The following is a 116,544-nucleotide window of genomic DNA, read 5'->3' on the forward strand; positions in this document are numbered from 1 at the left end:
TACTATGTTCTTTTTTATAATTTTTTCGATATACTATACTATGTATTTTTTATCACTTAGTAGACATACTACACTAAGGCTTTTTTCACATTCTTTACATACCATACTATGGGTTTTTTTTCATTTTTGTCGACATACTATACTATAGCTTTTTCTCGACATACCCTTTTTTAACGTACTATATTATGGCGTTTTTTTCCGACATACTATACTATGACTTTTTTTCACTTTTTTCAACATACTATACTATGGCTTTTTCATTATTTTCCACATACTATTCTATGACTTTTTCATCGCTTTTCTCGACATTAAACACTATGGCTTTTCAGTATTTTTTTGGACATACTATACTATGTTTTTTCATCACTTTTTTCGACATATATACTATGACTTTTTGTAATTTTTTTCGACATACTATACTATGACTTTTTTTATCACTTTTTTTCGACATACTATACTATGACTTTTTTCAATTTTTTCGACATACTATACTATGTTTTTTCATCACTTTTTTCGACATATATACTATGACTTTTTGTCGACCTACTATGACTTTTTTATAATGTTTTCGAAATACTATACTATGACTTTCTGTCAGTTTTTTTCGACATACTATACTATGGCTTTTTTTATTACTTTTTAAGACATATTATACTACGTATTTTTTTATCGCTTTTTTTCGCTATACTATTCTATGACTTTTTTATCACTCTGACATACTATGAATCTTTTATCACTTTTTTGACATACTATACTTTTTATACATACTATACTATACTAATATACCTTTTTTTTTTCAATATACTAAACTATCACTTTTTTATCACTTTTTTAAGAGAATCAGAATCAGAAATTTTTTATTGCCAGGCAGCACTTACTAGGAATTTGCTTTGGTTTGGTGCATACATGTAAAATGTGTTTAAACATTAATATAAAATAAACAAATAAATACATACAGAAACAAACAATACATATAACTAACATACAGTATGATAGCTGCTTTAGCTAACATTAAGAAAGAAAAAAAAAAGGCTGCATGGATGAGGGATGTGCAAAGTTCAGGATATACTGTATAGTTTGTGCAGAGGACAGGATGCAGAATAGATTCAATGTCAGTGGGGGTCCGGGGCATTGTTGGTGAGGCTGACTGCAGAGGGGAAGAAACAGCTTCTGTGGCGGTAGGTTTTGGTCCTGTTGGACCGCAGCTTCTTGACAGAGGGGATCGGTGTAAAGAGTTTGTGTCCGGGGTGAGAGGGATCGGCTACAATCTTTCCTGCCCGCCTCAGCGCCCTGGAGGCGTACAGTTAGATTGCAGCCAATCACCTTCACAGCAGAGCGGACGATACGCTGCAATCTGCCCTTGTCCTCAGCAGTGGCAGCAGCGTACCAGATGGTGATGGAGCAGGTGAGGCTGGAATCAATGACGGCAGTGTAGAAGTGCACCATCATTGTCTTTGACAGGTTGAACTTTGAAGTACATCCTCTGCTGGGCTTTTTTGATGGGGGAGCTGAACCACTTGAGGTCCTGGGAGATGATTGAGCCCGGGGAGGTACTCCAAAGTGTTGATTCTGAAGTCACCCAGGGTGATGGGAGCAGGTTGGGGTTGCGTCTTTCCTAAGTCCACAACCATCTCCACTGTCTTCAGAGCGTTTAGCTCCAAGTTGTTCTGACTGCACCAAGTCACCAAGTGGTCAATCACTCAGCCCCACCAGAGATGAGTCCAATGAGTCTAGTGTCGGCAGCAAACTTCAGGAGCTTGACCAACTGGTGACGGGAGGTGCAGCTGTTGGTGTACAGGGAGAAGAGCAGAGGGGAAAGGAACCAGCGCTGATGGTCAGGGTGTCAAGAGAGATATTTTCCCAGCTTCTATGACTTTTTATGACTTTATTCAACATACTATACTATCACTTTTTTCCGATATACTATACTAACATTTTTATTACTGCTTTTGACATACTATACTATGACTGTGTACTATGAGAGAACATAAAGCTGGCAATTCAGTTCAGCATCAGCTTTTACTAAAACTTTCATAAAACATTCTTATTATTATTAACTATTTCCACATTTCGCTACAACTTCACCTTCTTACAAATTTTAACAAAAATACTCCATTTTCATTTGATACATAATAATGTATCAAATGAAAATGGAGTATTTCAACATTTCCAAGAAATTCATACTAATTAAAACCATTCCCATATTTCCAACTATTCACACTTCACCTTCTTCTTACGCAATTATGCCAGCAATCTAGTTTAGCTTTAGCAATTTAGCTTTTCAGCATTTACATGCATTTTCTGCAGGAAATGCAATTTTTTTGTTTTACTCAGAGCTCTCCAGTGAAACAAAACAAAAAAGCAGACATGATGACGGATAACCAAACGTACGCTCTTCATAATTAAGCGTCTTCATGTTCACTTTCATATTGGACAGAAATGAATAGAATCCAATGGTGAAATTCCCTCTGCAGTAATGTCAAACATACACGGTGACGTGTATATTCTACGACAAAAACAGCCAACTGTTTGCAACGTTGACAAGAGAAACAAACATCACTTACGTCATTTCAACTTCAATAATCAATTGTGTAAAGAACCTGAGTGAGCTTCAATTTTACAGCAAGATGGACTGATATGAAACTGTGAGTATTTCCAAAAAGCATTTATGAACAGTATAGTTATTGGGTGGATACATGGTTATTCTTCAAGTACAGTAAACAGTTAACATTTTAAGACATGGCAGCAGAGAAGAGGAACAAACGACATGTTAACCAGTGAGCTTTACAGGTGTTGGTAGATTCCCCAGTCTTTATGCTAAGCTAGGCTTACTGCCTTTGCACATCCAAGCACAGACATGAGATTGGCATTGATCTTATTAGACTCTGAGAAAGAAGAAAAAGCCTATTTTCCAAAACCATTTAAAAAAAAAAGCAATATTTGGCATTCCTTTAATATGCAGACAGAAGAAAAATAATCTCAAGGTCCACGCCGCAGATTCCAAACCAAAACGGGTCACAAGTGTTTCCAAATGTCTCCGGTTTAGGGGGAGTGAGAAAGATATTCGTTTTTAAACCAAAACGTAGCAATGTCAATATAGCCTCAGGTCACTTGAATTACAATATGCTGAAAGGAGTTTTTGCCCAACGACGCCAAAAAAAAAAAAAAAAATAAATAACTTGCCTACCGAAGAGACTTGTGTTAGCACTCGCTAACCTGCAAAATGTAGCAAGACTGAATTGAACATAAAACACAATCAAATATTACTGTTTTCATTGTTCAGACACATATCTGCTTTCCAATGCCTGTCCTTTAGCAACACGTGCATGTGGATGGGGGGGGGGAGCGTTCATCTTGTTGACGCAGCCGAGGTTTCTCTGCTGCATTGTGCTTGTTTTCGTGGCTTTTCTTTTAAAGAAACACAGGAAGTATGAATGTTCAAACAGCTTCCTTACTGCATAAAGTCAGTTCCTTCAAAGCACAAGTAGAAAAAAATATTTTAATTTTTTAATTTTTTTTTATAAATGATCCAAACACGTTGCTGATAGTGCCAACAACTCTCACAGCAGTGGGAACGCGTGGGACACAATATTCAATACTACTAGATTTCCTCTGATGTGGGTGGTCAGTTCAGTTCCAGTTTGTTACAACTTGGGTGTGACTTTTATAGTTTAGTCCGTCATTTCAAGTCCACGGGTGTGAAAAGTGAAAGGTGTCAACGGGAGAGCAGAGGCAGATCGCTGGGATTCATGATGAGGCTCGAGTCCAGGTTCAGGTTATCTGTAGAGACACCAAACAGCTCCGTTAAATTAAGACGTAACAAATTCCATGAAAAGATCAAAACTACTCATGTGTTGGCCTGTCGATCAATACCTTCTGACTTCCTGACCTTCTCACAGATAGGCCTGCAACAATTAGTATATAACTGCAAAGTGTTCCCTGGGTTGGTGGAAGTCTTTGGCGCGCATATTTGGCGAAGGGGTTTAGGGGTAAATCCCTCAAAAAAATGTGATGTTTTTCAATAATAAAAAAAAAAAGAAATTGCAATTTGACATCATTTTGGACCATTATTATCGCCATATCTGTGTCTAAAAACGTTAGCTAGAGCAGATAATAAATAAATAACCCTCAAAAAAGCTTAAAGGCAAAACCTGCTAAAGAAGTGCACTGGGGACCGACTACAATCATTAGATCTCAGTATTTAGATCTGAGTGTTCTTTAGTTGGTTTTGATGCTCGCAGTAATTTTACATTCATTCGGCTGCTGCCCCAAACGGCTCGGTTGCTGCACCGAAGTCTTATAATGGTCGGGAAAACACGGCATATTTTTAATTGCAATATTTGTACGTAATCACGGATACTTCCAAATTGGCATAAAAATACGTTAATGGAAACATAGTCTCGCTTTGCCAGAACCTCCTCCAAAGCGAGCTGAAGGAGTGACTATTGTTATAGAAAACAACTGAAGGAGCAGTCTTAGAGACTGAGCTGTTTTTATTTAATATGGACTCCTTATTTTAGATCCTCTTTGTGTTGCAGCTGTATATTTTCAAACAGGGAAGAAACCCCAATCTTTGCATTTTATTTGATCACAGTGGGTTTAAATAAAAGTGCTTGTGACATCGCACATGTGGCTTTGACTCCACCACGTAGAAAACACCGAGATACATATGGTGTATCGTCATTCAGCCTAAAACTTAGGGCAGGGACCATATGCTTTTGTCCCGATTCGATTCTTTCACCACATGTATTACGTATTGTGTCCAATTTGATTTTTTTTCCATCCCTACGAAAAATACAGAGATATTTTTGGTCCATATCGCCCAACCTACTCGATATCCCTCCTAAATGAACCCCTGTGTGTGTGTGTCTCAGCTGTTCAGGAACTTCACCTTGATCAAAGTTGTTGAGTTTTTTGGAGTTGGATCCTTGCCCCAGTCCCTCCATGTCCACCAGATCACTGTTGACATCTGAGTCATTAAGAGCACTGAGGGTCACGTCTATACACACACACACACACACACACACACACACACACACACACACACACACACACACACACACACACACACACACACACACACACACACACACACACAAAAGTAAATGTGTAGTACTGTTTGTGGACACTGTAAAACATTGAAAATAAAAACATCAGTTAGGCTAAAGTTATTACAGAAAAAGAGAATTCAGATAATATATCTAGTATATATTATCTGAATTCTTTACAAATGAAATGGAGTTAAGGCTTAAAAAAACAACCTGTTATGATGGATGGGTGTAGATTGAGCCATGAGCTTCTATGTAGTATTAATTAATATTCTGACGAGATACATTTCTCACCAAATGTAGGTTATTTAAGCAAGAGCACACAAGGTTTAACATTTAAAAAGAAACAAACAGTTAAGACAAACTACCAAAACTGGATTTGACTGGATTTGGGTACTGTTTAATTATCAGGTTTGATGAAGAAGTGATTGGAATGCTGCGATGTTGTGGAGATGAGTACGACTCACCTGCAGTCTTCTGTTTCTTCAGGGTGGAGGCGGGGCCCTGCAGTCCTGACGCCGCGCCGACCCGAGCTGTAGGCACGGCGATGGCGGCCGGAGTGCCCTGCGTGGCCACGGCAACAACGGTTTTCTTGATGACCTTTTTAGGGCCGTCGGAGGCGGCGGGCGAAGCTCCGTCTTCGTACAGCTTCCTCTTCACCGTGCTCTTGGTCTGACCGCTGGAGGGAGGATGGGAGGGAAATTTAGGGAACTTTAGTGTTTACGCCAGGAGAACAGGAGTAGTAGGGCTGCACAATATGAGGAACATATGCGATAATAACGTTGTTGAACATATCGCGTTAAACGTTCTTTTTGGCCTAGCAAACTTTGTAGTTTTTTTCACATGCTGTTGCAACAACTAGCAACGTTAGAAAAACTACAACACCACACCGGATCTAGCTAGACCGGAAACAAAACAACAGGCACGCCGCACACACTTGTTTGGGCTTGCGAGCCGGCCAAAGAGTAGCAGGCTAACGTTACGTTTGGAGTGGATGGCGAGACGCCGAAATGGATGAAGATTCTGAATGGAAAGTTTACTTCTTTTTTTAAAAAGTTGTCGAGGGGGACAGTAGTTTCACGCATACACAGCCTGTATGACATGGAGAAAGCAGCCCAACTGGAACTGCTGCAAGGTGCTGCAAATGCTGTCTCATTTGGTGCTTTCCGACCGGATAGTACTTGTACTTTTTAGAGGAAAAGTACACTTCTAAGCAGTTCTAAGAACTACTCTCCCCCAAAATCTTTTTTTCCGTTTGCATTCCCACTGGCCAAGTGGCCATAGGGACTGGTAGGAGGGGTAAGGGAGTGACGCAAGCACGGCAACGGGCTTTATAGCATCGTCACTAGACCTTAGCGCCACATACAACAACAACAAAGCAGCATTCCGTCCATGTTCGTAGTAATTCACGTAATGTTTTGCTCAACACAGACGGGGCTTTATTATACTCGGAACAGACCCCGCCTCTGCCTGCTGCGCTGTGGACGTGTGTGTGTGTGTGTGTGTGTGTGTGTGTGACGGCCAGCGAGCCGCAGGACACGCTTGTGGAGTTTAACTCCGAAAAGACAGTTAACCACAGGTTCCCGTTAATCTTATGATGGACATGTGTTGTGATATTTAAACAAAAGAACCGTCAACGGCGAAACAAAAGCCTCTTATTTACGAGAGCGGTCTGAGAGACCGCCAGATTACAGCGAGGTGTCTGAGCAAGACTGGCCGAGCGACGAGCTAGCGGCCGGGGCAGGGGCTTGCTTTTTTTGAGGCGGTTCAGCCATGGCATACAAGCCTACAGTTATCCGGCCAGCCTGGCTTGCTTGAGGCACTGAATTGAATTAAACGTGCAAAGCATTTGGCTCGGAGGGGCAGGTGGGCGGAGGGTTAAAATGCAGCACTTACATACTGTGGCTCAGTGGCAGAATCAACGTCATATAGATTGCATAGAAACTGAAACCGGCGAAATGAAAGATGCAACAAAATGCGTACCTAGAGAGCAGCGAATCATACAAGCGTACTTAAGGGTCAAAATGCGTGCCGAGTACAAAAAATGCGTACATGTTGGCAGGTCTGCCTTTATGACATCATAAGGGGAAAGGTTACCTCCCCTTTCTCTGCTTTGCCCGGCCAGAGAATTTGGCCCACCCATGAGAAAGAGAGAGACATCACGGCTTGAAAACAAGCAAAGTGGCAGTTGGTCAAGGCCACACCCCCACTCTCCACTTTGCCCCCCCCCCCCTCTCTCCTTCAGTATTAGGGGACCACTAAGGTCTATATAAAAGAGACTTCAGATACAGTATTAGGGGACCACTAAGGTCTATATAAAAGAGACTTCAGATACAGTATTAGGGGACCACTAAGCTCTATATAAAAGAGACTTCAGATACAGTATTAGGGGACCACTAAGGTCTATATAAAAGAGACTTCAGATACAGTATTAGGGGACCACTAAGGTATATATAAAAGCAGCACTAAAAAAATAATAATGACAGTTACATTATAAAGTGCAGTTTTCTACTGATAGTTTCTTCCAACTAAGCTCAAAAAGCTCAGTGTCTTTCGCGATGTGTCGCAGCCATTCACAATGTGTTTATTGCGCCAGCTGATATCGCAATGATGATAAAAAAAAAAAAAAATATATATATATATATATATATATATATATATATATATATATATATATATATATATATATATTGTGCAGCCCTGAACAGGAGCATCCGCATGGGTTAGGGTCATGGTTCTTTATACATGAAATCTGACATGAAAAAGGTGTGTATGGAACATCACCACACCTGCAAACTGCTCATTCCCCAATAATATGTATGAGTGTGAGTGTGTGTGTGTGTTACCCTGCAGGACTGGAGTCTGCCACTGGGTGAAGCTGCATGGTGAGCTCTCCTAGTTTGGTGAAGGCAGCTCCAGCTGCAGAGAAGATCTCCCCAACCTGTAGAACACACACACACACACACACACTTGGCATTAAAACTGGACTCTGAAACAGTGTCTGGCCCTGGTGTCAGTTCCCCTCTCAGACAGACAGCTTACAGAGGAATGTAACCCTCAAATAGTAAGGGAAACTGGAAATGTAGTTCCCTGGAGTATGTATCATACAACAGGGAGTGGACACAATCACATGTTCAATGCAATATGCAGTTTGAGAGATTCACTATATGACCAAAAGTATGTAGACAACTCAACAATCCAGCCAGCCATATGTGACAGTTGACCATTTTTGATACGGACACTATGGGCATTAAAGGGATAGTCAGAAGGGCTGGGCCTTTTGTCCTGATTTGATTCTTTCACGATACATGGGTGCCAATGTGATTTGTATTGTGGTGCAAAAGCCACAACACGAATGCAAAAGATACAACATTGAAATTGTAGCTTTTGCATTTGTGTTGTAGCGTTTGCATTTGTGTGAACCGTCTCGGCCACCGTAGTTTCCTGACCAAAAGCAGAAAATGCAGAAAATCCATGTTGTGTTCTTCTTTACGAATGAAATAAATGTCAGACTGACTGACTGACATGTGATGTGCATTCTTCTTAGAAAACATTCAGTTTTTAGAAATGTCTCATGATATATTGTCTCTAGAAGTGTATTATTCAACTTTTTTTGTGTTAAAGAAGTAAAAGGAAATCGCAATACTCAATACTATGGAATCACGATACTTCTCGAATCACAATACAAATCGAATCGGCACCCATGAATCGTGGATGGGGGTGAGGGGGTGTTTATGGAGCTGGCTTTGTGCACAGAGTCCCTGTCATGTTGAAAAAAAGTAAAGGACCAAGCCACACAAACACAATATAATATATAACACAATATAATGCTTTCAGCGTTGTGTATTGTGCATATTATTGTATGCTGGAGCATTTCTCTTCATTGGCACGGAGGGGCATGATATAGGCAGTGTATAAAGAAGCGTTATGTAAATTATGACTGCACAGACTTTTAAACTGATGAGATTAAAGACATGACCAATTATAACAAGTCAAAAGTTGTTAAGTGGGATCCCAAAGAACTGACCAAAGTAACGTTATCTTACTTTCCTGAACTCTTCTCTCAAAACTAAAGTGATATTCTTCCTTGCTCCCGCGAGCAGCAGCGGGAAACATACCGGGGCTCGTGCGTTTGTATAAATAACAATTAACGTTAGTTAACGTTAATAGGACACTATTCACCGGGCTAACTAGGGCGGCAAACTAACGTTAACGTACTTCTCAATGGTTCGTGTGTAAAATGACTTACTTTAGTGGAAGCTGAGGTCATTTTGCTGATATCTGTGGTATCATAGACTGTATGTAACGTTAAGTCTGTTTAACGTTAGACTATCGTAGGACTCAATGATGCCTTCAAGTGGACGGAACAGCTGCTAAGATGCTAACAGTGTAGCTAGGTTAGCATTTGCTACCAGCGTCGTGCATTTGGTGCTCCTCCTGATGTAGCTAGCTAACAGAGCAGCTAGAAATCTGTTCTTCCAACGCTTTTAGCGTTGGTGCCTGAAAAAGTCCAACATTTGTACAGGCAGCTGCATAGTGCTAGCTAATAAAGTTATATCTGCGGTGAGTTACATTGACGTTACCACTGGAGACAAATGGGTCAAGTCACCCACTGAACACAATGACAAGGCTAGTGCCGCCTTCGATGTCTCCTCGTAATCTCCATGTTCAGTAATACATATTATTGCGGCCCAGTACGTCCACGACAGTAACATGTATAGCCTACATGTCGTTATATTTGAAAAGAGGAACACTGCGACATGGAATACAATTACAAATAAACATTAAATATAACAAACTGCAGGGAACTGCTTGCATTGAGAAGAAATACATGATATTTACCAGGAGTTTGCATTCAAATTACTATCAGTTAGCCTACTGGTAGAATATACACATCATGTTCAGTAGATCAATAAAAAGCCAGTGTCAGTGCCAGCAGGCCAATGGAAACCAGAATAAAACTCTTGGACATATTGTACACTACTAACAGGGATGTTGGACTGGAGGTGGAAATAGGACTGAGTACCCAGGGCCCAAATAGATGCTAGAATGAATAGCTGTGGATGCAGGGAGGGGTCCATAGAGAATGCCTTTCTACAGGGCCCAGAATGTTGTGCTACGCCCCTGACTACTTACAAGGTAGAAATAGATAAATAACAGTTATACATATTTGCATTTTTTTGCTAGTTGTCTATCGTTTGCAGAAGTGAGTCACTGCATGTTGTGTAGACTACATGGAACTTGCAGCACTGGCTTTGTCAGCTATTTTGTCAGTTTTGTATAAACGTTTTGTTGGGGCTAAACGCGCCCCAGAAAGAAGAGAAGTTTCTCCTCCACCTCCGCACCATTTTTTTTTTAACTTTACTTACAACTTAAACACATACCAACAATGCGTTTTAAAAAACCAATCCGACTCAAAAAGGTACCGACAGAGCAAAGTAAGTGCAACTACAGAAAGAAAGAAATGTATCATTTTCTTTTTTGTTCTCTGTGTGGGCTGAAGATTTTTAGTAATATCGACAGTACCTGAACGCAGCACCACCGCTGGCAGTTAGCAGATAGATCAAATTACGTCGTTTATTTTTGTATGCACCTGTTTCTGTTGGTCTGCTGTACATATTTTAAAGCCCAAATCTATGGGTTGTATCCATATGTTCATTACTAAATGTTGAATGTGTATATGTATATCAAACAATAAAATAATGAAAACCCGGAAACTTCCGGTGCCTGTTTTCGGTCATAGTCACCTGACCGAACAAGTGACAGAAGTTTGAGCAGCAGGTCAACCTTTGTGATTTAACAGAACCACAACCGAGTGTTAAAATGCGTGGGTTGATTTGTGGACCAAAACTCGCCGCGTGTGGTATTGTGTTGAGCACGTGGGGGGTTATAATGCTGGTGAGTGTTATTATTTGCTTTATTTTTATTTCTTTTTTATTCTTGCTAATCATAGCCTACCTTCATTTTCGAGAGACTACAATCAAGCTCAAACATGACTCAGTCGAACTTAAACCGAATCCAAAGAAGGCAGGTTCCGTTGGTTGTTTGTTTTAGTTTACCTTAGTTCTTATTTATCCTAATTCTGTTTTAAAAAAAAAAGGACTCCATTTTGGATTATTTATCCAAAATCACTGTATCCACTACAATAATCCACTGTCTGTATGTTATTATTATTTCTTTTATTGAGAACCCCATAGTAGCCTAGCAGTTTTCATAATCATAAAATAGTAGAGTACAAACAAAACACTGGGTGTTTCTCCACTTAAAGTGTACATAGGCTATATCAAATTAGGCCTGTAGAATAGAATCCATTTGGATGGAGAATTGAAATCAAATAAATAAAAAGAAAATGTTAAAGTTAACCCAAATTTAAACAAAGGAAGGGCATTTCAGGGTATATGTGTATATGTAGTCCACTTCTCCCAGATTTGTTTTTTGTTGTAATTTACCAACTTGGAGTCTCATGGAGAACGTCATTCGTTCCATTACAAAGAACTCATGAATTCCATATGATACTGGTCCTGTGCAGACGGGGAGTCAGGCTTAAGCCACTTCTTTGTGATTGCTTCTCTGGCTGCTGTGCTTTATTGCAAATAAGGACTTTTAATTAAAGTTCTCATATTATGCTTTTTGGCTTTTTCCCTTTCCTTTATTGTGTTTATATATCTTTTTACACATATTCATTATAGGTTTACAAAGTGAAAAAGCCCAAAGTCCACCCCAAAGGGACTTACCATCTCCAACAGAAAACACTGTTCACAAACTGCTCCAAACAGCTCTATTGTAGTCCAGCCTTTACTTCAGAGACAAACGTGGTCACTTTGGAACACACGTTATAATGCTCACCTAGCTGCTAGCGTGGCACGCCCTCATACTTCTGACTGGCTAGTAGTCCTTACCTAGCTACTGTCAGGGCATGCCCTCATACTCTGCTCCTGACTGGCTAGTAGTCCTTACCTAGCTACTGTCAGGGCACACCCTCATACTCTGCTTCTGACTGGCTAGTAGTCCTTACCTAGGTACTGTCAGGACACGCCCTCATACTCTGCTCCTGACTGGCTAGTAGTCCTTACCTAGGTACTGTCAGGACACGCCCTCATACTCTGCTTCTGACTGGCTAGTAGTCCTTACCTAGGTACTGTCAGGGCACGCCCTCATACTCTGCTTCTGACTGGCTAGTAGTCCTTACCTAGGTACTGTCAGGACACGCCCTCATACTCTGCTTCTGACTGGCTAGTAGTCCTTACCTAGGTACTGAGCATGTGCGACTCCCAACAAAGATGGAACAGAAGTGAGATGTCTCACTCTGTAGCTAAAACAGAGAGCTCAACACAGGGTATTCTCATATTATGCTTTTTGGCTTTTTCCCTTTCCTTTATTGTGTTTATATATCTTTTTTACACATATTCATTATAGGTTTACAAAGTGAAAAAGCCCAAAGTCCACCCCCAAAGGGACTTACCATCTCCAACAGAAAACACTGTTCACAAACTGCTCCAAACAGCTCTATTGTAGTCCAGCCTTTACTTCAGAGACAAACGTGGTCACTTTGGAACACACGTTATAATGCTCGCCTAGCTGCTAGCGTGGCACGCCCTCATACTTCTGACTGGCTAGTAGTCCTTACCTAGGTACTGTCAGGGCACGCCCTCATACTCTGCTCCTGACTGGCTAGTAGTCCTTACCTAGGTACTGTCAGGGCACGCCCTCATACTCTGCTCCTGACTGGCTAGTAGTCCTTACCTAGGTACTGTCAGGGCACGCCCTCATACTCTGCTCCTGACTGGCTAGTAGTCCTTGTATGTTGTTGATACGTGTTGCCCTTTACAAAAAGCAGTTTGGTCAAATGAATTGGATGTAATGAAATATAAAACTAATATATATTTAAATCATATTTCAGTATATTCAGTTTAAATGGAATCTCGAGTGAGTCTTAACTTAACAAAAACCCATCAACCCTGCCGTGTTGACTGTGGGACCATCAGTAACAAGTGTCCCGCCTCTTTCTCAGGCCATGCTGGGGATTTTCTTCACCACACATTCAGCAGTGCTGATTGAAGATGTGCCTTTTACAGATGAAGACATCCACCAAGAGTAAGGCTTTTACTACCACTCCTCTCTCCAGATCTCTGCCCATACAGCTGCACTGAGGCTTGATACCTGCTACTGTACTGTACATGGGTGCTGATTCTATTTGTACTGCAATTTTCATTTATTGCTTCTAGAAGTATTGCGATTCGGTAGTATTGCAATTTTCTTTTCCTTCTTTAACAAAACAAAAGTTGAATAATACACTTCTAGAGACAATATATCATGAGACATTTCTAAAAACTGATCAGTCTGATATTTATTTCATTTGTAAAGAAGAACATAACATGGATGTTGTGCTTTCACTCTGTTTTGCTGAAAACGGACATGATGTGGTCGCCGTCAGCGGTACCAGTTTTAAATGGAAAATATTTAGGTCAATCATTGGTAAAAAATATCGAATTGGTTTTTAACATTTTTTGCAAAAACATCATGCTATTAGCTTATATCATCCCCATTGTTAGCAAAATGACCAAAATGCATGCCCAGTGTTAAAGCTGCAGTAGGCGGAATTTCATAACGGTGTAGTCTATATCCTCAGTGTTCCACCTCCGGGATTGTTCCGGTGCTGGAGGAAATTCCGCCGGATGCATGTATTTTCCGTCTCCTTCCTCTTTCTTTGTGTTGGCGTTCTAAACTCCTAGCTAACTAGACTGAGTTTAATGTCAAACTACTACTTTGCAGCGGCTCTGTGCGGAGGTTAGCACCGCCCAAGACGATTGTAATAATAAATCCATGGCGCTGTCCGTGGTGCTGATGTAGCAGGCGGATTTGCAATTGGGACTTTTCAGGAGTCCTGCCCTTGGCTTTAATGTTGTTGTGTTCCTCTTCAGTATGAACCCTCCTCAGAGGATCTACGCCCTGTACAAGCAGGTGGGCTACAACTGCTTCATAGCAGCTGCTTTCTACATCCTGTTTGGATTCTTCTCCTGCTGCCAGATGAAGCTCAACAAGCGGAAGGTGAGTTCATTTTTTGTGTGGCTGTTCAATGTTATTGACCTTTTTTGTGGCAAGGGTCAGATTCACCCAAACTACAACACTGCTCTAGGGGTATCTCTTCATGGAGATACAAGTAATAGCCCCCTAAGTGGATGTTTGGACTTGCAACAGACAGATGTGGATTTTAGGTAGCGTTGAGACATTAAAATGCGACCCGGGGGAAAGTTGTTTTGAGTAAGAGATCCATGAGTTGAAGGTTTATCAGACACAGGGTTCAACAATAAGGGTTGCCCTGAAGGCCCAGGGGGCACGTTCTGGCAAGTAAATATAAAGCAGAACAGAGTGTTTCAAGGAGTTTTCTTGGGTGGTAGTAGACCAGGGGTCTTCAACGTTTTTTAAGCCCTTAACTGAAAGAGAGATGCAGCACGGACCCCCTACTACATATATTGTATAAAATGAGGTTGCATATTAAACTGGGCCTACAGTAACGTATGGGCTGCCTAAACAAACCAAAACATACCCTTTTTAGTGCTAAAATACTAAACTAAAACAATAATTGTTGGTATGATTTTATGTCATGTTTTATTGTTAAACATGCATACAGCAAAGTAAATCCTTAGAACTGACTGTATCTGTGGATGGCTACCTTACCTATAGGCCAGTTAGCCTATCATCAGTCTTTGTTTTTTTCACAGATAGGCCGATTTATTTTTGCTAAATATGTTGGATACGGTTAAGACATTTTACATTTTTAATAAAACAAAAAAAATGGGTTTTTTTCCCCGCCTGCAGCACCTACACCAAATCTTATATCTGACTGTAGTTGGACTTCTTTAGCAAGTTTTGTCTTTAAGCTTTTTGGGTGTTTTTCCATCGTTCTGGACACAGATGATGCTGATAACGTTCCAAAATAATGTGAAAAAGAGACGCAAAACTACCGCAAAGGGATACGAACAGACTACAAAGAGACGCCACATGACCACAGAGACCCAGAACTATTCCAAAGGGGGGGAAAAAATGACCAAAAAGAGACACGACAAGACAACACAACACAACACAAAGAGACAAAATCCCACAAAGAGACACAAAATGTATGGGGGAACTTGCATTTTTCTTCTTTCTTTTTAATTGAAACATCTAAAATTTTCTTGAGAAAGGATGCCTAAACTATGCCCAAATACGTGCACTTAAGTCTTCCACAAAGCTAGGGAAAACACTGCAATTAGGAATAGAGCATGTGTGAAAGTAGTGTAACCGTGATCATTATTTTAATCCTGTTGTTCTGTAGGAGTACCTGGTGCACTAATGCCACCCGCTGGACGGAGGAACTCCCAGCAGCACTCTGGCAGCAGGAGGCCGCGTTTAGAAGCTCGCAGCTCTTCTGTGATCACTGACTTCTGTCTCAGGGTTTAAAATTCCTAATCGTAAATTACAGGGGGGGGAGACTGGGTACTGTGTGGGAGCAGATCGACGTTCTGCACCTTCATGTATTCAAGACGAGAGCAGTTCTACCTCTGATCACAAGTGATGAACTGATTTGATTGTGGTGGTGAAAACTACCCACTGAAACGCTAATAGTTACTGAGTCTCAGTGATTATTCTTGTTTAAAAAAAAAAATGTCAACGGTTTCATACTGTGCTGCACAAGAGAATGTATTTTTTGATTATTGCCAGTATCCGTGTTTGGAATGTTAGAATGTCATTAGATCTAGTTCTTTGTTTCAGTGGACTTTTGTCTGTACAGTGCCTCAGAGAATCATATTTTGAATGGTTGTCTTTATTCAAATGTCCAAGGCTGTAGTCCAGCATTCATTTCAAACATTAAAAGATGTGTGGAGTTAAGCTTGGTTAGATTGTTTATTTGACAAAAGCGTGGATTTTTCACTTCTGCAGAGCTGGCTTTTGTCCCTACATAAAACCTGCAAAAGTGCAGCTTCTTCACAGTGAAGCTGGATCTTCCAGCTTTTCAACACACTATCAACATCTGTTGCTGCAATTACCATCATTTAAGTTCCATAATAAAGTGGTGAATACTTGGCTATATAACAAAATGACAATGTGTGCACTGGCAAAAAGTGAAGTTTGACAAAATGAGCATAACTCAGCTTTCAGTTCATGGTCTTCATCAATGTGTGGCTGTTGCAAAAAGTGTTGTAATGTCATGGAAAACATACTGTACTGTTACTGTACTTAAGTAGAATTTTCTCATACATTCATTCTTCACTTCGTTATTTATATTGCTGGAAACTTTCACATTTACTCCACTACATTTCCAAAATAAAATGTATACTTTTACTCCAATACATTTCACCTACTGTAAGCATCTCCGTTACTACAAAATACAATCGGAAGAAATTTGTTGGACTGCAAAAGAGCAGGTTTGGCGACTCATAATGCACGCTCCGTTCCTGTTGGTGACGTAATGCCCGTTTGTTGCCAAGCGCCAAAACTAAAGAAGAAGTTAGTCCATTAGTCTTTCTATATAGTGATGCTGTTTTCTACGCGGCTGGGCAGGAGGTAAAGGTACTGAAGCTCCAGTCCTTCATTCTGACTCATGATGTGGCCCTCAATCTCCTTCAGCTCCGCTCTGAACCTGTCAATCAGCTCCTGGGCCCGCCTCTCGGTGAAGTACTCCTCTGCGTATTTGCCCAAAGGAATCTAGGCAGGAGAAAACAGGAAGTTACTGAAGAGAGAGGAACTAATGTGGGTGGTGCAGCGTGTCAGATCAGCTCCACAGACCAACTATATATGGGATCATTGAAATGCCATCTGCTGTGGTATTTTGCCATTTGTCCAATCAGAATGGAGTATTGTTAATAACACCCTGTAAACCAGACAGAGATGGACTCACTGCGTCTGGTTGAGCTCGCCCCAGATGCCATGTGATAGCCATCTGCACACAGGACTGGCTGACATCAGGAAGGGTGGCCATGATCTTCTCCATGGTAACAGCATCCTTGTCTCTTGGTGGGGGGTGTCTCATGGTGCAGGGGGTGTTGGGGACCCAGGCACACCAGTCAAACTGAAAATCAAACATCGACAGAGAGAGAATCAGCTAACGCCCCTGTGTGTAGGGCATCTCTACGGAAGAGGAGTAGGGCCAATGTGAAAAATGTATCTTGAGTTCTACGTTTATAGTCACAATTCCGACTTTTGTTTTCAGCTTTCTGACGTTATTCCCCCACTTTCCCCCACAGTCTGGTAAGTTCAGAAAATGACATCGCTCTACTGTAATGCAGCCTTTAAAACCAGGAAAAGACAACACTTGTGTCATATCACCATATTCAAAATTTAAGACGATATCTAGCCTCATATATCGATTTATTGTCCAGCCCTAATGTGACCCTAGTCTCGTGATAGACCTTCCTCCACAGCGCTGCTGAGGAGGGTCTGGCTAGTACACACAGCATTCTGGGATGGGAGGAAAAACGTGCTCTGGTTTATTGGCATCTCTTTAAACCAATCACAATCGTCTTGGGCGGCGCGAAGCCCCGGACGGAGCCACGGTGCCTCTGCAAAACAGCCTCTGGAAGGAACTTGTTTTGGTGGAACGTGTACGTTCAAAAGTAGTTTTTGCAACAGAAAACTCCGATTGGACAGATAGTCTAGCTAGCTGTCTGGATTTACCCTGCAGAGATCTGAGGAGCAGTTAACCATAGTCCTCACAAATCCACCAGAGGTTAGAATTACAACACAAAGAAAGAGGAAGGTAACGGACATCAGGCCGAAAAGAAGGACATACGGCGGAATTTCCGGCGGCACCGGAGCAATCCCGGAAGTGGAAGGTATTGGATATAGACCAATGTGGCCCTTATCCTCTTCCGTACATCTCAGAGCTGAACGCATCTTTGGCATCAACCATAAACATCCCAGTGAGTAGGTGCAGTGGCGGGTCTAGACCATTTCAAATGGAGGGGCCAGGCTGGGGTCACATGCGATTTTACGGGTACCAAATATATTAATATTGTTAAGTGTCACATACCTCCAACCCTCCATAGGTTTGGTTCTACAATAGACTAATGATACACACATAACAACAAACACAAGTATACTCATTCAGTGTTAACCTACATTTTATTTATCACCGCACAGGAATAATATCCCCTCTTCTTTGGGGATGAAGGTGGGGTTAAAAATGTATGAAAATATTTGCCACAGTTAGGGGGGCCAGAGAGGTGTCGAGCCTCAATATTACGAGGGCACTGGCCACCCTTGCCCCCCAGAACCGCCCCTGAGTAGGTGTGTGAGTGCTCAGCACCTGTCCGTTATTAGTGGCAGCGTGCTGGGCTGTGCTGGTGAAGATGGACACCGACAGCAGGGTGGAGAGCTCCTCTCTGGTGCTGAGCGTACTGGACAGACCTGAACATACATCCACCACCAACAATCAGATGCACAAATAACACTTTCTGACAGCACTTCACATGAATGCTTGTAAGAAATGTCATATAGTTATGGTACATATTGAGACGTCACTTTTGCATACAGTTGTTAAGAATAGAGCTGCACTATTTTGATGATCGGTTTGAGTCATTTTGTAAGGAAAAAAAAAGTTAAAGTTCTCTGATTCCAGCTTCTTAAATGTGAATATTTTCTAGTTTCTTCACTCCTCTTTTACAGTTAACTGAATATATTTGAGTTGTGGACAAAAACAAGACATTTGAGGACGTCATATTGGGCTTTGAGTTAACTTTTTCACCATTTTCTGACATTTTATAGACCAAACAACTAATCATTTCATCAAGAAAATAATCCACGGATGAATCGACGATGTTAATAATCGTTAGTCGCAGCCCTAGTTAAGAGTCCCAATCCAATGTTTACATTTTCTTACATAACACAGCTGTTTAATGGTCTTAAAATGAATGCCTAAGATTTGTCTTGTCTTGAAGATTTGTAAAAATTCCCAGTTGGAAAAGTTTTTTTTTTTCATGTTAAGTATTAAGATAAATATTAATAACTGACCAAAGTTGGGGACCTCTGTGAAGCCTTCCTGTGATATGTCTCTGATCCAGGCTTGGAGCTCCAGGTCTTCCTGCACATCCTGGTCTGACTGGTAGAACAGGCTGACCATACCTGAGACATAACTGAAGGAAAAAGGCACAGTTACAGTAGTCTCGCATTGCCAGACCTTCCTCCACAGCGCTGTGGTGGAAGGTCTGGCTAGTCCACACAGAATTCCCTGGATGGGAGAAAAACGTGCTCTGGTTTATTGGTATTTCTTTGAACCAATCACAATCGTCTTGGGCGGCGCTAAGCTCCAGACGGAGCCAAGGTGCCTCTGCAAAATAGCCTCGGGAAGAAACTTTTTGGTTTTGGTCTTGGTGGACCATGTGCTCGTAGGGAGGCAAGCTCTGGAATAAAAAATGCTCACACTGCTACTATTATAATTATTATTATTAGTCATAGTTCTTTACTTTTACTATAATTGCCACTGTTCATCATTATACCCACTACATTGTAATTTCCCTTGCGGGATTGATAAAGTATAAATTATTATTGATTTGAGTCTCTCTCCCTCCCTCCTAAACCGGTCACATCAGATGGCCGCCCCACAAAGACCCAGGTTGTATCTGACGTTTCTGCCCGTTAAGTTTGCTCAAAAAGCTCGCTCTTGGGGAGAATTGTTGGTTCTCTGTAAATTATAGAGTGTGGTCTAGACCTACTCTATCTATAAAGTATCCTGAGATAACTCTTGTTGTGATTTGACACTATAAATACAATTGAATTGAATTAAGTCATTCAGCATGAAAAAGGATTTTAAAAATATCACTGATGGACTAAAGAAATCTTAGTCGACTAAGACCAAAAAGACCGATTGGTCAACTTATCGACTAAGAGGGGGCAGCCCTACTGAATTCCCTATGAAAATAGCCAAAATTGTGTCTTTTGCGAATGTGTTCCCCTTCTCCTCTCAATCTAAATTTAAAAAAAAGAAATCTTAAATAACATCATATTTTCCAATTCTCTGACACTATACCAGACATATTTAAAGGTGCCCTGTCACACGTATTTCATTACTTTGTGGTAATGTCTGAAGTTCTACCATGGACTAACATTTTCTGTGGAAAAAAAATGCCTTGGTTACCTTGTTTCAAGCCATTCCAGCGTGGTATAGATAGCCTGCAGGAGGACTCGGCTCGGTTTGTGCCAGTTCTCATTAATATTCAACGAACTAAGCTGCTTGACTCTGATTGGCTAACAGCTAGCCAATGAGAGCCTGGCTATCAGCATCCTTTACTCAGCGCTAATGAGCTCAGGCAACACCACATCAGTCTGACCAGCTTTTGTAATTGGCCTGATTTCTCCCCTTATTTCTTTTCAGTGGCTAGAGCTGAGGAGGTAGCAGTTCATTTTCACATTCACGACATAAAACAAACACATATGGACCTAACATATTTCAAAAAATACAAGTAAAAAGGTTTTGTGTGGCAGGGCACCTTTAAGGACTACATATGACCGCTCTGACTCAGCTTCTAGTATGAGCATAGAGTGAAGCTGTGTTGGAAACCGTTCCCTATCACAGAAAGAGTGCACTATATAGTGTGTTTGAAATACCCACAATGCACTGCTAATTTGAGTGTACATACGCTACATTTAACTCCCGTACACCACAATGCACCGCGGCTGTGTTTTCCCGGAGGAGGAGAAGCAGCAGAAGTCACTGCGAAAACTGAATAAGGAAAAATGGAGCGGGCTTTCGTTTCTAAACAGTGGAAATGTAAAATGTAACAAATATATATACAGCATTTTACTATTCTCCGGAGCACTCCGTTTGTTTCAGGGACACATTCAAAGTATTTGTGTTTCGGTTTGTTTACATGATGCTGGGCGCATCTACTGACGCAACGATGTTCCGAAATCTCGTTTGTTCGTTCCCTATACAGTTCACTATTTAATGAACGCTATATAGGGAATAGTGAGCGAGACAACGGTTTCGAACACAGCTTGTGTTGTAGGATGTAGGCTACCTGAGTATGGCCTCCCACATCATCAGACTGTGTTCTCTGTAGAAGTAGTTCTTTAGCTGGGAAACTCCTCTGTCAGTGAAGTCATTGGTGGGCTGGAGGGAGCGGTAGGTCAGCTCCTTGTACTCTCTCTGAGACAGAATCAACAGGCCATCACCACCCGTGGACACAACCTACACACGAACACGACCGCCACGATGAGCACCCACACAATGACAACAGTCATCACATTGTTTAAAAGGTCCAATGTGTGGGAATTTCTCCCATCTAGCGTTGAGATCATATATCGCAATCAATTCTCTCGCGCCACGCTGTTCAAAGTACGTATTGCAGCTACGGTAGCCGTTCGGCGTCTCTTTTGATCCCCTTTTCCTTCATCAGGTCTTTCCATCTTTGGAAGGCAGCTCCAAAGGTTCACTCTTTTTTTCTGATGGTCTCTTGCTCTTTTTAATCTCCTTTTTCTTTTTCTGGGCGAAGAAGAATACTCCTGTTCTTGAAATTTGGATTTTGAATACGTGTGGTCCTGGGATCGTGCAGGAAGCACAGATCGCGTACCGATAATACCCGTTAGCAGCATTAGCAGCACCTGTGAGTTTATCATGTGACAGCGAAAACGCGTAAGGCGGAGCAGTATGTCCTGTATGTCCCTTAACCGGCTAACGTATTTCAAGATGGCGCATGAATATAGAGCGTCTACCCCAGTTCATGCAAATGTAAAATTTCAAGCCAATAGGAATACTTGGAATTGATGGTGGTGGTAAATATTCATGATAAAGGACAAGTTTGTGAACGGGCAACACAGATTTTGATAATGAACAACTAAACACGTTACACACTGGACCTTTAACACAGCACGTGTGTCTGTTTTTTTTTTTTTAAAGATCGATCATGTGGCTGTGATGAGGTGGAGAGCCCAGTGACATTAACAGTCTCTGGAAAAAATGTTTCAAGCCCACATCCACTAACTTCCAAATGCCAAAAGTACTGTTTGTGAGTGACACACCCTTTTGAAGATGCCGTTAGGGGAGATGAGCTGAGTGCGCCCCCGACAGTTGATCTCTAGAGTGTAGCGCAGATGAGGAGCCAGGAGCTGCAGCAGGGAAACACAAAAACACTGCATAGGGTGCAACATACAGAAACTGTGTTGCCAAAGTCTCAAATATTAGCACGAATAACTGAGCTGTTGCTAATAAATGGTCTGGAAAGCCATTGAGGAGAGGTGGATTGGATGTACTCTACAGTCCACCGAAACATATAGGCACATTCATACTGCCGCTCATCAGTGACAGAGGGAGCACAATAAAAAGGCATATGGGAAAGTGTCAGATCAGAAAGTACACAGCAAGAAAAACAGTTGAAATAAGAACTGAATAAAGACGATAAAGTACGATAAAGAGAGCAATCGACCAGTTTTAAACACATAACCAATATGAGGTTTGTGCAAAATACATTCAAGTCAGTTACATGTCCTTTAAGTTACAGTTACATCATCAACTTAATTGCAGAGGGAATTAATGATTTTGGAGTAACGGTTGGTCTTTCTGGGCGCAGCCTTGTTTTAAAGTGTAGTGAACGTCGTGTGGATGGATGAAAAGTCATATTTGCCTAATTTATAAAGGAGCCCCTAATATGCTTTTTGGGATTTTTCCCGTCCTGTAGTGTGTGATATAGTTTATTGTGTATGTAATAGATGTATAAAGTACAAAAAACACATTTCACTCCAAATGGAGCTTTCTTTCCCACAGACAGTATTTTAGCTCAACTGCCTGAAACGCCTCGCCCACATTCCTGTTTAAAATTCCTCAATTAGTGATGTCACAGATTGAGGAAGCCAGTCCAGTTTTTCATATGTGCTGCCCATTGGTGCTGCCTGAATCAGCACAGGGCGCCCAGTGGCTTGTTTGAAATTGGTTGACCAATCAGAACAGAGTGGGCCAGCTGACCAATCAGAGCAGACTGGGCTTTTTGGACGCTGCAGCATTGGGCAGTATGAGAAACAAAATGTTTTTTGAACATCAAAGCATGTAAACCTGTTCTAGTAGACCCCAGGAGTACAATCATGATGCAGAAAGGGAGTATAATAGGGGCTCTTTAATATTTTCTTTTGCCAACATTAGGTATTTACACAGCTAAAAGCCACATGTAGCATTATGAAAATTAGTTTGTTAAGGCGTGAGCAAATGTTACCTTATCTGCGTTGCCAGATCTCCATGGTTTGTTGCTGAGACAGAAACAGGTCTCAGACATGGCTTAAATCTTCTAAGAGAGAACTACAGCTCTGAGTAATATGGCTCACCTTATATATAGGGTGCACAGCGGGCAGCTGTCTCAGAGTAGCTACACAAAACACCTCTACCACCAGGTGAGTCCTGAGCAGGTGAGACAGCAGCTGGAACACCTGGAACTCAGCGTGACGCACCCACATCTTAGCCAATAGCCAGGCCAGGGGCGGGTCTCTGGGCAGGAATATGGGCGTGTCCAGGCCTGGAGTCTGCTCTAGCTGAGGACAAGGAGAGGAAACTATTACAGGCAGTCCTGTTCCATTGCATAAAAGGAAACCTGAACTAGGACCTCCCAGACCATATGAAGTTCAGAGTTTAGTCACCAGGTTTGTTTCCACTGTAGTGTTTAGTTTACTTTATATGTTTATGTATACACATATACAAATACTAGATTTACTAGCCAAAACTAGAATTACACACAATATCAAATCAACAGAATAAATACGACATTGCACAGACAAAAACAAACCAAAAAACAGCTTTCTTAAATTGTACAAGTGTAAAAAAATCCATCAGTGACATGTTGAGGTCATTCACTATTTCACTGCAGGTCTATATGCTTTATGGGTGTGAATGATATACCTGTATGGCAATAGGTATGAGTCCGTTATCTGGATGTTGGTACAGGAGACAGAGTGGAGCAGCAAGGTACTGAGGTTTACCCCTAATTGTGTTGGTGGGAACCCCATCCAGGAGGGCGTAGTCTAACAGGTAGATATTCCCTGCCTGGACAGGAAATAAGCAGAACGAAATGAATGACCAGGTTCAAGACATACAGTAAGTGACACAATTCTGCAGTTGTTAACTGATAGAGACAGATATAGAGCATTTGTCCACCTTAAGTTCTTTGTCCAGGTTGGTCCTGGGAGCCATGGAGCTCTGCACCATGTCTGCTACCACAGGGAAGTTCTCTGGTAGCTTCTTGCACCTCTTGATCATCCTTGGGTTACAGCCATTCATACACTGGTAGCCAAAGAAGGAGTCCTCCTTCCAGTGCTCCATACAGTACTCTGAGTCAAACGCATACACATGCTGGGTGAGTGAATAAACTTGGTGAGTAAATGTGCATAGAAAGGCAAAGTCCCTCCCCTTCCGGTGGACCCCATGGGACCTTATTTTGGAAAAATATGGATGGTAGTGAATGGGGAGGGAGGAATACATTTTTTGATCCCATTTGAATCGAGCCATGAATTACACATATGAAGTCCATCAATTTAAAAGATAATTTTGCAAGTGAAGAAAGTCACAGTTTGTCCCAGGTTTGTCGTAGTACCACTTAGTTTTGTATGAAACCGCTCATTGAACTACATCTCTTGTCTCGCACAAATTACACAGTGTAGGCATTCTATATCTTCCATATAATGAATGTGTACATTAAAGGACTATGTATTAGTGTACAGTATATCAAACATGTTGCATTTCTCGTGTATTAGAAATGTAGTGTCTAACAGGAAACTGCCCAGCCATTAGTTTTTAGTCATTTTCCCCTTCAGGTTTTGGAAGGAGTATATAGTGTGTATTTACACACCAGCTATGGGGCTTCGCAGCTTCCAGAAGATCCGTTTGAAATCGTCCAGGTCACTCCAGGACTTCCCAAACCTGATGGCCATCTTCTTCAGAGACAACTCCAGCAAGCTGATGAAAAGAGAGAGGGCATGTATACTTAGGATAGACTGCACAGTGTAGAAGCTCAACTCTCATCTGGGGACCAACATTCTTTATGAGGACCAATTTCAGTTTTATACCCTCGTAGTGAGGACATTCCTGCATTGTGACGAGATTGCCCTCAGTACATTAAAAGATAGTTTGAAGGTTTAAACTTGGTTTTAAATTCAAGCTTAAAATTATGTTTAGGTTAGGGTAAGTGTAAGGTATGCATTTAGTTGTGATGGTAAACGTTAAGGCCCTGTCACACCAAGCCGACGGCCGGGGACTAGTGGCGACGACGTCCGACTGTGGCGTTGCCTCGCATCAGCTCTCATCGCCTTCAAAAATTAGCACTGGCACACACCGCAGAGACTACAGCCGACGGCCAAGTGCCACGTACGTTCTGCGTCTGCGTGAGAGAAAGTAACTCTCCATACCAGCAGGCTGTGATAATCTATTCGTCATTCAACAAGGGAAACCAGATAACGTTGCTATGATACCCACAACAAACAGCGTTTGCTCGAGGAGAGGCAGAACCGAACAGAGCCTACGGTCCTTCTGCTTCACTCCCCGCCAGGAAGACAGCAGACACTGGCAGATGGCTAACCGGACTGTCCCTCTCCCGGGCTGTCATCCATTCTCTCGGCAAAGAAGTCTCCCTACATGCCTTCATCATACACTGGTTATCAAAAATTAGCTATACAAACCTGTCACTTATCTGGCGATAGCAATGTGCTTTCCTACGATGTGACAAGAGCGTGTGAATTAAACATTAAGTTAGGGTGACCAGACGTCCCCGGTTTCGGTGACCTGTCCCCAGCTGGAGCTGTCCCCAGAAATGTCCCCGGTTTTCACTGTGACTGACAGACCCGAAATTGGAATGAAAGAAAGAAAACATTGACCAAACGTATAGTCGTGCACCGTGCACACGCAGGCTCCAGAGCAAGCGCTGCTCAGAGATGTAGAATGCCCATATTTTACGATGCTAAAATGACTGTTTATTTACATAGTAGTACATAGTCTGGTGGGTTTAGCCAATGCAATTTCGCTGACTTTTTATGTTTAAAAAAAGTATCTTACTCTTTAACAGAAAGGCCGACCTCCTTAGAAATCATTTCCATAATGTTGTCAGACACTTAGAATATTAATCTGAGCCTGTCAGTGGCAAAACGAGCACTTTTATGAACGTGAATACAAGCTGGACAATTGTACAAACAGGGGAGATTCTAGGATCAGACCTTTAGGGGGGGCTCAGCCCCTAATGAGAATGTGACACGGATATAGTGCATGCAAAAGTGTTAACCCCCTTGCTGTGACAAATGGTTTGCGAGAAAATTAACATTGAACTTACATGAAATGTTATCATATTTGAATTCTGCATAAATCTCTGCACACCCATTACTCTCTGTGAAATATCTTACAAACTCTTCACTCAACACATGCATCAGTACAACAAGCGGTTCCCGGGTAATCCGGTTTAGAAATTGCAACAAAATGTCTACATGGTCTCCAACTTTGGGTACAAATTATAATGTATTCTCATGTAAACTATTTATGTCAGCACAGACATTTTTGTAAATTGCTTAGCCATTGTATCTCACCATAATGGTTATTATATTGCCAGATTCCAGACAATCCCACTTACTTATATACATCCCACTTACATATATGAATATATATTTCTACTGGTATGCTTCCTAGGGACATTAATGCAAAAATATGAAGAAAAAACTATACCACTTGTGTGTGCATGGTTATAATTCTGAAGTGCAAATTAGTTCAGGCTACAGCACAAATATGTCCATCCATAGATAAGAATAATCAAGTTTAAACTCTGAATTTCTTTTCAAAGTGCACCAGATTGATGCAAAACGTTAAAATAGACAACATTTTCTTACAGGGGAGCATGCCCATGGACCCCCCTAGGGGGGCTTGTGTCCCAGTGCAGCTCTAGGTCTAGTGAGGGGCAGTGTCCCCGTTTTAAGTTTTACAAAGATAAAAACATGACCTGTTTTGAAGGTATTTACGCTTCTGAGCTGAAAATGTCCCCAAATTTTGTCTCAGAAATCTGGTCACCTTACATTAAGTTGTTACATTTAACTAATTTAGAGGCTGGCCGGCTGCCTAGAAAGCTAGCTTGCTTGCTATTGCTAGGTGGCTAATTGTTTAGCGGTGGAGAGGGTGCAGAGAGAGAGAGGTCTATTACGGACTTTATATTAAATATCTCAGTATAGGATATTAGTAATTAACATTTATTTTGTAATGTGTGGGTATGAAGAGATCTTTTAAAAGACATGTTATTGTTGGAATAAATACACAAGTACTTATGTATATCTTGTTGTACGTTTGTGATCTTATGGACGTAATGTGCAAAAATAATTATTCCAATCGTTTGAACCTGGTTTTTTTAAGGTAACATTTGAATGTCATTTTTGACCAGTTTTGACAGCTCTTATATGTATATTGGATAGATGAGATGAAAAATGAAAGGAGCCTTGTGTGTGTTTCTGCCTTTTCTCACTCTTGTTTTCAAGCCGAAAAAAGGCCGACGAAGGCCGGCGCTTGGCAATGGTGTGGGACACACCACACAAACTAGGCCGACGGTCGGTCGCCGTAAGCCCAACTAGGACTGACAGCCAACGGTCAGCTTGGTGTGTTAGGGCCTTTAGGGTTAGAGGCTAGCGAATGAATTGTAAGTGCGGGGTCTTCACAAGTATTGAAAAACAAACAAACGTGTGTGTGTGTGTGTGTGTGTGTGTGTGTGTGTGTGTGTGTGTATGTATGTGTATGTATGTGTATGTGTGTGCGTGTGCGTGTGCGTGTGTGTGTATGTATGTGTATGTATGTATGTATGTATGTATGTGTGTGTGCGTGTGCGTGTGCGTGTGCACCACCTACGCATAGTGTAATGAATGTTCGAAGTCACTCCGCTTCTCATTGTCAAAGCGAACGTCTTGGGGTAAATCTGCTTCTGTTTTAGCGTCGATACATCTGGGGATCCCTGGAGCCCACGTTACCCATCTGAATGACAGAAACACACAGCAAGATACAAATATTAATACATATAAATCTTTAACACATCCAGTCTGGAGAGTGAAGCTGTATCTTTGTGTTGTTATGTGTTTTGGACCTGTAAGTGGTCTGTCTCTCCTGCAGCTCTGTCTTCCTGTGTGCCAGCAGCTGAGGTAAGGAGTCGTCCCTCAGTGTCTTCGCTACACAGGCAGGAAGAGAAGGGAGAGAGGAAAGTGCACCTTTAGCAACATTTCAGTTTTACAGGAGCTTATGACCACTGTCCCCCTAAAATATAAATTTATGAGGAAAAACTTACTTGGTATTACTTCTAGTTTTGGCAGGGGTTATGCATGGATGTATTATACAGTGGGGCAAAAAAGTATTAGTCAGCCACCAATTGTGCAAGTTCTCCCACTTAAAAAGATGAGAGAGGCCTGTAATTTTCATCATAGGTACACTTCAACTATGAGAGACAAAATGAGAAAAGAAAATCCAGAAAATCACATTGTAGGATTTTTAATGAATTTATTTGCAAATTATGGTGGAAAATAAGTATTTGGTCAATAACAAAAGTTCATCTCAATACTTTGTTATATATCCTTTGTTGGCAATGACAGAGGTCAAACGTTTTCTGTAAGTCTTCACAAGATTTTCACACACTGTTGCTGGTATTTTGGCCCATTCCTCCATGCAGATCTCCTCTAGAGCAGTGATGTTTTGGGGCTGTCGCAGGGCAACACGGACTTTCAACTGCCTCCAAAGATTTTCTATGTGGTTGAGATCTGGAGACTGGCTAGGCCACTCCAGGACCTTGAAATTCTTCTTACGAAGCCACTCCTTCGTTGCCCGGGCGGTGTGTTTGGGATCATTGTAATGCTGAAAGACCCAGCCACGTTTCATCTTCAATGCCCTTGCTGATGGAAGGAGGTTTTCACTCAAAATCTCACGATACATGGCCCCATTCATTCTTTCCTTTACACGGATCAGTCGTCCTGGTCCCTTTGCAGAAAAACAGCCCCAAAGCATGATGTTTCCACCCCCATGCTTCACAGTAGGTATGGTGTTCTTTGGATGCAACTCAGCATTCTTTCCCCTCCAAACACGACGAGTTGAGTTTTTACCAAAAAGTTCTATTTTGGTTTCATCTGACCATATGACATTCTCCCAATCCTCTTCTGGATCATCCAAATGCTCTCTAGCAAACTGCAGATGGGCCTGGACATGTACTGGCTTAAGCAGGGGGACACGTCTGGCACTGCAGGATTTGAGTCCTATACTTATTTTCCCGAGGAATTTGCAAATAAATTCATTAAAAATCCTACAATGTGATTTCCTGGATTTTTTTTTCTCATTTTGTCTCTCATAGTTGAAGTGTACCTATGATGAAAATTACAGGCCTCTCTCATCTTTTTAAGTGGGAGAACTTGCACAATTGGTGGCTGACTAACTACTTTTTTGCCCCACTGTAAAAATTATCAGGCCGCCAGGAATTGTGTTCAGCCTTGCAGCCAATTTTTGTCCAGTTGCTACGTGGTATTGTTACAAAAAAATCCCCCTGCGGCCCAAAGAGGATTTTCCTCATAGGCCTCTATTGTAAAAGAGACGTCTGTAAAATGCTGCCAGGGAACCTCAAACTGCAAACAAGGGCGATTATGACTCTTTCTATTCTGAATTTTTAATCCATGGACTTTTTATATTTGAAAAACTTCTCTTGAACTGAAGCTGAAACTTTTTTTTTCGCATATGTGCCATCCGAGCAACTCCATGGAACTGAATAGCTGCCATTTTGGGATCCGGTATCCAGTTAATACAATACATCCATGGTGTAGAATAAAATGACCCTTCAACTTGCTGTGCAAATGGTAATGGTAAGTCTTAACAATGTGGGTCACGCTGAACAGATTGCATTTCCACCTGGCTGAGATCTGACAACAATGCGTGTAAGGCCACCTTCAAGTGTGTCCTTTATGGTGAAAGGGAGAAAGTAAGGGTGTGGAGGTCGGGGGGATGGGGGGGTGGAATGTACGAGCTACTGCCCTGGATAATTACTCTGCCACCGACCAGCTCCACAGGATCCTTTTGGAGTTGGTTGCCTTTCTCAACGGTACCATTACAGCTGACCATTAGGGGTGGATTCTGAATGCTTCGAATCTTTCCTACCTGTTCCCTCTCTTATCTCCACCTTGACGTCTCCTATGAGCCAGCGGTAACAAGGGAAAGTCAGCACCTTGTCTCCACCTGGAGGCTCCACTGTGACGTAGCGACAGAACCAGTTATCTTCCAACCAGTACCTCTCTTTCTGCAGTCTGACCAGTAGCAGGGAGCCTAAATGTGAAGGCGTGGTCACCTTGTACTGATCCACCTGACGGAGATGGAGGGATGGAGAAGGAGAAAAATATTAAATCATATCTGTGATCACTATTTAAAGCCTCCGATACCACCTAAAATGCTGGTATCGGTAGTACTCAAGTACTTGAGTTTATGCAGCAATCTGATACCACGTAATTTAGCCCCGGAGAAAATCTAATTGAAAGTAGTCTATGTTCTTTAATTTAAACACACATCACAGTATGCTTATTATTCACACTTACTGCTCCTCGACAGAAGTCCAGTCCAGGGTTGTCCAGCAGGGTGCGTTCACTCTCTCCTTTCTCCCCAACCAGGGTCACATAGATGTAGTTGTTAGTGCCTGAATACTCTGATGTTCCGGTTGCTACTGTTACAGTGTAGACTTCCATCTAAGGACACAAAACCTCATAAAGTGACATTTTCATGCCATGGGACCTTTAATTAAATATTCCTACAGTACCCAGCAATACACCCCGCCAAGCATGAAGTGGATAAGTTCTGGATAAGTGGCTTTACCTACACCTAACCCACTTAACCCTACAAAGCTGGTTATCAACTGACTCTCTGGCTTTACCGAGATCAACATGTCAACAGCGCAGCATTAGCAGTTAGACAAGATGATCATGGTGATATCTCTGAGGAAGCCCACATATTTCTACAGTAAATGTTGCACTCAATAACTTATTATGTTTACAAATTAGAAGATTTCATAAGCATTTACATTGTCCAGAAGGTCTTAGGAATCAAATTGTTCCTCAAAATGGAGTCATTTGTAGCCGTCACATATTGTGTGTGAGCGCACTGACGTGTTGACATAAGTGTCTTTCCCTAGTAATAATTTGAATATCATTTTGAAAGTATGCAAATGTTTACAACCACACTGATGCAAAAGAGCAAATGATGCAAAAGATAAGGGGTCTGCAACACACAGAACTGTTGCAAGAGCTGCGGTTGGCATCATGAGAGGTCTATGCACGACAATAACATTACTGTAGCACAAACAGTAGCTTTTGTCATGAGTATGTTGCAGTTAGGTATTATTCACAAAGTTAAATATCTTTTATAAATTAGGCTTGGATGGATAAATGTTGCTGTTAAACTTTGTATTCATGAAAAGAACATGGTTCACTTTGATATTCTCATTCTAAGCCCTGAGTACAGTAAAAACCATACATCCACGCGTTCCCTGGATCCAACTGAATCACGTGATATAGGCCACTCCCATTTCCGCCTAAACTTTTATGTGTGAAAAATCGCGATTTATGAAAAACCTACTTTTTCGAACTCCTCCTAGACCGTGCGACCGATCAGCACGAAATTTGGCAGGTAGCATCTCGAGAAGGGCCGGACAAAAAGTTAATAAAAAGAATTTTTGTGTTGGGTACCATCTAGGGCCACTCCTGAGGTCAACCCTAGAGTGGGGTACTGAGGGGTCAAAGTGGGCGTGGCCTGTGGGACCCACGTCTAAATTTACTACTTACGCTAACGTGAACAACTTTAAATTTACAGGGTAGATATACAATGGGTCATGGACCACACCTACCAAAAATTACACATGTGGACCACTAGGTGGCGCTATAATGTTTTTTTGCCTTTAACTCCCACATTACACATCGCACATTAAAAGTCCTTACATCCAGGTGTTCCTTGAATCAAGCTGAATCACATGATATAGGCCACGCCCATTTCCGCTTAAATTTCTTTCCGCAATATCGCGCAATACCAACTTTTTCGAACTCGTCCTAGGCCGTGCGACGGATCAGCACGAAACCTAGTACGTAGCATTTCCAGATGGACGTGACCAAAAGTTACTCAAGGAATTTTGCTACGTTAAAGTATGCGCATTTGACGACCAAACTAATTTTCCTAGCTAGCTACCACACACGTATCATATCATATCTCGACCAAATTAAATGTTATCAGCAAGGAACTTGAGATCATTGTTCAACATCCCACTACGATGCTCTGTACCACATTTGGCACAGATCGGCCTTTAGGGGGCGCTATAAGCAACGTTTATTTGTTTTGGCCAATAACTCAATGCATTTAAATGGGAAATTTGCAATTGCAATATCTCTGCCACAGTAAATGCAATCAACACGAAACTTGTGATGTTCGTTTGGCATGCCGGTCTGAGGCTCTGTACCAAATTTGGCGAAGACCGGCCATTAGGGGGCGCTATAATCAACGTAGACGAGTTAATCACTCCAGTATGCCCTGTGCGGATGGGACCTCCAGGTGGCCCGGTAGCCATATCCACATTGTTAGGCTGGGCTATTCAGGGACCTACCAACTTCCTCCAGAACCCCACCAGAGAGGCCTCCTGCCTGTATACAGCATTCCTGTCTCCTGTTCAAGACCTATATCAGCACGTTGAAAGGCTTTGGCAAATCGACACGCTGCCATACAGCTCTGAAAAGGAATCTGTGCGTTCCAAGCAAGACCAGGTAGCTATCAACACACTGGAGAAGCAAACCATTCGTGTCACAGTAGATGGAATAGCTTGCTACGCTACACCTCTTCTACGCAAAGCAGCAGCACCCAGGCTACATGCTCCTCCAGCTGCAGTGATGCCCCTCCTAAGAGCTACCGCGTGGCACTTGGCCAGCAGCCCAGATCTAGCCGGGGTCTACAAGGAGGAGATACACAAGCTAGTGAAGGCTGGGTACGTTGTGAAGATTAGTAGTGATGAGGCAAGTCAATCTAACGAATCATGGTATATTCCTCACCACCTTGTTCACCACAACGGAAAGGCCAGAGTGGTGTTTAACTGCTCCTTCAAATACTAAAAATTTGCCCTCAATGACACCCTGCTTCCTGGACCTAACCTTGGTTCAACACTACCGGGTGTACTCCTCAGGTTCAGGGAGTATCCACTCGCCATAAGCGGGGACATCCGTGGGATGTTCCACCAGATCAGGCTCCTTCCTGAAGACGAACCACTTCTCCGCTTCCTATGGCGGGATATGGAGAGAGACCGTAACCCTGATATCTACGAATGACGCGTCCTACCCTTCGGCACTGCCTGCAGTCCATGCTGTGCTATATACGCATTGCAACGGAATGCCAAGGACAACAGCTCTGGTAACCAAGAGGTACTGGACTCCGTCATCAACGCCTTTTATGTAGATAACTGCCTGCAGTCTCTTCATTCTACATCACAGGCAAAACAGCTTATCGACAAGATGAGAGTCCTGCTCGCTGATGGTGGATTCGATATGAGACAATGGGCGAGCAATCAACCAGAGGTCATTGATCATCTCCACCCAGAGGCAAGGTCAGAGGGCTGCGAGCTGTGGCTAACTGCCGACAGATATACACATATATGTAACTGCACAATAACCTGTATTCTTTACTACATTCTTACTACTACATGGATTGTGTTCATTTCCATTACTATCCAGTATTGTTTGGTTGTTTGCATAGCACTATGTATATTGCAGAGTGATTGTTGCTTATTTCTCTTTAATCTATATATGTGCATTCGTTATGTACAGGTTATATTTACATATTCTGTATTTCCTCATTTTACAGAAAACCACACACAAACACATACTATCGCAAGCAACAAGCACTGTATTCACATTCAATGTCAATAAAGCTGTTGAACTAAAACCAAAGGTTGCAGCAACTCTCTTACCGGAGTACATAGCCAGCTCGGGTGGCGCCAGTGCATAACGTACACAGATTTCACAGTGTGTGTGTGTGTGTGTGTGTGTGTGTGTGTGTGTGTGTGTGTGTGTGTGTGTGTGTGTGTGTGTGTGGGCTTGTTTAACGATATTCGTGGGTTCCAAAAACCAGGAGTCCAGTATACTTGTGGGGTCCCGACAGCTTTGTGGGGCCAAAATGCAGGACCCCACAAGTTTAAAGGGCTGTTTGAGGGTTAAGACTTGGTTTTAGGATTAGGGATATAATTAGGTTATGGTTAGGGTGAGGGTTAAGGTTAGGCATTAGTTAAGGTTAGTTGTGATGGTTAAGGTTAGGGTAAGGTGCTAGGGAATGCATTATGTCAATGACGGGTCCCCACAAAGATAGTGCCACAAACCTGTGTGTGTGTGTGTGTGTGTGTGTGTGTACACACTGTATTAGCCCACAGTGTAAACACAGCTGTTGCCTGCAGATACAAAAAGCCCTAATACTAGGATTACATTCAGCGCACATTAGTGTCAATGTTGCAGCCTGATATCCAGACTATTATATGATGTTAAGCCGTTGACTATTGAGTCTCTTAGCGGCTACTTACGTATGTTCCATTGCTGCATGCAATGATATAGATAAATATTTATACTGCAAACTAGATTTCCACATATGTGCAGGAGTAAAGAAGTTTAGGAACAACGTGATGCAAGTAGTGTATGGTAAATGTGTGTATGTGGAAAAATGTCTGCAAACTTGGAATCGAAACAAGCTTTTCATGGTGGGATAGCAACAGAATATCAAATCCGTGAGGGACCTGATCAAAATCTTAATAAAAAAAAATCCTCATCCAACGTTTTCCTTGCCTTCTGGACTTCTGATTGCGCAAGACAGTTTGGTTTAATTCAATGGAACACGAGTCAAAACAAAGATACTCCATTGCAGACTGGAGCTTTCTGACCTTGGAACATGGTCAAACAGACACTACACTTGTGGTTTAACATTTAAACATGACTTGTACACCAGCAAACATGCTGGGACTCCATCAAGTACAATACAGTATATGGAAAATATGATTTTATTTTCACTGTTTTTGTGGCACCACTTATTAGTCTGCGCCATCATTTAGCTGCTATGACAATGAAATACTGCATTGCATATGCAATTGTATATGAGCACAATATAAACAAAAAAGCAAACAAAGAAGATTTCGACACCATTGGCTAATAATGTAGAACTAAAATATTGCAATTTCCCTGTCAAACATGCAATGAATCATATTTCCAAAACCAACTGATGCACAGAGAATTTTGGGGGCCTATGAAGGTCCAGGGCCCTGGGGTAGTTGCCTGTAATTATTTTATATTAATTGTACCCTATTTTGTGAGCTACTGAATTATGTACAAAGTACAAATATTTCGTTACTGTACTTTTACTCCACTACATATCCACTAAGCATCTCGCTTACTCGTTAGAAATTTGTGAGACTGCGACAAAGTAGCGAACTATTGCTCCTAGATTGCAAGTTAATGCACCCTCCATTGAAATGTTGGTCACGTAATGCCTGTTTGTTGCAAATTGCCAAAACCACAGGCCACAACTAAAGAAGAGGAAGAGGAAGCATAATAATGGAAGTCCCTGATGCAGGCGCTGCAGACGAGGGCTGATAAAGATAACGTTACACACAGAAATGTTTGTGTATGTTGGAGTGAAAGATCCTTCCTCACACAAAAATTAAAATGCTGTTTCTGCATTTCTCTTATATGAATACATTTAATATCTGAAAATTACTTTTGATACTTAAGTACATGAAATATCAGATACTTTAAGACTTTTACTCAACTAATATTCTAAAAAGGTGACTAGTCATAAGATCCTTTTTGAGAGTAGAGCATTTATTAGTATCGCTTTCAAGTACTTTATACAAGACTGATGGTAATGTTCCAAAGTAGAGTAGATCCATCCTATTGATGTGAAAAACTTTAGAAACTAAAATCTTTGGTACAGAGAAAAAATCACAGAGATCTCCCTGCATTACAAACAACTTGGCAGGTTGACTGGAGATCTAAGACAGAACAGGCCAGAGCATGTTGATACCTTTGACCCAGCAGCTGCAACAGAAGTTGATGGAGAGCAGAGCTAGGGAGGGGGAGCTGTGCCTACGGCTACACACCCTCCCCTGCCATCAAGGCTACACTGCTACTCCTCTTCTAACTAGGGCTGGGCAATATATCGATATGATATTGACATCGATATATGAGACTAGATATCGTCTTACATTTTGGATATCGTAATATCGTGATATGACACAAGTGTTGTCTTTTCCTGGTTTTAAAGGCTGCGATACGGTAAAGTGATGTCATGTTCTGAACTTACCAGACTGACTAGCTGTTCTATCATTTGCCTTTACCCACTTAGTAATCATCACTGATTATTTATCAAACATCTCATTGTGTAAATATTTTGTGAAAGCACCAATAGTCAACCCTACTATTTCGCTGCAATATCGACATTGATGTACAGTTTATGGTCAAAAATATCATGAAATTGGATTTTCTCCATATCGCCCTACTTACTTTTTGGTAAATTGTGTATTTTTTCAGGGAACTGAATGTAGCATAGCTTTCATATTTAGAATGCAGACACTTAAAGTGACAGCAGGGGCACCCAGATAGCTCAGTTGGTAGAGCAGGCACCCATATATAGAGGTTTACTCCTCAACACAGCGGGCCGGGGTTCAACTCCAACCTGTGGCCCTTTGCTGCATGTCATTCCTCCCCTTTCATTTCTTCAGCTGTCCTGTCAATAAAGGCCTAAAAATTCCCCCAAAAAACAGATGGCGGACCTTCACTAAAGTGCACTATAAAGTAAAGGGAGAGGGAGTGACTTCAGAAAGACCCTTGAACAACTTTACTGTCAGTTTACACCATGACATGCCACAACCAGTCGGGGTTTAGCAACAGCATAGATTGTATACATTGTAAAGATTTCTTCAACCGGTTTTCAAAAGGAGGCACTGAAAATGGGCCATTGGTTAACAGGTGTTTCCCCGCATTCTCTGAATTCAATATGTAAGGAGTCAAGATAACGTTAGCAAGTCTGCGCATGCCGTTTTGTTATTGTTAGTTGCTTTTTAGAAGCTTGCAACAGGTCTGCCAACACCATATATTTGCATTTTGAGATCCAAGCAGTAATTCAGGTTGCTCCTGCATTGAGCCAACACAGTGGGGTTACCAAACACAGTGATGAAACCTGTTTTCATAGCAGTTTCAGCCAAGTACAGATCGCGAGAGCAAACAAATCCACAGGTTCCTACACATCAGCGTTGGATGTTCCTGTAAACTCACTGAGTCCGTCTAGTAACATTGCTAAGTGGGTAGCTCACTTTCATCAGCATCTTAATAAGATTATGGATACTTCTACATGGCTGACAGGACAGCAGGTGCCAGGAATATTAGGCTTTAAAAACAATTGACATCTCTTTCACACCTAAGAGTAAAGAGCATATTTTGAAAACATGGAAACAAATGTAGCCTTTGTGGGGTGTTAGAACCCAAGTAACAAGCGGGAAAAAAAACACTCACCTTAATGCAGAATTGTGTTCACAGCTGAGTACCAGATTCCAAAGAAGAGAAGGGTCCTCTTCTTTTTCTCTAGATTTCCTCTGGCTCCGTTTGTATTCTGCCACTTTTTTTCTTTTCCTTTCCCTGTATCCTATTTCTTCTCTTTCTCTCTTTTTTTAAAGTCCTCATAGATCTGTAAGTTCAACAGTTATCTGGTGAGCATGGCATTTCTAAATGCAAGAAATCCTCCTCTGATTGAATCTTTCCAGTAGTTTGTTTCTCTAACACACTCACTCCCACTCACTTTGACTTTCACAGCTCCACTGACTGACCCTCCCTCCTCTGCCCGTCTCAATCGGTCCTTTGTGTGGTCTACTCTTGCAGGGAGGGAGAGAAAGTTGCAAAAGGAAGTTGGGTCAATATCTGGGCTGCACAGATGGGGCTGTGAGATAGCACTCACGTTACACAGCAGCGGCTGGAAAAACTCAAAAATTGAAGTTTTTTCAAAAAGGTACATAAAGTGAAGTAGTACACCAATTTTAAGTGATGGCAGATTTCTGGCTGAAGTCTTTAATAGTAAAAGTTAAAGAAACCGTACAGTCTTTTAACCAGACCTACATTGGGCCAATGCGGTGAGACAAAGGGGGAACTGGCTTGGGCTGCCAATAAATCAAAGTCCATACTTTAAATATCTTTCAGTGCGTTGACCCATTTATTTCACGTTGGTGCATGCTCACCACGTAGCATAGGTACTATTTGAGTTTGTCCATCATTTCAGGTAGGTATCATATATTATATATATATATATATATATATATATATATATATATATATATATTATATATATATATATATATTCCAACTAAACACTAATAAGACAATACCACTGACAAGCCACTAACACGGTGAAAAGCTGTATGCTTCCCCCTTTGCCACACACCTTTATGCTCTCCGGTGACAATGCTCCACCCAGTGATCAAATACAAAACTGCATTAATGTCACCAACGTGATATAAAAAAAACATAACGCAAAACTACATAATGGCTCCCAACAGAAGCATTCCAATATTTTGTAGGGTTGTAACAGTGTACCGAACTGTACTGTACTGCAGAATACACAGTCGCTGCATCTCATGTTGCCTCTTGTTGCCTCATGTTGCCTCATGTTGCCTCTTCTTAAATTGCCTCGAGTCCCCCACTTGCCTCCCTTCCTCGTGGAAATCATGGGTGGAGAGAAACAGTGAGAAAATGTGTTGTAGAGGGATGAGATGTCCTTTCCTCTGAAGCGTCGCATAAATTCGTCAGCTGTTTGGGCGGAGTTAGCAACTCCTTAAGCTGCACGGCTTCCAGGAAGGCTGCTCTTGTGTATCCTTGCCTATAGCTCCTCGATGAGCATTCCTCGATGCTCGCTCCTCGGAGGAAAAATAAGAGCTTTTAGATGGCCTTCACCGAGGAGGAACAACTTCCGGGGGAGATTTGCCTATGTTCCCACATTTCTAAGATTTTTTTCCAAAATAAGGCCCTATGTAAATAAGGCCCTACATTTCCTTTTTCATAAATTTCTATCAGATTTTATCCCCCTAATCCTAAAAAAAATGTTGTGGGAGGATATGGCTTAAAATGAAGGGAAATGTAGGAACACAAGACCTAATTTTGAAAATGTCCTAGAAAAGTGGGAACTTGGGCTGTGGGACCATTGGGCTGTGGGAACATAGGGCTAACCCCACTTCCAGTTCAGCCGAGGAGTCGAGGAGCTATCAAATAAGGGCCATGAGATTTAGCCATTGTAGTAGTAATAGTAGTACAGATACATGTAATGTGGAACCAAAGTTCACAAGCGCAAGTTCCGCCTGCCTGGACACTTTTAGCCGTACACCATTAGCAACGTGCTGAGGTTAGCGCAGTGGTTCCCAAACCTTTTTCTGCAGGGCCCCCCTTTTAAAAGGTAAAATATTTTAATTTTTTTTTTTGTTAGTTGTAAATTTGGTGCAGCATCATCGTCTGCTTTACGTTTACCTGGCAGTCCTTTCCGAACTTGTCCGGACCTTGCTAGCAGTGCAGCAGAACCATGCATGTTATTTATATCTAGCCTCGCTCCACCTGTTATAACTCCCTCCAGTTTGGGAACCACTGGGTTAGCACAACACGCTAATTGGCGTGCGAGTCAGTCAAGCTATAAAAACTGGAAGACTGGCCTATGGGTGTATGAATGTGCTGACGTACATACAAAGACATCACTCGGATGTGCCGATAACCAGGATTATAAATGTTTGTTTAAATACAACCAAGGTGGAACTAATTTAAACACTGCGCCTAATGCCAACGTTTTATTTTGTATTATTCTATGTATTTTGTATTTTCAATTTTATAGTGTAAAAGATGTGACCTGATGCCTTTTGCGAAAGTATTTGTTCAGTGTTTGAAATGTACCTTATTTTTATAATAAAAATAGTTTACCAAAGTTGTTGCTGCCTGTTTAAAATAAATGAAAAGTTATTTCATACATTTTGTTAACAAAAGCTTCTACACAAAAATCTAAAAAAAACTTCCCATTTTTCTCAAAACAGTGTGAACATTTGATTAAATGAGAAGTCTGATGGGTTGTGTAACATCACCTCATCCTCCAGATAAGGATGATGTAACCAGCCCTAACACAGCTGTGTTGTAACCCTAAAGACTGTGTTCAGGATGTACATGTCTATGGGAATTTTATGAACATTCTGTTGACTGTGTGAAAGTATGAACATACTGTACAAATGAATATGTACTGGTTGCTAGCTCTTCTCATGATTCATAGTGTGTAAAACAAACCAGAAATGTATTTGAGTTTGGTTAGGTTCATAAAGGGGATTCGTTTTGATGGATGCTGCCAGTGAGGGGAGACAGAAATGGGAATGATGTACTCTCTTTTCATAGTATTTGTTAAAAGCCTGGAGGTAGTGATTTGAATAAATTAGAGTTGGAGGATTGACTTTCGGCTGAGACCTGGATTGAAGAATATTGCTTTAGTCTAAATAAAGAGATAAAATCTTGCACGTCTTTTTCTCTGAATGTTCACATAAGTTCCTCAACTGGAGGAAGCTTTGTTAAACCATCAGCCAGTTGACTACTATTGTAACTAGAAGCTTGAGTGCCAGAACAAAGGTATGTCAGATTTGGATTGGTTAAATTGTTAAACGTCCTGTGCCATCCATTACATTACATGTCATTTAGCTGACGCTTTTATCCAAAGCGACTTCCAATTAAGTGCTTTCAACCCTGAAGGTGCAAACTCCAGACAAGTAGTAAATTCAAGTACATTAGCTTTAAATAAGCTAAACTACATCCACAACACACTACAACCATCCAGCTCTTAATATCTGAAAGACAGGAGCAGATTGGGGCTACAATAGCAGTGTATGCCAGGCTTTAGGGGGTAAACAAGCTCTATATCATCAGCATAGAGGAACACATTATTATCCAGTCCATGAGATGTCTACTCCAGTGGCAGCATATATTGTGAATCGAGATCAAGACTGTACCCAAAACTAATCCCTGGGGGACACCATAGGTTGAGAACAAGTGTGGAAAAGAGCCCTCTGATTACAAACCTGTGTTTCCAGTCTATTTACAGAAACAAAAGAATGTTCAACTGTGTCAAAAAGAGCGTGAATGGCGTAGAATTACAATAGAACAGCAACCAGAGAATCATTGGTGTCCAGACATTAGGAAAAGCTTGGCAGAACTGTGAATATAACACTTGTCCTTACATGTCAGTACACAACGTACTTAACATGTTAGATGCTGCCATTACAGATTAGACAAAGCATGACACGGATGGACCATTGACTGCAAATGATCCGAATAGCCAGGCGCTTCCCCCCCATATGCGACGATTCATTTACAATCAAGTATTTGTCCCCATCAGTCTCCAAAGAATACCTAGATAATGTGTAAAAGATCACATGTTTTTAGTAGGGATGTCCTTAGCATTTGGGCAGATCCAGGCATATTTAAATAGATCTGTATCGGCTAAATGAAGCCAATCAAAATTGATTCATGCCACCCCTGCATAAGTCAGGGTCTCACTTGGGCCACCTCAGTCAAAATAATTCCATGGACCTGGGCGCCCGGATATCTCAGTTGGTAGATCGGGCACCCATATATAGAGGTTTACTCCTCAACACAGCGGGCCCGGGTTCAACTCCGACCTGCGGCCCTTTGCTCCCCCCCCCCCTCTCTCTCTCCCCTTTCATTTCTTCAGCTGTCCTGTCGAATAAAGGCCTAAAAAATATAATTTTACAAAGTTATAGTATTGTATGTTGAAAAAAGTCTAAGTTAAGAATCGGTTGGATGCATTTTGCCTGTCAAAAGGTGTAATGTATAATTATTAATTTGTGTAACTTATTTATTTATAACATTTCAATCATGAAATTAAATCATTGAAATGTAATCGTTTTATGAAAACACGTTATAATGTGAATATATATATATATATTTGTTTTGTCTTGCTTGAGTCTGGAATAGAGGATTTTATATCTAATCTTAATCCTAAAAATTCCCAAAAAAGAAAATTCTATGGACCTGTTTATAGAAATACACAGCTTAAATCCTTCCTGGTATCTGGAATTTAACAGCAGCTCCCTCCTCTCGCTCTTTTCAGATCTCATCCAGCTGTGATATTTAGGTCTCTATAGATTTTCAATACAGATCAAGATTTATGCATTGGATGTGTTCCTTAAGCACATTCAGAGACTTTTCCCAAAGTCACCCTTGTGTTATCTCAGCTGTCCAACTAAGGTCTGGATACTCTGAATCACTATTTGGCTCTATTCAGTGTTCCCTTTTTGCTTGACCCCCTTCGTGCTTGGACCGATTGGCGGGGATTTCCTATGGACAAAATGCACACAGCGATGAACTGGCAAGTTTCACGTCCAACCATGTATCCAGCTAATTTAAATAGCTCACGTTACGTGTTAACTTCATATATTGTGGCTTCTTTTGCGGGGTGCAAATGTTCCACCAAAACAAGTTCCTTCCCGAGACTATTTTGCAGAGCCACCGTGGCTGCGTCCCGAGCTTAGCTCCGCCCAAGACGACTGCGATTGGTTAAAAGAAATGCCAACAACCCTGAGCGTTTTTTTCCCCTCCTATCCAGGAGTGTATGCTCCTGTTGCCAGACCTTCCTTCGCAGCGCTGTAGAGAGAGGTCTGGCAATGCGAGACTAGGGAAGAGCTGATGAAGAAGGAGAGGAGACAGGGGAGAGAAGGTTGCGTGGGATAGATATATTCTGTGTAAATAGTATCATTATTAACTCCTTTCTTATCTGTCATTCTTGCTAATGCACAATGAAGTACAGAGGCCTGTTGCCTGGAGATAAGGAGACATTCAAATCATGAGGAAAAACACAGATGGTTTTCAGGGGAAAGGGAAGGGGATTTGAGTACTTTTGATGCACACGAATGCATAACGGAAATTAAGAAGCTGCTCACAGCCTCATAACGTGTAAATCAACGTTTGGGAGAGAGAGAGATATGTTTAATGTCAGCGGCATTCCAAAGTGGCAGTTTGGCTGACGTCTGTGGGTGCACATATTGTATCATTTCCTGTTAGTACAAAACTAAGCATGGTGCGTGGTCGAGCGAGCTAGAGTGTGACTGAAGAGAGAGAGAGAGCACAGAGTTAGAACCACGGTTAGATCACAGCAGTGATTCGGAGAAATAAAAACGCAGTATACAAATACAATACAACTGTACTGGAAGTAGTTTCAACTTGTCTTGTTGTAAATCTTTTCTCCTGAACTGGGCTTAAAAGTTTCTGTTTCTTTCCGTTACAACTTTTTGCTGCAGGCCGCTGCGTTTTTTTTTTCCTTCCCACCCAACATCCCCTGTGTTCGCCACCACCACAGCCTGAATGGAACCTAATGGGTAGGTTTTAAACTATTAAGACATTTTTGTGAAATGTAATAATTAGCGTAGGAATTCCTGAGTTATGGCCAAAAAAGTGTGATGACCCGATGATCTTGACCACAAAAATCTATTCCGCTCATCTTTGAGTCCCAGCAGACATTTCTGCCAAATGAAAAGACAGTCCTTCAAGGCGTTCCTGAGATATCGCGGTCACAGGAATGGGACAGATGGACGGACAACCCAAACACATAATCCTCCCCCTTAAATGCCTCTGCACCAGCGAACGTGGAGAGAAAAAAACAGAACTATTGTGATTAAATCTGAGCGGTAAAAAGTAGTGTGTGACTCGTTTTATTTTTTCTTACTTTTTTTATAACAAAGAATATGAGAGTGATGACAAAACAAAGAGCATAAAAAGATACATATAAATCCAAGAAAGCCCCTCCGTACACTAACTGTAGGACACTGTATAAGAACAAAGGCTAGCATTCTGAAGAATAGCTTTCACCTCCCGGCTGGGCAGCTGTATTTGACTGTAGACTATGGACTGCTTCTATTAGCTGATGTAAAATGAGTTTTCGTCATAAACAAGCTGAATGATGTGACAGTAAATATGAAGCTTGAAGTTGGCAACATTGTAAAGAAAGAAAACTGGAAGCCCCATTCTACCCGTTGATCTGACCACTGAAGAATGACTGGAAGGTGTCATGATAAGGGAGTTGTTGTATGAGGTAACTTAATCTGGGAAATGTCACTAATGATTCAGTATCTGCTGCGTCCATGGTTAACTTTAAAATCACATCGGTTCAGGTTCACAAATATTTAGGAGCGGTTGGATCCAGAGGCGCCGTCTTCATCATCGGGCGGGCAGGCGACAAAATCAGCCAACATGGAGGCCATGGCTTCATCGTCCAGCTGAGAGACAGACAGACAGAGAGAGAGAGAGAGAGAGAGAACTGCTGAGTGGGAGTGCTCTGGGATCATTAGAGATGTGTCTGTGCGTTTACATGCAGTGTAAAAAAAAAAACGATTGTATTTGGGTTAAGGCAATACCCCGATTTCTTTCACACCATGTTAACAGAGGTAGAGAACTCCTTCAGTAACCGGGGTCCTGCATGTATACACAATAACCCGAGTAAGATCGGGTTAAACATCTGTGCATGCTCCCACTGCCCCTCCCCACTCCTCTGGAGTATGTTTTGACCCAGAAATAATACAAATTGTTGCCATGATACAACAAAACAGCGTTGGCCGAAACAGCGGCGGGCCACGATATTTTTCACCCCACTATGGCCACGCCAAGACCCATCCTTCAACAGTGACTATTGGCCAGGCGTCCATGCGTCATGCATCATGCATACATCGTTTGGTGTAAGGTTGGCATAAATCCAAAATCAGCCATGAATTTTTTACCTTTTTCTTCTCAGTGCTTCGGCCCGCCTCTTCCTGTGGCTCCTCTCTCTTCCTCTTCACTCCTTTCCCCTCCTCTCCATCACTCTCCCCCCTTTCCACTCCTTCCGTCTCCTGCTGCTCGGCTTTCACCTCCTCTCTCTGCTCAGCGTCCGTCTCCTCAGGCTCTCTGGGGCCTGTCGAGGTTTCGGGGTCTGCTGCTGCTGGGGGGTCTCCGTCCTCAACAGCTGCTAGCGGCTCCTCCTGCTGACTGGGTGGCTGGACGTCACTCCCACCGGCTTCCTGTGCAGGTTCAGCTCCGGACTCCTGATGAATTGAAGAGTCAGCTTTAGGTGGAGCGCTCACGTTTCCTTGTCACAACACTGGAACAAAACCAGCTTGATTTATATACCATTAGTGGAACAAAAACACAGATAACGAAGGAGGGGACAGAAACACTCGGCATCCTGTTATATAAAGAAAGCTTACAAGTCTTGAGTGTTCCAAATAACACAACACTCTTCTAGGATGCACTATAGTCAGTGATTATTCTGATCTAACCTTTTATCTATCACCAGCCTCCATTGTTTCCTCTCTTCCCGCCCGTACCAGCCTTTGTTCCGTTCTCTCTCTTTCATTCTTTCCCTCGTCGTCGTTCCCTTTTCTCTTCTTACCTGTCAAACTACTTGTAACAGATCTACCCACTTACTAAGTGAATCTTCAACTAAATTTAGCTCAAACAAAACTCACACCTCAACTCCTTTCAGTGCACATTAGCTCCTAGCAGAGTTTTGGTAGCTCTTCTGGTAACTCTTTTCAACTCCTTATAGTACTCTTAAGCTTATTTCAGTGCTTACACTTTTACAGCTTTCACTGCTCAGACTTCATATCATTAGTCTACTAACTAAGTATTAGACTACTATCATTAGTTTAACTCCTGTCCTCCTTACGTGTCATATTAAAGTTGAGCTCCTTTCAGCACCTTTTGGCTAATTTTCTTACACATGTAATGCGGGGGTCCAACAGTGACGCTTCTTGTCACCGGCCCGGTCGGGCAAGTTGGTTTAAGAATCTACTGGCCCGGACAAAATTTCAGCTATCCCAGATTACAATTTTACATTAATACGGTGTGTATTTATAATATATACACTGTATCTCTCTGTGTATGTGTGTGTGTGTGTGTGTGTGTGTGTGTGTGTGTGTGTGTGTGTGTGTGTGTATGTATGTATGTATATGTGTATATATATATATATATATATATATATATATATATATATATATATATATATATATATATATATATATATATATATATATATATATATATATATATATATATATATATATATATATATATAAATAACTGCTGTCTGAAGTTTGCTGGTGTTAGCTGGGAACACAGCTGAACTTCCCTGTTTACAGCACCTCATGTTTTTACAAATGTAGCTATTTCAAGGTACAAATGTGTGACTATTTGGTGGACCTTAATGTAGGCAATTCTTCAAACTGATACAGTAGAAATGATTGATTTTGGGTCTGTTTATAGTCAGAGATGTCCTGAGTGCATACATATTATTCATTGTCAGAAATGATGGAACAATCTGTTCTTACAGCGCCTCAGTCTTTAGACATGGAAGTATGCTTTAAAAAGGGGGAGATGTGGTACCAACCTGTTGATTCTGATTGGTTGTGCCCTCTTCTGAGGCGGCAGTCAGCTCAATCTCATTGGCTCCTTGCTCCCACGACCCCTCTGCCCCTCCCCCCGCTGCGTCCTCCTCCGCCTCCTCCCTGTCCTCCAGCGCTCCTCCGGTGACGCACAGGATCTGCGGCATGGTGGGGTCGTCCATCCTTTCGCTTTCATCCTCCTCCCCCTCCCCCTCCCGCGCCTCCTCCAGGACTCCGATGCTCTCCACCTGTGGGAAAAGGAACATTTAGACTCTAGTTTTAAGATTATTTCATGGTTTTAGCTTGATGAAGTGTACGGTTTGTTAGGCATGTATTAACGTTCAACCGAGAGACAAAAGTCCCACAGGATCAGGAGATAAAACCGGGGGGTGTAACACCAGTATATTTATAAATGTATACATTTCAATTACCCTATTTATCTAAAACTGGTCATGATCCGCGTTTCCTCTAACTATGACTTGAACCACTTTACACCCAGCTTTGTTTTCCTGTTCTATCTACCTCTACAGCTAAGAAAGCCTTTATGTTTAAAGCCCCCTCGGATTGGAATAACCTCGCTGTAAACATTCAATCCATTTCATCTCTTCACTCCTTTAAAAATGCTTAATTAATGTCTTCTTATTTACAGAACCAACACCTCTACAGCACTAACCACTTTCAACATTACGTATATTCTTGCTCTGCCTCGAGAACTTGAATACGATTGACTGACACTGATTTTTTTCCTTTTCTTTTTTCTTTGTGGCTGTTGTTTCGTTTACAATTGTGATAGTACTGTACATTTATGTCTCTAAGGACCCCCTTGACAACGAGCTGCTACATCTCAAAGGGTGATTCCTAATAAAGAATTTCAAACTTGTGATTTCAGGAAAAGAGCTCAGGAAATGTACGTTGTAAAATGCATGACTCAATCCATCTCTGTCGTGACGACAGCGACTGACGGGGCTGTGTCCCTTTTGGTGACCTGAAGACACTGGATTGTACGTAAGACGGGGAAGAACACCCCAGGGCTTCTCCCGCGCGCACGTTCTGAAAGCCTCTGATTCACCACACCAGAGAACAAGGAGAATTTCTTCCGCGGTAAGTTTCCACTACACACCTTCTGCACCTTAATCCTGTCGTCCCCGAAGAGCGAGCGGCTGTTCTGGATCTCCTCGATCCCTCCTTCCGCCTCTCCCTCCACGCTGAACCCGGCCATCCCTCCGTCATCCACCGCCGCTCGGAGCACCTTCACCCCGTCGGGCCCCGCCTCCCCGGCCTTGTCCTCCACTCCCTCCAGCGGAGGGATGTCCTCCTCCTCTTCCTCCTCCTCCTCCTCCTCCTCTTCCTCCAGCTCTTCCCCCTCCTCTTCGTCATACTCGCCGTACTCCTCCCCGTCGTACAGTTCTTCTTCGTCGGCAAAGTCGCTCACATCCTCCTCCTCCTCGTCCTCGTCCATGCCCTCCTCCTCCTCGTCCAGCTCTTCGTCATCCTCCAGGTCGTCCTCCTCTTCCTCCTCCTCGTCCGTGCTGTTGATGTTGATGACGGCCGAGTCCTCGTTGCTGGCGGACGGTGGCTGGTGCGGGTGGAGGTGGCGTCCCTGCTGGCTCAGCTGATTCTGCAGCTGGTGCATCTGGAGCGGGAGAGCCATGGCACCGGGCTGGCTCGGCGTGGATGCCTGCATCAGCATCTGCTGGAGCTGTGGTCGGCCTGGCAACGAGTCGCCGAGAGCACCGGCTGGGGCGGCGAGCGCGCTGGAGTTGAGGGGCGGAACCAGGGAGACCACCGAGGAGCTGGGGGGAGGGAAGGAGTTGATGGGGGTGGTGGAGGTAGTGAGCAGAGGGGACGAGGTGGCGAGGTCATTGGCGAGCGAGAGCCTGTCAATCGGGGTTCCTGTTGCGGTGGTGGTGGGGACCATGGCAACAGACTCCCCTCCGGGCAGCGTGCCCGGTGCAGCGGAGGCCATGTTGTGAGAGTTGGCTGCCGCCGCCGCCGCCACCCCCTCGTCTTGCTGGCTGTCCATGTTGAGCATACCTGGGGGAACAATGACCACGCTGTCGTCCGAGTCGCTGGCCAGTGAGATCTCCACGTCGTCCACCTCCTCGCGGTCGTAGCGGACAAACACAGGCCTCTGCCCCTCCGGAGGGCCCAGCCCGACGGGCTCCGGCTGGTGATGCCCGTGCGGGGAGAGGATCATGTCACCCGACAGCCCCGGGACCAGGGAGAGGTGGTTCTCCAGGGAGCCCAGCAGGGAAGAGGGACCCAGGCCGAGGGTGTGGCGGGTGGGGAAGGAAGGACCGGGGGCAGGGCCTCCCAGGAGCGTCGGCAAAGTGAGTCCAGGGGTAGTTCCCTGGGAGGACGGGAGGACTGGGGCGGCGGGGCTTGGCTTCAGAGTGAGTGGTGGTAAGGGGAGGGCGATGGAGGGAAGGCGGGGGTGGAGGAGGGAGTTACAGATGGTCAGAGCCTCAGTACAGAATGTAGAGACCTGAGAGGGGAGAGAGCACGGAGAGTCATTAAAAACTTAAATGACTGACAGCTAAATGTAATTTAATTTAGCATGTAATGCTAAAAAATAATGCCAAATATCTATTCCAGTGTTTGTGCCGCTGTGGGTCCATAAACGGGGCAAGTACGTGGTTAGTTCACATGTCTGTAATAACAGCAGGACGGCCGAGTGTGTTGTCTGAACTGCTAAAGTCAGTTGAACAGGTGAAATGAAGAATTAGAAATGAATCAATCAAATCAAAATGAACCCCGTTTCCTGTGTCTCTCTGGGGTTTTTTGGGCCCACTGTTCCAGGCCCGGACTAGCCATCAGAAGCATTGCGAGAATTCCCCGGCTGATTGGCCCAGAGTGTACCCTTATTCACTCTGAACTTTACACTGGCTGGCATAAAGAGTAAACAGAAAGAAGTTACAGTATATGTGGGCTGAATGTGGGGAATTGCCCCGGCCCTAGTGTAGACTGTAAAAATTCTACTACCAATGCAATGTCACAGTGAAAGATCAAAAGTGATCTCCAGAGTTGCTGTGCAGAGTGGAAAAAAAAAAAAAAAGCCACTCCTGTCTGACTAAATGTCCCGCCCACAACACTATCTGACTCTCTGTTACTGGGTATTATGTTGAAAGTTTCTCATTTATTAAATAATTGCTTAAAGGGGTGATAGAATGCAAAACCGATTTTACCCTGTCATAGTTGAATAACGATAGTTCGGTGGGTAAATAGTAGAGATGCACCGATTGACCGGCCGGTGACCGGAATTGGCAGATTTTCACGTCATGACCGGCGACCTGCCGGTCAGTCTGACATATGCCGATTTTATGCCGGCCAACTGCACTCGGGCGCAGCATAATTTACATTGCGCAACAGCAACACGACACGTGCTCGTGCAGGGATTCCGCTGTATGCATGTAGCAGCGGCGCAATGCCGCTCCATCAGCTGTTTATGAAATGTCATACAGTCGTAATTATCCACGGCTCGAACAGTCAGCCGCTCTCTCTCTCCCCTCTGAGGCTGAAAAACTGGAACATGAAAATCGCACTCACACGGGTCCCGTGAAATATGTCAGCTACAGTTTATCGGAAAATAGCGTTGGGCGCACTGACCTGAGACGCTGTATATTAAAAAAAAAAAAAAAAAGACGCTGTAGTCCTCCGACACGCTGTATTAACGTTACTATTTACGCTTTTCAGGCAAGTGGGGGTGCATACCGCTCAAAACCAACATTAAAAACGTAGTAATATTTAAAGAGTTTAGTTTTGTTAAACTGTAAAATGAGCGGTGACGGAACACTAGGGTACCGTCTATTTGCTGGATTGTTCCGAGGTAACCGTCGGTAGCTAACGTTAGCAGATAAGCCTGTTGACAGCAACGGCATTGTTCATATTTATGCACAATGACACATAAAGCAAACTTGCTAAAAAAGGAACTACACGCTGTTTTCAGGTAACGTTACTATTGACGTTCAAACAGGCCTGTGTGTGTTTTGAGAAATATCTTTATACTGCATTAAAGCTATATTTATTTTATTTGTATTTGTTATTTATATATTATTTTATTACCATTACCTGTTTTCATACATACAGAAGTTTAGTTTGCTAAATTTATCACATTTTTGTTGGATATTAGATGTGAAAAGGAGGAAATGGTTCTTCCATAACATTGCACTTCAGATGTGTGTTAATTTCCCACCAGGAGTCATTTATATAGTTGTATTTTATAGCAATCGATTATCTATTTAAAAAATGTGCTATGTTCTATGCAAAATGTAACATTTTCTATTAAAGAAAAGATAGAAAATAAATATTTGTGTGTGCTGTAAAGTGGTTAGAAAAAAATGAAATCGTATCGGCTGACCTAACTCAAAGAAAATTGGAATCGGCCTAGAAAGTTGTAATCGGTGCATCTCAGCAGTAAATAGGACATACATAGAAGCTCAAAATCCCATCGATACCCCTTTACTATGCCACATCTCACATTTTGAAACTGCCGCTGAAAACGGGCGAGTCTGAACAAAGCTAAAAGCTGACGTCAGCATCCCAACTCCTAGTCTTTGTCACGCCCCAACATTTACATAGGCTACACCACTGACCTGAGGTCAGCTTAGTCTTCTGAATCTAGCTAGGTCAGGCAGATCTCCAGAGGTCTGCTATTTAATTACTAAATTCACTTCTGAGACTTTTTTACGTGAGAAATCAACTATGTAGAGGTCAAATATGGGCCGTTTTATGAAAATTGATGGCTAATTGCAAATTTTGTCCGACTGTGTGTCGCAGTTCAGCAGGAGCTCAGCAGGCTACGTGACAACGGCCGGTGCTGCCTCGCCACCCGGCGTGTTCTACTTCATAGACTGCGGCTCGCTGTGAGCTAGCTGGACCTCCGTCACGAAGGGAAGCCCGCGGCGCTCCATACCCGTGCAAAGTCACCGGTTCTGGGTTACTGGACTACAAAATGCCGAGGCCCTGATGGAGCTCCAGGGCCTGCAGCTAGCAGCTTTACCCATAGGATTGAAGGGACAGTAGCAGCTAACGAAATCCCTAATGTTCACAAAAATGCATTAAATTGAAATCGGACACCATTGTTAGCTTTAAAGACCTTGGGGTAGAGGTTATATACATGGCGTGACAAAATTCAAACTGTAAATATACAAAAGTTATGCCGGCAGCTGGCAGCCAGCCAGCTCCGCGGAGCCCCGACCCCCGGTCGTCCAGTAACTGAGAAACGGTGACTATCACTGGGTATGGAGGTTGCCGTTTTCTCGTCAGACTGTGTGGAGCTCCTAAAGTCCGCCACGTCTTACCGAATTTGCAATTAGCCATCAATTTTCGTACAACGGCCCATATTTGAGCTTTATATTGTTGATTTCTTGCATAAAAAAGTCTCAGAAGTGAATTTAATAACGAAATAGTCCGACAAACAATGTATAACTTTGCAGTGTCTGAAATATGAGACCTGCTGTCTCGTCTCCAATGTGTTTCTATGGGGTTCGCTCAAACCAATCAGCGTGCAGCTCATCTAAATATTCATGAGCAGACCATATTTGGAAGAAAAGCTCTTGTTCCAAATAGAGCCATATTCATAGGGTAGTTAAGGGCCTAATAAAATAGCATTCGGGCATTTTCAGCCCAACCAATGTTAAATACCCTATTAGGAGACCTTAAGGAACAGTGTAAAATACCCTATATAATCATTCTATCACCCCTTTAAAGCATTTAAACAAAGTTTTGTGTTGGAGTTTTGTAACATTCCAAAATCTTAATTTTTGACTTAAAGATTTTCATTTTCACTGTAAATGCATATTGGTTCCAGATATCAGTTAATCGGTTTCATTAACTGCTAATAATCGGTATCGGTATCAGCCTGGAAAACCCAATATCGGTCGATCCCTAAAAATGACCTCTTCTGAAGAGTCCATCATGTTTTTTTACTCCTCCGCGTTCTCCTTGGCTACAAATAACTGTGTGGAGGAGGAGCGTGGGTGGTGCCCGATCACGTGGCTGCAACAACAGTGTTGTCGTCATTTCTTAGAATTCGTCATGGAGGAGACAGAAACTATGCACTATAGCTTTAATCTCTTTAGGATCTACACTATTCACTTGAGTAATGTGGTTGAACTGGCTCAGGTTGGCCTTGGACCAGCCCTTAGTTATGCTGCTATAGCTCTAGACTGCCGGGGGGCTTCCTTTGACACACTGAGCTCCTCTCTCCTCTCTCTTTCCATCTGTGTGCATCCATGTCCCAGAAATGCTTGATCCTAACTTGGGTCCGGGGAGCTTATTCCCCGGAGTCCTTATGTTCTTTTTCCGCCCAGCAGTTTTTCTTGGATTAGGGTCATGGTTGCAGCTGTCGCCGTGGTCCTGCTATGCCTCGTTACACCCTGCTACGCCCTGCAGTGCCCTGCTATGCCATGAACTACTACAGCTACTATTTCTAGTCATAGTTCCATTATCTTAATTGTGACTATTATTGCCACTGTTCATCCCACCCCCAACCGGCACCGTCAGACCCCGCCTACAAAGAACCTGGGTCGGTCCCAGGTTTCTCCCTAAAAAGGGAGTTCTTCCTCGCCACTACTATAAATAAAATTGAATTGACACTAAAAACGATGTTTGTCACCGAAAGGCGGCGAGTTTGCAGGTATAAAAAACAAAAACTGTAACTCGATCTGTTCCTCAAACCGGCCAATGCGCCTGTACCACTGAGCAGCGTCTCCCCTCCCTCAGAGCAGATACCGTACCTTGAGGTTGTGGTCGTTGCGTCCGTTGCTGAGGATGGACACGGCGCAGGTCAGAGGGGGAGGCCAACAGGGGGAGGGGACCAGGACCAGAGCCAGTAATAACCTGAAAATCCAAAACAACAAAACACCGATATCAGCCCATCTATACTGCACGACGGCCAAGAACGTGCATTTTTGTGATCTTTGCTACAACATACAAGTCAGGTCAAACATGATCTAAACCAGGAGCTTTGGCAGACAGGTGTGCAGTCAAATAAATGCATGTGAAAGCAAAGGTTGAATTCTGGCTCTCTGTCTGCAGTGAGCTTATTAAGCCCAGTTCAGACCAAAGAATGAAGAAGAACGTGTCGGTCTGCAACGTTCTAAAACCTGCCAGTTCAGACCAATGCAACCAGACGGTGCATCATCTCCATAGCAACGACTCTCTGTGACTCTCTGTTCTAACTTCCAACTTTCATTCTTTTTGTAGCTGGATATATTATTTGTTGCGTCTAAATATGAATGTGGATAACATTGGGGATAGTGAGATGCTTGCTACAGTTGCATTTGTCGTGATGAATCGGCGAAAACAAGGTTTTATTTCTCGGATTCACTGCTTTGGCAACGAAGCTCTCTCTCTTCAGTCAATCTCTAGCTCGCTCGACCATACGCCATACTCCTGGAGCCTCCGTCTCAAACTCGGCCGTTTCGACCAGTTGACAGTTTGTAACAAAGAAATAAAATGGATTATGGATCATTTTATTTCCAGAGTTTGTAGCTGACCTCTCTGTTGGCTGTTGAAACAGGGGACGTCCCTTACCTTCGCCAACCAGCCTCTGAAACTCAACCAGCTGAGTCGCAGCTGGTCTGATTTGAGCCGAGACAGACCGGTTCAGATCACTGCGAGGTCTTATTGCGAATCTTTGTTCTGAACTGGGCTTTAGAGAAGTAACATTTGGTTTTTGGCACCAAAAAGTGGAATGTCGTTGACTGGCCACTCAATCCAAATGATCACAGTCGGCAGATTAACATCAGAGTATTTAATAAATTGACAAATAAACGGTTATAATTAACTCTTTGACGCACAAAATACTTTACATTAGAAAGTAGTAACCCAAAACACTGCACTTGTAAATCTATCTGTGTGTGGATGAAGGTAGTACCTGTAGAGCTCCTGTCGGGCGAGGGCGCTGCTGTACTGCCCGCTGACGCCCCCTGCAGACTCACAGGAAGTGCAGCTGCTGGACTGTTGCTGCTGCAGACGCACACACAGCGGCAGCACCACGTCATGGAGACGCTGTGAGGAAAATCAAGAGAGCGGGGGAAAAAAAAGAAAAAAGAAATCACAGACTGACTGTTTGCTACTGACAAAGAGAATTAGACGTCCACTCTGCAATAGTGCGAGGCGTGACAGCGTTGACGTTTACCTTGTGTATGTCATCTTTCAGCAGGGTGCCACTGGCCAGTATGATTTGCCTCAGTGCTGTGCGGAAAAGAAAATCAGCGTGATTGCACCGGATTTGCACAAGACAAGCAGACCAATAAAGGTCACACTACTATTATTGGATGTAATCAAACTGAGGCAGCATCTCACCCCTGAGGGCTGAAAGACAAGTATCCTGGTTGGCCAGAAGGTCTCCTTTTCTCTGAAGTGACGGCCCGACTGTGTCTACTATGACCAACTGCTTTGTCCTCCGCGGGCCCGGCTTCCCTCCAGGAACCGCATCTGCAGACAGACCCACCCGGAGCTGGAGGACAGGACAACACAGGGGGACAGAGAGGGAGCTGAAGATGACACTTCCACGCTGCTGCACTGACACATGAAACAGTAGATGGCTGCTCCTGCAAACTACTGGTTCTGCTTAGCAGGACTCGGACTTAAGGACGTCCCGTCGTCCCAGTGCAGAAAAAAAAAAAAAAAAAAAGGATTGGGGAGGATGAAAATTTATTTTGGGATGATAGTTGAGAAAAAGGTTTTTTTTGTTTTTGTTTACAAAAATAACAAGTAAACAAAGTAAGTCACTTAAGCGTAATACATTTAACTTAGTGCAGCAAGTGAGTCTTTTCTTTCAACACCAACAACAGTTCTCTTTAGGATGACAGCAAAACCCCAACCCAAAAATCAAACACTTTCAAGTTAGTGACGCCTCTTGCACTTAATAGTCAAATCTTTGATTTTCTTATCGTGTTTACCGATGTCGGCTCCAGGGAATAACAGCCTGAAGAAGTGTGGAGAATTAGACTAATCCGCTTCTGTAAAAAACAGATGACTAAGAAAGACAGACTTTTTTTTTTTAAACTCGTTGCCAAGGGCTGGCAAGCTACGAGACACTCTGTGGAAAGACACTGGTGAGTGGCCGCGCGCCATGGTGGTTTGAATGTGCCGGCATCCAGGCAGTCTGGCGGTGCGTCTGTGGGTAATTAAAGGCATCGATCACTCCAAGCTCATGTTAGGTCGGCAAGCTTCCTAGTTAACATCATTGTTAACATTACCAGTTAGCCAATGTTAGACTGTTAAATGTTAACGGCAGCGTTACAGTAAACACTAGCTAACGAGTCAGTAGCCGACGTTTGAATTTACAGTGAGTGAGCTGACAATAACGTTACGGAACTATAAAGAGCAGCTCCTCCAACTTTTGGAAACACCAACTCGCGGGGCCGTTTCTAGTTTTTTTTGGGGGCCCTATGCAAAACAAGTTATTGCAAAAAAGGGCCAACTTCTTAAGGACATCACTGTTGGTGTCAACTTGGCCTTTGTTGGAGGTGTTGCTGATTCACCTCTAGTCTCTAATCTTTTCAGATGAATAAAAAAAAAAAGAAGGTTTATGGTTGATCATCTAACCATTTGCATGTTTTATTCATGTTGAAGGTCACTTTCAATTATTCTAACTAATGATAATGTAGGAAAACGAGTTACATTTTAGACGGTACACATTCATTTCGGGACGGTTCTGGGAGGATGGTGAAAAAAAAGTTAGTCAAGAGGCCTGCTAGGTTCAAATCTATACAAATATGCAATTACTGTAGAATATATGGTGCTTGAATCCATTCAAACTAACTACATGGAACTAACCTTGACAGACTCTGCCCCTGGTGTAATGTCACCAAGCAGGTGACTAAACAGGAGTTCTGAGTGGCCAGGGCTTCCCTGGAGGATGCTTGCAGAGGCTCCGGCCACCTGGATCCACAGCTCTAAGGTTCTGTACACCGATACCCGCACCGAGCTGTGGGATGAAGCAGAGACACACAAGACATCTGACATTACCACATGATCCACAGTGCCGCTGCCAAATAAACCCCCTCCTTCTAATTCCATGGTGGTTTCTAATACCAGCTAGGCCATTTTGCTCTATACTAATAAACCGAACTTCAGCCTTCTTCCATGCCTTAGCCCCTCAAAGAAACCAGTTCCTTAAAGAAACCAGTTCCTATCACCCACAGCCAGTTACCTGTAGGCTCTCTGCTGTCCCAGACTGGCTTCAGGTGGAGGTGCCCATGCAGAAAGGGTTTGAGAAAACAGCCTCTGTAGCACAGCAGCGTACTGAACCATGCCGCTACGTACACTGCAACACACAACCACACACAAAATAGTTATCTTATGTAGTATCTGGTATCTTCAGAATTATTCAACTATTGCATGTGATATACAAGTGTATGAAATCAAAAACAAATAGTGAGGGAGTGTGTGTGTGTATGCACGTCAGTACTCACGCTGTGATAAGAGCTGATAACACCTCCAGTGTGTGGGTGTGTATGATGGGCAAGACCAGCAACCTCACACTTCCATCGCCTGTTAAATTCTGACACACACACAGTTTGTTAGCATGTGTTTTCAGTTTAAGTTCTTTAAGGTTTAAGTTCTGCATTCAGTGCTACAGTGTATATTAACACATCAGAGGGTCTTGCCTCCCCAGAACCTATACTGAAATACTCAGTGTGTGTGTGTGGGTTAGGTTTGGGAACCAAAACCCAGTGCCAATATGCAACCCAGATATGGGTGCCTCATTTCAGTGCCTGTGCTGCCCTCTGGTGCTCCAAAACACACGCAACAGAAGCATCACTGCATGTGGCGCCAGTTAACATTACACTTGGCAGCAGCTAGTAGCTGGCTTCGACACGCTTAAAATACTGAAAGCTAGACAGTGTAAAGCGTGGCTGTATTTCACTGGAATGGATTCCAACAGCGGGGATGTCCAACCGTCTGCAGCTAAAGACACAGAGGAGACTAGCTGCACCCTGAGACACCATGGACAAACAACACCGACCAAGACTTAATGGTGCGTTGTTGTTGTAAAGTTCCCTTCTGCCATCTAGTGGTTCTTCTTTTTGTTCTTTAACAGAAATTGACTGGGGAAATAAGTTATTGTTAGAAATTATTAATATTACATTTTAAATAAATTTACATTTGACTACATGACCTTAGCCATAAACAAGCCGTTCTTTAAATGATGCCAACTGTCGTTTATTGCTCTTCTTCTGTTTTAAAGTATCGGTTCAGGCACCAGCACCATTTTTAAAGTATCAATTTAGCACCGGTATCGAAAAAACCCAAACGTGTGTGTGTGTGTGTGTGTGTGTGTGTGTGTGTGTGTGCGCTCACTATGCTCTTGGAGCTGACAGCGAGGACTCTGCACACCAGGTTGAGTATTGGTCTGACAGGAAGACGGACAGCTGAGGCAGGATCCACCCTAAGGGACAGAGAGAGCCAGTATGAATAAACACCAAACTAACCTGTAACCGGAAAAGAAATGTGCACGATTTGGGTGAGCTGACCCTTTAAAAAGGTAGAGTTCCTCTTTAAGAGTCTTTAAAGGTGTGTGTGTGTGTGTTGTACCCGAGTGTGTGTTTGAGTGCCAGGCAGACAGCTGTGTATCTGTGCTGGAGCTGCAGCAGCAGCAAGGGATCCGATTGGTCGAGATGAGGAAAGGCCAGCTCCACCCCCGAGCCTTCATATTGCACCGCTCCATCTGTCCCAGCAAACAGCAAAAGCTTTTTTTTTTTTTTAAATAAACATAACAGCATCATCGGAGTATGATACATGTAAAAATCAGTGCCATCGAGTGTTGCAGCAGTGTCACAGTCTGCTTCAAAGAGCTAGAAACCATTTGGTAACAGTGTAGGCAGCATCTGGGCAGAGAAGGTTAAATATGGTTTCAGTGCTTAAGCAACAGACAGCTTTCTGTGAACCATGTAGAAGGTTTTAGTTTAAACCATCAATTGTAGGCGTGTCCTGGAGCTCTCAACTAACACTTGGTTTAAACTTATTAAATATTACCCACTATACCCCTAACCTCATTTAGGGGTTGCAATATGTCCTTAAGACCTAGAGAATAGCCTCAAAACTCGAACATTTCTCCTCTCGGAGAGCGACAAAAGGTGGACCGAACGACAAGTGCAACATGGCGGCGGAGGTCCGATACGAAGAGGAAGGAAGCCGGTTGATACGACAAGAGATTAAACGTGGCAATGAAGCCCTCTCTGGAAAACCTGACTCTAAAACAGCCGAAATTAACCAGCTGAGTGAGGAGAAGGACTTCCTGATGAATGAAGTTGACCAACTGGAGAATCAAAGCCGACGCAATCACATTAGCAATCTACAAGATGGCGGCGAGGGGTCGGACCCGGTGCTTTTCTTTTTTTATACTGACTAGATTCCTTCTGTGTTGGGACAGGAGCAAAGGAGCACTTTGCTGAGCCCCTGATTATTGAACGAGTGCATCGGTCCCCCCCGACATCCCGAAAAGTGTACCTGATTCTGAACCCTGGTAGATCTGAGCCAGCAGGCCATTGGCTGAGGCCAGTAGGCAGTGGATCTGATTGGTCCAGCCCTCAGCTCTGCCAGCACCCACTCCTCGGTCCAACAGGCCCCCCAGACAGGGCAGGTGACCATAACACAGACAGGCCATCTGAGAGAATGACAACCAGGCAGAGTTAGACGGAAAGACGTAAAAAGCCTGCAGAAGGAAAATGTTCACTATTCTGAATAGAAATCTGGTCCAGTGTGAAAACAAAACACAACAAAGAGACGGAGAATAACAATCGCATACATCTTTATCAAGACACCCATACACTTTGACCACCACAAACCTCTTGCGTTTTCTTGTTTGTACTATCCATTTTGGAGAGGAAATAGGCTCCCAGTTTGTCCTGAAAGGAGGGAAGAAAAAAAAACTGCTTAGGCTTTTTTTCTCTCCCTCAAAGTTTCTACATGGGGAACGGTTTCCTCTGTCCATGAGCGTATCTTACCCTGAGGGATCCACAGGCTCTGGGGTAGTAGGTCATACAGGCCGTCATCCCCTCCATGGCTGCCAGCTCACACTGACATCACAGGAGCAACAAAGCTGCTTAATATCGTTTCATTTCCAACATGAGAATAGCAACATTGAATTCATTATCTGGCAAATTTTACTTATATAAATGCAACAAATGTCACCCCCAATTTCACTGCTTTTTATGTGAATTCAAAGAACAAAAAAAAATAAAGACGTGTTGTATATTTGAATGTATATTTTTTTTTGCAATAAAGTAAAAATGTCCTCCTTCCATTAATCTCTTGACTACTGGTTTAACTAATCTATTGATCGTTTAGTCAGTTAAATATCAGACGAGGGTAAAGACTTCCATGAGACCAAGGGGACATCTTCAAATTGCTTCATTTGTCCGATTTATTTACAAATAACAAGACCTGGTATATGGCTGGACCATGGAAATTGTGGCCAAAATGTGTTGCATGGATGGTCAGTTGTGTCTAAAAGGTGAATTCTTGTATATTAAATGTCAATCTGCAATGTTCCGTAATGGTCCTGCCGTGTGGCCTCACCTCTGTCTTGAGGCCCAGCAGAGATGTGAGGATGCCCAGGATGGAGTTGAGTCCGACCTCCCTGGCCAGCTCTGCGAGCTGGGACGAGTACTGCAGCAAGTCCTTCAGGATGTTCACCGCCAGCTGGATGGTCTGGACCGGAGCCTGAGACTACAGGAAGGAACAGGGGGGGGGGGGGGGGGGGTTAAGGCTCTGACACACCAACCCGACGGCCGACCGGCGGCAGAAAAGCCAGTCGGACTGATCAGCCTCGGCGAGTTGGTCAAAAAAGTGCCTCGGAACACACCGAAGCGACGCCGACTTGACGCAATACGTCTCCATAACAGCAGGCGGCGCTGATCTGTATTGTCGCCCCAAAAAATGAAAACCAGCAGCTAATTGGACAAACACGTCACGTGGGTCTGGCTTCTCCCGAATTTCAAAACCGACCATAACGGCGGCTCGTTCAGAACGCGATCTCGTATTTTACGAAAACAGTTCACGGAAACGTGTTTCTGAAAACATTTTAAGAGAGAAATAGGCCGTGCAGCTGCTGAATCTGTCTTCATTTCAGATCGACAAAAGGTCAGTTTAAAAGATTTGTCCGATTTTGAGAGGCGTTCGTCACGCTCATCCCGCTCGTCATTTCCGGGCTAGCACTCCACCAATCAGATTGGTCCTTGAGTCCGACTGCCCACTGGCCAATTCAACAAGTCAAATCGGCCCAAATGAAGGCCGACGGCTCCTCCGACTGACGACAGCACGGAACACACCAAACAGACTCGAGTCACCGACCCCTCCAGACTGTCCGACGGCCGAAAATCGGGTTGGTGTGTCAGGGCCTTTAGGCTGCGTTCACATCAGCCTCCGAGATCCGCAGGGTTGTGCGGCGGTGGAAGTGTCACTAAAACATTTTGCGTGACGTCCTGATGTGTTCTTTAACTAGTGATGTTGCGTTCTGTGCCGAGGCTTCGAAGCACGTGTTGAGCCTACTACAATTGCCCCTCCTGCTATTATATTATGACCAAAAGTATTGATTTACACACGTTTGATACCCGCACCCCCCCAAGGCAATCCGTTTATTATACAGTTATGTTAACGGCAGCTTCATTTCACGGAGAAAGAAGAGACGAAGCGAGCTACCCCCATTCAAAAAGGAAAAGAGCTGCGTTTGACGGCCGACGCAGGCAATGCGAATGCAGCTTAACGTCGTGGACACTTTCATAATTCAGGTTTCATAGACGAGGCAGACAGGCAGCTTTGTGTTTGCGTGTGCACGTATGTGTATGCATCATACCTGTATGACCTGCTGCAGGGAGCGCAGCCAGGAAACGCAGTGTTGCTGGAACAAATCACTGGAGCTGTCCTTAACCAGCATGGAGAGCAGGCAGAGCCCCTCAAACCTACACACACACACACACACACACACAGATCACTTTGTTTATTGTTATATTTTTTTCTGGCTACGAACTTTAAACCACTGTAATATCGGATAAGCAAGCACCTGGGCAGATTGGGATGAGCGACCTAGCTAAGGTGTTTACATCCCATAGTCCCCGGGATACTAATGTCCATGGAAACACACTCAAAGTAAGGTATTGTATTGGTGTTGACACTGAAACTAGTAACTAAACATTTCAAATAATACCCAGCCCTATCAATGAATGAAAATGCACCAAACATTATAAAACAGTCACGTCATAAACACTGACAGTACACACTGTAGTAAGTGTGTATGTTTTTAAAAGTTTAAAATATCCTTAAAAAATAAATAAAATAAAAAAAGCAGTCCTTCCTACGACAATTTTGCATAGTTAACAATCCACACAGGCTCTTTTCAATTTTTAGTGAGTAGGGTTTAAATTATGCACTTTCGCCATTTTTACACAAGAAAACGTTATTAAAAATTGGCAAAACTGAGAATAACAAATATAATGCCAAAATGCGCAAAAAAAATGATAATGACATAACGTCACCATATATACCATAAGTTAAGTGAAGACTGAAATATTATGACAGCTGATAAGAAACATTTTTTAGTCTTTTTTTTTTTAATCTATACTTTAGTCATACTATTGTGCCTCATTTGGTTATTGATAATGGCCTTTATAAATAAAATCCAATCAATAACGGTGAGACATTTTCTCACCTGGTCTTGCTCGAGCCCAGTTTGGCATTGCTGAAGCCCACGAGACCCCCGACGGTGCTCGCGCCCTGCAGAGATTTAAACACAGGTGTTAGCTAACAGTGGAGGCACGTATTATAACAAGCACGAGCCATCTCAGAAGCTAACGTTACTGTCTCTGAAGACGTCAGCTCAGTAAACAACAAAGCGTGTAGAAGCATGATGCAGCGGCACAGCCACAGCAGGCTAACAGGTAACTAGCTTCCATGCCAATATAGTGCTTCTCCGGGCCGGGCTCTACCTGTGTCTGAAACACGCCATGTTCTCTGTAGTTAGCCAACAGAGCGGGCAAATACTCTGTACGCTGTTCTTTCAGAACCGACACCAAACCCTCTGTTAAGCGCGTAGCAGAAGGGCCACGCAGCCAAGCCGATGTAGCCATGTTCTCGCCTCTCTGCCAAGCGAACGTCACAAGTGTGCGACGGAGTGACGTCGTTTAAGCAACGCCGCTTCTTTGTTGATGTGCATCTTCTTCTTCTTCAGCCGCTTCGGTCTTTAGGTTTCCTCCCGTCTACGCAGATCCGAGTTGTCTGCACTGCACTGTGTGTGGACTAACAAGTAGGAGTTGTTTTCGGAGAGCTGCTGGTTGTGGCCGGTGAATTCCTGGCCACTCAATGGCGAACGAGCGGCTCCGAGCTCTGGAGGACGTGGAGAAGGAGATAGCGACGGTCATGCAGTGTGCCGGTGAGGACACATTTCACCCGCATACTAGACATTTAGGCAGCGCTGGAACTACTGTGGAACTATACCACACTGTAAAAAGGCATACGTGCGGTTTAGTGTCCCAAGTGACGAGGGTCTTATTTGAGACATGTTAGGGTTAGGGGTTAGAGTAGCACAGGTGGTTTAGCAGGTTCCTAATTAATTAACAAGGACATTGTATGGGGAATTTGGGACACTAAACTGCACGTATAACCTGTAAAAATACTCTGTTAAAATGTTACTTGTTACTCCTAATTTGTAGGCTAAAGTAACTAGTCAAGCTGTCAGATGAATGTAGTGGAGTGAAAAGAACAATAATGTATGAAGTATGATACAATGTGCAATAATGAGTAGGAGTAGAGTGGCATGAGAAGAAAAGACTCAAGTAAAGTAAAAGTACCTCAAATGTGTACTTAAGTACAGTGCTTGAGTAAATGTACTTAGTTACATTCCACCATTGGATCTAGGATTCGTAATAGTCAGGGCCCAAGGATTTTGGGCCAACAAGTGGAAACCTTTTTCTCTTTTACTTAGCAGGATTTTATTCCTCTCATGTTATCATTACTTTTATATTTAGATCTTGGGCAAGGCAGGATTACAAACAAAAACCCCGGGGCCCCAGACCCCCAAGAACCCCAAAACTACCAGGTTCATTGCATGTCAATGAATTATTTTTTACTTTTGCTAATTTGTCTGAGACTTTAAGTACTATACCAAAAACAGGGCCTGCATTATTATGTCATATGTTATATGCAAGTGTGTGTGTTGTAGAGGGTCCCTGTAGATGCCCCAATTTATTAATTTATTGATCAATAAAACAAATGACTGTGTAATGTGAAAGGTGTTGTTCATAGTGTCCAAATGAATGCTAATGTCGCTCTGTGTCTGCAGGATGTATACATAGGCAACTGTTTGCTAGCACTTAGAACATATTAACTTTATAGGATGGTAGTGTTTCACATTTTGTGTTTAACGCTGGTTTTGCTGCCCCTTAAAGCCAAATAAGCACACTTGATGGTTGTTTAAGTAATTGTGTATATGTGTGCAGTCATGCAGGGTTTTTCCTGAAAAGGGCATTGTTAACATGTCTGCTCATAAAGCTGATATGTTGTTGTTGTTGTTGTTGTGTGCTTCCCCTGCAGGTAATATCGTTCTTGAACTCTCCAAAGACAAACACAACGCCAGCCTCCTGGACAGACAGCTGGTCCAGTTCCAGGGCTCCGTCAACCGAGTGGAGAACGAACTGAGCGGCCAGATCCGCTACCTCACCCAGGTCAAACACACAGTAGTAGTCTTAGGCCTCCTGCACACTGGCTGCGTGCCGTGAGCGTGGCGTTTTCTATGTCTTTGCACACCAGAAACGTGTCTGACGCGGCGCTGCTGCTAGCCTTGTCTGTACACATGTAGGTTTCCCATTGATAAAACAAAATAATGGTGTGTCCTTCAACTTTATTTGGTCAATATTTGTGTGGAAATTTACTGCACTCAAGCAGTAGTATACGTCATGGTAAACATAAATACATACTGATTTGATTACAGCAAAGACAAGGTCGGCAGTATTGACGGCAAAATAGGCTACAGAATATTTCCTTCTGTATCAGGTGCAATATTTGAAAATCGATAATTTTTTTAAAATTACATTTATATGTGCATTTATGTCGAAACCTAAAGACTTTCAAGCATCAAAATGTCATTTATGAAATGTATTAGTGTCAAAATGGCATATAAACATCTTTTCCTATTCTATTTTGCCTGAAAACGCTTCCATCTGGACACTACTACTATTTATATAGTAGTATATTTATATACTACTATATAGATAGATAGATATCTATATATATATATATAGTAGTATATAAATATACTACTATATAAATAGTAATAGTGTCCAGATGGAAGCGTATTATATATATATAGATATATCTATATATATCTATATATATCTATATAGATATATCTATGTAGATATATATATCTATGTAGATATATCTCTCTATCTATATCTCTCTATCTATATCTCTCTATATATATATATATGCTACAGTGCCGTTACAGTCATTCCCCAGCTGCAATGACAGTGCAGAGAGTGCAGGTGCTGAAGACCCAGACACGCTGACCAATCAGAGCAGACTGGGCTTTTTCGGAAGGGGGGCTTAAAGAAACGGGCGCTAAAACGGAGCGTTTCAGACAAATGTGGGGGGGGAAAAGGCCGGGAAAAATGACACATGAACAACTAAAGGTTGGACCCAGAAAAACAAAAAGTTGCATGGTCGACAGGAAGACAACACAAGGGTTAAGTGCATCAGAACAGAGCTGTAATTCTCCTGTCTTTCTGCCCCCCCTCCCCCCTCCAGGTAGCTACTGGTCAACCTCACGAAGGCTCCACTTATTCAGCCAGGAAGGACTGTCAGATGGCACTGAACCGAGCCGAGTACGCCAAAGTCAAACTGGGAGAGCTGGGACGGACCTGCGAGGTCATGCTGGAGCAGCAGCAGCAGCAGCAGCAGCAGCAGCAGCAGCAGCAGACATGAGAGCCGAGAAGGGCTCACAGCGGCATTTCACTACTGGATCTGCCGCTGCAAAGAAACTCCTGCACGCCGTCTAACTTGCAATTAAAAAAAATCAAGTTTAACCCTCTGAGGAAATGCGATGTTTGCCAACACTCCTACTCAAAAAGGGATTTAAAAAAATGTCATTTAAGACATTTTATTTACTATTTTATTCATATATTACGCTACTTTTGTGAACCCAAGACTTTTGTGAACTTATTTCACGCACCAAAACATTTGAGTGTAGGTATGTTTTCATGAGAGATTTGAGAAATAATAACAGTGAAAACGCACCGGGCGCGTCGCTTATAGCAGCGCAGCCCTTTTCATTTCGGCGCCCATGTTATCCTATCTGTACTGTGTGTCGGGGCCAAATTATCTCTTTATACACGTCCTCCCGGGTCAAAACTAACTTTTTCTGACTTTTTTTCAATGTTTTTGGCCTCTTTCCCCCCCCGTTTTACACTTCCTTTCACTACCATGTATGAGCACCACTAACACCAAGTTATTACTAGTTTTACACTTATTTTTGGGAATTCATGGTCAATAAACCTAATTTATAGGACATTATACCTATTCCTGGAGGTAAAAAAGCAGAAATTATGAATTATTCCGACTAATAATAAAGGTAGGATCATCACAGAAGGGTATATGTCAACGTTCAGTCGGGATAGTGTTTCGAAACCTTTAGATATAGATAGATATATATATAGATATATATATATATAGATATATATATATATATATATATCTATATATCTATTTCAAATGCTAAAAAATGTAACAAAACACCCAAAAATTCAATGAGTAGAGAGCCGATCTTTTGTTGTACTTGCGATGCGCGTTGTATGGAGTCATCCGTGTTATTTTTGGGTAATTACAATTCGGTAGTAGCTAAGAAACCCATATTTCTGATATTTGTATTTATAGGTTATATGCACACAACAAAACCTCAAAAGGAGAATTCAAGAAGAAATGTATAAGTGCCCGTAGACCTCAGAGGGTAGGCAACGTTTCGGTACTAGACCACCTTCAGGCAAATGCTGGTCTAGCACCGAAACGTTGGCTGAACTTTATATTGTTCTTGCAAGTTAGACAGCGTGCGGGAGTTTCTTTGCAACTTGTCCCCCTCCGACGCACCTGTCTCACGTTGTAGACGTGCAAAGTATTTTTCTGTACTGCTATATCTGCCGCCGGCCTTCAAATCTTTTCATAGATCCGTTTTTTCTATTGTTATTAAAAATACTGAAGTATCACATAAACACAAAAAAAAAACCATTCTTGTATATAACAACCCTTTTTTTCTAAAGTAGTGTATGTTGCATTTTGGGGTCTATTTCGTAGGGGTGTAAGCCACACAATAGGATATTATATCTATACAGAACGATAAAATATTTGCTGATATCGTAACGATACGATTTCAATTCAGGGGCCTGCGACCGATACGAGGCGATGCATAAGCCTGTTTAAAGTGCTCATATTATGCTTTTTCCCTTTCCTTTATTGTGTTATATATTTTTTTGTGCATGTTATAGGTTTACAAAGTGAAAAAGCCCAAAGTCCACCCCAAAGGGACTTACCATCTCCAACAGAAAACACTGTTCACAAACTGCTCCAAACAGCTCTATTGTAGTCCAGCCTTTACTTCAGAGACAAACGTGGTCACTTTGGAACACACGTTATAATGCTCGCCTAGCTGCTAGCATGGCACGCCCTCATACTCTGCTTCTGACTGGCTAGTAGTCCTTACCTAGCTACTGTCAGGGCACGCCCTCATACTCTGCTTCTGACTGGCTAGTAGTCCTTACCTAGGTACTGTCAGGGCACGCCCTCATACTCTGCTTCTGACTGGCTAGTAGTCCTTACCTAGGTACTGTCAGGGCACGCCCTCATACTCTGCTTCTGACTGGCTAGTAGTCCTTACCTAGCTACTGTCAGGACACGCCCTCATACTCTGCTTCTGACTGGCTAGTAGTCCTTACCTAGGTACTGTCAGGGCACGCCCTCATACTCTGCTTCTGACTGGCTAGTAGTCATACCTAGGTACTGTCAGGGCACGCCCTCATACTCTGCTTCCTGACTGGCTAGTAGTCCTTACCTAGGTACTGTCAGGGCACGCCCTCATACTCTGCTTCTGACTGGCTAGTAGTCCTTAACTAGCTACTGTCAGGGCACGCCCTCATACTCTGCTTCTGACTGGCTAGTAGTCCTTAACTAGCTAGTGTCAGGGCACGCCCTCATACTCTGCTTCTGACTGGCTAGTAGTCCTTAACTAGCTACTGTCAGGGCACGCCCTCATACTCTGCTTCTGACTGGCTAGTAGTCCTTACCTAGCTACTGTCAGGGCACGCCCTCATACTCTGCTTCTGACTGGCTAGTAGTCCTTACCTAGCTACTGTCAGGACACACCCTCATACTCTGCTTCTGACTGGCTAGTAGTCCTTACCTAGCTACTGAGCATGTGTGACTCCCAACAAAGATGGAACAGAAGTGAGATGTCTCACTCTGTAGCTAAAACAGAAAGCTCAACACACAGGGTGAAAAGAGGAGCTGCAGTACAACAAAAATGATTTCTGAAAATTAAACCATGTAAACCTATTCTGATATAACCTAAATACAATTATGAACCTGAAAATGAGCATAATATGAGCACTTTAACAAAATCAGTTACATTTATATATATATATATATATATATATAGCAAATAACAGCTCAAATTTGATTTGACAGTTTCATTAATGAGCTCTTCCAGACATTTAAATTAAAAAACAAACTACTCTTAATAAAAAAGAATAAATATAAAGTGGGAATTTCAAAATAAAGGCGCATTTTGTATCGATAATATTGGGATGGTTGAGGATTGACTCGATCCAGATCAATGTATCGTAACTCCACTGCTATTTTGTTGTTTAGAGGGGATTTTTTTCCTATTTGGTTACGCTTTACTTGAAGGTATCTACATAAGAGTGACATGAACGTGTCAAACATTATAAACAAGTCATAAGCGTTTATGACATAACGCTTCTTTTAGTAAGTGTCATTCGGTTTTTGTCATGACAAGTTATGGGTATGGTTCATGTTCATGTGTCATGTAGATACCTTCAAGTAAAGCGTTGCCTCCTAATTATGTGCATAACCGGCCATACGTAGACTTCGTTAGGATCCCTCCAGTACAACTACCGTACAAAGACAAGTGATACCAAATGTTTCAGCGTAATCAGCCCTCGTTAGGGCTCCAGATTCTCTCCACAGCTGTGATCTCGCAGCCACATCAACAGCCACATCATTTTCAGCGGCGACGCACAGTGAAAATCTGCAGAATTTAGCTGACTTTTTTTTCTGTTTGGGGGGTTAATATTCAAAGTTTTTTTTTTTTTTTTTTTTTTTTTTTTAAAATCTGCCGGAATTCCGCGTGGTCCTGATTATCAGTGACAAAACTGCTGAGTGATGAAAGCCAATGATTTAGACCAGTGGTTCTCAAGTTTATTTTCATTAATGTTCCCCCTTTGAAAAGTGGTTTTAAGCCATGTACCCCCTAACCAGCGCGAATAATATTTGGTAGAAAAAAACAAGTTAATATAAAGAGGAAGAATACAGCGATGTCAGCGATAGATTTACTAAACAACAGCCTTGGACCTGGAAGACATTTAAATACTGATGAAACAAGGAGGCAAAACCTTGGAAAAAGACAAAGGAAAGGCAGGCAAATGGTAATAAAAACTTTGGGGAAAAAAAACAGTAGAAGGAAGGAATGCAACACTAGGGCGACAAAAGTGACAAAAAATTCAAATAAGCGACAAACTTCGAAGAAAAAAAAAAAAGACAGTAGAAAAAAGTAAGGACGAAAGGCAAGAACAGGTCGAAACAAGCGACAAAACCGTCAAAAAAAAGGTGACAAACTTCAAAAACAGCGACAAACTTGGAGAAAAAAAGAAGACCGTAGAAGTAACTACAGCCTTGGAACTGAAAAACATATTGCAAAAAAAATGTCACGTACCCCCTGCAGTCCTCCAAAGTACCCCTAGGGGGACACGTACCCCCGTTTGAGAACCACTGATTTAGACCGTAAGGGACAAACTCTTCAGTTCTGAGCACAAATATCTTGATCTGAGCCCAGTGAAAAGTAAACTCTGGGCTGTCCATCATGTGTATCGCGTTCCTGGATGGCCGGTTAACTGACTCAGCAGCTCACTGGATGGTGACAGTCTTAAAAGGCAGACACAGACTATTTAGGTGACTCTAAAGCAGGGCTGTCAAACTCATTTTCACTGGAAAAGAGAATCCCATCTAGGGCCAGACAGTTTATTGACATGCTTTTAAATACATACTGTATACAGTGTTTTCCCTGGCTTTGTGGAAAACCTAGGTGAACGTATTTGGGCGGGGGGGGTTTAGGCATCATTCCTCAAGAAAATGTGACATTTTTCAAAAATAAAAAAAGCAATTGCCCCATACATTTTGCATCTCTTTGTAGTCGCGTTTTATCGCTTTTTGGTCATTTTTGTTTTCGTCCGAGTTGTTTTGAGTCTCTATAGTCACTTTGTCCCTTTGTGGTAGTTTTGCGTCTCTTTTTCACATTTTGGACTGTTATTATCACCATGTCTTTGTCTAAAATGTTGGGAAAGTTAGATCATAAATAAAACTTACAGCTTAAGAAGTCCATCTACAGTCATTAGATCTGAGAAAAGTCTTTTAGTTACATTCATTCATTCATTCATTAGGTGCTGCCCCTAAACCTTTTTATAATAGCAGGGAAAACCCTGTATATAGTCAAATATCTTTGTTATTGCAAATATCTTTGTTATTGCATGTCGTTTTTTTTGGGGATATTTTGTTGCTTTGGTAACACTTTACTTGAAGGTATCGACATAATCGTGACATGACACTGTCATAACTATGACATGACACTGTCATGAACGTGTCAAACGTTTATGACTTCAGTCATTCGGTTTTTGTCATGACAACTTGACATTGTTTGGGTTGTCTTGATTATGACAAGTTGACATTAATCAAAGTGACATTACCAGAAGTTGTCTTGGTCATGACAAGTTGACATTCAATTAGTTTGGGATGTCTTTGTAATGACAACTTGACATTAACCAGGATGACATTACCAGAGGACGCCTTTGTCATGACAACTTGACAAATACATCTTCTGGTAATGTCATCCTGGTTAATGTCAAGTTGTCATTACAAAGACATCCCAAACTAATTGAATGTCAACTTGTCATGACCAAGACAACTTCTGGTAATGTCACTTTGATTAATGTCAACTTGTCATAATCAAGACAACCCAAACAATGTCAACTTGTCATGACAAAAACCGAATGACTGAAGTCAAACATTTATGACTTGTTTAACGTTTATGACACGTTCATGACAGTGTCATGTCATAGTTATGACAGTGTCATGTCACGACTATGTCGATACCTTCAAGTAAAGCTTTTTCCAACTTTTTTGTGGCTTTCTCAAACATTTGTCACTTTTTTTTTAAAAAAAACATTTCTGTTTTTGCAACGTTTTGTTGCTTTTTTGTCATTCGTTTCGACTTTACAAAAGTCAGCAAAAAGTTCCTTAGTCATCATAGATGATCATCATTAAATACAGCAACCTGTTTCACAACCTTAAATATGAACACTCTGCTTCTGGGGTAATTTCTGAGTCTCAAAGTTGGTAAATCTGCCAAAATTCTGCTTTGAGTGTGGCATGTAATTGGAGTTTGAAAACCGTTTCCCGTCTTTTTAGTTTGGCGCACGACTAGACAGGGCCAAACTTTATTGTGAACCTAAATTAATAGGCGGGGCGGATCAAAATCTGCAAAGGGGCCGGGTTCGGCCCACGGGCCATGAGTTTGAAACACGTGGTTTAAAGTAACAAAGAAAAAAAAAACATCCACACGGAAACGCTTTTTGGTGTAAACGCACGTTTTGCATCGTTTGGGCCGATCGTCCAAACGAATCCTGTAAACACACTGCCTGAAGACGCACTTTTTTGAAACCTGGTCCCAGGGTGAAAAAATTCATCATTGTTTTGGTACGTGTGGACGTGGCATCACTCTGATCAAGAAAGGTCTTCTCCATTAAAGTCAGCACAGAACACTGAGGATCAAAGTGACCGAAATGTCCATCCAGACAGTCCTAAATCAGGGCTGAGTGCAAAGAATCCTGACACTGGTGCAGTGGACAAAGTCTCCTTTGTCTTCAGAACCTCCAGTGACGTACGCAAAACTGTCCTCATTAACGTTCAAAATGTCATTCCGCTTGTCCTGCACGCTTCTTAAACCTGGACTGGTTCTCAACAACATTGTGTTCAATGATGTAACACGCAGCTGTCCGCGATTCACTGAACTCCGTTACCCCGAAAGCTTTAGTCATGTTTTACATCAATTCAAGATCACATCACCCCATCATTTGACAGATTATTTGTACATTTTATTAAGTAAAATAACATCAATCCAATAGTATCTTGCAATATGTTTTATCGTGAAGTCTTCAATTTACCTGCTTTATAAATCTGAGGTTTGATTATGATGATAATAAGCTGTGGTATCTTACACAGCTCACATTTACATCTCAGTGAACAAAAAGAAAAGTTTTTATGATCTGAAATCATGCATCTTCATAGATAGAAAAAAAAAAACACTGGCAAACACAGACTGTGACACAGAATTCAATACTACAGAACAGATTACAGGAGATTACAGCCCAAATGATGGCGTGGCAGATGATCATCGCAGAGATAGAGAGAGAGAGATATATATATATATATATATATATATGTATATATATATATATATATATATATATGTATATATCATATATATACGAATATCATTATGCATACACTTTGTCCACCAGAGAGCACTGAAAGTAGATGTTTTTGTTTTACACTTCACAATTTTACTCTGATCCTTTACTGAAGTCGAAATACCACAGTCTTAAAATACTCCACTGCGAGTAAAAGTCCTGAATTCAAAACGTTAAGTTTCCGAAGTAAAAGTACTTATTTTACTTAGTTTATTACAGAATATATTCAGGGTGTTTTTGCGTTATCAATGCAGAGCCCATTTTAAATACTTTGTATACTACTGGGTAGATGAGCAGTATAGTACTGCATCATATATAGTTTTTTAAGTAAAAAGTAACTAAAAGTGTCATAAATGTATCGGGAGTATAAAGTAGCTTACTATTTTTCCCTCTGGCATGAAGTGGAGTAAAAGTATAAAGTGGCGTAAAATGACAATACTCAAATAAAGTACAAGTATGTCAATATTGTACTTAAGGACAGTACTTAGTGTACTTAGTTAGATTCCACCACTGTTGATCTCGCACTGGTAGGCCAGAGCTAAGCCGTTTTCTCGTACGGAATCCCCTTTCACACATGTAGCACGACGCGTTTTCACTTCCTGGAAGTAACTCGGTTTGGTTTAGCTGAGCGGTGGCGCTGGGAGGCAGGACGTGACGCCGATTACACTGCGGCCACGTAGCCAGTTCCTAATTTGGTCATAAACAACAAGTCTTGACGTCTCTTCCCGGTAGACATTTTCACTGGCGTAATCCAGGCCAGTGTTCAGTGGTGTGGTCTACGTGATACGCAGGTCTACGCAGTATACCCACTAAGAACGCTCCAGGATTTCCATATACCCACTTCAAAATGCCCAATGACACGCAACAGCATACTTTCCATTATATTTTTGATATATTTTGAATTGTCATCCGTTATCCTCTTCACATAGGCTAAATAAAGGTATTTCCACTGTAAATTGGTGCATATAAGTGTATCCGAACACAGGAAATGAAGTCGTTGATGCTCAAAACTTCCCTGGGGAGGACAGCCAGACCCCCCCACTATGATATGCCCCCCGATTTTATTTCAAGAACACAACTGCAGGGATTATCGCTAGATTGCCTGTGCGTTACTGTAATTAGATGTAAAATGTAGTCGCGTTTTTGGTTGCATTGAAACTTCTCACTATTAAATCACTTCTCCCAGACCCTTTAACACGCACTCCCAAGAAATGAACGTGGGAAACGGGAGAAACGGATGGGTCAAACAACACAGCACTTTTAACCCAGGAGACCGGGGATCATGTCCCGTTCTTGTCCCGCTGGCCCTGAAACGTACATTTTAAAACTAACCCACCAACGGTCCCATTCTTGTGGGTGTGTCAGTTAAACGTACGTCCCGACCCCGAGCGTCGCAAAGTGACTCCAAGAGTCCCGACCAAGAGCGTCTAAATATGACGCTAAAGGAGACTTTTAGCGTCAATAACAAAAACGCCAAAGGCACCTGACCAAGCGTCCGTATTTGACGCGATGGGAGTGAGAATGTGTTGAAATCAGCAGAGCGGTACACCAGAAGTAGCCAGAAGTAGTAGGTCTCCCGTGCGCTTGCTCTATGGGCCGCACAGTGAGGAAGCAGCGTTGATCATCAAGGTCATTTTGGGCTCCATGATGGCTTCATGCGCAACTTAGCAACTCACATAGGAATGAACGGGGCTCCGCCTCGATCGCTGTATCTAGTTCTTATAACACATCCATGGCGTATTCGTGTTAATGACCCTTCGTCGACCCTTGGATGTTTTGTTCCAGTTTTGCACCAGCCGCATGATTAAAAACGCCAACGCGCCCTAGGATTGGGCATCGAGAACCGATTCCTACTTGGAATCGTTTAAAAACAATTACGATTCCAGTTGGATCGGTTCTTTATTGGAATCGTTTGGAATGGTATTTCAAATCCGATCACTGCTTCTCCATTTAACATGCGCAACAGGAGCACAGTAAGCAGCGCTCTAGTCTGGCTTCATTTTACATTGAAAAAGCCCTGCAAACCACCACTGAATAAAAATAAAACTTTCCTCTTATTTGTGAAAATGGGCATGTGACCCGTTTCAACTCCACCCCTCAAAGAATCAGAATAGAGAACCGGAATCGAAAGGAAGAATCAGAATTGGAATCAGAATTGGAATCAGAATTGTAAAAATCCAAACGATGCCCAACCCCAACGCGCCCACTCGCTCACTGTGAATCCTCGGGACAATGACCTGCTCTATTCACACATGGGCTCAATCGATTCATTAAAATTACACAGACGGCTGATGTTCACGGCTGCAGAGTATGTGTGAATGGGACTATACATAAAAATAAAAAAATAAAATAAAAAAGGTCTGTTCCAATGATATGCGTTCCACAAAATACAAAAGAAACCTATAAAATAATATTGGTTTATGTAACTCTACCCGCTAGCTAGTTGTGCTCCTGATATAAAAATGCATTTCATTTGTTTCATTATAAAGTGGCTAAGAAACACTCAAAAGGAAACCATAAAAGACAACAGCTGACCCATCCTCGATATAAAAAAAAACACCACTCGTATTCCTTTGTTGAAAAGCTAATATTCTATAAACCTGAATCACAGCAGCATGTACAATACTGACATCAGCAGAATGATGAAAGAGTCAAGCAGCAGCAGCACTTCTGCAGGAACATCTCTAAAACTGTAGCCTCACTTAGTTAAACTCCTGTGCACTACGGTTGCCTGAGTCACTGACCATCTCCTCCTGTTTTTACACAAACATACAACCAGTGTGACTTATAGTGCGTTCCATTTCTACTCAGAGGTCGGAATTTCTGAGGTCAAAGTTGGAAACACAACAACAATCCAACACGGCTGCTCGGCAGCGTCGGACCAATCCCGGAAGTGGAACGTCGTGGATATAGACTAGTTCGGGTGGGACATCATTCCCAGCTCCGACTTCCGAGGTGAACGGAACGCACCAGGGTTTACCCCAGCGTATTGCAAGCCAGGTGGCCCACCATGTCTAAGTTGCCCCCCCCCACCAGGCCTAAGCCACTGGGAATTATTTTTTAACATATTTTTACTTATTTTAAAACAGTAGGAAACTTAGACAGTCATATTTTCAAATCTCCAGTTAGCTTTTAGCGCTGACTTAATGCAGGGCTCTCTGGAATCTGTCTTATAGCTTTTTTTTATTTTTTATTCTCGATTTCCTGATTCCGTCTACGATTCTGTCATCACAGAAACTATTGGGCTCTACATTAATGCTGCCTTCAGTCTGTTACTGGCCCTAACTCTTGCCACCGGGCGAAAACAACTTTTCTGGGGGAAACCCTGCGCACTATTGGTTTCTTGACTGCTCTTTTAACAAGAGACACATCTAGCAGCCCATACAGAATAAATGGTACAATTAAAGCATGTGGTTAGACTCAAGAGGCTGTCTTTAGAAGTTCTTCTCCGTGGGTTCCCGGGGTTGAGGGGTCCCGTAACCTCCCGCTCAGACAGCTGACCCTGCTGGCGAATGAGGAGGGGGAGGAGCTAGCAGAAGGGGTCGCCCTCATCCTTGTCGAACGTTATCCCCGTCAGCCCCAGGCGAGCAAAGTCTTCAAACACAAAGTCATCACCAGGAGAGGAAGTACTATAAAGAGAAGGAATGTCATCATCTACCTGGATAAAACGTATATATATATTACTTAGGGTTGGGTACCGCTCACATTCTTTCCCGGTACCGATACCGGTAGCTGGAATTCAGTTCCGGTACCCAATGGTACCTTTGTTCGGTACTTTGCATGGCCCAGAGGAAGTGAAACGTTAACAGCACCATGACTACAATAACTTTTTCAGCAGATGTCTTACTTACAACACGTTGGCGTTAGCAAAGATGTTTTGTGTTTATATGTGCGGGCGTGATTTATTCAGTTTGATAAATCCAACGGTAGATTGGCTGGTTTACTAAACAGGGAGGGACTAGAAATCCTGTCTGTTTTTTGTATTTTGTATTTCAAGAGCAAATTGCTCCACAATATGAATACAGATTGATCACTTATTTGGTTGTGTAATCACAATATTACACTTGAGGAGGCCTATAGCGTACTTCAGTCATTTCGGACCTCGAAATGAAACCCTCTGATGTAATATGGCTTAAACAAACGTCAACGTTAAACGCTGATGCAGTTTTAAATGTTTTATCACCACGAGTTTACAGACGTCTCTGCTGATTGAGTATCACCTGTGACCAAACGAGAGAAAACATATCTCAAACATAGACTTAATATTTACAGCAGCGCGTTTATGTATTTGGTTGTGTTCTGTGTATTTGCAGCGCGTTTGTGTATTTGGTTGTGTTCTGTGTATTTGCAGCGCGTTTGTGTATTTGGTTGTGTTCTGTGTATTTGCAGCGCGTTTGTGTATTTGGTTGTGTTGTGTGTATTTGCAGCGCGTTTGTGTATTTGGTTGTGTTCTGTGTATTTGCAGCGCGTTTGTGTATTTGGTTGTGTTGTGTGTATTTGCAGCGCATTTGTGTATTTGGTTGTGTTCTGTGTATATGCAGCGCGTTTGTGTATTTGGTTGTGTTCTGTGTATTTGCAGCGCGTTTGTGTATTTGGTTGTGTTGTGTGTATTTGCAGCGCGTTTGTGTATTTGGTTGTGTTCTGTGTATTTGCAGCGCGTTTGTGTATTTGGTTGTGTTCTATGTATTTGCAGCGCGTTTGTGTATTTGGTTGTGTTTGCTGAATGCTGCGCATGTGTTGTCAAATTAATGAAGTCGTTTTCTTAATTTGCTTGTGTTTGGTCTATTTGTATGCGTTTTCTTAAGTTGCAGGGCGTTTGCCCCTGTCGGCCACCGTAATTTTCCCATGTTTTTGTGTGTAAGTGACTGATATTTGAAATTGGTCCAGTATTAAGCGTGAATGGTGTAACCGGCAGCCACAGACCGGGCTGCAACGTAACCCTATGGGGCAAAAGTGCATCGTCAATTTGGTCCACCAAAAGGACCTGCTGTTTTTGCCACTGACAGGCTCAGATTATTATTCTAAGTGTCTGACAACATTATGGAAAGGATGGAAGGAGACCTTTCTGTTTAACAGTTCTGAGGTTGCTGGTACTAAACCCACCAGATTCCAAAAAAAGCAATTATTTTAGCACAGAGCAAACATATTTTCACATGTAAATCGGTAAACTATGTGTTTATTTCAACCAAAACTAGAGTTGTGATGGTTTAAAAAGTGGAAAGACGACCCAAAACGGCTTTTCATAATTTTATTTTGTTTCTGTCGACTTTGAATGAAGTGTATTTTACGATGCTAAAATTAATGTTTATTTACATGGAGTCTGGTGGGTTTAGCCAACGCAATTTCTCGGATGTTTTTATGTTTAAAAAAGGATCTTACTCTTTAACAGAAAGGTCAACCTCCTTAGAAATCCTTTCCATAATGTTGTCAGACACTTAGAATATTAATCTGAGCCTGTCAGCGGCAAAACGAGCACTTTTGTGATTTTTTTGTGAACACAGTTACATCGTAGCTTGTTTTGCTGACTGCCTACTGTAGCGATCTCGGTTAATACTGGACAAATAGTAAAGATTGTTGTTTCCATCAGTCACTTAGACACAAAATCATAGGAAAATAGGGTCCAGGTTAAAAAAAAATAAAGAAAAAAAACTTACTTCATCTCAAACTCTATGAGGTTTGTATCCACGGTAGCATCAGCCTCTGGAGCAACTACAAACAAGAACAGATGACGATTACATTTTAATCCAGACATCTTCAAGGTCCTCAGAGTTACTGCCCGGGGGAGAAAGTTATTGTTTAATCATTTAAAAAGGAAAGAAAATATTTAGTAACACTTTATTTGAAGGTATCTACATAAGAGTGACATGACACTGTCATAAACACATGACACTGTCATGACACAGTCATGACACATGACACTGTCACGACACAGTCATGACACATGACACTGTCGCAACACATGAACCCTAACCCTAACCATAACTTGTCATGACAAAACCTGAATGACACTTACTAAAAGAATTTTTTCCAAAAGTTTAAATATGTCTGAAAATATACATAAACACAAGTCCAAGATATTATTAGCAAAGATAAATGGGCCTATTTGTGATTTGTTTTTCATGGAAATGTGATGACAGGCTACTGGCCTGTATGTAAGGTAGCCATCCACAGATACAGTAAGGATTCACTGTGCTACATGTTTAACATTAAAACAGCATGTATACATACAGTGGTGTGAAAAAAGTGTTTGCCCCCTTCCTCATTTCCTGTTCCTTTGCATGTTTGTCACACTTAAGTGTTTCGAACATCAAACCAATTTAAACAAAAGTCAAGGACAACACAAGTAAACACAAAATGCAATTTGTAAATGAAGGTGTTTATTATTAAAGGAGAAAAAAAATCCAAACCATCATGGCCCTGTGTGAAAAAAGTGATTGCCCCCCTTGTTAAAACATACTATAACTGTGGTTGTCCACACCTGAGTTCAATTTCTCTAGCCACACCCAGGCCTGATTATTGCCACACCTGTTCACAATCAAGGCATCACTTAAATAGGAGCTGCTTGACACAGTAAGGTCCACCAGAAGATCCTTAAAAGCTACACATCATGCCGAGACCCAAAGAAATTCAGGAACAATTGAGAAAGAAAGTAATTGAGATCTATCAGTCTGGAAAGGGTTATAAAGCCATTTCCAAAGCTTTGGGAATCCAGCGAACCACAGTGAGAGCCATTATCCACAAATGGCGAAGACATGGAACAGTGGTGAACCTTCCCAGGAGTGGCCGGGCCGCCCAAAATTACCCCCAAGAGCGCAGCGACGACTCATCCAAGAGGTCACAAAGACCCCACAACAACGTCCAAAGAACTGCAGGCCTCACTTGCCTCAGTTAAGGTCAGCGTTCATGCCTCCACCATCAGGAAAAGACTGGGCAAAAATGGCCTGCATGGCAGAGTTCCAAGGAGAAAACCACTGCTGAGCAAAAAGAACATCAAAGCTCGTCTCAATTTCTCCAGAACACATCTTGATGATCCCCAAGACTTTTGGGACAACATTCTGTGGACCGATGAGACAAAAGTGGAACTCTTTGGAAGGTGTGTGTCCAAGTATATCTGGCGTAGAAGGAACACTGCATTTCATAAAAAGAACATTATACCAACTGTAAAATATGGTGGTGGTAGTGTGATGGTCTGGGGCTGTTTTGCTGCTTCAGGACCTGGAAGACTTGCCGTGATAAAAGGAACTATGAATTCTGCTGTCTACCAAGAGATCCTGAAGGAGAATGTCCGACCATCTGTTCGTGTACTCAAGCTGAAACGAACTTGGGTTCTGCAGCAGGACAATGATCCTAAACACACCAGCAAGTCCACCACCGAATGGCTGAAGAAAAACTAAATGAAGACTTTGGAGTGGCCTAGCCAAAGTCCTGACCTGAATCCTATTGAGATGTTGTGGTATGACCTTAAAAAGGCCGTTCATGCTCGAAAACCCTCTAATGTAACTGAATTAGGACAATTCTGCAAAGATGAGTGGGCCAAAATTCCTCCAGGACGCTGTAAAAGCCTCATTGCACGTTATCGCAAACGCTTGGTTGCAGTTGTTGCTGCTAAGGGTGGCCCAACCAGTTATTAGGTTTAGGGGGGCAATCACTTTTTCACACAGGGCCATGATGGTTTGGATTTTTTTTTCACCTTTAATAATAAACACCTTCATTTACAAATTGCATTTTGTGTTTACTTGTGTTGTCCTTGACTTTTGTTTAAATTGGTTTGATGTTCCGAAACACTTAAGTGTGACAAACATGCAAAGGAACAGGAAATGAGGAAGGGGGCAAACACTTTTTTCACACCACTGTATATGAATACTTCAATAATTATTATTGTATTACTTTAGAATTGCATGGCTTTAGGCCGCCCTACATGTTATTGTAGGCCCAGTTTAATACGCAACTCAACTTTTTTAAAATATCTGTAGTAGGGGGTCCCTGCTCCGTCTCTCTTTCAGCTAGTGTGTGTGTCCTACCTGTCTGTGGTTGGGAGCTGGGCTGGTCTAAAGGTTTGGGATGCATCAGGACGAAAGGAAGTTCCACTGCTACATCCCTACACACACACACACACACACACACACACACACAAAATAGTTGTGACATCAAAAAACAGAACTATTCGTCTGCACAGTTTTATCATTCTCACAAAAAAAAAGTGTATCTTTCTGTGTACTCAATAGTTTTTCTGTGAATCTACAGTTGATGCATCTGGCCCCTGGTACACCTAAGCCACCAATGTTTACCCATATTTGAGATCTATTCTTTTCTTTTTTTTTTTTTTTTTTTTTAAATATATACACACACACTATATCTTTCCATAGAAAAACAGCAAATCCTTTGTTCATTATCAGAAGCCATTGCTGTGAAGAGCTCGAGTGTGTTCACCTACCCTCCACGAGACACCACCAGTTTGACTTTGACTCTGTAGGAAACCAGGATCCCCATCGTCTCCTTGTTGGTCCCTTCTTTTACTCTGCAACAAAAGAAGGGTTTTTGTGCTTCTGTGCATAAAAAGTAAAACCTTGTGTGTGTGTGTGTGTGTGTGTGTGTGTGTGTGTGTGTGTGTGTGTATACATGGTGCTGGAGGCCAGGTTGGTGTCTTCATGCTTTAGCTTCCCATCCAGGGCCAGTCCTCTCTTTTCCCTGTTGGTACCCAGCATGGGGGTCAGAGTGTAGACCTGGCAGGAGGTGGAGCTGGGAGAAACCTGATCACTGGGGTTTGGGGGTGAGGGGTAAAGGTCAGGGAGGGAGGAGCAAAATGGGAAGGTTAAAGAGTGATCCATTTGTTATGTCTGTTGCTATATACTGCATACTTGCAATAAAAAAGACTTTGAGCAAGGAAGTTTATTCTTAAGTGCAAAAGACAGCAAGAAGCACCAGCAGGAAGCTGGTAGCATATGTTGGTAGCTTTTATTTCAAATGGTCAATTATGTCTGCTTTTGCGTACAAAATAGTCTCATCTGCATACTAATGCAGTTGACAATTATTAACGTGCTTGTAGTTATTAATAGGGATTGTAAAGAGAACAGGACCTAAAAAGGATCCCTGTGGAACCCCTTTGTTAATGTTGAGAAGTGCCAACATACTCATAGGGGCTAGACGGCCATGTTGCTATATATCGGCCGATATTAGCTTCTCGCAGATATGTATCAGTATCTGTGTATATGTCGGCCGTTAAGGAACAAGAACTTGCAGTGCAAAAATGCCAAACTAGGTTTGACGGCATTTAGAAACTGTCACCTTACCATATTTTGTTCACCAGAGAGCACTGACAAGTTGATTTGTAACAATTCTAAAGAAAGATTTTGTTTATGTTATGTGTTTATGTTATATATCGGGCAACATATCGTTACCGTATTTAAAAAATAAAGAAATACCTATATATCTGGATTGGTTTCAAGGAATCAAAGAATGGAATGAAGCATGGATAAAAATGTAGGATAACAGTATAGTAAATAACTCACTCTGCTTCAACCTGGGCAACTGGACACTTGTACTGAGCCGTGGAAAACAGACAGATGTCAGCATACTGACGAACTGAGGAGCAGAGAGGAGAATCCTTTAGTCCTCATCCAGATTACAGTAGAGGCAAGATGCTTGACTTCAACTGTTGCTTCCAACAACAATACATTGTCGTCTCAAGCAGAGATGTGGACTTGAGACTTCGTGAGTTGGACGCGAGTCACCTTTTTGATGACTATCAAGTAGGCTATGTAGCGACAGTAGCACAAACTGTAAATCATGACTGGACGACTCAAAAAAGTCCCCGGTATGTGATTGTCATGATTGGATGATTGGCCGTCAGTCAAACGAAAGGTTTGACTGATGGAAACACGTAACATCTAATATCCCTGATGAAGCCACATTAGTCGGACCAGATCACCACAATTGCTGCGTCTGTGCCACAAGTAATCACTTTTGGATTTAAAAATTCCACGCAAGAAGGAACAAAGTGGACTGCTGAATGCAATCCATGTATGGTTTTTTGGTTTAAAAAAAGTGGTCTTGCATTGCCAGACGTACCTCCACAGGCTGCGGAGACTTACTTGGGACTTGGTCACAACACCGATCAGTTGTTGATAAAGTGATAATAATTGAAACAAGGGCGCAAGTGTGTAAGGGCAGGTGGAGTTACCCGATATCTTCACCCTCTTCACAGTCTTGGTGGAGTTGTTGGTGACGTGGACGTTGACACTGATGGGCTCGCCATGGTAGTACAGCTGGAGAGAGGCAGAGACTTAGCAGTGTCTGTGTGTGTGTGTGTGTGTGTGTGTGTGTGTGTGTGTGTGTGTATATCCCAGTCATCAAATTGCAAATCAATGTGTGTGTGTTACCTCCTTATCCAGCGAGACCTCTAGGTGTAGAGATCTATCGGACATCAGGAAGCTGCGACTGGTCTCCACCATCGGCTGTGGACCTGGCTTCTCCGGAGCGTACTGAACCTTCCGGATCACTAGTTGCACAGAGTTCCTACATACACAGCATACATATACATGTACATTTATGGAAATGACACACCACACACAACACCAACAACATCATAGGTATTAGTAACAGGGACTGCCGTACATTGACAGGGTTTCTGCAGGTTTCGCTAAGTCAAATTTAAGACTTTTTAAGACCATTATGAATGATTAATATTCTAAGTGTCTGACAACATTATGGAAAGGAGGTTGACTTTTCTGTTAAATAGTAAGATCCTTTTTTTAAATAGGAAAACATCCGCAAAATTGCGTTCGCTAAACCCACCAGACTCCATGTAAATAAACAGTCATTTTAGCATCTTAAAACACACTTCATTCAAAGTCGACAGAAACAAAATGAAACTATGAAAAGCTGTTTTGGGTCGTCTTTCCACTTTTCCAACCATGACTCTTGATTTGGTTGAAATAAACACATAGTTTACCGATTTACATGTGATAATATGTTGGCTCTATACACGCTAAAAGTATTGGGTTTTTTTTTTAAATGGAGTCTGGTGGGTTTAGAGCAGTTTCTGGTTAAACAGAAAGGTTTTAAAAAGGTCTCTGTACGGATCCTTTCCATAATGTTGTCAGACACTTAGAATAATAATCTGAGCCTGTCAGTGGCAAAAAACTGAACTTTTAGTGGAACAAATTGAAAAGGTTGTTGTTCCTATCAGTCACTTACACAAAAAACATAGGAAAATAGGGTCGTTACCCTTTAAGACCCCACGGAAACCCAGATTGAGAACTGGGCATTCCAAACTGGTGCACAATATTGGCTAATGGCTGGTTTCAAAGAATGTCATGCCAAAGAAGAAACTTTTTTTTTTTCAGTGTAGTCTCTAGGAGTGATAGTTAGGTAGCTGGTGTCTGAATGTGTTAAACCTTTGGTGGATCTTCTCCTCCGCAGTCTTAGCACAGAACGCTCGAAGCTCATAGTCCACACCACACGCCTTCCCGGTGTCCTCTGCGCCCGGCTGGAGGGTTACTGAGCAAGGCAGGTTCTGGGGGATCTGCCACGTGTCAAACAAAGTGAAATCTAAATGGCAGCTCTAGGTGCACAGTAATATGGAACACTCTAAAGCTAAACAATACACGTACCTCATCTTATGCCACAAGTCACAGCACTTAAACATATGTGAACTGGGTAAGAGCAGGTTGGTTTTGTTTACTAGCAGTGACGGTTTTAGACCCTTTTTAGGGGGGGCTCAATCCCAATCATTTGATAGAGTCAAAAATGCACAATTTGAAAGTGAAGGGGGACACAAGCGGGATTTTTGAAAAGTGTCCCCAGTGGAAACGGCACCCTAGTCTCTCCGTAACACAACACCAGATCACACCTGTTGCGTTTAGAAGGCTTACAGTGAAGTGGAAGGGGTAGGCGTGCTGACCCAGCTTCTTCAGCAGCCTCTCCTGCAGCCGGCTCAGAGGCGTCTTTTTCTCCTGCGCAGGAGGGAAGACCTGGACCGTGCTGACGTACAGATCCTTCCGGAAGGAAAGGCCCAGGACATCCAGGTCCTCCCGGCCGTAACGAAATGCACAGGTCAGAGTCGCAAACACTGGAGGACGAGTGATTAAACGGGTGGTCAGTGGACCGGTCATTCAAGTCCCTACTTACTTTGCGTCTACCTTCGAACTTTCTTACCTTTTCGATCTTTCAGATACTCTGGTTCTATGAGGAGCACTCCGTCTAGAACACACATACACACACACGTAAAATAAACACCTAAATCTGTATTTTGGATTTTGTTTTCCCCACTAATCTGAAATAGGCCAAAACCTCAAAATTGAAAAATGATGCATTTTCCTGTAAGGTCTCCAGTTAAAGCTACAGTGCGTAGTTTCTGTCTCCCCCATGAGGAATTCTAAGTAATGACAACAACACTGTCGGAGCATCCACATGATGCAAGCCTGCGGTGATCTCGCGCCACCCCCACCCCCCCTCCTCCACACAGTTGCTAGTAGCCAAGGAGGACACGGAGGATTTAAAAAAAACATGATGGACTCTTCAGAAGAGGTCACTATCTTGTAGTTTCGACGTCGTCTTCGTCTCCGAAGCCGAACGCTGCTGTTGTCCTTTCTCGGCGGTGACGCGTCACTCAAGTTTCTTTGCGTGTAAGTCGCCGGACAACACCATTTTGTAAACATAGCCACACTGAGAAATACAGAGAGAGTTTTGTGGAGCTGACAGGCTTAATTAGCTTTGTTGGCAATGGCTTGAATGTAATGGACGTTTATAATATAAAATAGGTGCGCACTATATGTTTGGGAATTGGACTCTTAAATACGGAGGGTGGTGATGATGATGGTCCTGGATGAGAATGATAGTCTTGTGAGCTCAAGTCTGATCTAACTCCGAGAGAGTGTGAGTGTGAGTGTGAGTGTGTGTGTGTGTGTGTGTGTGTGCGCATTTGGACTCACCGACTGGATCCACGTGGTCTAAGTGATCAACAAAGTCTCGCTTCCCTAGATAAACTGTGACCTGTGGAAGAAAGGAGACAGACAGAAAGGAAACGGAGGGATTAGGGTAATCCACGAGAGGAGATGTTCCAGAGAGGAAGAAACATTGAGAAGAGCCTCCACACAAACATATTGTATATCCCACCTTGCAGTTGGGGCTGGACTTCTTAAAGACTCTGTTGAAAGAGGGAGAGAGCATATTTTATTAACAGTGCGTGTATGTAACTCAAAGTTGGGATTCATTTATTAATACTAGCATATTAGCAACCTGGCCAACCTCTAGTTTTGTACAGTTCTATGGCTGAACTACACAAATTCAATGCAGCGCAGTTTGAAAATGTCCCGCAACATTATATTCAAGCAACTGCTGCAGTCGATGGCGATATTGTAGTGTTGACTATTGGTGATTTTCACAAAATATTTACACAATGAGATTTTTGATAAATAATCATCAGTAATGATTAAGTGGGTAAAGGCAAATACTAGAACAGCTAGAACAGTCATGTAAGTTCAGAAAGTGACATCACTTTACTGTATTGCAGCCTTTAAAACCAGGAAAACACAACACATATTACCATATCCAAAATTTAAGACCATATCTAGCCTCATACATCGATACCGATATAATATTGACATATTGCCCAGCCCAGGCTGGATCACACCGGTATTGGTTCTTTCAGATCTCACAGTAGCCTAGTTTGAGACTTTTGCTTTATTTCTCCTTTTAGGACATTTGCCATGCCTTGTGACTTTACTTCCAGTCAGGTGTAGGGCTGCAAAATGGAATGGGAATATTCAAGGTTGAAACTTTCCAAGGGAATTAACGGGAATTAACGAGCGTAAAGTGGAAATATAGGAGTTGTTTGCTGATAAATACCATGTACTATTATGCAGATAGAAATACATCTTTAACCATATCATAAGCAGACATAATTGTAAACCTTTCGGATAGAAAAAAAGAAGAAAAATCAACAATTTAAAGTTGAACTTTAAAGGTCCTATGACATGCTGCTGTATCTGAAGTCTCTTTTATATAGACCTTAGTGGTCCCCTAATACTGTATCTGAAGTCTTTTATATAGGCCTTAGTGGTCCCCTAATACTGTATCTGAAGTCTCTTTTATATAGAACTTAGTGGTCCCCTAATACTGTATCTGAAGTCTTTTATATAGACCTTAGTGGTCCCCTAATACTGTATCTGAAGTCTCTTTTATATAGGCCTTAGTGGTCCCCCTAATACTGTATCTGAAGTCTCTTTTATATAGGCCTTAGTGGTCCCCTAATACTGTATCTGAAGTCTTTTATATAGGCCTTAGTGGTCCCCTAATACTGTATCTGAAGTCTTTTATATAGGCCTTAGTGGTCCCCTAATACTGTATCTGAAGTCTCTTTTATATAGAACTTAGTGGTCCCCTAATACTGTATCTGAAGTCTCTTTCCCGAAATTCAGCCTTGGTGCAGAATTTCAGCCACTAGAGCCAGTCCCACAATGAGCTTTCCTTAGTATGTGCCATTTCTGTGTCTGTAGCTTTAAATGCTATTGAGGAGGAGAGAGGGGGGGCAAGGTGGAGGGTGGGGGTGTGGCCTTGACCAACTGCCATGCTTCGCTTGTTTTCAAGCCATGTCGTCTCTCTCTCTCTCATGGGCGGGCCAAATTCTCTGGGTGGGCAAAGCAGAGAAAGGGGAGGTAACCTCCCCCCTTCTGACCTCATAATTCCAGATCGGCCCATCTGAGCTTTCATTTTCTCAAAGGCAGAGCAGGATACCCAGGGCTCGGTTTACACCTATCGCCATTTCTAGCCACTGGAGGACCATAGGCAGGCTGGGGGAACTCATATTAATGTTAAAAAACCTCATAAAGTGAAATCTTCATGCCATGGGACCTTTAAAATTAAAAATGAGTTGACTCCCCTTAACAAATAAATAAAAAAAAGACTTCTCTCCAAAAAATAAAGTATCTCATAGATATGATCCCACGGAGAGTCTCTGATGCCTCATCTTCACTATCCAAGCTGAATTCCTTTTTTACAGAATGTTGTCAAATGATCTGTACATGTCATGGAAGAGTGCGCTGCTGAATGCAGTGCACGTTACAATTCAATTACATGTAAAATGGGCATACTTTTAACCAAAACATGCCGCAAGACCTAGATATGCTTTTAATTTGTATTTCCCCAACAAATAAATCCAATATCAAAATGTATGATTTTAATAATTAAAATGATGCAAAATTCCAGAGCTTAACTTTTAAAAGTTCAATAAATTTGCCGAACTTTTGCAACCCTAGACTGGCGCGTTTATGTATCCACTAGTATAACCGACTTAGATGTCCGATCAAACTGCATTATGGGCAAAGTAGGCGTCTGGTTTAGAAGGAGGAAGACTACGTGGTTCTGCTGCACGGAGAATGGTGCAATTTGGTGTGCGTCCTAACCAGGGGTTGATGCATAGACTAAAAGTAGTCTCGTATTGCCAGACCTTCCTCCACAGCGCTGCAGAGGAAGGTCTGGCTAGTCCACACGGCATTCTGGGATGGGAGAAAAACATGCTCTGGTTTATTGGCATTTCTTTAAACCAATCACAATCGTCTTGGGCGGTGCTAAGCTCTGGACGGAGCCACGGTGCCTCTGCAAAATAGCCTCGGGAAGGAACTTGTTCTGGTGGAACAAGTGTACGTTCAAAAGTTCAAAAGAAATTTTGAACAGATTTTATTTTATTTTATTTTATTTTATTAGGATCCCCATTAGCTGATGCAGAACATCAGCTACTCTTCCTGGGGTCCACACAGAACAATAAAAAAGCAGTATAGCTAGTATTCTTTTCCTTGCAGATATACATATTCCTTTCCATGTATGCTGATAATAATATATATCATCACATTAAATACATAAACACAGAACATAGTAAAAATTAAATCTTACAACATCTTCGTTTACATATCAATACTCCTATACATAAACTAAGTACAAAAATATGGTTACAGTCTTACAGTCTTAGGGCCCTTAGATGATCCTTTACTTGTTTTTTTAAAACTTGATATATTAGGCCCTTTGGCAATCTCTGCTGGAAGTGAGTTCCAAGCAACCATCCCTCGATACAATACTGTACGTTGCATTGATTGTGTTCGGGCTCTAGGCAGTTTTCCTAGATCTTTCTTTGCAGCACTTGACCATATCATTGGGAAATAGTCAAGATGTGATAAAACTAGAGTGTGCAGAACTTGTTTGGTTAGGTGTGGTGTTAAAAAAAAGGCGAGCATCTTTTTATAACAGAAATATTCCTCCCCATCTTTCCAACAAGAGAATCTATATGTCTTGTCCACAATAGTTTACAATCTAAGAAAACACCAAGAAGCTTTGTTTCCTCTACTTGTTCAACAGCTACATTATTCAACATCAAATTCAACCGAGGCCTAGAGCTCAAGGAATGTTTTGTACCAAATACAATGCTTTTAGTCTTTGACATGTTTAGGAATAGTCTATTGTTAGTAACCCATTCTAGTGCTATCTGCAACTCTTTGTTGAGTGTTGCAGTTATTTCATTAATAGTAGGTGCACACATGTATATTGTTGTATCATCTGCATACATGGACACATAAGCTGTTTTAAAGGCAAGTGGAAGAGCGTTAATAAAAATTGAAAATAATAAAGAGATGAGCGAACTTCCTTGTGGAATTCCACACACTAAATGTTTTGTGTCAGAAAAGCTTCCATTAAAGAAAACTCTTTGCGTTCTGTAGGATACATAATTTTCTATCCATGATAAAGCAGATGGTGCAAAACCATAACATACAAGCTTTTCCAATAATAATTTGTGATCAATAACATCAAAGGCAGCACTGAAGTCTGACAGTACTGCTCCCACAATATTCCTCTGATCAATTTCCTTTAACCAATCATCCGTCATTTGTGTAAGTGCAGTGCATGTTCCCTTTAAGCGTGCTGATACTTGCTTGTCAAACTGTTAACAGAAAAGTAGCTCTGTATCTGGTCAAATACAGTTTTTTCCAATAGTTTGCTAAGAACAGGCAACAAACTAATAGGTCGGCTGTTAGTGCCGTTGAAGGCAGCCCTAGCTAGCTTGAGCAAAGGAATAACTTTAGCTTATTTCCAAATTTGAGGAAAAACGCTAGTAAAGGCTTAAATTGAAAAAGTGACATATAAGAGTGGCAATTTGGTCAGCAACCATCCTCAGTAATTTTCCATCCAAGTTGTCAATACCAGGTGGTTTTTCATTATTGATGGACAACAATATTTTTCTCCACCTAGTTCTATACTCACTTTGCACAATTCAAAAATACAGTTCTTGTCTTTCATTATTTGGTCTGTTATACATGAATATGATGGATTACAACTTGTTGTTGGCATTTCCTGCCTTAATTTACACACTTTGCCAATACAAATGATCATTCAAATGATTAGCAATTTCAAAGGGTTTAGTAATGAAAGACCCGTCTGACTCAATGAAAGATAGAGTTGAGTTACTCTTTCTGCCCATGATATCATTTAAGGTACTCCAGAGTTTTTTTCCATCATACTTTACATTATTTATTTTACTTTCATAATACAATTTCTTCTTCTTTTTGTTCATTTTAGTCACATAGTTCCGTATTTCACAATATGTTTGCCAATCAGATGTACATCCAGAGCTTTTTGCCACTCGTTTGGCCTCATCTCTATCAACCATGCATTTTTTCAATTCCTCATCAATCCAAAGGGCACTAACAGTTCTAACTGTCAAAGCAGCAGTTTCATGAATACTTCAACTGCAGCATCTGGGTCCGTCATCTTACTCACATCAGACCAACAAATATTTTTAACATCATCCACATACGACTCACAGCAGAATTGCTTGTATGATCTCTTAAACACTACTTTAGGCCCTGCCTTTGGAACTTTGACTTTCCTGGATATTGCTACTAGATTATGAACACTAAATCCTATGGGAACCGATACAGTTTTTGAGCACAGTTCTACAGCATTAGTGTAAATGTGATCAATGCATGTGGATGGTATACGTCATCTAGATAGTCTAGCTAGCTGTCTGGATTTACCCTGCAGAGATCTGAGGAGCAGTTAACCATAGTCCTCAGAAATCCACCAGAGTTTAGAAAGGCAACACAAAGAAAGAGGAAGGGGACGGACATCAGGCTTAAATGAGGGACATCCGGTGGAATTTCCTGCAGCACCTGAACAATCCCGGAAGTGGAACGTCGTGAATATAGACTAGACTAAAAGTAATACCAAAACATCTGGCAGCGTCAGAAGTACACGTCAAATACATTTTTCCCCAAAGATAAGTTTCTGTCATTTTAGGTAGTTGTTATCATGCTGACGAGTTGAAACGTCATGATTTACCGGATATTTTGGCTTTACTTTTGTACAGTGGGAGGAAGTGGAGATCAGACCCCCAGGTACAGCGCTCAGCCTTGCAGCCAATTCTGTCCAGTGACCACTCGCGGTATTGCAACGAAAAATCCCCCACGTGGCCCAAAAACGATTTTCCCCATAGGCCACCACCATTGTAATAGAGCTGTCTGTAAAACTTTTAAACTGCTGCCAGGACATCTTAAACTTTCTATTCTGAATTTTTAAATCAATGGACTTTTTATATTTGAAAAAAAAACAAAAAAACATCCCTCTACACAAACATCAGTGACATCACTACATTCTCCCAGGACCAGCGGGAGAAACACTACTGTCCATATTAACTGGGCTGCATATCAGGTAAGTAAACCCCGAAAGCTTAGAAACTTTTTGCCATATGCACCCGGCGAGCCAATCCTTTGAACTGAATTAGTGCCATTTTGGGATCCAGTATCCAGTAAAAAAAAATACATCCATGGTGGAGACGCATTCATCTTTACATACAGTCTATGGTCCTAACCTCCAAGCCCCAAGGATGCCCCCAAACCTCCCCATTTCTAACCAAAAACATGAACACTCACTCTGGCCAATACTGCGAACATTGCCACCACACTAGATTTGCTAAAAGCTACAGTTCACTGACGCCAGTGACATGATCAATACACGGACAATATCTGTCCATGTAGCGTTGCCTGCGTTTCACAGTAAACAAGGGAAACAATAAGGCCTGATTAGTCAGAGGGTCTATATAACAAGCTGCGAGTATAGAAACTGTGGATGTCATTACACTCCAATACACACTCGCAGCACAGTATAATAATTTCCTGTCCTTCATATAAACACAAAGTGAGCAGTTAGAAAGCAGCAGTGATGGTTGGCAGTACAATGAACTGTAGGACAGGAAGGTCACGATAAACTACAACTAAATATTTACCGGAGTCTTACACCGTGTCTCAAAACGGATCGTGCATGACATTTACTCTCATACTCTCTGTATGTGCAGCAGAACAGAGCAGAGGCCTGTCTATGACCATGTGGGCCTGATTAGATTACAGTACACAGCATGGAACATTCCCGATCCTGAGACATCAATCATCACAATGAAAAACTGCAAAAGCACTCGACAAAGAACAATGGCATTAAACGGACATGTTTTTAGAGAAACACACTTGAGGAACTATTCCAAACTCATTTTAAGGAAATCTCCACCCTCTGATTCTCTTACCGTGTTAGATATCATCAATCTGTGTTGTAAGGCAAGACAAGATTACTTGTATGGGACCATTCAAACATAAAAGGCAACTCAACATGCTTTACATAAATCATTACAAACTAAATTTAAAAAGACAATGGGAAGGAATAAAACTAAAATAACAGTCTGCAAGCTCCCATGAAATGGATTAAGTGAATGTAGAATATGCACAGCATTAATATTTGGCGTCTAGGCTCTGACCTCGTGATGATAATAACTGCCCAGGAGAATGCACACTCAGAGCTTACAGGTGGCAGCTGGATAGCGGTGGGTCTTTCCAAATGTAAATGGACTGTATTTATATCACGCTTTTCTAGTCTTAACGACTACTCAAAGCGCTTTAACATAGTACAGGAACCGTTAACACACATTCACACACTGGTGGCCATGGCTGCCGTACAAGTTGCCACCTGCTCATCGGATACACACATTTGCACACCAATGGCGCAGCATCGGGAGAAAATGGGGTTTAAGGACACTTGGACGACCGCACTACCACCTGAGCCACAGCTGCCCCCATGCTACATGAGCAGCAGGTGACAGCATAGCTTACAGGTAAACAGTGTGGCATACAGTGAGAACACCGGCATGATCAAAAGAGTGTTGGATAGACTGTATTTTGCAGTGAGAAGAGTAAGCCAGCTTGCAGGCTTCGCTTCATGAAATAATAATTTAGAAAAAAAAAATTTAAAAATAAAAGCTGTACGTACATTTGAATGAATGAATGCTTTATTTCGAACATGTAAAAAGGAAATACACTAAAAGCTAAACACTGGAGTGTAATCTGCATAACTGGGGTAAGTGTTGGTGTTGTTTTGCAAAATCGGAGCTTCGTGGGAGCAACAGAGGAGGCCCAAGAATCGAGCCCTGAGGAACTCATCTTAGGTAAACTTTTGGGTGCCATGTGGCACTAATGATTAGCATCATTGTCGCTTAATTTGTCGATTATTGTTTGCTCTATAAAATGACAGAAAATGGTGAATAATGTCGATCAGTGTTTCCCAAAGCTTGTTTTGTCCACAACTCAAACATATATTCTGTTTACTGTCAGAGGAGAGAAGAAACTAGAACATATTCAGGAATCAGATCTTTTTTCAAACTCAAACTGATTATTGGATTATCAACAAAGTTGGTAATTGATGAAATAGTTGACACGTAATCGATTAATCTTTGCAGCAATGTTGCCATGCCATTGGTCAAACAGCCCATTATTCCAAAGACGTAATAGTTGGACGGCCCGTTATTATAACTTAGTTCACAAAAGAGCTGAAGTTAAATATCAGCTGAAAAGTCTTTCAGGAGTCATACAAAGTCATTTGATATGATTATGCATTATCTGTTAAATTAAGCAATACGTTAAGGGTGTTTGGAAAATAGTAAGGCCGGCAGTCACTAACCTCCAACTCCAATGTGTATTTTAGGAGCAACAGGCTTTCGGAGCAGTGGGCTTTTTGGTTTTCAGGATAACAGGCTGTCGGACTATGTGCTTCCGTTCCAGGACATTTTTAGAACTATTCGGGTTTCGGAATAATGGGCCTTCAGACCAATGGTCAGTCCCCAATTTAGGTACGTTTTCAGTACACAGACAAGTGTGTAAACAATGTCACCCACACCACAACTACATCAGAATCAGAAAAGGATTCATTGCCAAGTAAGTACCACTTACAAGGAAATTGCCTTGGTTCTTTGTGCATACACAAATATTACATTTTTAGACTTGAACGATTATTAAAAACAAGAACATTAGGGGTTACAGGGTACAGTTTTACTCTTATATTTAATATTTGCATTATCATTAGTCCAGCAAGACCCAGTTAAGTCAAATCAGTTGTTTTGTTCAGCTTTCCAGAGTTTGGGGGATTCAGAGTTTGCTGACCATTGAGACCTTGTCAAGTTGTTTTCCATTTAGCTAACACACAGGCGTGTCAAAAGCAAAGCAAAGAGAAAAGAGCAGAGTGTCTGTACTTAAACTAAACAGGAAGTGGGTGAAGTATTCCAGGAAATGTGGACAGTGAATACTGTGCGCCAGTGGTGTATATGCCAGAAAAAGTATTTTGTGACCCACTGTTGAGACTAATCTGCCACTTGAGAAGATTCTTTCTGGCCTACAAGCAGAGCTGTTGTCAAGACTATTGAGGCCATGTCAGCTTAAAGTTTTTGCACACTGCTGCACTTTTAAGAACATTATCATGGTGCACGTCCAGGAATGTGCTGCCTTTAACATTCTGAGGAAAGAAAACAGGGGCAAAGAACAAAATAAACATCCTGATTACCAACGAAAACTTCCATTACTTCCTTAACACGGGACGTGTGAACCCCTTCCTGTCAACCCCTTATCCTAAAAAGGCCCAAAAACGTGATGTCATCATAATAAAACTACTGAGGTCAGCACTGAGGACAGGATATATCCCCGCCAAAGTAACCCACAATGTCATTTAAATGTTCACACTCTTACGCTCTTAGTTTGACAAAACTAGCTGCTATAAACTGGCTGTTCTAGCCACAAGTGGAATTAAAATGAAAACTAAATAACCAAATGTTAAGCGATTTGAAAGGTTTGGAAATGATCCAACAGCCAGGCCTCCAAAATGTCGCAATTTTTCCACAACCTAACCCTTCCCTATTCTAAACACAATGAGTGATCATTCAGCACAAAACTCCCCCATAAATAAGCTATTATCAATGCTCTGTGCTAAAGAGATCAAAAACTAATTCCATGTAATTTAACCCTCCTGTCATCCAAGGGTCAAATCTGACTTGTTTTCAAGGTTTCTACGTCAGAAATTTGGGTTTTGTTCAAGCAAATTGCCCATAAACAACATCGATGGCTCTATACAACCCTCTTTGCAAGTGAAGGATCAGGAATTTTGGTTGTTTTATTCAATTTTATTTAGCATTTGAAAAATGAAATGGTTTGAAAACAGTATCCTGACTAAGCTTTGGACAGTCTGTAATTATCCACTAAATCGTAACTATTCATAATTCACAATTTCAGCTTTTTGTATGTAAAAAAATGAATGTAATGGCCAGTATGAACAGGAGGAATAATCACAGCAAGCAAAACGTCTTTCACAGTACATGTTAGCACTTGATTATTGTTTTTCACAGACTTGAAGATTTGTGAAACTATCCTTTAAAAGCAATGTGTCAAACTCAAGGCCCCAAAAACATGGGAAACTGTTTTTCAAACTGCAATTACGCGACACATTCAAAAGCACAATTTGGCAGATTTCCTGACTTTGAGACTCAGAAATTCCCACACAACTAGTGAGTTTGCAGTGAGTTGGCTAAGTGCTAGCCTACTTATCAAAACGCAATCATTGTTTTGCCTGATTTGCTAAATTCTATGATGGCTAAGGACTTTTTTAGGGCTTTCATGTAAAACGAACCAGGGTTTTTTCCTGACTCAGAATAGGCCTTTGGGGGTGACTACACACTACAGTAAGCACGATCGGTCTGCGTACAGTAAAAGCAATGAGTCTGTGTTATCTTATTTGACAGAAATCTACACATGCATTCGCCTGTTATTTCTGACGATTTGATAAACTGTGTATTATACTTGAGTAAATAAAACCCCAATTAACAAAAGTGGTTAAACAAATAGGCCTAATTGCTGGTACAGCCTGACTCTGGAGAATAAATCTGAGATTAGCGCTCATATTCAAGTTTCTGTTCTGCTTGTTTTACGGTTGTTTGGTAAATTCCTCTTAAAGCACATTTAGAGAGGATTTGAATTGCTATTTTTATTTTCAATTGTTATCATTTTGGTAACTTCTTGGGGGGTGGGCGCCAGAAATTCCTCTACGCAGGAAAAACCAGTGGTGTAGTCTACGTGATACGCAGGTATACCCACTAAGAAAGCCCCAGGATTTCCATATACCCACTTAAAAATGCACAATGACACGTAACAACATACTTTCCATTATATTTTTGATATATTTTGAATTGCCATCTGTGTTTTCCTTCGCATAGGCTAAATAAAAAGGTATATCTACCATAAGTTGGTGCAAAAAAAGTCTATCAGATTGCAGGAAATGAAGTCTGTGACGCTCAAAATTTTCCCTGGGGGAGGTCACCCAGACCCCCCACTTTGATATGTCCAGTCTGATCCATATAGTACAGTATACCCGCTAAAATACATTAGACTACACCACTGGGAAAAAGCCTGCAAACTGTAAGTGAGAAGGCCTTATAATGAGATCAAAAATATTTGAATTTTTCGATTAAATAAAAGCATGTCAATAAACTATACATGTCTGGCCCTTGGTGTGATTCTCATTTTCCAGTGTGGCCCTTAGTGAAACTGAGGTTAACACCCCTGCTTTAAAGCCCCTGTGATTGGAGTAGCCTGTTGGTGTCTTTGGCGACTCCTAGTGGTGGGCTGCTATAGCCACCGTCACCAAATCTGTCAAATTCTCCTTTATCTCCACTATCTGTCTCTCATGTAATCGTCGTTTTTATATTGAGACCTTTGCATTGAAAAATGCAGACAAGACACAGAAATAAGTCGGTCTGCCTCCGCACGTTTGCCGCCGCTGACTTCAACTGTACTTCAACACTGTAGAAGAGAAGCTACTTTATCAGCCAATTCTGAGAGTTACAATGTACCGTTATGCAACTGGATGTTAAGTTAATATGCACCTTGAAAAAACCAATAGCCTCCACGGTAAATAAAAGTGCTGCCTGCCAAACACCTGTCGGGTTAAACAAAGTTTGACTTCTGTCTATATTGGATTATAGCCTACTGTACCTATAGGCCTATGTGACTTGAATAATCATCCACGTCAAAGTATAAACGATTATTAGCTTACTGAGAGGCAACGTCTGCGGCTACATTCCCTACTGCTAGTGCTCAAGCATACTCAACACCCCCCAATACGCCTCGTTTTCTCATATGAGGAAGTTACGCCAGACTCCTTTCCAAAATGTATACATTTTAAGGCAATTTGACGCGGCCTTGTTTGTAGTCAAACGCAACAGCTGCATACATGACAGGACAAGAATGTAAACTTCAGTGAGCATCCACTCTTCAATTCGGCATTACTTTTATGATCGGTGCCGTTGGAATATTGATATATTTAAAAGGGAAAAAAATCAAATTCCAGTCCTCCAAAATCCATGGCGAAGCGAAAGAGTCGTGTGAATCTGGTTCGAATTTCGTAGTGTCTTTCACACATAGGCTACACGTTTGGCTATTTCGGCGATAAACAGCAGAGGTTTCATTTGTCTTTTTTTTCTTTTTTTTTTTTTTAAAAGGAGCTTGGATACTTCCCTTTTTTCTCCTCACGAGTTAACGGAACGTATAGCCTACGTCTTCTATTTCCATCCCGTGACAGCACACATTAGCCAACTGGATGATTCTCTTACCTGGTCCCCGTTTTGTCCCCCATCTCCTCAGTGTTGTGTGGACACTAGTACGTCTAATGTACGCTGCTCTGTTGTCAGTGCTGGTCCAGGCTATGTGCTGCTGCTGTTGCTGCTGCTGCCAGCTTTTTGGAGTAAGTCAGCCTGTTTCCGCAGTTTAGGGATAAAAACCACGCCTACACATAATATGATGGGCACGACAATCACTCAAGGCACTTTAATACACCTGCAATCCCAATTCACTCTACTACTAGCATTAGCTAACAGTAAACAGTGGTGGCTAAAGTAGCCTACATTTACTCAAGTAGTCTGTTCCTCAATACATTTATTACAAGTAGGCTATACTTGCACTTCCACTAAGTGGTGGAAGTAGCCTACTCAGGTCCTTTACCTAAATAAAAGTACCAATATCACAATGTAAAACTACTCCTTACAATTAAAGCTAAAGTATTCAAAGTAAAAGCAAAAAAAGTGCCATGAGCATAAGTCATCAGCTGTTCAAGTTGGAGCTATAGACTGAGACGTGATGGTTCCCAACGTAGGGGTTGGGCCCCTCCAAAGGGTCACAACATGAATCTGAGGGGTCGTGAGATGAAGAATAATGGGAGCGGGAAGAAGAAAAACAAAGTTATGGTACACAAATCTCTATTCATAAAAATAAAAAAAAAACATGTCTCTAATATATGATTTTTAGTTTTAATTGATAATTTCACTAGTTATTTAAATAAAATAGTAACTATAGCTGCAAAACAAATGTGTAGTAGAGTAAAAGGTATTATATATATATATATATATAATATATATATATATATATATTGGGTCACAGAGGTAGATTCTATAGTTATTCATTTTTTCACCCAGATGGTTGGAAGAATATTTGAGGATTTTAGAAATAGGCCTACTTTAAGAACAACGGTAAGTGTTTTTAAACAACCTTCTTTTTTTAGAAAAACTGTGAGGGTTTCCTCTGTGACCGGAGTGCTAATATGAGGCCCACAAACTGGGACTGGGACTCATTTATATTCAAAGCAAAGAGTGTTTTTACGTGTTAAACATGTCTGAGTTGAGGAGATAGGACTATTTAATTGCAGGACGTGATTGAAACTTCATATTTATCGTGTATAATTAAAATAGTTAAGGGTCATTTTGGTGTTGCTGACATTCTTCACTTTTACTGTTGGCAAAACCAAACCATTACATCACCTCCTTATTTATTTTTTATGAACTTATTTTTTATTTATTGTCAGCACAGACAGTCAGCACAGACATTCATGGTAAGATCATATAATATCTGACCGGACCAAAAAATAAATAAAATAAAATAAAAACATAAATAAAAATAAAAATAAAATAAAATAAAATAAAATAAAATAAAATAAAAAGGGATGGGGGGGGGGTCAGGGGTGCTCGCTCTCTTCTTTCAAAAACATTTTTAGTAAGACAGGGGTTCAGTTTATCCCTCTGGAGCGTCAAGATGTGGGTTATGTCCTCCATCGCCTCCTTATTAAGTAGAGGGTTTTATTTTGAAAGGTGTGGCAGGAAGTGGCACAGTGTGGCAGTGTCACTGGGTGCAATAGTGAACGCCTTGTATGCGGCTTTCTGTGTGAGAAGCTGAACAGCAGGCTGCAGACAAACGGAACGGTAACAGGCCCGTTATTTAACCGCTCTATTACTACTTTGTACCGGCTGTTTGTGTGTGTGGAGACCGGAGTCATGGCTAACCGTTCCCTGTGGTCGCTTTGTCTGCTGCTGGCGCTGCTGCTGCCGTTGGAAGGTAAGGCTTTGTCCCGCACACCTCAGCAAATCCACATGTTCGCCTTTTGTGCCGCTGCCGTACATGAAATCAGGGCCGAGTAACGGTCCACTGGCCTGGGAGCAGACGTTAAAGAGACAGAGAGCAGAAAGCCAGCTCATTAGCCTACATGTCCACTCACAAAAAATAATCTTTTATTATACATACACGCGTAATAGACTTTAACATTGGAGCTTAATTCAGTTTTTGTGGCTCCAGATATTAGGCTACCGATGCTGATGTTACTCAGCTGTAATAGATTCCGTGATTAGGTTAGTTATAGATCAAAGTGATGTGGCAACACCCACAGTATCCTGCCTGTCTGTCTGGTTTGCAGCTGCACATGCCATGCTGACAATGAGGTCACTCTCAGTGCTGATTAGTATGGGAAGTTAGTCACTCAAAGGTGAATAATTTAAGTGCAAAATGATTCAATTCTGTATTATAGCACGTGTCCTCACGCCCCAATTCGCTCCACCTTACATGATCAGCAGCCCAGACCACCAGGTGCAGACATTTGATTGCATTTGATATTTGGATTGTTTTTTCCAAAGGGCTGCATGATATTCATAACCCATTATTTAATGGACCGACAGAAAAGCTGATAAAGCTGAGAAAATGATTTCCCCCAATCAGTATTCGGCTACTAAATGCAATGCTATGAAACTAATTATGCAAATGAGATGTAAATTATGTGAATTCATTTTGGCTCCCCAAGCCGGTGGGTTGGGTTTAGGCATAATATTGAACATGCTTATGCCAGGTAGTTTAAGTATCATTTAAAAAATAAATCTTTATTTTAATAATCTTAATGTTAATATTAGAGCTAGTCGGGTTAGGTGAAGATTTGATGTCGCTGGGAGTCGGATAGGGCTGCAACTAACAATTATTTTCCTATAGTCGATTCATCGCTTAGATATTTGGTCTATAAAATGTCAGAAAATTGGTAGAAAATGTTTTGGTTTTGTTCTCCAAAGCCTAAGATGACGCCATAAGATCAGAATTGATTCCTAGGGGGGGGGCAGTGAGGTGTGACAGCAGAACAAGAAACAAGACCAGATTCCAAAAATAGATAGAGAAGGATAGAGCAGCATACATCACAATTAGCTGGAGTGTATACTGTATACTTGTGTATATATTCTTGTATGTTTGCCGTTTAATCTCGTCTTTCTTCATTAACACTGCTTACAATTATCTTTACATTGTTTGTCTAATGTATATCAATAGTATATGTGGGTCTTTGCAAGGATATGGTACTGTATACGTAGTATATAAGTCCTTTACTGCAGCTGCATGTTGAAACGTGGCTATTGTCGCACGCACGCACGCACACACAACCACGTGTTTGTGTGTCTCTGCTTTTGTTTCCTGTGTGGTAAATGATCTCTGTTCTGAAATTCAGACAGGGCGGATTAGTACCCTAGGGGCCAGTTTGGCACCAAGGCCGGGGGTATTGTCTCTGTGGGACTCAGTAACACCCGCAGGGCTGGAAAAACTCATCACTGAAAAGCAGTGTTGGGCACGTTACTTTTTAAAAAGTAATTAGTTAAAGTTACTCGTTACTTCTTCCAAAAAGTAACTAAATTAGTTACTCAGTTACAAATTATGAAAGTAACTGCGTTACTGCGTTACTTTCAAGTACATTTTTAAATGCTCAATTGTGACCCCGCCTCCACCTACCCCGCTTTAATGGAACTTAAAATACATGTGCATGTTTAATTATTTATTATAAATCTGAATATTATAATGAAATGGACACTTAATACAATACATTATTAACAGAAGCAATGTACACAAATCTAAACTATTTTAATGTTGCTGTGGGACAAAGTGAGACTAGCCTCCAATCAAATGCCATGTATGTAGATATTATGTTTATATAGTGGATCCATACAAATAACACAACACCTCAACAGGCCACAACTGGGCAAGATTAAATGATGCTTGTTAAGCACTATACCAAAAATAAATAACAAATATATACACTCTTTGTAATGCAAATAACGTAAGTGGCCTGATGTTTATACTGATGTGTCTCCCCTGTTCTTTCTGACCACGGTGGAAAATCTGTAGCAGGAACAGTTAACCCTCTCCTTGATTTCATAACGCCATACCTGTCATAGTATGGCGTTTCATAACGCCATACTCATACACTGATATATATCCATCCATCCATCCATCCATCTTCATCCGCTTATCCGGGGTCGGGTCGCGGGGGTAGCAGCTCCAGCAGGGGACCCCCAAACTTCCCTTTCCGGGCCACATTAACCAGCTCCGACTGGGGATCCCGAGGCGTTCCCAGGCCAGGTTAGAGATATAATCCCTCCACCTAGTCCTGGGTCTCCCCGAGGCCTCCTTCCAGCTGGGACATGCCTGGAACACCTCCCTAGGGAGGCGCCCAGGGGGCATCCTTACCAGATGCCCGAACCACCTCAACTGGCTCCTTTCGACGCAAAGGAGCAGCGGCTCTACTCCGAGCTCCTCACGGATAACTGAGCTTCTCACCCTATCTCTAAGGGAGACGCCAGCTACCCTCCTGAGGAAACCCATTTCGGCCGCTTGTACCCTGGATCTTGTTCTTTCGGTCATGACCCAGCCTTCATGACCATAGGTGAGGGTAGGAACAAAAAACTGACCGGTAGATTGAGAGCTTTGCCTTCTGGCTCAGCTCTCTTTTCGTCTAGCGGTGCGATAAATTGAATGTAATACCGCACCTGCTGTGCCGATTCTCCGACCAATCTCCCGCTCCATTGTCCCCTCACTCGCGAACAAGACCCCAAGGTACTTGAACTCCTTCACTTGGGGTAAGGACTCATTCCCTACCTGGAGAAGGCACTCCATCGGTTTCCTGCTGAGAACCATGGCCTCCGATTTAGAGGTGCTGATCCTCATCCCAGCCGCTTCACACTCGGCTGCGAACCGATCCAGTGAGTGCTGAAGGTCACAGGCCGATGATGCCATCAGGACCACATCATCTGCAAAAAAGCAGCGATGAGATCCCCAGCCCACCGAACTGCAACCCCTCTCCACCCCGACTACGCCTCGATATCCTGTCCATAAATACTACAAACAGGATTGGTGACAAAGCGCAGCCCTGGCGGAGGCCAACTCTCACCTGAAACGAGTCCGACTTACTGCCGAGAACCCGGACACAGCTCTCGCTTTGGTCGTACAGAGATTGGATGGCCCTGAGAAGGGACCCCCCTCACCCCGTACTCCCGCAGCACCTCCCACAGTATCTCCCGGGGCACCCGGTCATACGCCTTCTCCAGATCCACAAAACACATGTAGACTGGTTGGGCATACTCCCAGGCTCCCTCCAGGATCCTTGCGAGTAAAGATCTGGTCCGTTGTTCCCACGACCAGGACGGAATCCGCATTGTTCCTCTTCAACCTGAGATTCGACTATCGACCCAGACCCTCCTTTCCAGCACCTTGGAGTAGACTTTACCGGGAGGCTGAGAAGTGTGATACCCCTGTAATTGGCACACACCCTCTGGTCCCCCCTTTTTTAAAAAAGGGAACCACCACCCCGGTCTGCCACTCCTTAGGCACCGTCCCAGACTTCCACGCAATGTTGAAGAGGCGTGTCAACCAAGACAACCCCCTCCACACCCAGAGCTTTAAGCATTTCTGGACGGATCTCATCAATTCCTGGGGCTTTGCCACTGTGGAGTTGTTTAACTACCTCAGCAACCTCCACCAGGGAAATTGATGCCAATCCCCCCCTCATCCTCCAGCTCTGCCTCTACCATAGAGGGCGTATTAGTCGGGTTAGGAGTTCCTCAAAGTGCTCCTTCCACCGCCTATTACCTCCTCAGTTGAGGTCAACAGCGTCCCCATCCTTACTGTACACAGCTTGGATGGTTCCCCCTTCCCCCCTCCTGAGGTGGCGAACGGTTTTCAGAAGTACCTTGGTGCCGACCGAAAGTCCTTCTCCATGTCTTCTCCGAACTTCTCCCACACACGCTGCTTTGCCTCTTTCACGGCAGAGGCTGCAGCCCTTCGAGCCCTTCGGTACCTTGCAACTGCCTCCGGAGTCGTCTGGGATAACATATCCCGGAAAGACTCCTTCTTCAGTCGGACGGCTTCCCTGACCACCGGTGTCCACCACGGTGTTCGTGGGTTACCGCCCCTTGAGGCACCTAAGACCCTAAGACCACAGCTCCTCACCGCAGCTTCAGCAATGGAAACTTTGAACATTGTCCACTCGGGTTCAATGCCCCCCAGCCTCCACAGGGATGCACAAAAAGCTCCGCCCGGAGGTGTGAGTTGAAAGTCTGTCGGACAGGGGCCTCCTCCAGACGTTCCCAATTTACCCGCACTACCCGTTTGGGCTTACCAGGTCTGTCCAGAGTCTTCCCCACCCCCTGACCCAACTCACCACCAGATGGTGATCGGTTGACAGCTCCGCCCTCTCTTCACCCGAGTGTCCAAAAACATTGATATATATATATATATATATATATATATATATATATATATATATATATATATATATATATATATATATATATTTCTAAAAATAAAGGCTTTCAAACCAAATATAACATAAACAGAAAATGTTTCAGGAGTACTGTGACCCGGAATTGGGGAGAATTGCGTATTGTTATCTTGAGGCAGCGGGAAGTGATCGCGCCGTTGACCAACAAAAACCTGGTCTAAAGTCAATAACGCAGCATTTCATTGTTATTTTAACACCACATTAGTAAAATGCTCCTAGACTCGGGCACAGCGCGCGCACACTGTGCTTGTTACACACACAGGAGCACACACACATGCAGAAGATTAAAAATGAAAATATTACGGTGCAAATCCTCCATCATAACAGCAATGCTCCAAGTTCCAAACGCGCCTGGCCTTTTAAAGGGAATGGGAGATGATCTCTGATTGGTTTATTGCATGTTACGCCCAAAACACACCTATGAATTAATGAAGACACTAAGTACAACCCTTTTGAACCATGCGCCCGGCACACGGACCCTTTTTATCCGCCGTCAAACTAAACGCACGTCTGCGCCAGGTGCTTCACGCCGTGCGCTCAGATCATTAAAATAGGGCCTGATATCCAGCCTCATACATCGATGTCGATATGTTATCAATATATTGCCCAGCCCTACCTAAAGTACGTCTTTGGGAATATCCTTTTGGGTTTCATGGGTCAGATTCAGTGTAACGTGTCTGCTTCCTCTGTCTGTCCCTGTGTCTTCTCTGGACTGTAGTCCTGTCCGACGCTCTGGATGACGACGACAGTGGACCACGTAAGTACAATCAAAATCCAGACCATGTCTGATCTGAATTTATTTGAAATTAAAATATGGTAATTCTTGGTTTTACATGTTAAAAACCAAAATTTCAGTATCAATTTCTCAATGGTCAGAATTTCAGAATCCCCCCAAAAAAGAAATTCAGGTTGCTCAAATTCGATCGAGTTAGCTACGGACAGTCATTTGATTAATCACTTTTAAATATTTCCAATCGCGTGACAGTCCTAATGATTATATAGATATAGTTCATAATTCATCTTTCACTTTCACTGCAGCGACCCCCCCAGCAAAGCCAGCCGAGCCAGCTGGAGGAATGGGAGGAGGTAAGAACCACAGCAGCTACTCATACACTGATCATTTCATTCTATAATAATTCTGTCTTATGACCAGGATCATTTCTCCTGGTATGAACCGCTGGAAACCAGTGAACCAAATGTTTTTATACGATTTGAGGAACAGTGGAGCAGGACTGCCGAAAAAAACCTGTGACAGTTTTAAGTCCTCCCACTGCGGCTCACCTGTGAGAAAATACTGTTGTCCAGAAAGCATTTTACTTCTTATCTTAAATTTTGTGCTATGACAGGTTTTAGACACTTTTGTGAAACTATTAACCGCGCACTGATCACAACTGAAGTCAGTGGATCCGTACGTCAATAGTCTGGATCAACGGAAGTTTATTTTGCGCCGGATGTCGCTCACTTTCCGCCTGCGTGTCGCCGTTCTCAAAGTTCATTCTCTTTGGGAAACGACGACAACCTTCGAGCTAGCGAGCTCCACGCTGAAAATGGCAAAGTTTGAAGAACATTTGTATCGTGCAACAAGGCAGGCCTGCTTGGTTCTTTCTGGGAATGAAACGTTTTGGGACTGATTGGTGGGATTGCTGTGGACGAAGTACACACAGTGATACACTGGTAAGAGCTAATGAGGTTTAATGTATCCAGCTCATTTAAATAGCTCACGTTACTGTATTGTGTCAACAGTTAACTTCGTTTAATATTGTACGTGGCGTTTTCTTTTATCTGGGTGCAAATGTTCCACCAAAACAAGTTCCTTCCAGAGACTATTTAGCAGAGCCACCGTCACTGCGTCCGGAGCTTCTTATTGTGATTGGTTTAAAGAAATGCAAACAAATTATTTTCTCCTATCCCGAATAGGTTTGGGTACCGTTTGGACTTTTACGATTCCGATGCCAAACCGGTACTTTTAAAACGATTCCGATTCCTAAACCGATTCTTGAAAAGCTGAAAAATGACATCAGAGATGTAATATGTGTACTAGCGATCACGTGCAGTGAATGGTCGATATGCTTTTACGTCTGTTTTGGTGAGCCCAGAGGGAAAATATGGCATTTTAAAAGTAGCCTACATTTACGGTAGCTAGCTAACGGTAGACTACAGAGAGAGTGTGATATTTTTACGTCCGTTTCGGAGCTTCGGAGGGAAAATATTTCAGAAATTTGCGTTCTAATCCATTCCGATTCCTACCGGTTGCGTTTCAGTGCCCAACCCTAATCCCACAATGCATCTGTGGTGTAGCCAGACCTTACTCCACAGCACTGTGGAGATAGGTCTGGCAATGCAAGACTAGTAAGCCAATGTTGTGTGTAGGTTTTAATCTGGAGGATGGACTCGATGACACCACCACCACCACTACCACCAAAGCCCCACCTAAGGTTGTGCCGAAAGCCCCCGCAGGTACCAAGGCCCCAGTCAAGCCCAAACCCAAGCCAGGTGAGAGAATGCAGCTTCCTCTGTGTTCATAGCCAGCGTTCCTCCTGAGGCCAGCACCTCAACTGCAGAGAGCACCAGGTCTTTATTACAAGCACTTTGCCTTTATTTCAAATTTGCCCTGCTTTATATTTCCTGAGCTGCTTCTGTTTGAATCCAGATTCAACCCTTCTTCCGTGTTTGCTGCAGTCTGGATCCTCCTCCTTTTATATGAGAACTGCTCTCACTCTCTAATTCATTCTAGTCATGAATTTCCATTTTGCTATTGTTCAGCTACTGTCGCTGCACAGATATTTAACATTAAAAAGCCTCCTCAAATGGAATACCTCCCCTATTTTGTGGTAGGCTAGGCTTTTAATGTGAAATATGTGCAGGAAGTGCAGAGTTTCATTGGCAGTAGCTTAATAGTGGCTGGAAAAAATGACAAAGCAGAAGCAGTGGGAATGCACATTATACAGGTAGAACAATATGAATAAAATAAATTGAATACATATACAGTATGCAACACTTTTTGCACGAAATTAGTCCAGTATTAAGACCAAGATTGCTGCAGTCGGCAGTGGTGAAACAACCTGCAACGTAACGTTAATGAGCAATTGCGCACCTTTAGTTTGCATCCACTAAAAGTGCTATTATTATTCTAAAAGTGTCTGACAAAATTATGGAAAGGATCCCTACAGAGATAGACCTTTTTGTTGAAGAGTAAGATCCTTTGTGTTTAACCAGAAACTGCAAATTACCAAACTCACCAGACACCATTTAAATAAATGGTGATTTTATCATCGTAAAACACTTTCAAAGTCGACAGAAACAAAATAAAAACCATCGTGGTTCGTCTTCCCACAGTTCTAATCAATAAAGCAGTTGCTTATTCAATCACCACTCTGGTTTGGTTGAAATAAACCCTTAACTCACCCATTTACATGTGAAAATCTATACAAGCTAAAAGTCCTGATTATTTAAATGGAGTCTGGTGAGTTTGGCAATTTGCAGTTTCTGGTTAAACACAAAGGATCTTAACAGAAAGGTCTATCTCTGTAGGGATCCTTTCCATAATGTCGTCACACTTAGAATAATAATCTGAGCCTGTCAGCGGCAAAAACAGAACTTTTAGTGGACGGAAATTGACGATGCACATTTGCCCCATAGGGTAACATTGCAGGTCGGATTGCAGCTGCCGGTTACAGCGTTCTCGCTCAATACTGGACTAATTTCAACGATTTTTGTTCACATTAGTCAATTAGACACCAATGCATGGGAAAATAGGGTCCAGGTTGAACAGTTGCTCTTTAAGTACCAGCAGCCTGTTGCTAGGTGAAGCTCAGTTTGAACATGGTGTGGGAGTTGTGCTATAAATGATCGTTGAATTATTAAGGAGGTAACAAACACCTTATATCATATGTTGGCTTGCTCACACGCGACAGCAACATTACTTGAATGGTCTTTTGAATTTGAGTCGTTATAATGTTTTTTTTCCCCTCCTGCTTTTGCCTTTATTTTGCAAAAACATTGACCCCGGAACTTCTGACTCTATAGCTGCTGATGACTTTGACCTGGCTGACGCCTTGGACCCCAACAATGACATTGGTGGCAAGGATAAGAACAAGGGGCATGGAGGTGGGTTGGAGTGTCTCCCGCAGGATTAGCATGACATCAGAGTAGTTTAATGATTAGATGCTCTAATCCCATACAGGTTCTACACATAGCGGCTTTAATAGATAGAAAGCCATTATCAGTGACGTACAGTATATTTCAGGCTGGGCATTTTAAATTCATTTGTTTGGTTGTTTGGTACCAGATTATGAAGAAGCATGGCCCTAATAAATATCCTGCAGCCTGTCCACTCATCTAGAGCTCAACAGTGACTGGCCACTTTATGAACGGCTCTGGTTCCGGAAGTGTTTTTCCCCGTTCAATATCTCCATTAACCTTTCAGAAAATGCTTACATACTGTAGAAAGAGTTCTAAGCCTGGAGCCAAGCCAACCAGCTATGAGCTGAATTCTGACCATAAAACATTTGATGCGGCGTAAAATAACATTTCGAAAACGGCAAAAAAAATCCAAAGGTTCAAGACTGTATACAGAAACGATCATAGTCTTCAGTGGTAGCAGCTCGCTATAGCCGTTCGCGGGTACGGCAAACGTTTCCATGGTAACGGCGAGCTCCACCAATCAGAGACATCGCTGTTACACTTAAGATTGTGGGAAGTGTAGTCTTTCTCCATAGGATTGCGAATAAAACGTGTTTTTCTTAAAACAAGGTTGATTTCACACAGACTTCTGGCTTCTACAGGAGCAGAAACCTTCGTTTCACAACCACGGAGCTCGGGGTCAGTCTACCTCGGATGGTTTAGACGTTATGGCTGATAATCTAAATCCTTATGGTGAAAATTAACGGGATTTTTACTTCTGGAACCACACTGTTGACCTTGTGACCTCATACCTGTGTCTCCGTTCAAGTTCTCCAACTCTCCCACACACATCCTCAAATCGAGCAAAGCGAATTTGTTTTGCAGTATTTGAAAAACCTCTAAAAGAAAGATAAGCAGTAAATGTACGACTCTCCTCAGTCGTTCGGACATTCCTGTAAAACTTCCAAAGCCACAGCGCGTACAGCTCATTAAAAGCAACCGAGACAGAGTTGCTGTGGCTCATCCATCGGGACAGCTGTCCTCACAGTCTGCTTGAATAAGTGCTCTGTTGTCGAGCTCTACGGAAGAACTAGATAACACTCCTCGAAGAGAGGCAGCTCATTGTTTTCATCTGTTGCTCATCATCCCCTCCCTCCATGCTGATACAGTAACGCTGTCCCCCACATGCTGTTTCTGCATTCTTTAAGTTTAACTGCTGAAGAACGAAATATGGTTTCAGAGTTTTTATTAGTTGAAGTTTATTCTGATATATTCATTAAAACAGTTTCCATGTTTCATTCTCAGGTAATGATTTATATTTCTCTCTATTTCTGTAATCAAATAACCTGTTGTGCGTAGATATCTTATATAATTTAATAGAATCAATATCCTGTTGATTCTATTAATGAAATGCATTATTATTTTTAATAATGAAATGTTCCCTGATGTACAAGACTGCTGGGGTTCACGCTTACAATATATATGTATATGTATGTATACAGTATGTATTAGAGCAAGATTGTAAAATCGGCTTATATATATATATAATATATATATACATACATACATACATACATACATACATACATACATACATACATACACATACTGTAGCTTATTGCAGATAGCTCTGTACTCGTGCATATGTCACTTTTTTCCCACTTCCACTTAGTATGCATCTTGTTTAGAAAAGAAAAAATCTAAATCTATTTGTTATCAGATCTTTTAAACTCTGAAATATCTATCACTACCGGCCTCACAAATCCAGTATCAGTCTGACTATATTTTGTAGCAGACTACTTTCAACTTAACGGTGCAGGAAACGTGTTCATATACTGTACATGAGCAAAGCTACACAAAACACCAAATACCATTTGGAATCACGGAAGTCCAGATGGAGGACATGGATACGGGCCTTATAGTGTCAGCAACCAGTACTGAAAACTAAAGCCAGTAATTTTCCGAATCCATTAGATTTCGATTCACAAGGTCCCGATTCAATAACATTTTGGTTTCGATATCAAATAGGTTAGGGAAAATTCAGTTACAATATCAATTTTACTTGGATATAAAATAAAGTGATGCTGTGAATTGTACAGGCAAAAATCCACCCTCAAATGTTTTTTTTATATTGCACCAGGTTAATGTTTACATTAAGAATCAACCCCCAACAAGTTAGTGATGGGCTGTGCAAATACATCTGATGCTACTGGACACATCTTCAGTGATGTTCCTGGAATCATTGGATGTTTCGGGTCTTCTAACCCAGCCCCACTGAAAACACAACAGAGCGAGAGGAACCAAATGGAGAGATTGTTTGTGGTGGACATGACGGATCAATAAACACAGTTTAACAAATTAAGCTCTACGCAAATCCATAATTTAGAGCTTCCTTTGCCTTTAAGCAGCTTTCTTTAAGTTCATCATTTAGTGATTCCATCATTCAAGCGTGGTGATTATCTCCGACTCCTATTTCAGGTGGATTTAGTGACGACGATCTGTTTGATGTCGGCAAAGACGACACCTACAAGCCTGACAAAGGCAAAGGTAATGTGGGCACCTTTTTATAGGAAATCCACGTAAAACTCTGTCTCTTTAGGAATTTAACCGTGCTGTTATTCTGTGTTTCCACAGGTGGGCGTCCAAGCGGGGACGATCAAATTAACCAGTATGACGACAACAATGGTGGGTCTTCTTTGTCCCCAGTGTGTGTTTATGAATGCATGTCTGTCTGTTCGGCTGCCAGACTTTACTGTATATCTGTGTGCGTGTGTGTTTGCAGAGACCACAGCAGAAGTGGGCACTATTGCAGGGATCGCAAGTGCGGTTGCTATGGCGCTTGTGGGTGCAATCACCAGCTACATCTCCTACCAGAAGAAGAAGCTGTGCTTCAGTATACAACGTAAGGCTTTTGCACTGCAGTCATTAGAGGAGTTAGTCCCTCAGGACATTAACCTCTAACCTAAGTAGCAGCTGTTCTCAGTGATCAAGCCCCTGTATACTACCTGCTTAGTACCAAACTGCAGGGCAAGGCAGCTATATTTGTAAAGCACATTTTAGCATCAAGGCAATGCAAAGCGCTTTACATAAAACACTAGAAAGCCGTTAAAAACAATAAAAAAGATTAATTAAATACAATAGAAAATAAAAACAAGCTAAAATAGAATAAGAGTTATAGAATACAAGAATAAAAGTTGAAATAGTAAAAGTAAAGAAATGAACAATTACTTGATTTACAGTTTTTCTTGATTGCTTTGACGCAGCGGTCAACTCAAACTCCACATTTTTCCAAACGGTTAACACACAGGCCCAAACAGTGGCACTCATGGTCTAAATGACACATTATGTTTGCAAAAGGCTCTAACCGTGCCAACACATTTAAAATATACAACAAAAGAAAATGTTGCCCTCAAACAACACAACTTGCAAACAAGTGTATGAGCTCTTCCAATCAACCGTTACACAGTGGACAACAAAATACAGCACTCAGAGCAATCAGTCTGCAGGCCTTAAAGGTGCAGACTGATTGCTAATTGAAGATTTGTGTGAAGGAGTGTCAAACAGGTGCTTCAGTGATTTCATACTGATGTAGGTCGTTTCTAACAGTTAGGAACAGATGGTTTCTGTTTGGTTACCATAGCTAAAACAATGGAGTTTGGACTGCTTGAATGACATCCGTGTTAACTGTTCTGCAAAAGGGTGGGGGAAATGTGTCAATCCAATGAGAAAGGGTTAACACATTTGCAAGAGGTGTCTTCTGCTCTGCTGAGACAGTGATGATGAAAACCGAGTGGATCCCAGTTTTTTTAAGCAGGTCAAAGTAATCAAGAAAAACTGTAATAAAAGGCAGCGTCAAACAGAAAAGTCTTCAGCCTTGATTTAAAAGAACAGAGTTGCAGCGGACCTGTAGTTTTCTGGGAGTTTGTTCCAGATATGTGGAGGATAGAAACTGAACGCTGCTTCTCCATCTTTAGTTGTGACTCTGGAGACAGAAAGCAGAGCTGGTTCATAATATAGCAGCAGAAATAAACCGTTCAGTGCTTTATAAACCAACAGTAGTATTCTGAAATCAATTCTTTGACAGACAGTAAGCCAGTGTAAAGACCACAGAACTGGAGTGATGGTCTCAGTGAGGACTGGAGCAGCAGCATTCTGAATCAGCAGCAACTGTCCTATTTATTTTTTTAGGGAGACCTTTCTAAATCCTGCTAAGACATAAGTCCTTTAACCGGTGATATATTCTTAAAGTGATAGTAGGCTGACTTTGTAATTGTCTTAATGTGGCTTAATTATCATCAGTCCATGACTACACCAAGATTTTTGTCTTTGTCTGTGGTACATTGCCGATTGAAGCTGAGGGCTGACTTTTAATCGTTCCTCTCTGGCTCCCAAACAACTACCTCAGTTTAATTTGATTGAAGTAACTTCTGGCACATCCAGTCGTTGATGTGTTCCAAAACTCAGTGTTGATATTGGACCAGAATCCCCTGGTGATATGGTTATGTAAAGTTGTGTGTAATCTTCATAATTCGTAATTTCGTAACTTGTTTTGTTGTTTTCCATAATCTGCGCCAGTGGAAGCATGTAGATGTTAAACAGAAGAGGCCCCAGAATGGAGCCTTGGGGAACTCCACATGTCATATTTGTGTATAAATATATGTGTAATTTACTAAGACAAAAAAGATTGGACAGCACTTTAGATGTTTCCCTGCAACCTGATTTAGTAAACCACTATATAGGAAACTAGCTAGTAACTTAGGAAGGACTTAATTTAGACTTTATTCATTCATGAATAGCTGGTGCAACACAATCCAGTAGATAACGCCAAATGATTAGTTGTAGTACTAATAGTGAAATCATAGCAGCAGTAGATACAGTTCCAGTTAGTAACACTACAAGCAGTAGTGGTCACAGCAGCACAGTACTTGTATTTGTCGATGCTCACTAAATGTGTTGTTTTCTTGTGACAGAGAGCCTGAATACTGACATGGTGAAGGCTGAGAACCCTGAGGCTGTGGTGGCTACAGAACCACAAGGTAAACACACCTCTACTGCACTCCACTCTCATTAGATACACCTTTTATTTTATTGATTGGGGAAGGGAAATTCTGTAACATCTATTGTGCACTCTTTTCCAGTCTCAGTTATTACTATAAAAGCCCCAATATAAAACAATAGATTTTTTTCTGAAAAAAAAAAAAGGCAAACATTTCCTTTTAACTGGTGCAGGCAGTCACCTGATAACTCCAGTAGCAGGAGTGACAGAAGGAGAGTGCTCATATTATGCTTTTTGGCTTTTCCCCTTCCCTTTATTGTTATATATCTTTTTTGTGCATGTTATAGGTTTACAAAGTGAAAAAGCCCAAAGTCCACCCCAAAGGGACTTACCATCTCCAACAGAAAACACTGTTCACAAACTGCTCCAAACAGCTCTATTGTATTTCAGCCTTTACTTCACTTTGTAACACACGTTATAATGCTCGCCTAGCTGCTAGCGTGGCACGCCCTCATACTCTGCTTCTGACTGGCTAGTAGTCCTTACCTAGGTACTGAGCATGTGCGACTCCCAACAAAGATGGAACAGAAGTGAGATGTCTCACTCTGTAGCTAAAACAGAAAGGTCAACACACAGGGTGAAAAGAGGAGCTGCAGCAATGTGCAGTACAGCAAAAATATGGTGTTTTCTGAAAATTAAACCATGTAAACTTATTCTGATATAACCTCTAAATACAATTATGAACCTGAAAATGAGCATAAAATGAGCACTTTAAGTACCGGAGGGCACCTACGGCACTACGTACACCCCTGGGTGTAACACCGTCACTCTGGCAGCCTGCCGGCTGCTATCAGTCAAACACAGACAGGGACACACACCCCTCCAGCCGGCGGAGATGGAAAAGCAGAAATTGATATTTCCCCAAAGACCTCTTCCTTTTTTTTTAATAATAAGAAATTATTAACAATACATTTAAATCACACGCTGTCAAAACACTCACCGCGTACTCTGTGAAGATGCAGTCTGATGTCTCTTGTCATTCGTAACAGCTGATCGAGATGATGTGTGTGTATAAACCCCTGTCTGTTTTTTATTCTGCCTCTACAGTCCAACAGACTCTCCTGGAGCCACCCAACGCTGAGCCTCCCACTGAAGAGAATGCTGTGTAACACACACACACACACACACACACACACACACACACACACACACACACACACACACACACGAGCGCCACTGGATAGACTGTCTATTGTAGCATGTCCTAGTTGATCCTGCAGCTCTTTGCTGTGAAGGTTGGGATTTGTAGTCCTTCTACGCTAAATGTGAACACAGATTTTTCTTTTTTAATTCTATGCTGTAAACATGGCCGACAGTGTATCGAACCTTGCCAAATGTATGTGTATATAGTAATTTATTATTTACGGTTTAAACACCACTAACAATGTTTTTTACAGTTATTCAGCCTTCGGCATGTTCTCTGTGATTCTGGAGCTGCAGTTTGTAGCATTTTGATGAGCTCCAGCCACACAGGGGCGTCGAAAAACTGAAACTGTCTCACCTTTTTATGAGGCAAAAACTAAATTGGCTGGTAGAAAGCCTGTGTGGCTAGTGGATAGTGGATTTGAAAACCCAGCTGCCACAGCGGCTGGTGGCCAAAACAAGTTAACTTCAGGCCTTGATCAGCAATATCTCATATCCTGACTTTGAATGGAACACAGCAGTTTTGACACATAACTGATTATCGAGTCGTAGATAGTACTTTTGTTGATGCACAGTGATGGAATCTGGTCCAGAATCCATGACTTGGAGTTGTGTTCTTTGCTCACCACAGATGAGTAGACAGTGATTGGAGCATTTAACAAGATTCCCCAGATTTCTATTCAAAGCCTTGTAGCAACTGATTATGTAATCGCCTGTAGAGAGTGGTGATAGAATGTGTATTACTGTCAGATAAGGTAGTCAACCAGTTAATGTTAAGGCTCAAGCTCGTACTCCTAGAACTCAAGTTACATCATGTAACCATGATGTTCACTCACAATCTCTTATTCCTACAACATGCGACTTTTTTAATTTAATTTATTACATTTTCAGTTGACTATATTGTCATATCGAGGGGATAATCTGTGCACGTTTACATGCACATAATAATGTGTTTGCCCTTATTCTGAAAAAGACAATATTCAGCTGTTTACATGGCTAATGAAAGAGAATATTCCACCGATATTCCCGTTTACATGCAGCCGTGCAAATTAGGATCTTTTCCCAAAGTTTTCCAGCGGTGGAGGACTTGTTGGACCGTGTGAACACAGCGTCTCTCTTTCATTCCTTCAACCAGCTTCTTGAAAAGGTCGGTGTAGCGATGTGTGCGCATATCCAAAAACCTGTTGACATCCAAGTCTTTGATAATGTTTAAAAGTAGCTGTGCTTCTCCTTCTTATCGGGTCCGCAGCCCTCCAAACTGTCGGCTGCTTGGTTAGTGTCCAACAACCATAGCAACGCACAGAGCCGTAAACTGTCACAAACTGCAGTAAAAATCCAGATTGAGACGCAGATTCTGAATGCGCTCTACACATGTCCAAAGAATGCCTCTAAAATCTGAATAATAACCGGCATATCCCACACATCTTAATCAGGAAATGCTATAGTAGGTCAAAGGCCTTTTTCAGAATATCCAAACGAAATATGCTGTTTACATGACCTGCATCAAATTTGGAATATTGTCATATTTGGGATAATAGTGGACTATTGGTGTGCATGTAAACGTACTCGGTGATTATGATGATAATGCTATCTATAATCATTATTAGGTGAAGTTTCCCAGGATGTTTAATTACATTTTGACCCACTTGGTACACGTGTTGCTCTTAAATGGGCTCCACTATTAGCTGATAGAGTCCATTAGTGGGACACACCTCGTATACTGGACTTACTGCAGGTAGCTACTGTTTACATCGTCAGTTGCACCTCATGTTGTCTATCTTGATGTACAAAGTTGCCTTATTCAGATTTGGATCTTTTTGCAGTGGGGGAAAAAATAAGGCATCCAAACATTTCTGTCTACTTACAACCTGTGACTTTTTATAGTGTAAATAGATTCAGTTTTTTTCCAACTAGCCTTTTAATGACAACGCCTAATGACGGGAGCATGGCTTGGTTTTCCAAAGATGGTGAAATAATTGTGATCCGAAATGGCTAAAAGTTAAGTCAAAGAAGAAAGAGACAAATTTGAATTCAGATTGAATTCAAGGACTCACCATACTTGTAGCATAAAAAGTGATGCTAGCTAAATCAGTTCCACTGCAGTTAGAGCTTAAAAATGTACAGCGTGTACTTCTCGGCCTCTGTTCATTGGAAGGGGATCTTCCTCCAACGGGAAGCTATTTGAAAAAAGAGAAAACCTGGGCACTTTGTTTCCGAAAAAAAAAAGCAGGCTGTGCCGAGGCTCGTGGACAGGCAGAAAGGTGCGAAATGTGACTTTTGTTGAAGATACAATTGCTATATTAAGAAGCTAATATTGTTTGTACTATGTTTTATCGTGGTAGCAGTGAGGTGCCAGTGTGTGCGGCAGAACTCTTGATCTCTTTATCCCACGGTGGCCATTTTTAAATTCATATTAGCATACCGTCACCACAGAAGCTAGAGGGATTTGATTATTGGCTATTGGCCCGATCATACATTGATGACAAATAACCATTTCAAGGAATCCTTGTGGAGTTGTCCTGTTATTTACGAAACGCAACATGTGTATCCTCGAGGCCTAACAAACATGATAAATGCATTTTGTTTCTCAAAACATAAGCTATGCTGGCACATCGATCAGTAGGATTGGGTACCGTTTGGACTTTTACGATTCCGATGCCGAACCGGTACTTTTCTTTCGGTACTTTCTAATCCGGTCCGATTCCTACTGGTTGCGTAGGAACCGGTTCCATAGTGGAATCAGGTTT

General features: G+C 42.1%; 7 protein-coding genes and 1 long non-coding RNA gene across 11 annotated transcripts; 3 read left to right on the forward strand and 5 right to left on the reverse strand.

Annotated features, from left to right (window-relative positions):
* Positions 1 to 2,650: 2,650 nt before the first annotated feature.
* On the reverse strand, positions 2,651 to 9,685 carry LOC144534003 (BPTF-associated chromatin complex component 1). Its single transcript, XM_078275597.1, has 5 exons — positions 9,298 to 9,685; positions 7,895 to 7,989; positions 5,516 to 5,727; positions 4,892 to 4,999; positions 2,651 to 3,780 (listed from the first exon to the last, which is right to left on the reverse strand). Exons 1-5 carry the CDS (start codon positions 9,316 to 9,318, stop codon positions 3,716 to 3,718), a joined length of 501 nt encoding a protein of 166 aa, XP_078131723.1. The 5' UTR covers positions 9,319 to 9,685; the 3' UTR covers positions 2,651 to 3,715.
* A 1,080-nt stretch (positions 9,686 to 10,765) lies between these two features.
* rnaseka (ribonuclease, RNase K a) lies at positions 10,766 to 15,917 on the forward strand. Its single transcript, XM_078275598.1, has 4 exons — positions 10,766 to 10,946; positions 13,060 to 13,142; positions 13,970 to 14,096; positions 15,364 to 15,917. Exons 1-4 carry the CDS (start codon positions 10,872 to 10,874, stop codon positions 15,379 to 15,381), a joined length of 303 nt encoding a protein of 100 aa, XP_078131724.1. The 5' UTR covers positions 10,766 to 10,871; the 3' UTR covers positions 15,382 to 15,917.
* A 71-nt stretch (positions 15,918 to 15,988) lies between these two features.
* Positions 15,989 to 38,021, reverse strand: alox12 (arachidonate 12-lipoxygenase). Its single transcript, XM_078275596.1, has 15 exons — positions 37,551 to 38,021; positions 30,573 to 30,719; positions 30,142 to 30,343; positions 28,100 to 28,181; positions 27,868 to 27,990; positions 24,851 to 24,957; positions 24,160 to 24,332; positions 23,905 to 24,048; positions 23,337 to 23,540; positions 22,044 to 22,130; positions 21,044 to 21,213; positions 19,038 to 19,159; positions 18,334 to 18,434; positions 16,927 to 17,097; positions 15,989 to 16,733 (listed from the first exon to the last, which is right to left on the reverse strand). Exons 2-15 carry the CDS (start codon positions 30,717 to 30,719, stop codon positions 16,554 to 16,556), a joined length of 2,013 nt encoding a protein of 670 aa, XP_078131722.1. The 5' UTR covers positions 37,551 to 38,021; the 3' UTR covers positions 15,989 to 16,553.
* A 5,731-nt stretch (positions 38,022 to 43,752) lies between these two features.
* Positions 43,753 to 62,595, reverse strand: pelp1 (proline, glutamate and leucine rich protein 1). 2 transcript variants are annotated; one of them, XM_078275650.1, is made up of 20 exons: positions 62,413 to 62,593; positions 62,136 to 62,200; positions 61,284 to 61,389; positions 60,008 to 60,157; positions 59,434 to 59,505; positions 59,275 to 59,334; positions 58,937 to 59,093; positions 58,022 to 58,154; positions 57,788 to 57,875; positions 56,899 to 56,987; positions 56,637 to 56,750; positions 56,261 to 56,411; positions 54,782 to 54,935; positions 54,615 to 54,670; positions 54,351 to 54,484; positions 53,209 to 53,311; positions 47,592 to 48,956; positions 46,477 to 46,719; positions 44,831 to 45,133; positions 43,753 to 44,332 (listed from the first exon to the last, which is right to left on the reverse strand). In XM_078275650.1, the coding sequence occupies exons 1-20, from the start codon at positions 62,551 to 62,553 to the stop codon at positions 44,240 to 44,242; spliced, it is 3,777 nt and encodes a 1,258-aa protein (XP_078131776.1). In that variant the 5' UTR covers positions 62,554 to 62,593; the 3' UTR covers positions 43,753 to 44,239. The 2 variants fall into 2 exon arrangements, with proteins under 2 accessions (XP_078131776.1, XP_078131777.1); XM_078275651.1 differs by lacking the exon at positions 43,753 to 44,332 and having other exon boundaries at positions 45,102 to 45,189; positions 62,413 to 62,595.
* Positions 62,596 to 62,689: 94 nt separating this feature from the next.
* On the forward strand, positions 62,690 to 66,684 carry med11 (mediator complex subunit 11). Its single transcript, XM_078275652.1, has 3 exons — positions 62,690 to 62,855; positions 64,016 to 64,146; positions 65,228 to 66,684. The coding sequence occupies exons 1-3, from the start codon at positions 62,786 to 62,788 to the stop codon at positions 65,402 to 65,404; spliced, it is 378 nt and encodes a 125-aa protein (XP_078131778.1). The 5' UTR covers positions 62,690 to 62,785; the 3' UTR covers positions 65,405 to 66,684.
* A 7,696-nt stretch (positions 66,685 to 74,380) lies between these two features.
* On the reverse strand, positions 74,381 to 97,497 carry LOC144534412 (arrestin red cell-like). Of its 2 annotated transcripts, none has more exons than XM_078276324.1 (14): positions 97,184 to 97,497; positions 85,345 to 85,375; positions 85,161 to 85,221; positions 84,385 to 84,429; positions 84,102 to 84,298; positions 83,625 to 83,752; positions 82,608 to 82,743; positions 82,409 to 82,493; positions 81,738 to 81,810; positions 80,848 to 80,985; positions 80,663 to 80,746; positions 80,250 to 80,326; positions 77,883 to 78,000; positions 74,381 to 75,857 (listed from the first exon to the last, which is right to left on the reverse strand). In XM_078276324.1, exons 1-14 carry the CDS (start codon positions 97,204 to 97,206, stop codon positions 75,758 to 75,760), a joined length of 1,296 nt encoding a protein of 431 aa, XP_078132450.1. In that variant the 5' UTR covers positions 97,207 to 97,497; the 3' UTR covers positions 74,381 to 75,757. The 2 variants fall into 2 exon arrangements, with proteins under 2 accessions (XP_078132450.1, XP_078132451.1); XM_078276325.1 differs by having other exon boundaries at positions 77,883 to 77,937; positions 97,184 to 97,494.
* A 1,228-nt stretch (positions 97,498 to 98,725) lies between these two features.
* Positions 98,726 to 113,791, forward strand: cd99l2 (CD99 molecule-like 2). Of its 2 annotated transcripts, XM_078276327.1 has the most exons (10): positions 98,726 to 98,954; positions 104,195 to 104,233; positions 104,515 to 104,562; positions 105,847 to 105,969; positions 107,503 to 107,583; positions 110,077 to 110,145; positions 110,233 to 110,283; positions 110,381 to 110,500; positions 112,569 to 112,634; positions 113,702 to 113,791. In XM_078276327.1, exons 1-10 carry the CDS (start codon positions 98,894 to 98,896, stop codon positions 113,761 to 113,763), a joined length of 720 nt encoding a protein of 239 aa, XP_078132453.1. In that variant the 5' UTR covers positions 98,726 to 98,893; the 3' UTR covers positions 113,764 to 113,791. The 2 variants fall into 2 exon arrangements, with proteins under 2 accessions (XP_078132453.1, XP_078132452.1); XM_078276326.1 differs by lacking the exon at positions 107,503 to 107,583 and having other exon boundaries at positions 98,800 to 98,954.
* On the reverse strand, positions 109,222 to 113,774 carry LOC144534414 (uncharacterized). Its single transcript, XR_013503547.1, has 3 exons — positions 113,595 to 113,774; positions 111,503 to 111,580; positions 109,222 to 109,872 (listed from the first exon to the last, which is right to left on the reverse strand). It is a non-coding gene; the product is annotated as an uncharacterized LOC144534414 (long non-coding RNA).
* Positions 113,792 to 116,544: the final 2,753 nt, after the last annotated feature.

The sequence above is a fragment of the Sander vitreus genome, chromosome 19 (genome assembly GCF_031162955.1).
Source record: "Sander vitreus isolate 19-12246 chromosome 19, sanVit1, whole genome shotgun sequence".
NCBI lineage: Eukaryota > Metazoa > Chordata > Actinopteri > Perciformes > Percidae > Sander > Sander vitreus.

Excerpts from the sequence above, each read along its gene's own strand:
- LOC144534003 (XM_078275597.1), bottom strand. The coding sequence starts at position 9,318 with ATGACCTCAGCTTCCACTAAA. Across the intron at positions 7,990-9,297 it reads TGACCTCAGCTTCCACTAAA|GTTGGGGAGATCTTCTCTGC; the intron begins GTAAGTCATTTT and ends TGTGTTCTACAG. Across the intron at positions 5,728-7,894 it reads GCAGACTCCAGTCCTGCAGG|CGGTCAGACCAAGAGCACGG; the intron begins GTAACACACACA and ends TCCTCCCTCCAG.
- med11 (XM_078275652.1), top strand. The coding sequence starts at position 62,786 with ATGGCGAACGAGCGGCTCCGAGCTCTGGAGGACGTGGAGAAGGAGATA. Across the intron at positions 62,856-64,015 it reads GACGGTCATGCAGTGTGCCG|GTAATATCGTTCTTGAACTC; the intron begins GTGAGGACACAT and ends CTTCCCCTGCAG. Across the intron at positions 64,147-65,227 it reads AGATCCGCTACCTCACCCAG|GTAGCTACTGGTCAACCTCA; the intron begins GTCAAACACACA and ends TCCCCCCTCCAG.
- alox12 (XM_078275596.1), bottom strand. The coding sequence starts at position 30,719 with ATGGAAGTCTACACTGTAACAGTAGCAACCGGAACATCAGAGTATTCA. Across the intron at positions 30,344-30,572 it reads TGGACTTCTGTCGAGGAGCA|GTGGATCAGTACAAGGTGAC; the intron begins GTAAGTGTGAAT and ends CATCTCCGTCAG. Across the intron at positions 24,049-24,159 it reads ACCTGGACAAAGAACTTAAG|GCAGGGAATATCTACCTGTT; the intron begins GTGGACAAATGC and ends TTTCCTGTCCAG.
- pelp1 (XM_078275650.1), bottom strand. The coding sequence starts at position 62,553 with ATGGCTACATCGGCTTGGCTGCGTGGCCCTTCTGCTACGCGCTTAACA. Across the intron at positions 59,094-59,274 it reads CAAACAAGAAAACGCAAGAG|ATGGCCTGTCTGTGTTATGG; the intron begins GTTTGTGGTGGT and ends TCATTCTCTCAG. Across the intron at positions 48,957-53,208 it reads GCAACGACCACAACCTCAAG|GTCTCTACATTCTGTACTGA; the intron begins GTACGGTATCTG and ends CTCCCCTCTCAG.
- LOC144534412 (XM_078276324.1), bottom strand. The coding sequence starts at position 97,206 with ATGGGGGACAAAACGGGGACCAG. Across the intron at positions 85,376-97,183 it reads GGGGACAAAACGGGGACCAG|AGTCTTTAAGAAGTCCAGCC; the intron begins GTAAGAGAATCA and ends CTCTTTCAACAG. Across the intron at positions 80,327-80,662 it reads CTGGTGGTGTCTCGTGGAGG|GGATGTAGCAGTGGAACTTC; the intron begins GTAGGTGAACAC and ends GTGTGTGTGTAG.
- rnaseka (XM_078275598.1), top strand. The coding sequence starts at position 10,872 with ATGCGTGGGTTGATTTGTGGACCAAAACTCGCCGCGTGTGGTATTGTG. Across the intron at positions 10,947-13,059 it reads CGTGGGGGGTTATAATGCTG|GCCATGCTGGGGATTTTCTT; the intron begins GTGAGTGTTATT and ends CCTCTTTCTCAG. Across the intron at positions 13,143-13,969 it reads GATGAAGACATCCACCAAGA|TATGAACCCTCCTCAGAGGA; the intron begins GTAAGGCTTTTA and ends GTTCCTCTTCAG.
- cd99l2 (XM_078276327.1), top strand. The coding sequence starts at position 98,894 with ATGGCTAACCGTTCCCTGTGGTCGCTTTGTCTGCTGCTGGCGCTGCTG. Across the intron at positions 110,146-110,232 it reads CAAGCCTGACAAAGGCAAAG|GTGGGCGTCCAAGCGGGGAC; the intron begins GTAATGTGGGCA and ends GTGTTTCCACAG. Across the intron at positions 112,635-113,701 it reads GGTGGCTACAGAACCACAAG|TCCAACAGACTCTCCTGGAG; the intron begins GTAAACACACCT and ends CTGCCTCTACAG.